Consider the following 121,896-nt stretch of genomic DNA (forward strand, 5'->3'; position numbering starts at 1 on the left):
TCCCTGGGGATTTTGCTGAGGACCAGGTGGCAATTATTCCTCTTCTGAACAAGAATAACAACCTCAATTACGGACTAACTCCAGCTCACTTGCGCCTGTGTGCGTTGAGTGTCTTGCCTGACAGTCTGGGCAGATGGGGCAATCCACTGCCTTGTTTCAGGACCTTATTTCTCTATAGGCTGGCAGGACAAGCTGTACTAAGAGAGCAGACACTACATGACCTGAAAGCACAACCAGCCTGCAGGGCAGAATATTCATGCTTGAACTGCATCCCCTTATAAAACAAGGAGCAAATATAGGTATTAAACCTGACTTCACAGAACAAAGCCTAAGCTGAACCCTGAGTACATCTGGCATCCCCAGGATGAAAAACAATGTGACTGCAAAATACTGTTCAGCAGTGTGTGTTAGATCCACTCTCAAAATGTGTCTCTTTGACGTCAATACTGTGTTGTGTGGCAAGTCTTGAATGAAGCAGCATCCTAAAATAAATTCAGTGGGTTTCCAGAGGCTACCTGACTTCAACAGAAATACGGGGTACCAAAATACAGGTGTTCTGTGCGATTGCAGAAGCCTTAGGATACGTTTCCATGGGATCTATAGGTGATGCAAAGGCAGCTGGGACACTTCAGATCACATCAAACAATATTCAAACTCTATGTTTGGGTACCTAGTTCCCTCCCTGCATGTCTGAAGTGGGCAATGGGCTCTGCAGGGATCATCTTTCTAAGATGGACATTTCCAGGCATCGTTGCACGGTCAAGGCAAACTTAATATATTAGAGATATGACTGGGAACATACCAGCTACACAGCATTTTCCATGTTCCCCAATTACCCCATCATGACTCAAGCTGCGTGCTTTGTTAATCTTTCGAAGATGGCATTCAAGCAGGCATGCAAAAACCAACACACTGCTGCACAGAATGGTGCTCTTGCTGCACATTAGCAACAGCTTTTGAAATGCCACATCTGAGATATCTGCGAAGCTGTGAGTAGGTACAAAAATTTCAAAATAAAATTGAAAGACTCTTCCCAGGAGACTAGCTAAACTTCTGTGCATTATTTATTTTTGTTATTGTTATTAAGGAATAGGGATAAGCACATACAATCGTTTGAAATTAAGTGCAAGAAAATGGTATCCTTTGCCATGCAGATACAGACAGCAGCAAACCCAATGACAGCAGCGAGTCAGCAGCTGTTGGAGCACTGCTCTTCTCGATGTTGCTGCGGGTTCAATGGACAAGGTGGAAAAGGACAGAAGTGGAGATCTAAGAAGCACAGCGAAGCAGCAGCTCCCTGAGCCAGGCTGGCTCCAGAGTTGTGCCACCACGCACACCTAATTCACGGAGGTGTCACACTGACACAGAAGAGGTTTTGCCCTCCTGCTCCCCGTCTCTCGTGCAGAGGCTGTTTCCTATTACACTGTGGTCGGAAACTTCCTCATCTCATGGGTTTGGGTTTTCTCCATCCACACACACACCTAGCCTGAAAACTGTCCTGCCTGGGGGTTCCCAGCCCAGCGAGCAGGCAGAGCGCTTCTGGGTGAGCCAGATTTTTCCAGGATGTGACCATAGAGCCAAGGACAGATGCTCACACACTCCTTCTACCCACCCCATGCCAGCACAGCCAGACCCAGCACAAAGACCCCGGCAGACAGACAACAGAACTGCACACGCAAGTTTCATAAGCGCGTTGGTCTCTGGGGAGTGTCAGGAGACCAAATCACCTTGTCAGCTGGCACCCAGCCCCAGCACGGTGGGTGTCCCCGGGACACATTTTGCAGAAATGACCGCCTTTTTAAATGATTTGTGCTGTGTGCTAATGAGCTTTCCCTCTCCCCTCAAGCCTTGGAGATGACCAGCGCACCCAGCCAGTAGGCAGGAGACCGGCCGGCTGCAGCTCCCGTGGAGGGGACACAATTATTATTGAAGACCCTGACAGCACGGCCAGCGCTTGCAGCAGTCAGTGACAGCTAGCCCTCAGAAATTTCTTGGCACATCCATTTCCAGCATTTCCCCACTTTGGTACAAGAGGGTCTCACATCCTCCGCAGTGAGACCCAGCTGACCCCCTCTCCCTGCGTCCTTTGACAGCGTGCATGAACCAGAGCTCACCGCAGCACTTACTTTTTGCTCTGGCATTAAACCAAGAAAATAAATAAAACATATTCTGGATTTCTCCAAAAATGTCGCAATTTTCTTATTGAGCTAAAACTGGTTTTTTGTTTGTTTAATTTCATTTAAAGAGAATTTATTTTTTATTTTACTCTGAAAGAAATAAAATATAAACCACCTTTCAGAACATTAATATGAAAAGAAAAGTGGGATTATTTTCTTTAAAAAGTCTCAAAAATCAAGCATTTCAGCTTTTCCCTAAACAGTTTCGCTTCTAAATTTACCTTGGATATTTGAATAATTTTACTCAATCTGAAATGCCGTTTTTCAAGGAATAAGTCATTTTCTAGCAGCATGTCACCCAGCTCCTTTTATGAGCAAGAGAATTCAGTCTTTGCCAGGGCCTGTGCAAACAGTTCCTGCCCTCATAAAATTACAGTCAAAATCAATTATGGTTGCAACCTGTTCAGCCCTTCCCATAGCTTTATTTTCTGTCTGACAGGGTAAAATCCTACTCATGCAGTATTTTGCAATAATTTTCTCTCTAAAAACCATTTGCCACTGACACTGAGATACCCGATTTCCAGATCCATTTTCCTCCCACCAGCTTTTCTCCTTTCATTTCTTTCTTCTTTATTTTTTTTTCTTGGCTACTACGCAATTTTTTTTGTGCTGGAAAAAAAATCTCTTTAACCACCTTGCCTTCTTCCAAATATTTTCTAACTCCTTAGCATTGTTGACAGTAGCCTTTCCCTCTCTGCTCTCACTGCTTGCCCAGGGCTGTGGCCCTGGGATGAAGGAATGCCAGTGGGTTTCTGTCCATCCTCCAGGATTTCTCCTTCAGGCCAGCTCCTTTTGAGCCATTTCGGCTGCACTTGGCCATGCACAGCTTCTGACTCTCAGCCTCAGCGATATTTATGCACACCACGGGGAGCGAGTCTGCTCCCTTTATTTGCTCCATAAAGAGCTGCCGTCTGCACTCACGACTTTTCCATAAAACCCTGCCCACTTTATTTCCAGCCCCTTCACAAACCTTCTCAACCCCTCGCTGCGGAGGGAAAGCCCCTGTCCCAGCCAGCACCATCCGATGTGTCCCAGCTCTCCTGGACCCAGCTGGCTGCTTGCACAGGGAAGGGACCCCAGCAGACAGAGACCCCAAGTGTGTTAGGATCCCCTAGACATGAAGTTTTGTCGGGGGAGCTCACTCCTAAGCCAAATCTTTTTTTAGGTCAGTGATGCTAATGACGGCACTTTCATTTCCAAGCCTTTTTGCTAGGCGCAGGCACTTTCCCTTTTCTCTCCAGCCATTTTTAAGGAAGTTAATGAGTAGCAGAAGCCCTTGCTGGTTGGTTTTGTTTTTTGGTGTCTTTTTTTTTTTTACTATCATGTATAATAAATGTGCTTTTGATTAAATTTTTACATGTTGCTTAATGCATCAAACAGGCATATGATATTACGCTGGCAACACAACACAAACCCCTCCTCAGTGCAACATTCATTTCCCAAACTGTTTCTGAAGCAAGTGTCACTTCCACATTAAGAAAAGACGATTGTGACAGTTTCCTGGGGGATGCTAAGACAACATCTGCTGTAAGGTTTTCAATCAACATGCCTTAATTTTCACAACTCCAGTGCAAACATATTTATAGTAAATAACCCATCTCGGATGGAGTGAAACCAGGTAACCTTTTCAATCTGTGCAAACATACATTTGTTTCTGGCAGAAACTTGGATGCTATTCATTCTTAGCACTGCATAACTAAGTAAAACTGAGGATCTGCTTGAACCGGCTTCATCCAAACTCAAGTCTCATTCAAGTGCATCTCAGCCTTGGCCAGGAGACAGAGTTCTGGGGAGCGTGGGCATCTTTCCAAGAGGCCACACACATTCCTTGGAGCCCCCGGGGTACTCGTGGCCACCTACCTCCAGGCTGAGGGCAGAGGGCTCTCTGCTCAGCCTGGGCCTGGGGACACAAAGAGGTCCTGTGCTTCCACCTGTGCTGCCGCCCACGCTCTAGGCTCACCCACTCCTGGACCACCTCATGGCCTCCTCTTCAGCAGCTGCTGCCTCCTTGCCACAATCTCCCCGAGGAATAGGGGATGCCAGGGATGAAGATAGGTCCCCACAGGCTCCTGCTGCCTGCAGAAGCCAAGGGGCAGAGGAGATGTTGCCGTAAGCCCACAGGGCCACAGGATGCTTTTGGCTGCGAGCCCCTACCACAAAGGTCAGAGCCCAGCACCAATCCTCACCCATGCGCAGCCTCCCCAGAAGCCAACCGAAGAAGACACCAGCCTGGGCAACCAGCCTCACCACCAGGCCAGTGCTTGCAGCTCCTTCCAAATCCACCAGAAATGAGTTGCAAAAGCACGTGGGTGCTGTTGCTCTGGTGAACTCATCACTGCCTGAGCATGGCAATTACAAGGCATCAGGTGAAGAGAATCAGGAAGAAATGCAATCTTTTTTAGAGGGTATCAGCTGTTTCTTGAGGTATCCAGACTTCAAGGATTTTCTCCTCCTCTGTGCAGGATAGAAGTCTTCTGGTTGTGACTGCCAGAGGGATTTCTTGGTCTCTGCAAGCAGCTGGTGAGTGCAGTTGAGGCTCCTTGGGAGTAAAAAAAATTGTGTTCGGGGCTGTTGCAGCAAACCTGGCAGGCATGTCGGCTGGAAGAAGGCACATTATACTGCCCCTCACACACATATGAGGTTGAAAGCAACCTGCTACAACCACCTGGAAAGGAGTTAACTGCCTCTGGTTTTCATTGAGGAAACACCTGAAAGCTGAGAAAAAAAAATGTTTGAAGTGACTCATCAAAAAAAAAATCTTTTTTGATGCAGAACACCTACCTTTTCATGTGACAAAAGAGATTGGAAAGAACTAGAGGAAAAAAAGAGGATGCATCATTGCAGTCTTACTGCAGACAGGGTCTGCAGGTGCCGCTGAGCACCCACTGCTCTCCTGGCTGTTTCTGCAGAGCAGGTGCAGTCTTCTCCCTGGAGGCCATGCACCCTGAAGGGTTTATCACCTTTCCCCAAGTAGGAGTTATCCCTGTCCCAGCAACCCCAGCCTGTGAGGTACCTCTGAGACATAACAGTGTTTTATGGATTAAAGTCAGGTAGCTGAAAGAAACAATGCCACAGAGATTACTGCAAGTGCTTTCATTGGAAACAGGGGAGGAATTTCCATCAATGAATCACTTGACCGTCTTTTATTTCATTTATTTATTTTTTTATTACAGAATTTTGTGATTAATCTGGATAATTCCCCTTGGCAATAAACATAAAGGCAGTAAATTACACATTGTTAACTAGCCACAGCACACTGTTCTGTGTCGACGGGATGCAGCCCACCCTGCACAGCAGGCACAGCGCCAAGCCACAGGAGGGGGTTTGTGGAGGAAGGGGGATGCTCAGTGGTGCGATGTGCCCTAACGCCCACTGCCTGGCCACCACTGCAGGCAGATGCCTAGATCAGAAGCCTGTACGCAGGATTTCTGGGAGCCCTGAAAAGCAGAGCGTTACCTCATCGATGCTGATGCAGCCCTAAACAGCTCTGGGGCTGCACCAGCTAACCTGGAACCAACCCATGCAGCCTGCGTGTGCAGGCAGGCCCTTTGGAGAGGGCAGCTTGGGAAAAGAGTGGGAAGGAAGAAAAGAGCCCACAGACTGGCATGTGTGCCCAAAGGCTCCTTCCCACCCAACCTGACCTCACTGCCTGAATCCATTCCCTGGCACTCGGTCTTTGCTGAGTTTCACCCCATCATTCCTGCTGGTACCATGTCATACAGCATTAGACCGCTTGCCTTGTCTTAGAGCAGCACTTGAGGTCCTAGGAAGAAGTTCCCTGCCACCTTTCATCCTTCACTGGCTGAGCTGTGTGCAGGCAATACTGATCCCAAGGCTAGGCTGGGTTTCTCCAGGAGGTTGCACCAGCCTCAGCCCAGGTGTCCTCCGGGTGCAGAGGACACCTCCCTCCTGCTCCATCCGCACGTCCCGTGACGCACCAGCCGGCTGCCTGGGAAGCTCACTGCGTTTGCACTCAACCTTGGACTGAATCACCAACACATGGAAAGCTTTGCATGCGTCTCATTTAGCAGATGCTTCTTCTCCTGTCTGCCAGCGTTGGTTTTCTGCCAAAAGACAGACTCTTCTTCGTCTGGGAGAAATAACTGATCTGAAGGCAGCATAACAGAGAACAGCTCTTGCTCTGCCATCCACGGGCCTGGCCCTTTCTTTCTTGTGGAGATCCTGCTGCCAGAGCAGGGTTAGCTCCTTAACCTGATTTCATGGATTGGACTGGATCGCTCCAGATGCAGGGGAGGGGTGAGAGATGATGTCCCACGTCCTCCTCCAGGTCTGATACACTGGAGGATTACCCTCCAGTTCCGCATGGTGCTTGCAGGCAGCAGGGGCTGGCAGAGGCATGGGAGTCCCATGGGGCAGGCATGCCCAGCAGGCACCTCAGGGTGGCACATGGCGCAGAAGGATGGGACGTCCCGAGCATGAGGTCCGCGCTCTTGCTGCCAGACATTGACTTCTCCCTCCAGAGACTGCCCAGGGAGCCAGCGCGGGCACAGATGCTGCCTGCACCTCAGGGGGAGGTGGCAGGGTTGGGGCCTGCTTGGGGCCAGGATGGCTGTGCTGGGGCCTCTGCCTCTGTCCTGAAACGGTCACACTGCAGGGAGGACTGAGTCCTGCTCAGCCTTCTCTCTACGAGTTATATTTACTTTTGAAGGACAGAAATAGCAGTTCTTGGGACTGCATGGTGAAGCATCAGTGCATCAGCAGCAGTGCCCAATGCCTTCCTGCCCTGGCTGGGTCTTGCACCTCCCCAAAGCCCTGCTCTTCACCAGCAGCTTTCTCCCAGCCACACACCGCTGCAAAGCCCAGAGGTTTCCAGCACTGGAGGGGAAGCGATCTGATCCGAGTCACATTTTGAAACAGTTTTTATTTCCCCAGAGAGGCTGCAGCAGTAGTTCTGAAGGGAGAACAGATAATGCTCGATTTAGCTCCACAAGACCTAATTTGCCACCGCTTATCCAACAAGGGGGAAGCAAGCAAAGAGAAATCCTTGCACATGGACCTTGAGCTCTGTTAAATTCCTGGGGGCACGAAGCAAAGGCCTGCTTCTGCAGTACTGTTTGGGCAGCGGAGACACAAACCAGTGGTCCGTCAGGCAGACGCAGTGAATTCCTGCTCCAGGCCCCTCCAAAGATGGGCTCAGGTGCTTCAATCTTCCAGCAAGACCATGGCTAATATGCACCCTCCCTTGAGCCTTCTTCTGTGGTTGCTTTCTGCAGGGAACTTGGAGAGCTGTACCCAGCTCATGCGTTGCTGTGCATGTCTCTGTGCTGATCTGATCTGGTGGGGAATGGCCTATTTTTTCTAACCCCAAACTTTTAAATATAATATTTCTGTGCTATTTTGCGGCCTGTGCTAGCTGCCTGCCCCTTCTCACACCTCTCCCAATACATGTGCTCCCAGGTGCTCCCGAAACTGGTTTGGGGACTGGCCTTTTATATGATTGAGGAGTCAAACACTTATTGTGGGAGGATTTTCTGCTTCAGGACCTCGCCTCCTAAATCTCAGGTGTTCAGGTGACGTTTATGCCCGTTGTGTTTTGTTCGCTGGTTTGGGCATCTTCACACACCATCTGTCCTCTTGCTGAGACCACAGGAAGATAAACGCACATATGACAAACACTCTCTTAGTGCCATCTTCCTGTTGCTGGGTGAAGGCTCTCTGCTAACAAGTTTCATGTGCTGTGGTCTTGATGCAAGCCACAGGCTCTGCAGTGCCTGCTGGTTCAGCTGTCAGTCCTGTCCTTAGTTACCAGTATGGTTCGCTCTCCTAATCCCTTTTCTCGTGCTGCTTCTGGTGCTTTCATACACCTGCATTTCCATTTCCATTTCATAATGCTCTTAATGGCTCTGTTACAAATCTCTTCTGTACTTCCTTTCCTCTCCCAAGCTTAATTTTTCTCCTAACTATGTGTATATTTTCATTTAAAGTTAGAGAAGTGTATTATTGCAGTGGGAGTTTGTACTATCCAATTTCCCTTTCCAAAGGGCCTATGTCCAACATACTATTACTCTAACATGCAACATGCATTTTTTTTTTATTTAAGCAAACAAGAATAAATGTTTGCTGGTAAACATTTCAGGGAAGTGTGCCAATTTTCATATCCTCCTATTCCTTACAGAAATGTAAAACATCAGCATGCTGCCAACCACAAAGATTGTGATGTTTTTCCTTTCATACATAAAAATGTCTTACTAATTAATCATCCTCTCACAGTAGCCAAAAATGTGGCGACTCTGCCATATGCTAATGCACGCCAGGACTTCATGAGTTGTGAAGTATTTAGTACTGATCAGACATAGAGAATATCATTCCCTCTCTACATAAGCAAGTATTCACTACTGTCTCAAAATGACAGGCCACAAGTCATCCTCCATGGCTTGTCTCCAGCTTCGCTGTCCATCTATTCAGATTGTACAATACCCCTGGCAGGGCACTCACCAAACTCGCTGCCCTCATCTTGCCTGGGATATCTGAATACCTGAACTTAGCATGAATTAGCAACAAACCTGGTTGCTAATAGCAGAAAATCTCAGGTGAACTGAAGTGAGTGACAGAAATGTATGTCATGAAAATGGTGGGTGTGCCTGCTGATTGCCGCTGCTTCCAAATTTCCACAGCACAGAGGGTTGGTGGGGGACAGGTTAGAAACAACCTTCTAGGGGAATTAGAGATAGGTGGGACTTGCCAGCATTGTTTTGTTTGTTTGTTTGTTTTGTTTGTTTTAACACCATAAAAGCAAATTTGGTGTGTCCAGAATACATCACAGATTCCCGCTGACCTCACCAAATGGCTTATGTCCAAGCTGCTCCAAAAGTAGCTCCACAGAATAAGTTCAGAAAGTGTCTTAAAGCCACTTAAAGTAAAATGAAAAAAAAAAAAAGAAAAAAAAAAAACCACAGATTTATCATAAGACATCATGAGCCACATGCAAAGGGAATAGAAGAGTAAGGGACGTATGGAGACAAACGCCACAGATTCACCGCTTCGTAGGACACAAGGCACTTGGAAATGCTACCTTTGGTCACCGCATCATTGAGCACTGTCCACCCACCTCCACAGGCATCTCGAGCAGGCAGGACAAGAATGTGACCCTGTTGAGGTGGCAAGCAAAGAACAGAACAGGCTGTGTTACCGAAGAGCCAGCACCAGCTGAGTGAGTGCTGGGCAAAGCTCTCCTCATCTCTGGGAGAACAGGGACTCTCTGTGCAGCAGGAACCAACCCCAGTGGAAGGTCAGCAACCCATAAGCAGAGAATATTAAAATTCACAGTGACATCTCAGATGTCCATGGGGAAGGAGGCTAGACACCTGGAGGAGGAGCCAGAGAGAAGAGGCTTAGCTCTTGTGCACTGCCTGTCAGATACTGCCCAGCCAGATCACTCCACTACCATATGGAGAAATGAAAACCAACAGTGACACATCTGCATGAAGCCTGTTGAGATCTCAATCCCAAATAGCCAGTGACATGCAGCTGGCAATGACCTTCCTGCTCGGAGCTGGGGGGAGTTCTCCCAACCAGACCCACTGAACCTTAATGTCTCCCTTAGGTATGGAAACTGGAATGTCTTAAACACCAGAGTGGGCTGGTGGACATCAGAGAGATGAGGGCTGATAGAGGAGGGAGAGCATCAGCAGAAATCCAGCATGGCACTTTCTTGCTCTGAGGCTGCAGTTTCCGAATCTAAGAGGTGAAGATATCCTGCATCTGTAGGATTTAAAAGACTGTGAATATCAGTGCACTTAGGAAACAGCTGGGGGTGAGGTCCCTGTCACCTTTAGCAGGACCACTCTTACTGTGCCAGTATCTCTGAGAACTTCCAACAGTCAAATCATGGGGACGGGGTTACCCAGTGATATTGAATTCAGGCTTGCAAGTGTAAGAAGCTGGGATCCAGCAGAGTCAGTCATTGTTGCTAATAGCAGCGTGTGCCACCCCAAAATCTGTCTTAGATGCACCCCGCACACCACCAGGAAGAGCAGTGAGCCTCCATGGTGAACGCTGCAGGAGCTGTATCAGGCGTCTGGCACAACCGTGTGAAGCTCTTTGCCAAAGGACCCACATCCAGGAGCATTTTGAGTCTCTTACTGATTGAGAGGCCCAGGGGAAGTTGAGGTGAGGTGCTGTGATCCTCGCCCACAGTGTGCTCGACTCCACGTAGCTGTGCCTGTCTCCTTTTGCAGCTCCCACTTGTTGCTCACACAGGAACGTGCCTAGAGATCGCATCCCACTCTAGCAACCTGATGTAAATCATGCAGGAACCCATAATTGTGAATATGACATTTAATAAGCAGTGCAGATTGTACGTATCACCTGAGGTTTGGATCCTGGCTGGTGTTATTTGTGAATAAATGCCTTAAAGTGCTTTCTTCTTAATTACATTCATAAAGAACAGAGGTATATCAGTCACTGGCCTTCCATTGCAGCTATAAAGAGCATCACAATCAAATCATTAATACACATAAAAATGGCAAGTAACTAATTTTAATGTTAGTATAAATACTATCATATGACTTTATTACCAGCCCGACCTTCAAGAGGGGATATCAATAGTATTAATTCAATAATGTCTTCCAAATCAGTTATTACCAGTAGGTAGGAGATGTTTTTCAAGAGCTTTGGGCTAAACACTGAGACCATCAGGGTCTGTGTGCACCTCTGAGAGCTGTCCATCCCCTGGGCCATCCCTTCCGAAAGGCAAAATCGGCCCAATTTGGTTAATTGTGTGGGTACCGGGAAAAAAAACACGGTAGAAAAGAGCCCTTTCAGAGAATGAGAAGAGCAGTAGAGCAAGAAGAAATCCGCTGTGCACACCAATTAACTCTGCAGACAAGGTGTTTGGGCACTCACGGAGGAGAAGAGGAGGCTCTCCACACCAGGCATGAAGAAATGGGTAATTACTTCCCCTGCACTGGGGATGAACACGCTAATGAGGAAAAGGACAAAGGGCCCTTTATTTGCTTTTTGGCTTTGTGTTAAGGATGGTGAGTGCTTTCTCTGTGCCTTTTGCTGCTTGCTGAATCAAACGGGGCTCCGTGTGTCCTGTCCGGAGCTGGTGAAGGATGTGCAATGCCCCATGTGTGGGGTGGGGTGATGAGCACACCAAGGTGACAGCTCACTCCACTCCACCCCACCGCACCTAGCAGGGAGCACCTCATCACAGCCCAAAGGAGCCAGCAGAAGAGCTCTTCTGCCAGCATCCCAGCCTAAACTGCAGATACTGTCAGAAATACTGGGCTGGCTGGTGTGATGTCCTGTGGTCATATCACGGCTCCAGTCCTCACTGGTGGATGGGACATCTCTGGGCTGAGATGCTCACCGGCCTCCCAGCCTACTAGACCACGTACCTTCTAACCAAGTACCGCTCGGGTGAAAGCCACTCTGCTGCCATGGCTAACGCATGTGGGGACACAATGGCTTGCAGGAGAGCAAACCCAGCCACTTCTAGTGCATCACCATCCAGTCGGGGCTTCTACCTGATCACTTAAGTGGAAGGGAGAATCAGTTAAATAGTTATAAGCCTACCCATGTGTGCATGAGCCACGGGATGTGGATGCTCTCTGTCTGTTGCTGCAGCTCCAGATGTACGTGCACACATGCCTCCTGTTTGTGTTCATCTCTTAATGAATGTTTCACTCACTCAGTCCTAAACTAATACAAATAAATGACAAAAAATGAGCATCAATTTGTGAATTGGAATAAGAGGCAATGAGTATAAAATAAAAGCAGTTCTTAGGCAGGAAAATGGAAAATCGTCCTTGTGAGGCCCTGAGCTTGCATAAATCATCTTGTGACTGAATGAACTGTCATGAAGGCTGACAGAAGCTCAATCCAGAAGCAGTTATCCCATGCTCAGTTATCAATTGCAATGCTAATTTTGAAAGCAAAACCAGCTAATGCTAACTGGGGACCAAGAATTAAACCGTCAAAAGTTAAACCATCAAATGCATTTTCTGGTTGTTTTCAACGGGTGTTTTCAGTTTGAAATGGCCAGAAGTGCTGGGCTACAACAGCCATAAAACTGCTGTGATACAAAAGAAGAAATCATAAACACCAGCTTTCATCTCAGGTGAACCCACTTATGAAAGGAAATGGAAGGCATGCTTTATGGGAGGTGAGCTCTTATCTTCACCACCAGTGACTGAATTAAACTGGCACACTGGTGTGAACACTGAATCCATGGAGAAGGAGCTGCTGGCAGGAGAATGGAAGCTGTAGGAAAAGGATGACTTGAGAAGCTTCTTTCCCCACTTCACTGATGGCCCCACCAGCAGGAGCAGACCTGCGGCTGGAGTCCAGGCTGGTCTCATTTGCGCTTCTGAGGAGGGAGATGACTAATGGGGTCAGAGAAGGTCATCCAAATGCTATTTTTAAATGTTTTGTGTCTTCTGACATTCAGCAAGCTGAGCTGTGTTGGTGTCTCACTACAGAGACACCAGCTCCCTGTGCTGCCTGCCTCCCGGCTGGAATTGTAAGCAGGATGAGGTGCCAAAAGGAGTGCGAGATCACTGATTTATTGATTTCACGATAAAAGGAATCACAGCTCCATCCATTCCCTGCCATTGCCTTCTTTCCTTGGTAGCCTCTGCTGCTCCATTCCTGCAGGAGCTGCTGCCAACAGCCCTGGGTGCAGCATTAGCATCTTCTGCCAGTCCTCACCCCGCTGTGGAGAACGCTTCAGGGTGGGCTCTGCCACCCCTCCTGAGCAGCTACGCAGAAGTGCCTGAGCAGCATGACTCGCTCCTTCCCTGCAGGACCTGTCACTGCAGACGCTGGCCATGCCCTGTTTCTGCAGCCCCAGCCACACACCAGACCTCATCGGAGGGTCTCATAGCTCTCACGGTACTGTTGGTCCTTGGTGGAAGAGGGAAGTGTTGCACTTGCTGCCTGTCTGTTGTCAGTAGTAAAAATACACCAGCACAGCACCAAGGTCAGGAAGCTGCCTGTGGGCTGTATACTTCCTTGGCTGGCCCTGATGGACAGCTGGGAGGCAGGGCTGGAAGTCCTGAAGAACATAGCAGCTCAGCAGTGACAGGCAGAAATAATCTGCAATGCCCTCCCCCATTTCCCACCGCTATCCTATGTTGCATTTCATCACCTCCAGAGCTGCTGTGATCATTCTTTATGGACTGTAGATCCTATGCATTCCCACCAGAATTGGGCCCACCTGTGTAGAAGTGGGGTGGCTCTCCATTCCGAATCTGCAGCACCATAGGCATTATGAAAGCAAGTTGCCCATAGTCAGGGTCAGAGCTCATTCCCAGCTCACTGATTGCCCATTCATAGCCTCTCCCCTTCTTATAGATACATAACACTATGCTGATCCTCCTTAGGTCCTTCACCTACATCTGCAGAGCTCACAACCCCCTCTGTCCCCTGTGCAGTTCCACATGGAGCTGCCGCCACCACCCTGCCCAGCCATGCTAGATATTTCATAGAGCCGCACTGCACTGATCACTTCCTTCCTGGAGCCCCATCCTGCCACAGGTGGCCAGTCACGATAAATTCCCCAGGTGAGAGCAAAACCTGGATGAACCCACCTGACCGCAGTGTGGCAGAAACGGTTATGTCAGACTGGCATGCAACCCTGTTAATGAAATATCAGTGCTTGCCGTGAAATATTGCACTGACCCCATGCCTCAGCTCCTTGGAAAAGTTTCCGTGACAGTTTTCTACTGCCACAGCACATCTTGACCCTTCCTCTGCCTAAAATCCAAAAGGCAAGCAGAGCCATGAGAAAAACCCCAGAAAACCCTCACCAGGGCAATTCTGAGGAAGGGAAGGGGGGAACTCGCCTCTCCCTGCAAGGCAGATGCATGGAGGTGCAGGGGACTGTGAGCACTTTGGCTCCTGAACATTGTCCTCATGGCAGCTCACCCTGCTGCACATGGTGCCTCCGCTCCATGAAGTGCCATGGGGGCTGCAAATCTACACCATCCCCCTGATCCCAACTCTCCGGAGGTGAACGTCTCTCCCAGGGCATGGCCACCTTCCAAGGTCCCTAAGGAACCTGTGCAAATGTAGCCACTTCCCCTGGCAGCACCATGGTCTTCATTGGAAAAGGATGCTGCAGGTACCGGTCCTCACAGCCCCAAGGAGCAGCCCAGGGCTGACACTCAGTGCTCCTTCCCATCTCGTTGCGAGTGTCCCGGGATGCCTGCAGGCTCAGGCACTGCCTTAGAGTTGCTTGCTCCAACCAGGGCATCCTGCTCCAGAGAGCACCCCTCTCTGTGATTTCTCCAATTCCAGCAAATGTTTTCTGGGTAATTCATCCCACATTACATTTACAAGCCTTCTCTTTATGACTCTGAGGGCTAGATACACTTTGGAAGGGCTGACTCCGCTGCAAAAATGTGCTGCCAGGAGGTAAAGCCTGCAGTGCTTACCATCCACGTCATTGCTACAGTGATGCACAGACTGAAAAAAGAAAAAAAAAATATTGTCCAAGGAGCTGCTGATTTCTGGCAAAAAATGGACATGAGTATAGTGGGAAGGAGCCAGGACACAGTGTGCCTTACATGCCCAGGAGGGCGGCAAGAGGCTGCAAGTGCCAGCAGCCTTCTGGGGTCAGAGCTTTTGTATCCACAACAGAAAGAAGGGGCCCTGAGCACTGAGGGGTTTGAGGTGGCTTTGCCTGGATGCTTTCTATATAATGAGCTCCTCAAAAAGAGCTTTGAAAGTCAAAAATGAAGTTTTATCCCAAAAGAAACTGGAACAAGTTCCTTTTGAAAGCATAGGAGCCTCAGAAGCAGCTGAGTGTGTCAGAACAGAAATGAAAGGGGATCATAAATAACCTGCCCCTGCCCTGCGCCTTCCCAGCAGCTCCTTTCCTCTCGATCTGCTTTCAGCCCCAGCTCTTCAAAGCCCCCCGAGCCTGGTGGCCCCAGGGGAGACGTGAGGAGAGGAGCTGCATTTCTCTGGGCCATGACAAGGACACAAGCAACAAGCTGGTGTCCCACAGAAGGGGAGGGCATGCGTTACAGCAGAGCTGAGCTCTCCAGAAGGGGCTGGCGGGCACTGCTGGAGATGCCAGCCACTGGGTGATGCGCACCGTCTGTGACAGCAGACTGCACAGCACACCGAGGAATAACCCAGGGAAAGCAAAAGTCCTCTTTCCAGGCCAGAGTGGCTGCTGGGTTTCTGGGAAAGGGGTTGCGTGGTCTGAGAGAAACTCTGGGGAAATACTTGCCCAGGTTTTGCTCTCCAAAGCTGGTCTGACAATCCACCTCACAGCTCTTGTCTGCAGGCAGGCAAGTGTTTGCGGAGAACTACAAAGAGTGTGCTCAGCTGGTTTAATCATGTTTGTTCTTTGAACCTGGCAGAAGCCTACTGAGGACAGAGGCATCCAGTGCCTTCAGGTGCATCTGTGTTACTAAATCTCATTCTTTCTCCCCTTCCATCTGCAGCCCTATCAGCATCACCAACAAGAGATCAAACATTTCAGGACAAAACATGAGTACAGTCAAAGCACAGAGCAGCAAAACCCGCACATTTTCATGACAGCAAGGCACAAGGTTTGGCTCTCCATGTCCCAAGACCTCAGCCCTGGGTCCCAGGTGGAAACCCCAACACTTGGGACAGGACAGGGCACGCTGGGGAAGGGCGATGGCCCATGTGGAGTCTGTGCACAAGTGGTTCCCCCAAAGCCACAGCAGCAGCAGAAGCTACAGATTAAACCAACCTCAAGCACTTGCTCCACAGAGCCCCTGAGCCCTCTTCTGGGTTGGAAATGGGATGTCCTCCTCTCCACCCCACCCCATATTTTTCATGGTTCCTTTTAGGTCTCCTCCTCCCCTGCAGAGAAGCCCTAGCGGGATGCCATCACTGTTCAGACAGCATCAAGGACCAGAGGGCAGGGCGGGATGGCCGGGGCAGAAGGCAGGGTGAGCAAGGCCCCCTGAGGGCCATCAGCCCTCCTGCTTGTCTCGCTGGTGCCATAATTGGGCCCACGGAGCCACCAACGGAGTGACAGCAGAAAGTTCTGCTCCCACGGAGAGCAGCACTCCACAGCTGCCCACACACGAGTCCTACAGCCCAGGGAGCGCAGGCACACTGTCCTTGTCTCAGTGCACTGCATAGAAAGGGCCGACCAGCTGGAGATGACGGCCATTGTATCTGCAGAGCACGCGTGGGCTTGTGAGGGACGAGAAGCTCCAGGGCTCACCCTGGCAGCTGTGCCAGTGACACAGGCCCCTGTGGGACAGGGCAGGGACAGCCTGGAACTCTGTGAGCATGGCGCTGTGCCTCCTGGCCCAGCAGCCAGCCATCCCGGGCCGGGTGCCGGGGTGCAGGCCTCAGTCCCTGGTGTGCGGCATGGCCTGGCCACCCTGCTCTGCTGGAGCTCCAAGCTGCATGCGGCCTGGCCGTGCCACACCCATGGCCTGTACTTTCATTATTCGTTTCGAATGAGCATGTGGAAAAAAGCTTCTCGCCCTGGCCTTGGTCCTCACATGTGCCAGGGAGCTGTGTGAGTGCTGGCGTGTTCCCCAAGAGCAGCAACACATGAATGTACCACACTGCCAGCTCGTCTCAATTCACCAGTGCTCCTTTTTCCTGGACTTATGAGCCTCAAGTCTCTCCTACCTCAAGTCATTCCCTAAAACCAAATTTTACAATGAGTATTGACCACAAGGCTACTGCCAGCAGCTGGGGAGAAGCAATCCCTGATACTGGAGGCAGATAGTGCTCTCCTGCCTTGCCTTCCCTTAGCTATGGCTCGTCATTTATTTGGGAACAGTGCACACTCCAACAAAGGAGATTTTATCCCGAAGTACTCACTCTCTCCTATTTATCAGACTTCAGAAATTAACAGAAATAGCAGCAAGACATATGGCAGTGACACAGTGGAAGGAGAGTGGAGGACCTCCAGGGACAGAGCTGTTGGGCGGTGCAGATGGACAGAGAGACAGAGAGACCTCGTGGTTACAACACTGGACAGAGAATGGCAACCCTGTTCCACGAAGGATCTTTGGTGTTTCTGTTCTGATCTGGAAGAGAGAAAAAGCACCCTGAAGCAGGGTGTACTAGAGGCTGTTACAGAGCCTTGGGTCTGAGGAGGCATCCAGGGACTCCTCGCATCTCTTCAGTTTGGGTTGCAGGGAAGTGCTCCTGAAAGATGGTTTCCTCCAGTCTGGAGGTGAAGCTGCTTCCAGGAACATTTCCATTGCAGTTTGCTGCCTGGGAAGCTGAGCCCTGCCTTGTGGGAATTTTTCTGGTGGGTGGTGGGTGGCTCCAAGTGATCTCCACACACAAGATGCCAGTTGACTCTGCTCATGGCACAGCCCAGAGGAGACACTGAGTGGGAACAGCCTTTCTGCCTTTCTGACTCTGAACATCAGGGGTAGTTATTAACAAATCACTAGGGATGTAGTTCCTGGAGTGTTGCAGGTGACACTGGTGACGCTTGGCAGGACAGGCAGGACCAGTACTGGTACTCCCTGCCCACCTCTCAATGCTGGAGCCATTGCCCACTCTTTCCTTCCAGCCCCGGAGACTTTCTGCCCACAGTATGCACCCTAGAAAGCATGAGAGGAGGGGTAAAGCAACCAGGCTTGGGCAGGTGTCCCTGTCCTTGCACCTGCCCCTAGCAAAGTACAAAATCCACTGCCTTCCCTTGCTGGTAGCATCCCTCTTGCAGAGTCCTGTTGTGAAGGTCTGATGCCCCAGAGCTGATAAAAGGCTTCACCTAATGCCTGTTAGGTCACTGATACAGACCTTCTGTTGGATCTTTGGGCTGCATCATCGGGCTGCTGGTTTCTCCAGCAGCTTCCCATCACCTGAGACATGAATTAACGGTTCTCAAAGAGATCACCTCTCTTTGGCAAAACGTGAAGGACTGAGGCCAGGGTTCCCCCAGCCTTCTGCTGCCCACAGCCTTCCGAATCCGCGTGGTCATAGGTAGGTGCCTGTGCATCCTGCAAGGAGAGGAGCCAGGCCAGAGGCAGGAGGGGGGGCAGGGTTTTGGCGAGTGCTGCAGCAGGAGTTAAGGCAGGAAGGCTCGAGTGAGCCAAGGGGGACTAAAGCGCAAAACAAGCGAGAGCGCTTGGCCGTCAGCTGCAAGCGATGAGAAATATTTTCCTTTCCCTCTTTGGGCCAAATCTCCAGCAGTGATGCTCAGCATTTCTAGAGCAATTGCACAGTGACACCCAGAGGATAGGCCCCAAAAGCTGTCACCATCTCACCCAGTGCAGCTGCCCAGCCAAAAGCGATGGGACCCATTGGGGCTGTGCAGAGCCACCGAGGAACGAAGTCCACAGCAAATGCTGTTCTGCCACAGCCTGCCTTGGTGCTGGACACATCTCACACCAGGAGGATAAATAATTCATTTCCATTCTAGAAATGTGTATTTCAATATCGAAAAGTAACACTATTTATTGCCGGGAGAGGCAGTCCCCTCCTGGGCCCTATAAATATTTATGTAAAGCCAGGAAGAAAATATGCTGGTAATTTAATATGTCTTTAAAATAAATGTTGCATATAAAGTAGCCCATATCTAATTAAACATATTGCTGCATTGTATATGGCTGCTGCTCAGCCATTTACAGTTGCACCAACACATTAAAAGTTTAGAATAGAAGAGGGCTAAAGCCACTGAATATAAATATAAAGCCAAACTTCAGCAGAGGGACCTTGCTCTAAACCCCTCACTGACTCTATGAAATGATGCTTTCCCATCACTGGTCTGAGTTCATCTAGGGAAGATAGGGCAAAGAGATGATGGAGACGGATTCTGCTTGGTTTGGGAAAATCACAGCTTCATGTTGACCACTCAAAGCAGAGTCTCGAGTTGCAGGGCTTGCTGTCCCCTGATGTGCATGTGTCCTCAGCTCCATCCTCCAGGTACCGTCCAGGACAGTGACACCTAGCGGTGCTTCTTTTCCTGCTTGAAGGGAACCAAGCAGATCAGGCCCTGGAAGGGCCCACACCTCTCCAAGGAGCCCAGGTTACCTGGTGCAAGGAGGGGTATTGCCACTGCAGATGTCCAAAATCATGGAAAGTCAATCACCCTCTTATATGTCTCTTCAATAGGCTGCACTAGAGTTAGGTCCTGCCCCAAGGGCCCTGATAACGGAGCTCTCTCATATGCAGTATTTTCCTTATTTGCTCACAAATTAAAAGGACACTAGGGGAACAAAAGCATCCTCATTCATGCACCAGGACCACAGGGGAGAAACCCACATCGCTGCTGGTGTCTTGAGTCCTTCTAGGATGGGAAGTTCAGCAAAGCTCACAGTTTTAAAAATCAGGAACTGACCATGCTTAAACCTCTGAAAATCAGGGAAATACTAAGAAAATGTATATCTGAAAGCAAATTCACTGCCCTCTGCCTGAAAGAGACAAGTTCTGCATGCAAACACTGCATTAGGAACATGTCTGAGTAAAGTAGAGCTTGAACAAGCTATGAGAAATTGGTGATACATAGAAATTTGAGGCATCCTGTGTCTCCTTGAACTCCCCTGAGATGTGCCTGGCAGCCCAGGGCTGCAGATGTGCCTCTGGAGACTGGGGATACTCTGCTTAGTAGGGGTCGGGACAGGCATGACAGCAGCAGTGCACAGCATCCCGGTGGCCTGCCCACAGGGGACGGGACAGGACAGGTCCCTGTGGCAAGGGACAGGCGAGAGGATGGGGCTGGGCATCACCTCCGCGTCAGGGTGAGTGAGGACATCCTCCACCAGCAGCTGGCCTGAGCTCTGCTCTGCCACTCCCCGTGCCATGGTGCGCACTGGACCCTTGGATGGTCTGGGCACGGCTCGCAGCAGCTGGGGTTGTGGCTGTAGGTGTCTCAAGCTGTGTTTTTGTGTTTACTGTTGAGTGTTGCATGGCCTGAAGTCTGCCCAATGGGACTCCAGCTGGCCCAGGATTTGAAGGAAAGCTGCCTGCTGGTTGCTGGCCACAATTCAGCAGCTTTGGATCAAAGTCAAAGCCCCCTCTGAGGGAAAAGAATGAAATGTAAGGTATGTATTAATGAATACCAAATTGGTTATTCCAGCCAGTGAGGCGTACCCATGAAGAAGCTCATTTTCAAGCCCATCCAGAACTGTGGAATAATCAGCAAACTCGATCAACAGACTATCAAAACACCCATCTTCCTGAAGGAGGCATTCGTTGAACTGCCAGCGGCAGTCCTGACATGTTGTTGGCTTTCTGCAGTGGCAGCAAGTAACTCATCAGTAACAAGAAGTTTGGCACCCCATGTGCCTCAGTTTCCCACCTGTGCATTCCTCCCAGAGGAAAAAAAATTACAGTGAGAATGATCAATCACTGGCACAACCTCCCCAGGAATGTGGTGGAGCTCCCATCACTGAAGGCTTTCAAGACGCAATTGTACAGTGTGCCTCCCATTGAGGCTCCCTTTCCCCACAATAGGTTGGACCTTATGATCTTGTGAGGTCTGTTCCAGCCTGGGCTGTTCTGTGATTCTATGTGTCTGTGACCATAGGGATGATCAGCAAACAACATGCATTGTCACACATTTCTTCCGCAAAGTTCCCCACCGCACAACTTGCTATAGCGCAGCTCCTTGCCTCTATGGGAAATCTCAGCTGCTGCTGAAACTCTGACGCAGATGAAAGAAATACAAACCTCCGAGCAGAGCAGATTGAATGCCTCCCATTGCAGAGCTCCCACGTCTCCTTGGCCTCTCGCGTCTTGCTCAGACATTTCCCATGGGAAGCCTTGCTGGCATGGAGTCAAACGCCGGGTGCCCTGATGCAAGAGCTCTCCACGATCCTTGTTTTCCGCATGATCCCACTTCTTCAGAAAAAGCAAGCCAACAACAGCTCTCATTGATTTGGCTTTAGCTCGTGGCCCGGGTCCCAGAGTTTTCTGCTCATGAGTAAAACAGCTAAAGCACAAGCAGCCGTACGTGACCTTATCAACACATGTTAGCAACAGAACAGCTTGTCTGACGTGCTGCTAGGGGAAAGATTTGGAAACTAGAAAGATAGTTAAGGGGCCTGGGAGACAGAAGCAGGAAGAGGAGCTTTCACCTCTGAGATGGATCTGAAGTCCAGGGGGTGTGCTTTGGGTAGGGCCCAGCACCAGACTTGGGTGGCAGCTGGCTGCTGGAGGAGACTCCAGAGCCCTGTGCTGGGTTCCTGCCCTCCCAGTATGGCACTTATTTGGGGAACAGGACAACAAGTGCGTGTGTAGACACCGACCTCCACCCTCGCCTCTCCACACACTCCAGGAGAGGAGCCAGACAGCAAAGGCAGGAGGAGAGCATGTTTCCCAAGCACGAGGCAGCACATTGTTATGTGGGTAAGTTCTAACCAACATTTATTTAACTAGCTGAGAGACACTTAGCAAATGACACGGACAGAAATGACAATGTTCTCCGTGCATTTAATATGTGCAGGGAGCGCAGCCATGGCTGGCAAGACCAGGACAGCAAATTAGGAAGCGAGAGACATTTATTATTGTAATCGGAAGTGACAGTGATGGATCACCTGGCGTGACACTCCTCTCGCCTCTGCATGCTAATGGAAGGGACTGAGCTGCTGAGGCAGCCTGTGGTGTCATGAGCCCTGCCAAACCCTGGCTGAGATGGGGAGGACTTTAACGCATGTGGCCCTGCCTCTCTGCTTGGTATTGCTTAAAGTTGTTGGCACGTTTGGCTCCTGCGTGTCAAGAGGCTGTGGTGGTCCTGCAGGTGAGGGCACGTCCTCGTGACATTGTGCTCCCCGCAAGGATGGGTCAGATCCTGTCTCCGAAAGACACAATGTGCTCCTCCATGGGGAACGCAGCCCTGTGACAAATGGTCGCCCTTGTCCCTGGTGCTTTGCAACCCATCTTTGTGGACTGGCAAAATCTCAGGGCATTTGGAGCAGGATATTTCACACACACTGTTACCAAAGCCTGCTCCAGGAAAGTGCCAGCAGTGCTAGGGCAAACAAGAGCAGAGCAGAAGTTGGAGGGGGACATGGGGCTAAGCTCCAGGAGCAGGCTGCAGGTGGGTGCTGGCTGCTCGGTTAAAAGCTGAATGCTGGGAACAGGGTGAAGGTCGGTGCCAGCAGCTGTTCCATGGTTTGCCTTCAGCTTACTTAGGCAGTTAGGAAAGCAGAAGCAAAGTTATTTTAAAGCGTGGGTTGGCTTTTGAGTCAGAGCTCAGGAAAAAAAAAAAAAAAAAGGTTGAGAGTAAATTATCATGATATTTGTTAGGTTTATGGCTGGGTGAGGGTTGAGGTTGAGACTGTGGGATTGTGATATTCAGATGTGCTCCTGTGTCACCCATGGAGAAACATCCCAAGTGTCACGGGCAGTGCCATTCCAGAAGAGGCAAAGACACCAGAGAGCACCAAAACCGAAAGGCAGAACACACTCCATGATGTAATCCCTTCCCAGCTGTCTTCTTGGGAGCTTCAATAGCACCTGGTGTAGATGCTGAAGCCTCCACTGGGTGCTAGTTATAATTTAACCCTGGGATCGAATTCTCTGTGACAGCCCTTGTTTTGGCCCTTGGGTCATGAGAGCCCCAAGCTGGGCTCACCAGCATGTTGTCCCTGAGCACAGGAATGGATCTGCCGGGTTCTCCTGGCCCTTGAGGCTGCGCATCCCCTGCATGCTGCTGCCACATCACTACCAGCGCGTCTTTTAAACTGGTAGAGGTCTTCAAAATCTATTGGCACAGATAAATCTCCTTTCAGTTGTGGGAGTACATTATCTTAAGGATGAAATAGAGAGCAAACGAGAACATCACTGCAGAAAATGCCACGACTGCCAGCATGCCTGGAGCCTCCTGTTACAGCAAAAGAAAAGGATAAGTGATTCTGAGTGTGCAGCAAGATACATCCACACAGGCTCTGCCCAAGTGACCCATGTACTGGGACTCATTTAAAAATCACAGGTATTCACACAGCTTCAAAGTATCATTTCTGAACAGACGCAAATACCTGCGGTGCGTCTATTAGAAGAGCCATGTTCCTTTGCCCTGCAGATTGAATTTTGCCTGTGGGTTTCGTCAGATAATTATTATTTTGTGCTAGTTTATTTAAGCACTTACTCATCATTGCCAGCACACTAAATAATGAGTTCTGTGTCCCCGAAGATTAAACAGCAGCATCCTGCAAAATAGAGGGAAAGAAACATAGTCGAGTTCTGCAAAGTTTTTGATTAATAGTTTGATACTAAGAAAGATTGCACGAGTGGTGGGACATTGCCCAGGCACAACTGCGTTTTGCACAGCACGACTTTCACTCTTACGGGCAGTCCTATGCCCCCTTGTTAAGACAGGTGAGAGAAATTCCCCATATCCCTGCTGGAGCCACACAAACATTCCCTTCCTGCTGGGAACAGGACAAGAGGACCCCTAGGAAACATTACTGAGGACCTGCAAGTCTTCACTGTCAGCTGTCCTCTGCAGGGAGGCCGCCACCCAGGAGGCTGCGATGTCGCTTGTTGGGGTTTGCAGGGTTTTGCTGCCCTAACAGACGGCACTTCCTCAGCAGCTGCAGGCAGCTACCACCACAGGAGCTGCAGGAGCTGGGGTTCCACCACCAGGATGTCCTCCATGAGGGCTCTGCTGGTGCTCCAGTCCACAGACCAAGCCCATAGTGGGACTAGTGCTGCCGGAGTCTAGAGCATTGCTGCTGGAGTTTTGGGGCACAGACTGGGGCGCTCCTGTCCCTTTGCACAGGGGCTGGTGACATCCAGTGATGCAGAGCCCCTTCCTGCCCAGAGCCCGAGGGTCCCACGGTGCCCAGCTCTGCACAGCCCTGTGCTCCAGCACTGTGACACTTCACACATGGCAGAAGCGTCTCCTCCATGGGAGGAATCCCCCATGAGATCCCACCATGGACCCTCTTGCAGCCTGGCGTTGCTGGTGTCCTGCATCCACCAAGGCTCGTGGGGTGGCTCAGCTGCACACCAGGATGGCTTCGGCATCAAAGGAGATCTGGAGCTGCCCAACAAGCTGCCCGTACTAAATCCACACTACCTCTTCACTGAAGTGCAGCCCTGCATCCCAAGTTGCCCTTCCCAGCAGGAAATGTGGGGTGGGAGCTTCCCCTCCCCTGCTCCAGCCACGGGATGGCTCCTCCGTGGGGCTCTGCGGGAGCTGGGGCCAGGAGCCAGCCCAGCAGCCCCAGTGTCAGGCTCTCTGGGCTGATGGGGATGTGATGGTGTCCTCCCAGGCTTTGGAAATGTGAAGGATCAACACAGATGGAAGAAAGGGCAAATGCGGGTCCCTAGAGGGCTGCACCGGAGAGGAAGCCTGGCCAAAGTGCAGAAGGGAACATGTAAGTTCCCCCGAGGTGGGGCGTGTGGGCGTGAGGCATGCACAGGGCTCAACGCGCCGGCTGCCAGGAGCTGAACGATTATAATCATTATTGTTAGAATATTACCACCCCCCTAGATCATGAAAACCACTTGGGTGCCCCACGCTGACCCCATGAGGTGTGATAACATGACGGAAGGGGGGGCGACTTTGCTGATCTGCTTCCACAAATACGCAGCCCTTCAGCACAGCCCCCGCTCCGCCTGGCAGCGAGTCGGGTACCTGGACCTGAGCCGCCTCAAGGGGACTGAGGGATCACAGGCCAGTAAGTTTTGCATTTGTTCCTGGAAAATGTTTTTAAGCTGTGATTAAAAATAGACTAACAGAGCACAGATGGGATGACACGGACTCCAGGAAGGGAAATTCGTCAGTCTCTCCAAAATGTCCCCGGTGGTGTTCCTACTTCTAACAGGAGGTACGGCTCATTTGGACCAGCCAGGGTACCTGCAAGGTGCAGCACAAGCGGGCAGGAGAAGAATGACGTTATGGGGGAAAGAAAAAATAAAAAGTCTTAGATAGACAACCAAGGGGACTTAATTTTCAATTTTTCATGAACGGGTCTCATCACTGCAGATGTTAATGTTTTCAACAGCGATCTGGAAAGAAGGAGCTGGAAAACAGAGCCCAGTTTGTCGATGACACAGAGGGGAGTTAATTGAATCCAGAAAAGCCTGTAAGCATCTCAGAGAAACCTAATCAAGCCAGGGAACTGGGTGAAGCCTTTGTAGCTGAATAGCTACTTCAGCAAACAAATACTGTAGCACACCAGAGAGAAAAGTTTCCGCTAGTGCAAAGCCCGGCTTCACAGCATGGGACAGTCCCTGGGATAATTTAAAAAGAGCTACTACAACGATTAGGACCAAGAATCCTGTGCGTGGGCTAATCTGCATCATATTTTGTTAGGAAATGGCATCAAATGGTTGTAGAAGACGTGCTCGGAGGCACTGCTCTGCCAATTAGTGCTAGGGAGCAGAAGCAGTGAGGCAAAGCTGAAGCAAAGCTTGGCAGAGAGCACCCTCCAGTGGGCACTGGGAGCCCACTGGGAGCCCCGCGGGGTGCCGAGAGCGGCTGGGATCCCCCGCTCGTGTGGCCAGACGCTGGGTGAGAAGGCACGAGGCTGGCTGGCCCTCGCTGCGTGTGCTCCTCAGGGTTCCCATCGAGGCGAGGGCAGGGCCGGGCTCCCCAAGTTGTCCAGCTGGCCGCCAGCTGCAGAGCCTGCCGCGAAAGCCAGGGCTGGGCGGTTGCGCAGCCGCTCGCAAGAGCGGGAGCCGAGGAAACCCCAACCCTGCACGGGCTGGCAGCGTCCCCGTGGCATCACGTCCACGGGGCGAGGGTGGGCTTTCCTGCGGGGCGAGCCGTCTGGGGCAGGGAGAGCATCCCCGGCAGCATCTGGTTGCAATCAGTGTTTGCAGAACTGGCTACGCTCCTTCCCGGCCAGTAGCCAAGTGACATGTTTCCCACGGGACGCCGAACCCGTTGCTCCATGTGCCGGCGTTCTGCACGTCCGCTGCGGCCAGCTGTGGCCCCGGCGGCTCCCACGCAGAGGGGTCCGTGCCCCACAGACCCCCAGCCACTGCTCTGGGCAGGCAGCAGGATTTGCAGAATGCAAGCTGTGAAAAACAGAGCACATAACCCAGCATGGCTGAGAGCCCCCATGGACCAGCTCGGGCACCATGAGCATGGACCAACGCAGGATGGGAGCCACCGCACGACCCGCCCCATGCTGCTTCCCCATGGGATTTCTCCTGGGGGGTTTGTCCAGAAGCTCCAAAGCATGCCTGCGGCTGCTCCTGCCCTGGCCAGCCCCACTCTGTGCGTCACGATCAGCCTAAAAACATGGTGACCCCATTATTCAGCTCACTTCATTTTTAGAGTGTCCTTTTAGTTTTCTCACTAAAAATTTAATGGAAGACTAGAGGAAAACACACACAATTAAAAAATAAAATAAAAATAAAAAGTTTAAATTGCTAAGCAGCCAGATTTTGTTATTTTACGGAGGGTCTTGCACAGTGGGATGTTTTTATGAATCCCCCCGGCTCCTGGAGTCCCTTGATTACCCACGGATTGCTGCTTGTGCTCAGTGCCCTCCGCTCACATTTAGGTGGGGGTTCCCGCTCCGCACCCACTTACTGGTGCAGACAGTAGCTGTTAGAATGGAGAACAGCTTAAACCAGGCTACTCTAAGGAAATCTGGAAGCAAGCAGCTCTCTGTTGGAAAAGCCACAAAAATAGGCACAATGTCTGTGTGTATTCTTCCTTTTCTGGCAGTACGAGAGGTCAGCACCAGGGCCAGGGTGGGCTGGGGAAGGCTTGGAGCCGAGCAGAGCTCGGCACAGTCTGTTCCTCCCTGCTCGACCTGTGCGAGGGATCCTGATGGGCTCCAGATGCTCTCCTTGCCCAGAAGATGATTCATGGTCAGGGACCGACCAGGCCAAGAGGATCAGACTGACATCACCCTCATCCAGGATGTGACCCCCGTGCCTCAGTTTCCCCACTTGCAAACACCCAGGGACCAGCACAGTGCTGGCAGAGAGGCGCCACAACAAAATCTTACTGCTGTACACAAATCTGCCTGGGGGAAATAGGTGAAAACCCACAACTGCAGCGTTGAATTTGCCCTCTGCAGCTTACAGGGGAGCTCAGGGGCACCCAACGGAGCTAAACAAGGAGCAAAGGAAGGGAAGCGGGGTGTCCTTCATGTGGCGCAGCAGCCCCATGGGGCTGGGCTTGGGTGCAGGAACACAAACCCAAGCAGAGACCAGGCAAAGGCACAGAGGAGCGCAGCGAGGGTCATCGTTTAGACAGAAACAGCATCCGGCTCAGGAAATTCCCAGTGCTGAAAATAGTTGGATGCTGGAAGGGCACGCGCGGGACGCGGTGCTTTACGCTTGCTGCGATTTTTTTCTTCCCCAGGCGATGGGGGCTGCAGGGAGGGTGCCGGGTGCACCCAGCGGGATCTGGGGGTGCACCCAGCAGGATCTGGGGGTGCCCCCAGCATGGCTGCTGCACTCTCCACTTTTAGGGGCCACCCACCCTTGCACTGTGCTCCAGAGCCATGGTGCCTCAAGGGGACATCCATGCAGACACGGGAATATGCTGCCAATGCACCTTTTTTTTCCTACAGAAGAGGAAAAAACATTGGTGTGAAGAAAAGAGCAGCAAAAACATGGTAAAATCAACCTTTTTAGGAAAGGGCAAGAGGCTCCTCAAGTGCTGGCAGGGGTCCTGCCCTCCTTGCTGCCCTCACTGATGCTCTCGCTGAGCTGTGGGGGGGAGGCAGCCCCCCAGCTCTGCTCAGCACCTTCGCCCTCCCAGAGGCCGGGTGCCCCGGGAGCACCCCACGCTCAAGGCCTGCAGCGAGCGGGGAGCGCAGCAGCCAGTCCAGCTCCGCTGCATCCCAGAGCGACCCCAGAGGGATGGCAGGTTGCGGACGGTTTAAACCAGGGGAATTTTTGCTCCGGGGCCAGCACAAATATTTGCTTTAGTGTGCGCTGGGGAGAGGGGGGACGAGCAGAGGAGAGCAGCTGCCGGTGGCCAAGAACATCCACGGGGAGAGCAATGCCAGAAAAATGCGAGATTAACGTGCTTCCCCTGCTGCCTCCCTCGGGGTCCCGCTCTCCTCCCGGAGCCCCCGCACCCAAAATCCCACAGAAGCCGGGCCAGGCACCCGCGGGAAGGCTGGCAGCCCCCCGCCGCACCGGCCGGGGCAGGAAACACCGACGGGGGTGGGGGTCCCAAGCATCCCCGATGGCGGCCGCCCCTCCCTCCTCTTCCTCCTCCTCCTCCTCCTCCCACCGGCCGGCCCAGAGCCCTCGCAGCCGCGGGGCCGCCGGGGGAGCGGGGCTGAAGGGCCGGCGGGCGCAGTGCCGTGCCGAGCCGGGCCGTGCCGTGCCGTGCCGCTCCATGCCGGGCCGGGCCGGGCCGGGCCGTGCTGGTCCGTACTGGTCCGTGCCGTGCCTGGCCGTGCCGTGCCTTGCCGTGCCGTGCCTTGCCGCGCCGTGCCGGTCCGTGCCGTGCCGGTCCGTGCCGTGCCGGTCCGTGCCGTGCCATGCCGTTCTACAAGCGGAGCGTGGTGGCTCGGCGGGGCCGGGCGGTGCCGCTGGCCGAGCTGCGGGACGTCTGCAGCCTGGCGGCGCTCACCCTGCTCCGGCAGCTCGCCGACCTGTGCGGCCACTCGCTCGCCTTGCTCGGGGACATCGAGGGCCACGTCGCGGCTCTGGGCCGCCGCACCGGGCGGCTGCACCGCCGGGCCTCCCGCCTGCAGGCGCTGCTGCGGGGCCGCCCGCTGCGCGGGGCAGACTCAGGTAAGCCCCCCCCCGAGCCCCCCCGGGACCCCCGCCCCATCGGGGCCGCGCAGCGGGCGTCTGCCAGGCTGCCGGCCAAGCGCGTCCCCTCCCGGCGGGGGCTGCCGCCGGCCAGCCGCTCCGGCCAGCCCAGCCTCGCCTCCCCTGGCTCCGGGGACAGGCGACCGTCCCCTCGTCGCTGCGCTCTCGGCCTCCGTGGAGCCGCGGCTGGGTGCGGAGCGGCTCCCCCGAGGGCTTCGGGGCGGCCGGAGGCACGGGGCAGCCCGCAGCCGGGGCGTGCTGCCCGCACCCCTGCTCCCCCGGCAGCGAGCGGGCTTGGGCTGTGCCCGACCTGCTTCTCGTTTCCCTTTTCGAGCCTTTCGGTTTGGCACCAGGCTTACGCGCTGGGTCATAAGCGGGCAGCCCGTTTCGGAGGAGCTTAAAATAAGCTCGTTTTGGCTTTGTTTATAAAAGTTTATTTTCAAACGCTTTGCGGGGTGGGGGGGGGGGGGTTGTTGCTGGAGCATGCTTTCCCCAGAAGCGCAGCGCATTTCTCAGGCCCTTGACAAAGTATGTGTCTCTTGTGCTTTCTGCAAACCCCCTCGCGAGTGCCGTTTGCTGCTCCGTCTGCGTGGAGCCATGGGAAATGACTGCCAGACCCTCGCCGCGTGCTTCCCGGATGCAAGCCGAGCGCTCAGCCTTGGCCTGGGAGATGCGCTGCTCTTGCAAATGCTGGTGGAGCAAAGAAGTTATCAGGGGAAGGAAGAGGCTCCCGCTGTCCCCTGCCTCGGCTGGTACAGGAATATGGGGAGGAGACACCGCAGTCACCCAAGCTGACACCTGCAGTAGGGCAGAGCTAGTGTCGTCACCGTACATGCTGGACCGCTGTCCCCTGGAGGAGGAGCTGGCCCTGATGGTAGCCAGATGGTCCCCTCCTGGCCGGTAGGTTGGGAACGCTTTTGGCCGCAGGAGCTTTGTGCCACCGGGATGGACATTGCAGCCATGGTGGCGTCAGGATTCGGGCAGGGGACAGCAGGGATGGGCAGTCCTCTCCTACCACATCTCCTCATTAGAGGCATGAATATGCATGCATGCCGATGTGCATAAATGACACTAGCTGGAGGCTGGAGGTGCGTCGAGAAAAAAAAAAAAGAAAAAAGAAAAAAAAAAAAAGAAAAAAGAAAAAAAAAAAAAGAAAAAAGAAAAAAAAAAAAAGAAAGCTTGGCTTGATTTCACGAGCCCAGCTCGGTGGGGCACAGGGACACGGGTGGGCTGCATTTCCCCCACCCCGAGGGCAGCACCACCCACTCCTCATCCACCTGCCACCGCTGCTCTGCAGCCCGAGGGGTGCAAGAGCAAATTTCTGACTGCTGTTCCTCTTATGGTTTGTTTTTCAAAGAGCTCCGGTGTTAGTCTGCCGCTGGGGAGATCGATTCACATGTCTGGAGGACATGAACACCCCCACAAGCTCCTGGACCCCTGTTCTTGTGGGGAGAGCAGAGACAGCCCAGGGCTGCATGAGAGTGCTTTGCACTGGGGCACAGCACCGTGCCAGGTCCCTTGAGGGGGGAACAAAGACTGTTGGAGGGTGGGAGTGGGTTCCCCTTTTTCCATTTCTTAAAGAGGATCCAAAGGGAAAAATCACGTTTCTCTTCTCAAAGCAGAATAAAACCAAAACGTCTGGTCCCTGGGGACATGGCGGTGAATCAGCAGCACCAAACATGCCCTGGAGCAGCCTTCCTGCAGTCAAGCAGTGAAGGCTCGTACCTCAGGACCGAGTCCCAGGCAGGGCTGCAGCACCTGCTAGCTGTCGCCTCGGCTGGGCTGGGTTCGTCACGTCCTCTGGCTCGGAGCTGACACCACGTGCTGCTGATTAGAGACGTCTCTGGGCTTTGGCAGTGAGTGGTAGTGCTCCACGTATTGCCAGACTCCAGTGAAGAAACTGCAGCCATGCGATGCTGGGGGAGAGGGCCAGGCTCTGGCTCTGCCCTTCCCGAGGATGCTCCCCCCAGTTTGCGCATCCCAGATTTTCTCAGGATCCTCTCCCTGGCTTTGGTTCCTCCCAGGCAGGTTAAAGTGTGCCGAAAAAGCGCCTGCCCGCTCAGGCAGCTTGGGTGCCCGCTGTGCCCGTGCAGTTTGTCCATCTGCAGAGGCAGCAGGAGCCGCCTTGCCTTCCTCCTCGGGAGAGGCAGGTGCTGGGGCAGTCGCATTGCTGCCGGATGAAGGAATCGCGCCGCAAAGGGCCAGGGGAGTGCTTAATCTGACAAGGCAGTGCGGTTGTTTCCACTGCAAGACAGCAGCCAAAGGCTGTCGGATTCCTCTGCCCTTATTCATCGGCCATCACGTGAGAGCAGGGAGAGCCCCCCCCCCTTCCCAGCGCTGCCCCTCGCAGCCCCCTGGGTGCCAGCTGGGGGGCACGCGCTTGTGCTCCCCGCTCAGCCCTCACCCCTGGGGACCCAGCCACTCCTGAAATAACTCTTGGTGAGACAGAGGATGGGGCCTGGTGCCGAGAGCTATTTAAACCATCGTCCCCGAGGAGTTGTGGGGACGATTCTCTGGAAGGAACCCTGGGCTGTGCTGGCAGGAGGAGCTGTTTACTGCTCCTGCCCAAATACACAGTGCTTGCCGTCCTCTGAGCTCACATCTCAACGCAAGCGGTGGAGATAGGCAGAGCCGCCACCCGCGTGGAAGTGCTGGGGGTGGCGCAGGGCTCCCACCATGCAGGTGCACGGGGCAGGGGCAGGGGCAGGAGATGCCATGACCCCGTGGGGTAAGCATGATGCCAAGCAGGAGGTGAAGGTTTGGAGAAGTCCCCATCCTGGGAACCGGAGCTGCTCATCCTGGCCTCAGCCTCCTCCGGTGTGGCTCCAAGAAGCCTCCCAAGCCTCCAAGAAGTTTCCTCCGCCTGTTTGTTTCCTAAGCCAGCGGTGATTTCAGCGCCAGAGGGGAGAGCGCAGCTCCCCCAAATGTGGCCTTTGCGCAAGTGGGAGGAAGGAGGCTGAGCAAGGCTGGGATGGGTTCGGCTGCCAGAGGAGCGGAGCGCGGAGCCGCACCCTGCTTCTTAACGGGAACCGTCTGCAGGGAGCAGCAGGGAGAGCGAGGGGATAAATGAATAACGCTCGTCTCGCATCCAGACCCGCCTCGGCTGATAGCACTGGGCTGATACCCGCTCTCCAAAAATGTAGGCGGTGCGGTGGTTAGGAGCAGACACCGCCGCTGAAGTTTCCTCAGGGAAGGAGTGGAGGCAGTGCCGGGGATGAGCTGGGAGCTGGCACTGAGGGTGTCTTCTCCAGGTTGTCACTGTGACCTCGCTCCCTCCCTGCCCGCTTGCAATGGGGCTGCAATTCCCTCGCAGGGGGACCCAAACCACCCACTGGCGGTGCGTGGAGGCATAGGGTGGCGCTACCATCCACTTGCAACGTCGCACAGCCTTGGTGCTCGTGCTCCCTTCTGCCCCAGGTCGCAAGTAGAGGCCCCTTTAACCTCCGTAGTATTTCTATATCAGAGTGGCTGCTTTTAGGAAGCGCTTACAACATCGCACTGGCTGTGAATGTGGCAGTGGTTGCGTTGCACAGGAACATGGATTAGTTTCAACTATGTCTCCAAAGAGGCTTGCATCATCTTAAGCAGTCTGAAGGATGCATTCACTTTCATGTGCAAACAAGAGCTGGCGCTCACTTTGGCAACCTGCTTTCCAGCTGCAGAGATCTCCGTAACACTCAGGAAAGTAAAAGCGCTCACACAGGACCGTCGCCGGGCGCTGGACCAAGGGGTGATGCCGCAAGCACCCGCACTGCTGGGCTGGAGCAGCTCATCCCTCCAGCGCCTGCTGTCGTGGGGCGTTTGCAGGTGCCAGACGCTGTACAAACATGAAGGACCGCCTCCACGCGGTGTGTGCAGCAGCTACCGAGCACAGCAGAGGTCGTCTTGAGGCCATAATAGCTGAAAGGCAGGAGCTGCTCGCCCAAGGACCCAGCTCCCTGCTGCTGACCAGGATTGGGACACACCTGGCACAGCCCCTACACCCATTCCCAGAGGTGAATGCGTGGGGACAGCTGGGTGCCAGTTGGCTCTGTGCCACCCGCCCGTGCCCTCAGCAGCCTCACGGGGATGGCCACATCCCATCCCCAAACCCCACAGCACCCCTGCAGCCAGCAGCTGCAGACCCGTGCTCCCCAGGTACCCGGTGCCACTGGCATTGGGCCCTGGCAGAGCTGCCTGACAGAGCTCCGTGTGGCCCGCGCATGTTAGAGCTGATGTCTGGCTTTAGGCTAGTGGGCACGGTGGTGGCAAGGAGCGGTTTCTTCTCTCCAGCTCTGGTCTAGAAGCAGCAGGTCTGCTTCATGCTGCACACATCACACGCACGGTCAGTTCAGCTGGGCACATCAGCTCAGACGTGAAACCCTCGTTCCCTGCCTCGGCTGGGCCCCAGGGCAGGCTGTGGACACCCCAGCTGTGTGCATGAAAGTGGCTTATGGTTTCCTGCTTGTAGGGTGCTTGTCTGGAGGCTCCTGCGCAGAGGAGCTTGGCTGGAAGAAGTCAGCCAAAAGGTCATGGGGGGATTTGTGCTGGTGGAAATTGCTTGGTGACTCCAGGTTTCTGTTTAGCCGTGGGACAGGCAAAGCAATGGTAGCAGGAGGTAAGGTCAGGGTGGCAGGATCGTCTCCTGCCTCTGCAGGGGACCCGCTGTGGTGCTCGGGAAGGAGAGCTGGCACCATTGCACCACGGACGTGCCCCAAAGCGGTGGGGCCAAAGGGCAGGGCAAGGGATGTCACCAAGCAAATGACAGAGCCCAGGGGAGCTGCAGGATAGAGTCTGGAGCAAATCCCTCCAGCCTGCTGCCTGAACCCCGTTAATTACCGGAGAGGGGAGGCTGGCTCTGCTCACGGCAACTACACACGCTGGCACGGCACTGGTGGGGTGGCCGGGGGCATCTCCTCTCCTGCAGCCCCACCAACCTGGTGGCCCCCATCCCCTGCTCCCCCGGCCAGCAGGACGCTCCATCCCCGCGCCGTCTCCATGGCTCCGCCGTGGCATGCGTCTGCGGCGGGGAAGTGCAGCTATGTCTTTAAGAAGGGCCTGGGCTGGGGTGGGAAAGCATTTCCATGCAGCCTTTCTCCCAGCAAACCTGGAGCGAGTTAGCGGCCGAGTTCGAGCGGCGGCCGGCAGCCAGCTCGCCCCGCGCAGCCACCCCGCTGGGTGCCAGGGTGCCATGGGGGCACAGGGCAGCCAGTGGGGCACGGAGCAGCCCGTGGCCCCCATCCCTGCGGGGAGAGAAAGAGGAGGAGGCCGAGCTGGGTATGTAGAAGTTTTATCATCCTCCTCCACCCGACTCGCTGTCCTGCTTCAGGGAGGGGGCTGGCAGCTCTGCGGGACGAGGGTAGGGAGCGCAGCGGGTGCGTGGCGCGGGGCCGTTAGGGATGCAGAGCCCTCCGTGCCCTGGGCAGTGCCCCACAGCCGTGCCCAGACCTGGGGCTGGGCGCCGCCTCCTCCTCCTCTTTCTCTTCCTCCTTTTTCTCTTCCCCTTCCTCCTTGCCGCTGGCACTGGCTTGGGCAGGGAGCATCCCCAGGGTCCCCATCGGGATGGGAGGTGCCCGGAGTGCCCCCCCCTTACTGCCACATTCCCGGCCACAGGATGGGTGCTCAACGTGGGTTCCCCCATGCTGGGCACGATGTGGTGGCTGCAGGTAGAGGTGCTGTGACCAAGGTCGGTGGCCATGTGGGGGACAGCATGCCAGTGCCATGCCCTGCGCCCCAGCAGGGTCACTGGCACCACGTCCCCCGCAGTGGGCTCATACATTGTGGTGAGGATATTACAGCATGTGGCACTTGTCTGGGTCTGTGCTGGTTGTCCTGTGCAGTGGCTTTTGGTTGCATTTGCTGCTCCCGAGCTGGAAGGAGCTCTGGGTGCCCAGGGATTGGGGTGCAGCTTGGTGGGGTGCTCAGGGCTCGGGTACCCACATCCCCTTGGCAGTCTGCACATGCCTGACCCCTGCATGGGCAGCAGGGACCTTACAGCATGCCCTGTGCTGGTGGTGTTGTTGGGGCATGCGAAGCTCACGGGGGACACTCGTACAGCTCCCGGGCTGCCAAGCAAGGAAACTTGTGCTGCTGCACTGGAGGAATCCCAGGAATGCAGAACCCAGAGGGGACACGAGGTGGCACGGCAGCCTCAGCCCGGCGTTTTGGGAGCTGCAGGCAGAGCCGTGCCAGAGCCAGGCCAGCCTCGCAGGGGCCACTCTGGAGGTCACCTTCGGGGGCGGTGGGGAGGCACAGGGAGGGGCAGGCTCAGGGCTCGGCTTCCCGAGCTCTGCCAGCACCCTGCAGCTCGGTGGGCAACCCTCAGCACCCCTTTCGCCTGGCCTTGGGCGGCACTGGGCGCCACGCACGCCGCAGCCTGCTTTCAGCAGCACGGGGCTGCGCAGCCCCGGTCCCGTTCTCCCTGTCCTTGGCTCGGGCCCCGAACCATTGTTCTCCAATGAGCTCATCCGAGTCGCTAGTTACTTTATTTATTAATTTATTTATTTATTTTTCTCTTGGCCAGAAAATAATCAGCTCATCCACTTAGCGAGTGTTTATGGCTGCTTCAAAGAAGCTGCTTTCTGCGCCAGGGGAGGGCTGCTGTGGGAGCGGAGAGCAGCAGCGGAGGAGGAGACGGGCGTGGGGCATCCCCGCAGGAGGGGAGGACGAGCGGGGTCCCCGCTGCCTGGGACAGGGCGCGTGCTGGGCCAGGGGGCTCCGAGAAAATATCTGCTGGGACGGCGTTTCTGCAAGCCGCCCGGGCTTGCCTCGGTGCCTCGCTTTCCTGGGCGAGGTGGGGGCTCGTCCCCGTGAGCCGGGGGTGGCACAGCTGGGCCCCCGCACCGCCGCAGCTGTCACACCCACCTGCTCCCGCATCAGTCACACACGCCGCCGCTCCTTGCGCCAAGTACTGATCCAATTTGTGGCTGTTGCCATAACAACCTCCCGGCGCTTTCTGGTCCTTTCTGTCGCTGCACAAGATGCTGAGCTTCGGCGGGTGAGGGATGCTCGAACCCTCCTGGCCCAGGATGGAGCAGGTCGGCTGAGCAGGCACCGAGCACCCCCAGCCTCTGGGTGCAAGGGCCCTTTGCCAGCCGGGTCCCAGCGCAGCGTTCGGGTCGCTGGGCGCTCCCTGCTTCTCCCAGCACACCTCCCAGGGTCACTGTCAGACAGACACCCCATCACCCACAGGCCCGACTCCCCACCACCCATGGCCCCTGCGACGCACGGCACCTCGCGTGGGCTTTCCCCGATGGGGCAGCGTCCCCGAGAGCCCACCCGCAGCCTCCCTGCTCCCTCGGCACCACCGCAGGGCTCCAGCTCCCCTCGGGGCCGGCCACGGAGAGCCGCCTCGGCGGCGCCTGGCATGGAGGGCCCGGGGAGCGGTGCCACCCCCGCAGCCCCCCCAGGCGCCCTGTCCGCCAAGGGGTCCCCCCCTCACCGGGCTGTGCCTCCCGCCGAGCCCGGGACCCCCATCCCCGCACTCCGGGCCGCCCCCTCCCCGCTCCCCCCGGCAGCCGTGCCCGTGTCCCCCCCCCGCACCCCGCCGCCGCCCCCGGCCGCCCCCCGCAGCCGCCGCCATTGGGCGCGATCGCGCTCCGCGGCCCCGCCGCGGCGGGCGGGCTCCGAGGGGGCGGGCGGGCCGGCGGCCGCCGCGCCGATGCGGCGGGCGCTCGGTGCGGCCCGGCCCGGCCCGGCTCGGCCCGGCCCGGCCCGGCTCGGTTCGGCTCGGTTCGGCTCGGTTCGGTTCGGCGGGGGAGGCATGGAGCCGGCGGGGAGAGGCCCGGGGGCGGCGGAGCTGTGACCACCTGGGCCGGGCGAGCAGCGCCGGAGGATGGGCAACGCGCAGCGGAAGGCGCCGCGCAGCCAGCGGCGGGGCAGGATGCGCTCAGCAACAGGTACCGGGGGACGGCACGGCACGGCACGGCACGGCACGGGGCGGCACGGCACGGGACGGGACGGGACGGGACGGGGCGGCACCGGCCCCGCTCCCCGCGCGCCCCCCCCTTCGCTCCCCCCGGTGCCTGGTGCCGGTGCCCCCCGCCGCGGGCTGGGACGGAGCCGGCGGCGGCAGCAGGGGAGGGGGCGGCTCGCCCTTGGCCGCGGCCTCCTGGTCCCTGCGGGTCGCTTGGAGGACGCGGGTGAGGTCACCTCCAGCTGAGCTGCGCCTCGCTGCCGGGGACGGTGAGCCGTGGGGCTGCCGCGGGGCCCTGACCCCGCCGCCCCGCTCCTCACCGTCCCCCGGTGCGTGGCACGGGTGCCGCCGGGGGGTTGGGGGGGGGGGGGGGGGGGGGCGAGCTGCGGGAGGGGGAGCCCCAGGCTGTGGGGAGCCAGCTCTGGCACGCAGGGAGCCAAGCCCCAGATTGCAGGGAGCGAGCCTCACGTTGCCAGGAGCACGCTCCGAATTGCGGAGAGCGAGCCCCAGGTTGCAAGGAGCAAACCCCGGATTGCAGGGAGCGAACCCCAGATTGCAAGGAGCAAGCCCTAGGTTGCAGGGAGCGAGCCCCAAAATGCAAGGGGCAAGCCCTAGGCTGCAACGAGCGAGCCCTGAATTGGTGGGAGCAAGTACCGGGTTGCAAGAAGCCAGCCCCGAATTGAATGGAACCAGCACCCGGGTGCAAGAAGGCAGCCCCAAACCGCACGGAGCCAGCCCCCGTCTTCGTGGAGCCAGCCCCAGCTCGTGAGGAGCCATCTCTGTTGCAGAGGCCTGCATGCACTGGCCCTAGAGCTGGGCCCTGCCGAGGCGGGGAGCCCGTCCCTGCGCAGCCCCCAGCACCCCCAGCCCCCACCTCCCACCAGCCGCGAAGGCAGCGGGTGTCTGTGAGGGGTCTCTCACCACGAGTTGTCAGGCAGAAAGCCCAGCAAATCTGCAGTGGGCGTTTGGGGGGGGGGGGGGGAGCATGGGGCGACCGAGCACAGCTGCCCTCTGAAAAAGCTGGGTCGAACAAGCAGGACCTGTCTGGTCACTCCTTTGTCCCCACCTGGCCGGCCCAGGCAGTTCAGCAACCCTCTCCAGACACCGGGAAGCTCGGCTTCCCCCTGCGACCCAGCCCAGCACCTGGAAATGCCAGAAAAGCTGGGACGCTGAGGTCTGGCAGGGCTCTGGGCCCCAGGACCAGCCGTGATCCGCTGCCCTGCGCGCTCCTGCAGGCTCGAGAGCGGGGAGGTGGCAGCGCGGGCAGCAGCGGGGAACTTGGCAGCCCTGGGAGGGACCTCCGGCAAATCGCTTGGGAGCCGCACAAAAACGTGGAGTGATTGTCACAGCCCAAGTGACTGTCACAGCTTAATAATGAGCGGGCAGAGGGGGTGGAAGTACAGCCTGTCTCTGTATAATTTTGCAGCTGCTGTTGTAGCGGGTGGCGCAGAGGACTGAAATAGGGCAAAAGAGAGCTTTAGGTCAGGAGGGGCTGCTGTGCGCTTGGGGGCTGAGGGATGAAGGATGCTGGGCTGCCTGACACAGTGTCGGTGCCCTCTTGGCTTGGGATGTGGGTAGTGGCCAGGCCACGGGGTTTCGATGGGCCTGAGGGTCTGGGATGCTGGCCTGCACCCTGCCCATGTCTCCTGCCCCAGCTGACGCTCACGGCTCTCGGGGGACTGGAGCTGATCGTGCTTCTCCTACCAGGGCTGGCAAAGCTGTACCTGGGTTCCTGGGAGTCCAAGCTCCCGCTTGGCCAAAAAGCATCTTTGATATTCCTCTATTGGCAGCGATGGGGTGGGGGCTCTCAGGTCACTGTGTTTTTGGGAAACCATCAGCAGTAGATGCTCAGTTGTTCTGACACACATCGTATAGGGGCTGGTGGAGGGGCACCAGGGGAATCTGCTGCCGTGTTGTCCGTGGCCATTGCTGGTGCGTGTCAGAGCAGGTCTGCTTGTCTTCCCCATCTATCAGAGCCATGTGCAAGTGCTGCCTGGGTTGCAAGTGCTTGGGGGAAATTAACTCTGCTGGCATCTGCTGTCTTCGAAGCATCCCATCCTTTGGGCCTGCAGCATCACTGAGTGCAAGGCACACGTTCCCCACTCTGCCCCGGTCTCAAAAATCAAGCCCGTCCCAAATCAAGCCAGTGCTTGGAGCTACATTCCCATCTCTGCTGCAATCCTGGCTCCCAAGGGCCTCAGTCCTCCAGGAAAATCAGGCTCCGCTTTACAAATCCTTGGGGTGCTTGGAAAGTGGTCCCTGCGGAGTCTCCGCTTGTGGTGTTCAGCAGGCGGCAAGCCAAGAGGAAGCCATGGGGAGCTCCTGCGGCACCCAGGGTGAAAGTCGAGTGAATTCAGAAAGCTGTGACATGGGAAGGAAGAGGGGACGGGGCTGTGACAATGGGCTGCTGGCGCTGACTCAAACAGCCAGTTCCTGGTCGTTTCCTTTCCCTCCGGGCTGGGGACGGGGCCGGAGGCAGGGAAGGCGGAGGCAGCTCATTTCTCGCCGTGTTTTTTTGCTGCACGGAGTCCCAAGCGCCGGCTGCAGCCATGGCCAAGGTGGAGTGGCTCCTCGCACCGTGGCACCGGGAAGGTAAGGCAGGAGGGCAGCAGCGCTTGCAGGGGTTTGGGGTGCCCGGTCGGGGAACAGGGACGTGGAGGCTCTCATCTTCGGAGGCCGTGCGATAGGCACGGATGGGGTCAGTGCTGCCCAATGCTGCAGATCTTGTCCCCGCTCTCCCAGCGTGGCCTTGGCTGCGATGGGTCCCCTTCTCTTTTAAGCCCTCCCTACTGCTCCCCAGCCCATCTGGGGTGTCCTCGCTCTGACGAAGCCACAGTGGTGCAGATCCCCCCGGCACGGGCTGCGGGGCCACGCTGAGGGTGCAGCGGCCAGGAGCCTCGCCACCCTCACTGTTGCTCCTGCTGCGGCTGATTTCACATCTCGGGCCCCTTTGTCCCGGGGCCTGGCCACGTTCCCCTCTCAGGCAACTTCCTCGCATTGTCCTGGCCCCGCGGAGTGCAAAACCAGCAGGGCACAGGGGAAACGGCGCTTTCCTGGAAGCGCCCGCTCCCAGCGCAGGACCGCAGCCTCCCCGGGAGAGCCACGGGCACGGCGCGGGGCGGCCGCAGTACCGGGTGGCCGGGCTCCCTGCCTCCGGAGCCACGCACCTGGCTGGCTCCCGCTCACAGGCAGCCACAAAAACCAGCAATGTTGCGGGCTTGCTCGCTTCCCTGCCACCGTTCCCAACGTCCCCGCTGTCACTGCACGAGTGACAGCGCGCTGGTTGCTGTGGTGACTGCTCCCAAAGCGGCACGGTGGCCCTGCGTGCCCCCACAAACACTGAGCCGGGGACCGAGCTGGCAGGAGGACCCCCAGCAGGGTCACCGGTGTCCAGCTGGCACGGGGAGCACACGTGTCCCCTCCGCTCTCGCCCCACACAAGGCATGGACCACTTGGGATCCAGCTGGAGAAAGAGGGCTTTTATCTGTTTTGTCTGATCTCACCACAGGGCTGGGCAGGCGGACTGCCCTAGCATGGTGTTAACTCTGAGCCCTACTGGTGGACGGTGGCGTTAACTGTTTGGCTGCTGGTGCTTTTCACAGAAACCTCTCATGCAATCCAACCTTCCTTCTGTGAGCTGAGTGACCCTCACAGCTGCCAAACCCACCCACCCCTTCCAACAGCTTCTGCAGTGCTGTTATCTCCTGTCAGTACAAAAATCAGCTGATTGCATGTGAAATGGGGAGAATAAGAAGAGCCTGGAGCCTCGGGCAAATTTGCTGCAGCAGGCTGGTGTGATTATTTAATGTCGCAGCCCCACCAGGTGCCGTGCAGTGCCCCAGGAGGGGCAGACATAGTGTGCTGGGGTCCTGGCACGGGCACCCACCTCAGGAGCCTGGAGCCCTGGCCTCAGCCAGCAGCTGGCAAAACATCTGCGTGGATGTTTCGTGTCTCGGGCACTCTCCATCCCGCGCGCGGCAAGCGCCTGTGGCAACGTCTGCCTGGCACTCATCGCTCTCTCCTAGCACGGGGCGTGGGGTTCTCAGCGGGACGTTGCTCTCAATTGGGGGGCATCGTTTGGGCCTGGGCGGCCGTCCACGCCTGGGGCTGCGGCACGCACGGATGCCGCTCCGTGTCTCAGCGGGGCAGCTGGACCGGTGGCTCCGAGTTCAGCATGGGGTGAGCTTGGGACAGGAGGCACTTTCCGCGGCGGCTGCCAGCTCCTGCTGTTTGCTATTTTCTCTTCCTCTCCGCTCGTCGCAGAGCAGCGTGCGCTTTGGCTCCGGACCACGGGGAATGTCATCGGGCCGCACGCGCCGGGAGAGAGCGCTCGCCGTGCCGGCAGCAGGTCGGGGCGCTCGCTCGAAGCCGGTGCCATAACGTCGCCGGCGCTGCGGCGTTTGGGTTGCTGGTCGGCGTCGATCGCAGCCTCGAAGTTCGCAGCCTTCATCCTCCGGCGCACTCGGGCGGGCGGCAGCTGGCATGCCGCTGTGCCGATGCCCGTTGCCATGGCTGCCCTGCTGATGGTGCACCGCCTGCCGCTGCCGTTGCATCGCTCCCGCGGTACCTCCGCGGCGGCAGCGAGGAGCCGAGCGGCACGGGCTGCGCTGCCGGTGCTGCCCGCTGGCCTGGGGCGCGCTTGAGAAGGAAAAGTTTGGCCGTGCGGTTTCCGGCAGGAGACGTCATCTTACGGTAGCTTCGGCCTGAATCAGACAGCTCCTGATGGCTCTGTCGAATATCTCGCTGTGGATTCGGGATGCCTGGGCAGTAGGTAAATGTGGGTGCTGGCGTGGAGCGGGGGTGACTCAGGAGATGTGCGGGGTGAGCACACAGGCTGTGCTCTGCAGCTGGCAGTCCTAGGAGGGACCAGACCTTGGCTCGAGCTTCACTCTGGTCCTAAAGCAGGAGCAAAATCCCCTTAGCTTGAGTCCTGGACCTGGTGCCACCACAGGCACCACCCTCGCCCAAGCCTGAACACTCACTCACACTCTGCAAACTGTCACCAAGGTCGCGGAGCCACTGCTTAGCCCTGCACGCAGACACTGCCCGGCCCTGGGGCGAGGGTCAGAGCTGTCTGTGAGCAGGACGATCCCCTGGGAGACATCCTGGCTCCTGCGAGGTGACCCCCCACCAGTGAGGCTTGTGTCAGAAGTGCTGGGGGATGCGGGATGGAGCCGGGAGCCCCCGGCTGTGCTCTCCCTTCCAAAAACAGCCAGGCCCTTGGGGGCACAGCAGGGCCACGCTGCCGGCTCCACGCGCCACGTTGCAGAGCCACCGCATGATGCCCCCCCACCCAAAAAAACCCTCTGAGCACCTGCACCCGGGGAGCAAAAGCCGAAGCACCAGGGCATTACACTGGCTCCTGCACGCAGCCCTGAGCCGTGTGCGCACAGCGCAGCCCCTCAGGCACCACAGGGTGCTGGGGTGGCCGGGGGGGGGGGGGCTTTCTGGCGCAGGCAGGGTGTCACGGTGCTGGAGCCCTGCCCTGGGGGATGGCTGCAGGGCCCCCCCGCCGGCTGCCCAGGCATGCTTCCGCTTTGCTCAAGGGCGGCCCCGAGTTTCGGTGCTGCCGTTTGCCCGCCGGGTTGCAGCCGGCGGGGTGGGTGCCTGGGGGTGCCGAGGGTGCCGGGGTGGAGGTAAGGTCCCCTGCTCGGGGCAGGAGGCAGGTGGAGGAGGGAAGAGGAGGGAGGGGGGGGGGGCTGTGGTTTGGGGTGTCCCTCATTTCCTGCGTAGTGGCTGCGGGGTCTGTGGGGTAGGGGGGAAGTGGGATGCCCAGAGCCTGCTCCATGCATGGCCTGTGCTCCTTGTGCCGTCCGTCACCTCTGCCCAGACCTCCGTCCTGCCCGGGCATTGCATCTCTGGGCACCAAACTAGGAGGCAAGAGGAGGAAAAGCCGTGCTCCTGCTTGAAAAAATGGGGCTGCACTCACCCGCAGCAGGGGAAATTTCATCCCCGGCTGCTGGGCTGCTCTGGGCTGAGCACTGCCCTGTGCGCGCCCTCTGGGACGGGGCTTTTGCAGCCGACGAAGCCTTGGTGTGATTTACACGCGCACACCCCGACACCTCTTGGTTGATATGGAAACAAGTCAAATTATTTAAAGGATAGGAAAAAAAAAAAAAAAAGGGCTTGTGTTAAGGCACGTCGTTATGGTAACACAAATTATAAAAGTAACTAGGCTAGGGACCAGGCACGTTGCTTTTGGATGCTGGGTGTTGTGCAGGCTGTGCCGCTCGGCTCTGCTGGAGCTGGGGGCAGGGTGGGCAGCACGGGCGATGCTCGGGGCACGGCGGGCTGGGGCCGCAGTGGCCCAGGTGGCCACGGCAGGCTCAAGTAGCGTGGGAAGAGGGGGCCCCAGCAGCATGCCGGTGCAGGGAGGTGCTGGGCAGCCATGACCCGTTGCGGTGCAGTCCCCTTTCACCAAACCCACCCCGTTTGCTTCCTCTGCCTGCTTGGGTGGGGTCTGGCACGAAGCGGGTGCTGCGGCCGGAGGCGCTGACGCGCTCGCTGGGGACAGGCACCCGCGGTGCAGGGGCGAGGGGAAGTGTTTGCCACGCAGGAAATAGGAATGGGTGTGCACACAGAGCCCGCCTGGACCCCGGTGCCATCAGAAAGCCCTCATCCTCTGCTGGCTCGCCACCCTTCCCTGCTAAATGTGAGTTATGCTGGGCAATGCATCCCCTCTTCTGGGGCTGGTGGACGAAGTAAGCGTGACAAAAAGGTGCCGTGTCCCTTTGCACCCTCCTTTTAGGCTGCAATTTCTGCTCTTCTGCTGCAAGGAGGTTGCTTCACCGCTGTGCGCTGCCTTTCCTGCACCCAAGAGCAGCTGTGCAATCACCCGGGGTGACAGGGTGATTTCTTCCTTCCCCAATTTCACCCTGCTCCCGGCTTGGCTGTCTCCGTCCGCCCACAGGAGCGTGTCCGGTGCCTGCAGCAGCAGCAGCGGTGGTGATGGGCTCTGCTCCTGCAGCCTGCGGGGGTGGCTTTGCTGGGGCGTGACACAGACACGTCCCCGTCCCTGTGTTCCTGGAGGGACAGGCAGGCAGGATGAGCACACTGTGCTGGCTCAGCATCAGCCCCGAACCCGCAGCAGCACTCGCAGGAAAGCTGGTCGCCTGCCTCCCTCTCATTCTGCTCCCTCCTGCTCGCAGCCACCTCTAACCTGGACCTTGAGAGCAAGAAAGCCGCCCACACCAAGCTGTCATGGCAGCAGCCCGTGAACGTCTTCCTGGCTGCCGGCCGCCCGCCGGGCATGGAGCAGCTGCACCAGGAGGCTCAGCTCAACCTCCAGAGCTTGCTGCAAGGTAGTGGGGCGAGGTGGTCTGGGGTGGCAGGGATGGGCACGGCTCTGGGTGTGCTGCAGCGAGGCCATCTCCCCACACGCACTTGTCCAAGCCACTCCTTCGACCTCGCCAAGCTGCAAAAGTCAGGTCCCCAGGAGGTCCCAGCCTCCAGCAGCCCGTCCTCCGCACTGGTCTTCTCCCAGGTCCCTGCTGAAGCCATCAGAGTGACCGCGGCCAAGAAGTGGCACCTGGGGCTGCTGAGCACCCACCAGCCCCGCGGCGCGTTCCTGCCCGCGAGGAGGGGGCCGGGGCTGCCAAGCTGTTTAATCGAATCAGCGTGGCTGTTGATCTTGTTTCCTTCCAGTTTCTTCATCGCGACGTCATGCAGCCTCAGATCAGATGCTTTACAGGCATCGATTAGATCAGCAGCCTGGCCTTCGCCCAACTTGTAATCTCATTAAGCCAGCCCGAGCAGACCTGGTTTCCGTGCGAGGCCATAACGACCAGCATTAATTAGCTCAACAATTACAGGGTGGGAGATGCTCAGTTCCCTGCTGGCCATCCCCAGCCGGGCTTGCTGCCCCCTCAGAGCTGGTGCTTTCTCAGCCCTGGCCCCGCTCCGCAGGATCTGCTGGCAGCACGGGCACATTCCCCTTCCCTGCATCCTGAGCCACCTGTGCTGAGCAGGGACAGACAGACAGACAGCCCAGGGACAGACGCCTTTGTGCTCCTCCTGCCACCGAGCTGGCAGCTGGAGCAGGGTCCTGCCGTTTCCCTTGCAGAGGAGTATGAGGAGCAGTACGAGAGCAGGGTGACCGGGCAGACCTTCCGCGCCACCGGCCACCCGTCCCCCAGCACGCCCCCGGAGCCCTCGCCCCGTCCCCCGCCCTCCAAGCGCCTCGAGTTTGTGCTTATGGTGAGTCCTGGGGCCCTGCTGTGGAAGGAGCCTCGTGCCCAAGCATTCCGTGGGGCAGCGGGGCAGGGCGGTACAGCCCCAGCATCAGGTGGAGAAAATGGGTTGGCACGGCTGCTGGGACAGCAGGACCAGAGGTGGTGGCCGTTTCTGTCCCCCCCTATTCCCCTGGGGTGGGTTTGGCCGGACACATGCCTTTCCCTGCAGCCCCCAAGCCGGCGAGCCAACGACGAGGAGAGCAGCGGTGCCACCGCGCTGGGCGTGAGGCCACCCGACGCCTCCCTGAGCCTCCCCACCACCCCCGACAAGCAGACAGCGTGGCCCAGGGCCTTCCCCCTGCCCACCGTGGAGGAGAAGCAGTGGCACCAGTCCTGTTCCGTCCAGACCAACGTTGTCCCCATCAATGTCTCGGGTAGGGCAGCGGGGCCGGGAGCCGGGAAATGCTGCTCCCAGGGGGATGCAGGGTGGTGGGAGGGCAAGCTGGGGCTGCAAGCCCGTGTCCCTGCCGGCCCCGCGCGGACAATAGGGGACAGCAGTGCCACGCTCGTGTGTGTCATTCCCTGCCATCTCTCCTGCCATCTGCAACTTTGTTCATCTGATCCACCAGCCACGCTGCCATCCGGTCTCTCGTTTCTGCCACGCTGCCCCACCAGCCGGTTCTGTTGTCACCTTGGCTCGCACCACGCTCCGTCTGTCCATCCGTCCATCTGTCTGTCCTTGTGGGGCTGCAGCTCCCAGCAGCGCAGAGCTGCCCGGCCCTTGCAGACATCCCATGGGCACGTCAAAGCCCTGGGGCCAGCAGCCGAGCGAGAGGCACCCCATGAAAGCAAAAGATGTCATCCTGCCCTTTCCCTCCGTGATGCAGAGACGTGCAGACACCCCTGCTGTTACTCACGCCCTTCTGTTACCCATGCCCGTGTCCCCAGTGTGTCCCAGCAGCCCGGTCCCGTCAGTGACGAGGTGCAGCGGTGCGGGGTCCCACCTCACCAGCACCAACCAGAGCCCGTTGCTCAGAGCGGGGCCAGTCTCCGCTGCTCTCCGTGCATCCCACCCCCATCCGCAGCATCTCCCTGTTCCCACCAGCTGGCACCACCATCCCCACCGTGCCTCCATCCCCACCGCAGCTCGCACCGCGTGGCTCACCGTGCTCCTTCATCCCCCCCCCGCCGCCCACCAGCAAGCCAGGGGACGCCCGTGGTGGCCGCGGTGGCCGTGTCCTGCCGGTCGCAGCGATGGCGCTGGGCTGTGTACACAGCGTGTTTGTTTTGGCTACAGGGCAGCACTTTGCTAGGCACGCGAGTGCTCGTCACTCCCTGTTTAACACAGAGACCGCGATGAACCCCAAGTCCACCCTGCGGCGTAGACGGACCATTATCGGATTCCCTAACATGTCCCTGCGAGACCAAGGTGACAGCAAGAACCGCGCAGCCCCTTTCTTGCCCCAGGAGTGCCCAGGCCGGGCTGGCACCCACCAGAGCCTCCCTGAGGATGGGCAGAGGCGCACCAGAGGGCTGGGACGCCCTGGCCATGGGGTTGTAAAGGCCACCACAGAGGCTCTGCACCCTCCAGGGGAGCTGAGGTGCTGGGCATGCTGGTGACACTGGCCTGGCACCAAAGCTGGGTCATGATAGGGGATACCCCCCAGACCCCAAGTTGGGGTTCAGCACGGTTATGGGGAGCAAAGTCTACTGAGATTTCTCCTAGTGGTGGCTCAGCTCCACAGCTCCAGCCTGACCCCATGCCTGTCCTCGCCAGCTGCGGGCAGACCCACAATGGTGTGATGAGGGTGCTGGTGTGGCTGAGCGTGCTTATGGCACCCCCAGCATAGCCACAGAACAGTGTTTGACCCCACCAGCACAGAATCCAGCCTGGCTCAGGGACCTTGTCGTGCCAGGGAAGGTGCAGAGAAATCAGAGCCAGGTTCTGCTCAGAGGTATGTGGGGACAGGAGGAGAAACCATGGCACCAAGGGGAATTCTCACAGAGTAAGAGGAAGGGATTTCCCTGTGACAGTGGTCAACCACTGGGTCAGGAGCCCAGCAAGGTTTCATGGTTCGTCCTGTGGAGATGGCCAGAGCTCAACTGGACGCCAGTCGTCGTGGTCTGGCTGGGCCCAGGTCCCCAGGTCCCTTCCCACCAGGTTGTTCTGAGATGAGGTGGGACTGGGAGCCATCCTGTCCCTCCCTGGCCTGGGTGGTGATGCTCTTCCTGGTCCCTGTCAGTGTCCCCACACATGGAGACTCCTACCCTGGTGAGCTGTCCACGCACTTACGGCACATCCCAGCCACCAGATCCCAGCAGAAGGGTTAACACGGGCTGGGACTGTCCCCAGCTGGGATGTGGCCACCCCAGTAGAGGGAGGTAGGAGAACATCTGTTGTCAACCCTTCCCTTGCAGTCAGCTGGGGTGTGTTTCAGGCATGGGCAGGGATACAGCCCCAGAGATGGGCGGTGGGGCAGGATGGTGCCACTGACCGCCTGCGGGGCAATGCCCGGGGTGCTGCCAGCCCCCGCTCACCCCATGTCTGTCCTCACAGGCAGCGCCAACGGCCCTGCGACCACCACACGCCCACCCATCACCGAGTCCCTGTCCTGCAGCTTCGAGCCCGCAAGCGGGGGGAAGCCAGCCCAGGAGATAAGCCCCCGCCAGCCGCTCTCTGCCCCACTGAGGAAGACCTTCAGCGACCTCGGGGGGACGCTGCAGGCACGCTGCTGCCCACCCTCCACCCCCATGGACAACATGGCCACCCCCGGCACCTGCAACGGGCCTCAGGGCACCCCCTTTCCCTCACCCTGGGGCGCCAGCCCCTTCAGCTACGCTGGCCCCCCCAGCCCCACTGCTGGCCAGGGCACCTCACCGGGCAGCTCCGGCATGGGCTCACCCGCTGGCACCGACCGGGCGGCCTCCTTCTTCATCGCCCAGGAGGAGCGTGTGGGGAGCGCCGGGCCCGGATCCTTCACTGCTGCAGTGCCCGAGTCCCCCCCGGGCTCCGGGGGCCTCCGGAGGTGTGATGGACGAGAGGCCAGGGTGAACTTCCCGCCGACAAGCAAAGAGGAGCCGGAGCCGGCGTCGGAGCCGGCACGCCTCGGGGTGGAGCGGGCAGGGTGCCGCTTCCGTGAGCGGTCACTGTCGGTGCCCACTGACTCAGGGTCCCTCTGCTCCGTGGACATCGCCTACGCCGAGACCCGGCGCGGCAGCACCAACTGCGCCCTGGGCTACCCCAGCGCCGGCTCCGAGGGCAGCACCAGCACCGACAACATCTCTGTGGGGCCGGAGCCGGATGGCCAGCGGCGGCGGCGCTCCAAGAGCATCTCCCTCAAGAAGGCCAAGAAGAAGCCCTCGCCGCCCACCCGCAGCGTCTCGCTGATCAAAGATGGGCAGGATGGCCCTGCTGCCCTGGGGCTGCCCAGGGATCAGAGACCCAAGAGCCTGTGCATCCCGCTGGACCCCCCCAGCCACCGGCTGGTGCATGCGGACCCCCAGGGCAGGGAGCCCGATGGCCCGGCCGCCCCCCACCAGTGGTATCTGGCAGACTGGAAGACCGGCGATCCCTACCGGTCCCTCTCCGGCTCAAGCACGGCCACGGGGACCACGGCCGTTGAGTGTGTCAAGGCACGGGGCAGCTCTGAGTCCCTCACGTCCCCCTCCATCTCCAGAGCCACAACACCCTCCCAGCTCTCGGCAGAGGCTGACCTCAAAACCTCCTCCCCGGGCAGGCCCACGGGGCTGATGTCCCCGTCCAGCGGGTACTCCAGCCAGTCAGAGACCCCCACCCCTACCGTCCCCACGTCGGCCATCCTCGGGCACTCCCCACACCAGGTGCGGGTGAGGCCACTAGTCCCTGAGAGGAAGTCTTCACTGCCACCCACATCCCCCATGGAGAGGAGCCCCAAGTCCAGGCTATCCTTTGACCTCCCTCTCACACCACCCGCCCACCTCGACCTCTCGGGGCTGAAGATCTCCCTGAAGGGGAAGACGAAGGTCAGCCGGCACCACTCCGACTCCACCTTCGGCACCAAGCTGGCCCAGAAGACCAGCCCCATCCAGCCCATCATGCCCGTGGTCACCCAATCCGACCTGCGCTCCGTCCGCCTGCGCTCCATCAGCCGCTCCGAGCCTGAGGACAATGCCGACGGCCTGGAGCATGCCGAGGATCCACCACGCGTCCCCTGCCCAGGCCCGGAGAGGAAGGTGAAGCCACCGGTGGCAGAGAAGCCGCCACTGGCCAAGCGGCCCCCCAGCATCCTGCCCAAGCCCCCAGTCCTGCGGGAGGAGGGCCCCCTGTCCCCTACATCCCCACCGAGCATTGCTACCAAGGACGGCTTGGCAGTGCTGCGAAAAGGGGAGCCGAGGAGGGGCCCAGGGGAGCCCCGGCGGCTCTCACAGGGCAGCCTGGAGGATGAGCCGCGGCCGGAGGGGGAGCGGAGGAAGGCCAAGGTGCCACCGCCGGTGCCCAAGAAACCCAGCGTGCTCTACCTGCCGCTCGCCCCAGCCCCGGTGCAGCAGGGAGGAGGTGCGGGGGAGCCGGCACCCACCCCCAGCCCCATCATCACACTGGACACCGAGCCCAGCTGCTGCCACCCTGACACTGATGACCCAATGCCCACGGAGGTCCCGGGCACAGCACAAGCTGGCGAGACCCCTTTGGAGCAAGGTAAGGGTCTACCTGGTCCTCCATGTTATACCCCAGGGAGAGGGGGCAGGGGGGTCCCTCCCCATCATCCCATGCATTTCATGGCTGTCTTCTCCTCCCTGCAAACAGGCAGCTTGTCTGAGGCCGGCACAGAGGAGAAGAGCTTTGCCAGCGACAAGACAGCCGACTCCATTGCAGAGGAGGACGATGATGTCTTTGTGGCATCCCGTACCACAGAGGATCTCTTCACCGTCATCCACAGGTAGGGCCGGTATGCGGTAGTGGGCACGGCCGCCCAAGTGGCCCCTCCAGAGCCAATGTGGTTCTGTCCCTATCACTGGTGCCTGAAATTTTCTGTGCTGGGGCTGCTGCTCAAGCTCAGGAACAAGCCCTTGGGAGGCTGTTGCTGCCTTGTGCACTTCTGAGGATCTAAGGAAGAAATTTTTCACAGTCAGGGTGGTGAGGCACTGGAACAGGCTGCCCAGAGAAGTTGTGGGTGCCCCATCATTGTGTTCAAAGTTGGGTTGGATAGGGCTTTGAGCAACCTGATCTAGTGAGAGATGTCCATGCCCATGGCAGGGGGATGGACAGGATGGTCTGTAAGTGTCCCTTCCAACCCAAACCATGCTGTGATGAATTTAGCAGAGCCTGCAGAACAGGACCTGTGGCCAGGCTGGGCCACCATTTATCTATCAGCTTTGGGGCAAACTGGGGCCTGTCTACCAGGACAGCATTTGCAACATGAGCAAAAGCTCAGCACATCACCCACCCTTCGATGGACGGGTCAGGTTGTCTTCCTGCCCCAGCAGGGCTGGGCTGGTGCCATGCACTGCACCCCTTAAGTGCTGCCCTTCCCATTGCTGCGGGAACTCGCCACATCCCAAGGCGGTGGCAGTTCCTGCATGGGGCTGCTCCCGCCACTATACTCTTTGTTGCTTAGGTCCAAGAGAAAGGTTCTGGGGCGGAAGGAGCCTGGTGACACCTTTGGCAGCCGGCCCAATTCCCACTCACCCGTGAAGACGTCGGGCTCACCAACAAGTGAGTCCCCTGCAACAGTGGTCAGCACCGGGAAGTCCTCCAGCAGGAATGAAGATTTTAAGGCCCTGCTCCAGAAGAAGAGCAGTAAAACCAGTGCTGGTACCCGGCCATCTGCAGCTGAACTGCTTAAGACCACAAACCCGCTGGCTCGGAGGGTCATGACAGAGTTTGCCCCTGAGCTGGATGGTGCAAACAGCCCCAAAAGCCAGCCCTAACCTTGCACAGACCCTTCTTGGCCACAAAGGGCTCGAGATGGCTGCGGAGGGAGCCTTGCTGCGAGCGGTAGCTTTAGGCACTCAGGTCTCTGCAGAAGGGGTGTCCTGGCTGTCTCGCTGGGGCTTCTCTCGTGCTCTCATTTCTTCCTTGGCAAATCCTCTTTGGTTCCTCTCCGATGGGAGAGCCACCATCAGAGAGGCAGTGTTGGGACCTGAGGCCCCCATGTCCCCAGCGGAGGTAGGCTGCTCGCAGGAGGGAAGAGGCAGGCATGCAGCACTGCAGCGGGGACTGTACCCTGCTGAGCTGGCCCCGGGACCCGGCACCTCCTGTGGCACTGGGCTGGCAGCTCCTGCTGCTCCTCGGGAACAGAGTGGGACAGCAGCCCCAGGCATCCTCCAGCACCCACAGCAAAGCTAGCTTGAAACTGTTTGGTCACTCGGCATGTGGTACTTTAAATGGCTTTTTCTAATGCACAATGGTGATGATGTTTTTTTCTCTTTTATTTGACGTTGTACCTTGAGTTTCCCAGGCAAAGGTCCCGGGTATGAGTTCAGTTGGAAACACGGAGATTTACTTTGGGAAGATGTAAGGAGGCTGTTTGGAAATGAGGTTGTTTTGGAAGAGCCACAAACTGTTCCCTCTCGTCAGCCAAAGCATCCTCCCTGCTGCATGGGGAGCGGGTGCCCCAGTGTCTGCAGCCTGTGCAATGACCTCAGGCCAAAACCCACCCCCTCAAAAGCCCCTGACAGTGCTGCATTTCTGAGAGCTCTCCAGCCCTTGCTGTAAACACAGACCCCAGGGTCACTCCACTGCGTCCCCCAAGGAGCCATGCTCCACCAGCCACACCATACACGGGTCCCCACCAGCCTCCCAGGACAACCATCTCCTGGACTTCAGGTGACTGGAGGCATGGGGAGTGTTTGGCCCTGATGATGTGAGAAGGAAGGGGCTGCAGCAGGGCATCGCTGCCCAGAGGGGATGCCAGAAATTTCCTTTCCTGCCTCTGCCTCTGGCATCGCACTGAAGCACCCTGCAGAAGCAGGGTGGAGCTGCGCCTCCTGCAAACACCTGCAGCTTCCATTGCTGGGGGGTCCTACAGCTGCTGGCCAAACACAGCCAGGTGCAGAAACACAGGCGGACGTGCTCCGGTCTGCACCCGCGTTACTCTGGGGGGTTCCCACCGTCCTGCCCACGCCCAGGGGTTACCCACACGGCAGGGGCTCCACCCCAGCGCTGTCCCCATGCTGCCGACAGTGCCACCATCCCCATGGCACACGCAGATCCCCATGGCACAAGCAGATCCCCCCTGTGAGTCCTCACCAGGCCACGGCGAGAGGCAGCAGGCCAGTGACACCCAGGGGCTGGGAGCAGCGTGGCAGAAGGCAGGGCTAAGCAGAAACACCAGCCCCCTTCTTCCTCGGAGCAAGAAAGGGCCAGACAGTGCCTGCTGAAGAAACGGGGTGTTTGGGAAGTTTGCGCTTTATTTCCTCGTGTATTTCTGCCTGCTCTGGCACGCCCCAGCCTCCCTGTTTGGGGGAAGAATGATGCGGCTGGTGCCAGGCAGCACCGGGGAGATGGGGGCTGAGGGCACAGCTTCAGCAGGGCTGGGGCGATCCGTGCCAGCCCAGGGAGCACGGGTCCCTGCCCAGAGCCCGTGCTGGATTTTACTTGGAAAGAGGCTCTTGTGCTTATTTGTTGGCTGTTGGTTGTGGCGTTTTTCACCCTCTCCCATTGCTTGCACATTGCGCCCTTCCCTCTCGCGGGGTTGCAGAATTGAGCCTGTAATTAGGAGCCAGGCTGAAAAACTCAGGAAAAAAAAAAAAGAGAGAAAAAAAAAACACAGAAAGAAAGAAAGAAAGGAGGAAAAGAAAGATAGAGCGAAAAAAAAAAGAAAAAAAGGCGGGGCTGGGGGCTGGGGGCAGGCCCGGGGGCCGGCCGGGGCCTCACGGCGGCGGCGCGGGGCGGGGCGGCGGCGGCCATGGCTCCGAAGGGGAAAGGCGGCGGCAAGGCCGGCAAGGGTGAGCGGGGCCGGGGGAGCGGGGCCGGGCGAGGAGCGGGGCGGCGGGCCCGGGGCCGGTAGCGGCTCCCCGAGGCCCGCCCCGGCTTCAGGGCGCTGCGTTGGCAGGCGGCGAGAGCGGCGGCAGCGAGGGCAAGGCGCAGGGCCCGAAGGGCGGCGGCAGCTCCGTTAAGGTGGGTACCGGCGGCACCGGGGCCCCCGCGGTGCCGCTCCCAGCGGGCTGCCACGGCCCCCCTCTGCCCCCCCAGGTGCGGCACATCCTGTGCGAGAAGCACGGCAAGGCCATGGAGGCCATGGAGAAGCTCAAGGCCGGGGTGCGCTTCAGCGAGGTGGCCTCGCAGTACAGCGAGGACAAGGCCAGGCAGGGGGTAAGGCTGTCCCCCGAGCGGCCCCTCGGCCTGTCCGGCCCTAAAAGCGGTGCAGGGCGAGGCGCAGAGCCCTTCCTTAACCCTGGTGGTTCCTTCTTCCAGGGAGACTTGGGCTGGATGACCAGAGGCTCCATGGTGGGACCCTTCCAGGAAGCTGCGTTCGCCTTGCCTGTGAGCAGCATGGACAAACCGGTGTATACGGACCCTCCTGTCAAAACAAAGTTCGGGTACCACATTATCATGGTGGAAGGCAGAAAATAAAGCGTGAATGACCAATAAGTTCCTGACTGCTTGAATTCTGAGAGTGTCGCAGGCACCTAGAGCTTACAGCACATTGGCTGTAAGCAGCAGTGTGCTTGGAGACAGCCAGCCATCCCTGCCGCTGTGGCAGGATGCGCAGAATACAGCCAGCAGAGTACAGGACCCTGCACAGAGAGGTAAAGCATTCCGTGGAAAAAGGTCAAATTAGTGCTTCATGCTTTAAATCAGCTTCAGCTTGCGGGTGAGTCTCTTCTCTTCCAGCTGCAGAGGTGATGATCATCGAATGGTTGGAAGGGACCTTAAAGATCAACTAATTCCAACCCCCCTGCCATGAGCAGGGACACCTCCCACTAAATGAGGTTGCTCAAAACCCCATCCAGCCTGGCCTTAAACACTCCCAGGGATGGGGCATCCACAGCTTCTCTGGGCAACCTGTTCCAGTGCCTTGCCGCCCTCATAATAAAGAATTTCTTCCTTATATCTAATCTAAATCTGCCCTCTTTTTGTTTAAAGCTATTACTCCTTGTCTTATTACTACCTGATAAAAAGTCTGTCCCCAGCTTTCCTGTAGCCCCCCCTTTAGGTATTAGAAGGTTGTTAAAAGGTTCTCCCAGAGGCTTCTCTTCTCCAGGCTCAACACCCCCAACTCCCTCAGCCTGTCTTTGTAGGAGAGGTGCTCCAGCCCCTTGATCATCTTTTTGGCCCTCCTCTGGACTCTTCTTATACATCCATGTCCTCCTTGTGCTGGGGCCCCAGAGCTGAACACAGTTCTCATGAGAGCAGAGCAGACGGGGACAATGCCCTCCCTCGCCCTGCTGGCCACGCTGCTTTTGGTGCAGCCCAGGGTAGGGTTGGCTTTCTGGGCTACAACTGCACATGGAAATGACATGATCTGTCCAACTGAAAGCTCAGGCTTTCCTCTGCAAATCTAACCAACCTGAAAACAGGGGTTCCCTTGGGCATTTACCCTTACCCCCACCAGGGAGAATGTGGACAGTTCACATGCTATAGGTTCTGCTCCAGAGCTCAGACTTAACCTGGGAAGAGCCTCCCTGTGATAGAGGCAGAATAATGCTACAGCTAGAGCTCACAGCCGCTGCCCAGGGCAGGCTCCTCGTTCTTTCAGTTACCAGACCTTTACGAAGGCTGGAGGCTTAACTGAGCAGCAGCAAGGAGGGGGAAGGTGCAAGAGGAGTCCCCCTGCATAAAAAGTCATCCACACCTTATCTAATCAAAGCTCAGGGAAGAAACTGTAACTTGAATAAGGGAAGAGAAGCAGAAAAAACACTAAATGCTTGTCACTACATCAATTCCTCTACTGCTCAGCATGCAATACGTGTATGAAGTCTAGCAGACTGCACCTTGTCCTTCTGGTAAAACCGGCTAAATGACAGCATGACGGATGTGAATGAAGCAGCTCAGCGTGTCTCCTACCTCCGTGACCTTAGTAATAAATATCCCAATGTGCTGATCCTCTGCCTGCTGAAAGGCAGAACTCAAACTGATGCTGTCTTTGCTGCAGGTGAGCATCCTGGTGTGTCAGAGGGCTTAGGATGGGGACAAAAAAATCAAATAGCACAAAAAGGTCTTTCCCAAGATCACACACAATGAAGATGCAGAACTGAAACCAGGGCAGGTCTTTCTCCTGCCCCACTTCTTGAGGTGTTTGTTTTGTTAAGAGAATGGGAGACTTGCACAGGCCAACCAACACTCACAAAGCTCTACCTCATTAATATTTTGTTATGAGAGGCAGACAGGCCTTTCTACAGCATGAGAGCAGATGCGGCCTCATTTAAGGGATGCTCTATTAATAAACTGCTCGTTTCCAGGCTACCAGGGCTTTGTTCTACCTATTAGGAAGAACACATTGCATATCTCCTGTTCTAACAGGACAACTGTTTGTATTTGATATGTTACCTAGTGCAAAGAATTCAAATTCAGCATACCAGTTTCTTCTCCAAAAACTGCAGAACTCAACAAGGTGTGAAAGTGTCCCTTGCTATCACACTGTAACATACAAGGCAAACCTGCTAGGCATTTAACATAGATGAGGAAGCACTGAAATTCACTGCCATGTTGTTACAAGGGAATACAATGTGATAGTTGCAAGCATCCCCAGGCCAAGTTTAGCCCATCGTGGTGGCAGAGGGGAAGTCAGATGAGCAAAGCATTGCTAAAAGCCAGAACAAGGTTCTTCTGATTTTAAAATTGCATGGTCCAAAACTAGGAACCCACTTCAGTTTCACTGTGCCTATAGTACCTGTAAAAAATATTTTATTTACCACAGCTAAACCATATATGGGAAGAGCGTTAGAGGACCACCTCACCAGAGAAAAGGCAGCCCACAGCTTTAAGACAGGTACGTCTCCCTCCTGCTGCCTTTGTGTATGGACGGGCTTTTGACCATACTAATAGGGAAAGATGAGAGGGGGGCTACAAGGATAGACCACAGCCTTCTTTGAAGCCTTAGACTCCTCCAGAAATACTAAAAGGTTCCAAATGTTCAGCACCTTGCAGCAGTCAAGGCCTAATCGCTATTTCAGTCCTTCTGCGACCCCCCCAGCTCTACAACCCTTCTACAGCAACCACAGTCCGGCAGGGATTTGAGCAAAAGGGTTTCTGCAGTACTACATGTCAGTGTTAGACCCGGCACCGGGCAGATGGTGCGCTGGCCTCCATTGCATGGAGGATTTATAGCAGCAATCAGCTTTTCCCCCCCACCTCCACCACAGCAAATGCATTCTCAGGCCAACTTAAAAACAGATTGCGGTAGCTGTGTTCTCTTCTTTGCACCAGCATCTGGCACACCCAAATGGCAGGCAAGGTTCAGGCAGGCAAATGGGCTTTATTTAAGTCGAGGAAGGAGGAACTACAGCAGCTTGAACTTAGACTGCATTAAGCTGCACCTTCAGCCTCCTGTGAGGACAGGAGAGACTCAGAATGCCAGAAACGGGAAACCAGAGCTGCAAGCTTGGAGAGGCATTTTAGGCACAGATTTTTTTTTAATTTTTAATTAAATAACAAGAACATGAACTGTTTTCATCTTAGTTAACTGAGTCCACAGTGACGTCCCTTTCCCAGCACCTGAAATGTGACTAAGGGCTTCTTAGACTGCTTCTTCACACAGAGAGAGATGCTGGATCTGCTCACTAGCCATGACAGGAAGTTACATAATCTGAAAGAAGCATGTATTTTTTTCAGCCATCTAAAGTTTAAAAAAAAAAAAGTCAGTGACGTAGCATAGACAAAGAAAGTGAGACTATTTAACAAAAGTATAGAGATTACATTCAACTATTTAACAAAGGTATACAGATTTCATTTCTGGGCTAGCTGTCTATACAAGTTTAGAGTCATAAGCATAACTTCAGGATCTCCACTCTTTATGTCAAGAGCTTGTAGGAAACAGTTCAGTGCCTCTTGTAGATTTCCGTCATCCTTAAGTTTCTTCCCGCTGTCTACCAAGGTACTGTATGTACCTAAGGAAGGAGAGGAATTCTGACCGTCCTCTTTCTCAGAGACCCTTTCCTGGGTGCAGTACTCTATCTGCTCACCTGACTGAAGCTCAGCATCACCAGTGGATTCCTCCTGAGATGACTCTGTCTCATCTGCTTCGGACTGCTCAGACTGCATACCCTCTAGATGGGAGGACTCTTCGGTTGAGTTAAGCGTTTCGCCAGCAGGTTCTTCTTCAGGCTCAACAGACTCCGCACTACACTCTTCTGCTTCTTCTTCCAGAAGGTCTTCTTGCTCCTCACTGTTTTCTTCTTCATCAGTGGTTCCCATGATTTCTCCAATATCCTCAACCTCATCTACCACCTTGTTGATTAGAGATCTCCTGGAAGCTGTAGACCTGTTACCACTGTTAGTTAATTTGGGAGAAAAAATGGCTTTTGTTAGACTCCTGTCGCTTTTAGGAGTAGATGCAGTAATTCCTTCCAGAAATTGATGCAGAGGGGTGTTCAAGGGAGAGGACTTTTTATCAGACTGCTCTTCCTCTGAGATCATAACAGAATAGTCCTCATCCTCACTATCTGAAACAATTCTTTTCGCACGTTTCTTTCTACCTGAAATGAAGATAGCACTGTTTTCCTCTGATACTTCACTCCCTTGCAAGGAGTTATTTGGATCTTCTTCAGCTGCATGGCAGGGGCTTCCAGAGTTACCATTCTCACTTAAAGTTTTTGCTGGAGATTTACAAAGACTTCCTGTTTTTAGTTGGAAGCCCTCATCTTCTGGGTGCTCCAGTGATCTTTCCCCATTTGAGGCATCTTGCCATCCATCTTCAGACTCTTCCAAGACCAAATTGAAGTCAACTTGATCCTGGAGAGATGGCACAGACATTTCCTCCAAGCTGGCTTCCACCACACGAGACTTCTGGATCCCAGCATGGACTTCTGGCATAACATTTGGTAGGTTTGGTGGCGTGGCAGATAAAGCTAGCTCAGGAATGTCATTCCCCTCTGTCTCTGAGACACCAAGTGGGTCAAGTACTTGAACTGACATTTCTGCATCTTTTAACCTTTTTGGTGTGGCTGACCATCCCGACTCGTTAGCAAAATGCTGAGAATGCCCAGACAGGCCATTCCCGGCCTCAGTCAAGCTATCTGAATTTACATGGGGAACAGGAGAACACTGCTTCTGCTCGAGACTCGGGCTCTCTTTATCAAGTGGACAAAGTCCAGGTGATAACGGTATAATGCTTGAGTCCAGATTTTGCTCAGACCCTTGTATATCAAGCTGTTCCACTACCTTGCTGCTAGTAAGGAGTTCTGTATCCATACTGGACATCGCTTGTGCCAGTTTCTCTTCGCCCAACTCATCAACGGTCAGACTTGTCATTTTAGAGCTGACATCAAGAATCTGGACCTCCATGTCCTCTGTAAGATCAATGACTTTGTCATTTTCACATTTATCAGCTACTGGTGGTGAAACCAAGTTATTTATGTTGTTCAACCCTGGAGACCTCTTCTCTGCCTGGGAAGCCAGTTCTGGTGGTCTTGACCAAGTCTCCTCCACAGCATTTCTGATCCCCTCCATCCTCAGATCTCTAAGCTGAGACTCTAACTGAACTAGCTCGTGGGCTTTCTGTACCCTCTTTTGAATGTACTGATGGGCTTCTTCACTCTCAGCCTGCTCCTCATGAGTCATTTCTCTTGTAAATATTAAGTCATGATCAGAAATGCCAAACATTTCCAGAGAGTGTAAATAAGCGATGTGTTCATCCAGCTGCAGGTCAGTCTTTCTTTGGGTGGCATGCAAAGACTGCAGCTGGATCTGAGTTGTGGATGTTCGGGTGTCTTCTAATGTGAAAAGCTCCCTTAGTTCCTGTTTGGAGAAATATCTAAATGGGTTCTTTTTGTCACCAGTAGTCTGTCTTATTAACGAATCCTTAAATACTTGTCGCCTATATATTTTCTCTTCCACTGTACCACAGGTAATCAGTCTATAAATCACGACATTCTCCTTCTGCCCAATCCTGTAAGCCCTGTCTACAGCCTGAGCATCTGTAGCTGGATTCCAGCTGGGATCAAAGATCACCACTCGGTTGGCTGCTGTTAAGGTTATGCCAACGCCACCGACTTGTGTTGTCAGCAGGAAGACGGAGTAGTCCTTGTTACTCTGAAAGGCGCTAATGCGCTTCTCCCGTTCTGTCAGGTGGGTCACTGTGCCGTCAATACGCATGATCTTAAACTGCCTGCGAGACAAAACCTGCTCTATGATATCCAGCATCTTCCTCGACTGCGAGAACACCAGAGTTCGGTGCCCCTCCTCTCGCAGTCTTTCTAGAAGCCGTACAAGGAACAACATTTTCCCAGACTCCTGGATCAGGGTCTCAACAGACAGATGATCTATTTTGTTGGCACCTGAGAGCACACCTGCTTCACTCTTGGAATCCTGCTCTGAGCATTCCTGTCCATCTAAGCCCAGCTGGGTACATGCTCTTGCGGACAGAAGCCTGGGGTGGTCACACAGCTTCTTCAAGACAGTCAGCTCAGCCAAAGGTGACCGGGTTGTCATCAGCACTTCTTTCACGTGATCTAGACAGAGAAAGTTCCTGTAGATTTTCTCCTGCGTTGGAGACAAGTACACCCACACAACAAAGTCATTTTTCCTAGTGAGAGATGGCATGACAGGAGCACTAGCCTCGCTTGGATCCTCAGGAAGAAGGGCATCTGGTTTGTCAGCATGACTTTTTTTGATGTCTTCTTTAGTTCTTCTGAGGAAATATGGCTTTATAATTGTCATTAGATTCTCAGATATCTTAAGTCCCAGTGCTTTCTCACCTAGAGTCGCATCCTTCTCCCTGGCCCTAGTAATAGGATTCTCATACTCCATTCTAAATGTTTTGGCTGTTCCTAAGAGAGAGCCCTGGCACGCAAAGTCAAACAAGGACCACATCTCCTGCAGGTTGTTCTGCACCGGAGTGCCCGTGAGGAGGATGCGATGCTTTGCAGGAATCGCATACACGCACTTTGTCGTTTTGTTGGACGGGCACTTGATTTTATGCGCTTCGTCGAGGATGATGTAGTCCCAGACAAAGTCCTGCTCGTGGCAGCTAGTGAGCTGCTTCCAGTTGTTGATGAGCATCTGGTAGCTCGTGACGACGATGCCGTTCCTCCTCTGGACCCTCTCCAGGTTCCTGGTGCGCTCCGTCTTGCTGCTGCCGTGGAACTCCTTGACGCGCAGGCCGGGGGTCCAGCGAGCGAACTCGGCCAGCCAGCTGCCGACCAGGGTGGTGGGCATGACGAGCAGGACGTGCTGGATGAGCTCACCGTCGAACATACCCGAGAGGAAGGCGATGATCTGGACGGTCTTACCCAGACCCATGTCGTCGGCCAGGATGCCGCCGGGCCGGCCGTCCCGGTGCAGGCGGTACAGGAAGGCGACTCCCTCCCGCTGGTGCTGGAAGAGCTTCGCGTGCAGCTCCCCGTAGAGCAGCAGCCCGCTGCCGCACACGTCCACGAACCGGCCTTCGTCCTCCTCCTCCTCCTCCTCCTCCTGCTCCGCCAGCTGGGCCAGCGCCGCCTCCAGCCGCTGCATGCGGCCGCGGAGCTTCTCGCTGGGGCGGATGGCGGCCGCCTGCTGGAACAGCCGCAGCGCCGCCTCCAGGTCCCCGCTGCCCGCTGCCTCCTTCGCGTCGCTCACCAGCCTGCGGGGACGGGCACGGCGTCAGCACCGGCACCGGGCACCGGGCACCGGCCCCACCGGCCCCACCACCCCCAGCACCCCGGGGCCCCGGGGCCCCGGCCCCCCGCTCACCGCCGGTACCACTGGTCCTGGTCCTGCTCCCGGTCCTGGTCCTGGTCCTGCTCCCGGTCCCGGTTCTGCTCCCGGTCCCGGTCCCGGTCCCGGTCCCGGTCCCGGTCCCGGTCCCGGTCCTCCCCCGGCCCCGCCATGTCGCCGCACCGCCGCCGCCGCCCCCGCGCCGCGCTTCAAACCCCGAACCTTCCCGTCCTGCCCCGCGCGGCATGCAAATGAGCGTCCGCCGCGGCCAATCGGCGCTCTGCGTGGGGCGTGGCTTTCCGGAGCCCCGCCCCTCCCGGCGCCTCGCTCTCGCTCCTCCCGCCGCCAGGGGGCAGTGCGGCGGGCGGGCGGGCGGGCTGCGGGTGGGGGCGGGCCCGCCGCGGGGTCGCCGGGAGACGGGGGCGCCGCCATGGAGCCGCCCGCCGCGGGCCGGGGCCTGGCCGGGAGGGGGCGGCGGGGGGGGGCCGGGGGCTGTGCGGGGCCTGGCCGGGGCGGAGGTGCGGGCGGGGCGGCGGGAGCCGTGCGCGCTCAGCCTGGCGCAGCGGGGCGGCCGCTACGGGTGAGCGCGGCGGGACCGGGACCGAGCCCGGCCCCGGCCCCGCGGGGAGCACCGGGGCAGCCCCGCCGACAGCGCCCGTGGGGGCCGGGACGGGCCGGGAGAGCGTGGGACGGGGCGGGGGGCGGCCCTCCGGGGGGCGGCGGGGGCTGGGGCTGGGGCTGCTCCCGCGGGGCCGAGCTCCTTCCCCTTCCCTGTCCCCTTCCCTCTCCCCTTCCCTGTCCCCTTCCCTCTCCCCTTCCCTCTCCCCTTCCCGGTGGTGCCCGCCCGTGCACCGGGAGGGAGCCACTTCTGCGTTCTCACCAGGCCGCTCTCTGTCTCCAGGGTCGTTATCCATTCGCGGGAGAGGGAAAACGCCGACCCGGATTACATCCCCATCAACAGCCGCTTTAAGTGCGTGCAAGGTACTGACCCCCCTGCGGCAGAAACCCGCTGCCCAATGATTCAGTGCAGCTCTGCCCGTCGTTTTTGCTGTGTAAGCTCTGAAGTTCGTTGTTAGGCTGGCCTTTCAGAAAGGAGCTATACCCGAGCGAAACAAAACATGCAAAGGTGTGAGGACTCTGATCATTAGCAGTCTCCCCTCTGACCCTTTGACAGGGGAAAATGACTGTCCAGGCCTTCCAGATATGACCATTCTTTCTGCAGGAGCCATTATTAAGAGCAGAGATGTAAATGAAAGCCCTTTGTTCAATTGTTAGGACGCTTGTGGCTAGACGCAGGCAACGTGCTTTTTCGAGTGCTCAGTTACTGCAGCGTTAAGCATGAGCTCTCTTGATGCTGTTTCTCCTCTCTTCCAGAGGCAGAAGAAACCCTGCTGATTGATATAGCTACAAACAGTAAGTTTTATAACTATAGACAGTCGTGTGGCTAAATGTCCTTTCAGGAAACAGGCTGCCTGCTGGACACCGATACATGCGTCTTTTACTTGCTGTTTCATACTTCTCCTCCCTACTTTGTGTTTGTCTTTTGAGCAGGCAGGGGACGTATTTCCTCTAGGGTTGTCTGGCTTTTATAGACCTCCAGTTGTCATGGTTTTAACTGCCCAGATAGAAGGACTGGCAACTGGTTAAACTTTAACTTCTTAAATTTTTCCTGCTTTCAGAACCATTCTCATTCCCCTTCTGTTTCTTTGACTTGTTCTTGAGCCTCAGTTACCATCTGCCCTTATCAGTGTGCATGCGACGGCGCACTCTCTCGTCACTTGTTCTGCATTCTATTTCAATACATTTTTCTTACTACTTTTAGAGTTCTTCTCTGTGAGGTAGCAGTGGGGAGAAGTGTTCCTAAAAACAGGAAAACAAGACTGGTGATAGCCCAAACAGGGTAATCTCTGATGCACAGGGAAACTAATTTAGGTGCCAATTCCTATCCGGAACAGTAGCTGGACATTGCCTGCCACTGAAGAGCTCAGAGGCTATATAGTAAGCCTGGTTGCTCTGAGGGCATCACGTCTGTGAAGCAGACGTGGCTGTGACTCTGTGAGTCTGTGTTTGTGCCTGAAGCAGGCTGCAAGATCCGGATACAAGGGGACAAGACAGCTGAGCGGCTCTTTGAAATCCCTGATGAGGAGCGTTGCTTGGGTTTCCTTTCAGAGGTGCAGAGCATACAGGAAGGTAAGCAGAGCTATGGCTGTACTTGTGAAATCCTCAGACCACCAGCAGTTTCTGATAGGGCCGATTCTTTTTCCAGCTCAGTTAAAATCTTCTCTTCCGGACCATAAGGACTCAACCAGCTGGCATCAGGTGGAGAAGAACCTCCCAAGTCTTTTGCAGGCCTCTCCTTCAGGTATTAAAGTGACTGTCACCTTTGCATGCTCTGTGGTATGTACAGGACTGGGCCCTCAGTGGCAGGGAGCTGTGACTGACGCTGCACTCAGCCATCTGCCTTTTGTCCTGTTTCCTGTCCTCACCTTATCCTGTGCAAAATGAAACTTCCTGGTCCTTGGATTTTGTTGCCTTGGACCATTTGTTTCTTCTCCAGTGCTGTCTTCTGCCTAGTGCCTTGGTTTGCATGTTTTAAGCTCCGTTCTGCCTTGTTCTGTGGTTAGTACCCTTTCTCTGTGTCACCTGTGCACCTTTTTCCCTGTGTCATCGGAGCTGGTATATTGTTGTTATCATTTGCTCTTTCACATTCCATGGAGTTAGATTCGTTCCTTTTTGTTCTGAGCTGTATTAAATTGTTTTTCACGGTATTGTGCTTGGCTTCGTCTTTATAGGAGCTCTGGGGTTTGAGGATGACTTCAATGCTATGAGCCTGGAGAAGAAAAGAAACATGCAAAACCACCAAACAGGATCTCGCCGGGATCCCCCACCTCCTCCTGTGCCTCCAAGTAGGCAGTAAGTACCATGGTGAATATCTTCCCCTTTTTTGTGTTTTGTTTTGTTTTGTTTTGTTTTTCCTAGACAGCAGAACCAGTTTTAATTCTGCTCTTGCTTCCTTCCGAGATTTCACCGAGAGAGAGAAGGTACATCAAGGGACCAGCCAAAAGTAACCAACACTATGCGCAAAATATTTTTGCCCAACACCCAGTCAGGACAAAGAGAAGGCCTCATCAAACATCTGCTTGCCAAGAGAGAGAAGGAGTATGTTCACCTTGAGAACTTCAGGTTAGAGACTAAGCAACAGCGTACATAGGTAGAGACAAACCTTTATAATCTCCTCTGTGAGCTCAAGTCCAGCCCAGGTTTGAAATCTGACAACTTGGGTGGCTAAATGAGGGTTGGCGCAGACTGAAAACAAAACAAATGTTTGCAGTACAGCTTCTCCTTTGGTATCATTTCCTTTATGTGTGTCAGATCTCTGGACCTCCAAGTGAGACTGAAGCAGTTGAGCAGAAAGACAGAAAAGGGATCTGTCCCACCACACTGCCTTGGCATCACCCCATACAACATGATTTTAAAAGAGACAGATGTTTGCTGGCCCCGGTGAAATGTCTTTAGTTTTGTAGCTTTCTGTAGAATTGGTATCACTAAAGATGAGCCAAGCCTAGAAATATTTTCAGTTATCCTATAGCTGACTTTACCCTGTACAGGTAAAGTCAGCTATAGGATAACTGAAAATATTTCAGTTATCCTCATATCTTAAGCTATAGGATAACTGAAAATAGGATATGAGAGAGCTCATGTATGGTCTGCTCCGAGCCTGAATGTTGCTGTGTGCACTGGAGGGACCCGACTTTTGCATTAGTTACTGGGTTTTCTGACAGTTCAGCTGCTTTTGTGTTGTAGATTTTTTGTGGGAACGTGGAACGTGAATGGGCAGTCTCCAGACAGTAGCTTGGAGCCCTGGCTGGCATGTGACACAGAGCCTCCGGACTTGTATTGCATCGGGTGAGAAGTGATAACCTTCTACTTACTTACGGTGCTGGATTTCTTGTTGCTTTTGCTTGGATGCTGGTGTGCTGTATTTATCTGAAGTTTCCGTCATGTTCTCAGGGGTTCCAAAAAGCTGAGCTATGTCTCAGAAGAGCTGTCTAGGGGGAAAGAGCTACTTGTGTGAGGCAGCATTTCAAGTTAAGCTGTGACATAGCAAAATAGATTTTGCTTGAGGTACCCGCAGTGCTCTCCGGTTGTCCTCAGTTTAAAGCAATACTTCTCCCAGAGAGAGGGTTTCTGGGGTGTATTGCATTAGGGTCTCCAAGGCACCGCGGTGAAATTCTGCTGCTGCTTTAGCAAGAAAGAATGAGGAGCTTTTCTACCAAGAAGAGAGATTCCTGGACGTTTCATATGGGACCTTCCTGTAGAAAGAGGGCAATCTGTAGGAGAGGTGGAATGTGCTAAGTTGACTTGGTTTTAGGTTCCAGGAGCTGGACCTCAGCACGGAGGCTTTTTTCTACTTTGACTCTTCAAAGGAGCAAGAATGGCTGGTTGCTGTGGAGAAGTCCCTGCACCCTCAGGCTAAGTATAAGAAAGTGAGTTCTGTTCAGTATATGGGGGTTTGTCAAAGGGTTGGAATGGCTGGAAAGGAAACAGAAATGGTCTTTCCCTTTCCTCACCTGACCCAAAGAGCAGAGACTGTAGAAATCAAGGATGCGTATTTGACATGTGTCTGCAAGTCTGTGTATCAAATACACTGAATTAAATCTGGAGAGTCTATTTCTGTCCCACTGTTGTAGTAGAACATTGTATTTTGAAGCAGAAATTTACAAAGACGGGTAAAAGTAACTATAAAATAAGAGGCAGGTAACAGGGAAGTGCTATGCTCAATAAAATCACAGCGGCGGGTTCAAATTCTTTATTTGTATTATTCTCACTGTTGTGCTTTAGAAACAAGGTGTGTCTTGAGCTGGTAAGTTAAATGAATAGCTTCTCCCTGAAGGAATGAAATAATTTATGAGGAGAAATATTCCAGAGGCTGCTGCCTTGGGGCGGAATTGCTTCAGTTGTGGCACCTGGTCTTTATTCTGGTTGCTTTGGAGCAAGCTGTTGTTTTTCATCTCTGCTGTAGCAAACCTTCTTGCTGTAGGTACCAGCCTAAATACGGTTTCCCCTTCCTCGTTGGCCAATGCACTCATTGTCACGCCCCTGTCCTGCTTGTTTTGCGTTGAGCTCCGTGGCATGCATTACAGGTAACCAAAAGCAGGAAACCAGCACCTTGCTGAGCTGAAGTTCATGGTGAAGGAGCCAGGGGTCATGGCATGAACTGCAGAGAGGCTGATGTTCCTGTGTCTTTGTTTTACGTGAGTTTTTAGGCAAACTTCTTCCACCCTTGCAAAAGGGAGAGAACAGGATATGGCCGCAGGCAGGGGGAAGTGACTGAAACCATAGATAAGACTTGTGGTTGCATGTAAATGTCATTCCTGCAGACTGTACTGAGTACTCTGCCTCTTCCCGTTTTGTGCTATGGTTTCATCTTCTTCCTTCACTGCATAGACTTAATCCCAGCACATCTTAATATGTTTATGCCTCTCAAGTGAGCGTGTAAGCAGTGCTCGGGGTGATTAGGCCTCATCACGTGTGTCAAAGAACCAGCAGCAGACCTGCAATCCTGCTGGGACAGCGCACGTCAGCACTGTGTTGAGACCTGGGGGTTGAGCCCTGCAGCAGAGAAGAACCTCTTAACTCCAGAAAGAGACTGTTTACATTAGAGAAAAGGTGTTTTCTGAAAAGCAAACAGTTGGTACAACTCAGAGACACTGCCTTTTGATACTCTGCATGTCAGGCACGTTTGCCTCAGGAAATAAGAACTTTTCTGTCCCTTCTCCTCAAAGGTATGTCACTTCTTCTGCTGTAGTTCTGAGTAAGCAAGCATGAGCTGGAGCTGCAGCCCTCAGTGACAGTCACAACAAGACGTTCTCTGCAACATGCCTAACTAGCTCTCTTGGGATCTTCCTGTGATTGCCTTGCTGGTTAGAGCATAATTTGTAAAAGGCTGGGACTTCACAAAAAGATCTGCTACACATCTGTGAAGTGTCTGTTACCTCACAAGACAGCCCTGCTTGTAGGGAAACACCAGAGTGGGAAATGTAGTAAGCTCAGCACAACTGATGGCAAGTGGAGGGTGATAGATTGTCCTCCAGAAGCTAGCTTTGGGACAGGAAGCCCTTTGGGTGCTGTTGCAAGCAGGGGTTGAGTACAAAACACGATGAGGGACTAAGAGATACCGAGAAGGAGGACATGAGGCAGAGCAGGCAGTGCCCTGCTGGGATCTCAGGGTTTCTTTTATTTCTACAGGTGCAAATGGTCCGTCTGGTTGGAATGATGCTGCTTGTGTTTGCTAGGAAGGATCAGCTGAGTAACGTCAGAGAGATCATGACAGAGTCTGTGGGAACTGGAATCATGGGGAAGATGGTGAGTCACTGAGGCCAGTTTCTAGCTTCAGTCTATCCATTCAAGAACTGGCACGGTCTGGTTTTGTTCTCATCTCTGTGCCGTCCCCGTCTTCTCCCTGGTGCCTTTTCTCTAACGACTGTTGATGCCTGGTCTCCCCAGGGCAACAAGGGCGGTGTGGCGGTGAGATTCGTGTTCCACAACACAACCTTCTGCGTTGTCAATTCCCACTTAGCTGCTCACGTGGAGGACTTTGAGCGCCGAAATCAGGATTATAAGGATATCTGTGCTCGGATGAGTTTTGTACCCCCTGACGATACACTACCTCAGCTCAACATCATGAAACACGAGTAAGTTTCTTTTACTGTCCACCTTTCTTGAAGTGGTGTTGAATAATAAAAATCAAGTTAAAATCACAGCAACAAGAGATTTTCCACAGATAAGTTTTCTGGCTTAATTAACAATATAACTGAAAATGCCAAGGTGTCTTGTGTGCTAGAGCTCCTGCAGTCGAGCTAGCTGGTCACCTTTTTACCGTGGTGACTCAGGCAACCTGTCTGTAACGGCCCTTTTCTCACACGTTGCGTATAATTTTCTCATTTCAAGCAAGCAGCATTCCTGAGTCAGTGGCTGAGCATTACAGGGCTTGAGGAAGCTGAGTGGTTTTTTTTGTTTGTTTGTTTTTCGTGTGATGGGAAATAAAATATAAATATGGGAGGAAAAGGGATAGCAGAATGGGCATTGTGTGTACTTTTTAGGCTTTTTTTGAGTAACGAGTATTTACAATTGCTGTTTCAATTTAAGTGCATCAGATGGCATGTAGGCAACGCTTGGTTCAATTATATTTTCTTTTTATAGAGTGACAGTGCTACTGAATAATCCAAATCAATCCCAAGCATGCGTACAACAAAGCATATAAATAAGGTTTTCTTAAACCTAATACAAATAATTAATACTTCTACAGGTAATAATTAAACCATTAAAAACTCAAAATATAGAGTAGATAAATAAAGAAAAAACTTCAAACGTTAGATTATCCTTGATAATCCACTAATGGAACTTTTGAGGTTAGGTTATAAACAGGAAGAGCTTTGATACTAGAAGCATTTAGACTTTAATCATTGAAGGAAACCTTTATTTATTAAAGAGAGAATACTACCAGTGTTTCTTTAGCTGGTGGTAGTGGGGAGGCTGTAGATCTGTTCGAAAGTCCAATGAGGAGCAGAATAAGAGCAGTTGCTGATGAGATATGGCTGATAGATAAGATAGGCTCCCTTTGAGCTTTTGTCCTATCTGTGCTTTTGCAAATCCTGTATCAGTCAGGGTTTGCTAGGTAGTTGATAAAGTAGCATGCTGATCTGGTTGAAAGAAAGGCAGTGAGAAACTGGTAAAAGCATGGTATCACACGAGGTTCGAGCATGCAGATACATGCACATGAGCCTGCCTAACTGATTAACAAGCAGGAACGAGTTCTATTGTTGCCCTCTTCTATAGACAAGAGCCTGAGTACTAGGTGGATTTTATGCAGCTTGGGAGGTTTCGAAGCTTTCGTGAGACGTGCAAGTTCTGTTTCATTACAGAGCTGGTGATGTTCTCAAGGCTTTTTTCAGACAGAGGCAAACACAATCATTTCCCATTAAACCAAGTCTTCAATCCCATGTGGGATTCCAAAGGAGATGCCACTAGAAATTTCTGCTGTCAGACTTGGTCCTTCATGTCTCCTGTTGTCTTCCGTGTGTCTCAGTCTTCACCACCAGCAACCAAATGTCTGTTCTCCTACCCACCCCTTCGTCCACATGTAGCTTACGATACTAACTTCTGGCTCTTCTTTTCCATGTTTGTCTTTGTTTTCAGTGTTGTCATCTGGCTAGGAGACTTGAACTACAGGCTTTGTATCCCTGATGCCAGTGAGGTGAAAAGTCTTATCAGTAAGAATGAGCTTCAGAAATTGTTGACATATGACCAGGTCAGTGAACCCCGCCTATGTTCGCTCCATACTTGTGAGGCCATTGTGGCTTGAGATGTGCCTGTACTTGGGAGGATCTGGCAGGCGCTCTGCGATAAGTGTCTGTAGACATAGATGCTAGAACCTAGACAGAGCTCTTGAGTGTCTTGGTGACATCAGCTCTCTGGACCAAAATAGCTTGTACACAATACTGGGGTTAACAGAATGACTCAGGCAGGCAGTTACTATCAAAGTGTCTTTGCATCTCGCTGGAAGATTTCTCTCTTCAGTACAAGCTGGAACATAGAAATTTGTAACTGCAACAATAGCTGTTGTAATCAGTGTCCTGGAAAAGGTATTGATTTGGAGACCAGTACTTGTCTTCTCAGACAGTTTGACCTAAATTTTGTGCTGTAGTCTTCACCACTCAGTGGTTTTTTTGCAACACACTGGAAACTAAGGTAGCACCAGATCTGCCTTTAAGATGACAGATTCTGCCTGTGAAATATGAACAAAAACAGTGTAATAGCATTCCTGGCACACAATTTAACAGTAAATCTGATTGATTCTATTCTGTAGCTCATGCCTGCTGTACTACAGAGCTTCAGGCAGAAAACAACTGTAGCTTAGATTTTTTTGGAGGAAAAAAATGAGGAAAATTTGCAGCAGAGTGGAAGAGAAAAGGAAGGCAGTGTCAGGTTGTCATCTGAGCACACTTCCGGAGGCTTTTTCTAAACAATTGACAGTGAAATATTAACGATGGTGTTGCTTGAGCCTGAAAACGAACGAAGGCATTTAGCACAAGAGGAACAATTAGTATTTCCCTTAATTTGTTATATGCTGTCTGTATGGTATGGCAAGCAGTGCTGTGCCAATTCAAATTCAGTCTATTTGAAAAACACTCCACTGATGTGTTGAATTTTTATCTTTGTTAAAGGTGTAAGATCTGAGAGGTGGTTTGTGTGATATCTGTGATGAATCCCTTGGTGACAAGTTGCAATTGCGCAGCCTATAGATTTGCTCTCTGACACTGCTGGGGAGGGTGGGTCATTTGGGGTGGTTTGGTTTTTCGTTGTTTAGTTTGTTTTTAAAATGATCTTTTTCTGCTTCTAGCTGAATATTCAGCGTATTCATAAGAAAGCATTTGCAGATTTCACTGAGGGAGAGATTAAGTTCATCCCCACATACAAATACGATTCTAAAACAGATCGCTGGGATTCCAGGTAAATCTGCTGCCAATGTACATGTTGACCTATAACATAAAATATTTTTGTTGTAAAACATCATTTCCTGCTTCCTAAAGGTAGAAATACCTCTCAGTGTTACGGTGATAGCTGGAGTATACAGACAAATTTGTACTCCTTTGTTTCCCCTACTTTCTGGAATAAGCAGATCCTGTATATGTGGAGGAGGCACATGTTTTAACCTCAGTTGTTGATGATTCCGATACATGAGCGCAGGTAAAGAGTGATCTCACAGGTGACCCTGCACTGGAGGGGTTTTTACTGCTTCCAGAGAAAAACAGTATAAAAGGGGTTGAAGAGGGAAAGGAACGTGCTCTGTGAGTCATCCTGGCCCCTGACTTGCACACCCGCAGGGGTGGCTACCTTGGGATAGCAGCAGTTCTTCCTGCTTGCCACTCTCTGCTAGGTGCCTCCCACAGATGTTTATGCTTCTGCTGCAGAAGCTTGGTCTAAATGGAGAAACTCCCAAGAAGCAGTTTCAAGCCATATAGCAATTAGATTTTACTCTGCCCATGTTTGTGAATGAGCACAGTAGTTAATCTGGAGAAGGATAACCCAGGATTCAGATTTCATAACATAATTGTAATAGCTGAGTAGACTTTCTGTAGTGGAAACATTGGGTGATGGGTCAAGCTGTAATGTGCAGAAAGGCCTGGCAGCAAAAGAAACTAGTGCAGTTTGGGTCACACTACACATGGGCTCGGACTGTGGAAACAGACCTGTTTGTGGTCATTCTGATTCCTGATCCTGGAAGGGATGGGAGTTCTAGCTGCTGTAGAGGGAAAGGGAAGAGAGCAGAGTAAATTCCATCATATTCCAGTTGAGGGGAGTGTGGGAGTTCACTCCATCACTGCTGATGTGCTCGTTGATGATAGGGGTGGAGGGAGCTGCGTGGCCAGGAAGAGAAAGAGCTTATATCCATATTAGAGCTGTTGGATTCCTGTGGTAACTTGTGTTTCCTTGTAGTGGAAAGTGTCGTGTGCCAGCATGGTGTGACCGAATCCTTTGGAGGGGTGGGAACATAAATCAGCTCTGCTATCGCAGTCATATGGACCTGAAGACTAGTGACCACAAGCCAGTCAGCGCGCTTTTCCACATCGGGGTAACTTTTTTTTATATGCAAGGGCAGGACCACAATATTGTCATGCATTCCTTTGGGAGGTGATTGTGTAGTCAAGGCACGTCTGTGAATGCTGTTGCAAGAGGACAGAGTAAATAAAAAATAAGGTGTGTCCACTTGGTAGGTGTGCTGCAATTTGGCATCAAACACTCAGCAGTTGCAGTCTTCGTGTGCAGTGCGGCCTGGCCGTAGTGCTGGGACAGTGTTATGCCAAAGCAGTGCAGGTGTTTGCTGTCACTTACCCTAGCAGATGTGGTGATGCAGTAAATAGGAAGGCAATCCCATCGACTACTTTAATGGTGCTGCTTAGCTTCTGGGGTATACCCTATGGTACGCAGCACTAGAATGAGTGAGCTACTGTTTTCTGTCCTCCCCAAAGAGACAGAGCAGAAAACTGTAATCACTTGTGCCTGCTGTTGCAATGTTGTGTTAGGAGAGTGTGTCACTGGTTTACATCTGGTTTTGTTTGATGGTGACTGGCTGGCAACAGATTTGGGTTTCCTAGCTTACTGAGTGGGGATGGTCCATGTCCGTTTTGGCTACTTCCTGCTTTCTGGGCTGCTCAAGTCTCCTTAAAGGAGAACTTTTGTTCTCCTGGAGAATGGTGAGGAATGCTGCAAGATGCCAGTGCTGTCCCACAGAGACCACCCCCAGTAATCTCCGAGTAGTGTGACCCCTTGACCAGAAACACCCCAGTAACACATCTCTTGGGATAAAATCTGCATTAAGTTGTCTATGCAGCTTGGAGGCCCCCACGTATGCAAATTCTCAGAGCCTCAGGTACACACAGCAACTACTTAGAGAAACCTGTCACTTCTGCAGTTTACTCATGATCACAGGAGTTCTCGTAAGGCTGGTCAGAAACTTTGCTGAGTGTTTTCTGATCTTCCACAGGTAAAGGTTGTGGATGACCAGAGGTATCGAAAGGTGTTTGAAGATATCGTTCGTATGATGGACAGAATGGAGAATGACTTTCTTCCTTCGCTGGAGCTAAGCAGGAGAGAAGTGAGGATGAAATCTGAATCACTGTCCACTTCCCAAATACAGCAGTTTTAGAAGTGTTGGGACTTAATTGTAGGAAATTTGAACTTTATCTGTTATCTTATGATCAGGAATCGGATTAAAAGGGATATCTTACTTTGGCTTCTTGAGAGGTGTTCTGCTAGAAGTTCTGTATTACGTAGGCACTTTCTGGTTGTGGGTTGCCACTGTGGAGTCTGTGTGGCTATCTTGTGTGTCCTGTACTGGCCGCTAACATGATTTCTGTTTTTCTCCTCTCTGCAGTTTGAGTTTGAGAATGTAAAGTTCCGTCAGCTGCAGAAGCAGAAGTTCCAGATAACCAACAACGGGCAGGTCACCTGTCACTTCTCCTTCATCCCAAAGCTCAACGATAGACAGTACTGTAAGCCATGGCTTCGGGCTGAGCCTTGTGAAGGTTACTTGGAGCCAAGTGAGTTTTGCCACTGTTTCTCCAGCGTATTGGTATAGGCTGCCACTTCTCATCAGTCCCTCCCCTCTTTCCTGGGTCTCACCCTTTCTGCCATCATCCTTGTCTGCCTGTCTTCTCAGTTTTGTGGCCTTTGTCCCTGTAGTACAGAACCACAGAATTGTAGGGGTTGGGAGGGATCTCCAGAGATCACCGGGTCCAACCCCCCTGCCAAAGCAGGTCCTTAGAGCAGGCTGCCCAGGTAGGCGTCCAGACGGGCCTTGAATATCTCCAGAGAAGGAGACCCCACAACCTCCCTGGGCAGCCTGTCCCAGTGCTCCCTCACCCTCACCGTGAAGTTCTTTTGCATGTTGGTGCAGAACTTCCTGTGCTCCATTTTGTGGCCATTGCCCCTTGTCCTGTCCCCACGAACCACTGAACAGAGGTTGGCCATATACGTCTTTGTTACCCCTTGAGGAGAGTGTCTGTGTGTTCATGACAGCTCCTGCCTGTTGCAGATGAGAGTGTGGACATCTCCCTGGATGTGTACGTCAGTAAGGACTCCGTAACCCTTCTGAACTCGGGCGAGGATAAAATTGAGGATATTCTTGTCCTTCACTTGGACCGAGGGAAGGACTATTTCCTCACCATCAGTGGGAGCTACCTGCCCAGCTGCTTTGGCACCTCCCTAGAGGCTTTGTGCCGGATGAGACAACCCATCCGAGAAGTTCCAGTCACCAAACTTATTGACCTGGTAAGTAGCAGCATTTCTGGAGCACAAGCTGCTGTGAATGGGCATGCCAGATTTGCCCTGCAGGTCCCTTAGGGAGAGAGCATGTTCCTTTTGTTTACTCCTAAAAGCTGGAGTAATGCCTTCCATATGGATCAGCTATGCTGGCTCTAAGCTGATTTACTTCTTCCAGAGCTTGAGGTGGTCTTTTGTGATTTTCCCCTCCACCACCGATAGCTTTTGGTAGCTTGTACTTTGTCTGTGATTTCCTTGACTAAGTCCTAAATATTACGTGGTGGTGAGACAAAACAATGATTCCAGCATCTTTGTTTGCATTACTGCCCTGCTGTTGCTGGCGTGCTCAGCTGAGTGGCTCTGATGTGCCTTAAGCAGTGTGACTGAAATGATCTCCTCTGAGATGCCTAGGCTTCTTCGGCCATGTAAAGTGCTACAGGATCCTTTTCCTTCTGGACAGCTGTGGTATTCACATTGCTCAAGGGAAGGAAGAGACAGAAGCAGGACCAAAGAAAGGAATTTGTTGCTGTTAAGTGTACTGATGACTACAGCTCAGCAAGTGGCCAGCCTTGCAGCCTCTCTGGCCAGTTCCTGTCACACCACAGTGAGCAAGCTCTTCTGCAACGCAGAGATAACTGTTCATCTCTACAAGCATCACGAGCCCCTAGCATCAGCATTCATCCTTCTGAAACCTTGTATGCCTATGAGGTGGTGTGACTGTGCCCTAGTCATCTTTTGTCTTTTTGGTATTTCGTGGCTGTTTTGGAGGTGAAGCCCCATTCTGAGGGGCATTGATTCTTGCTTCAGCCTGCTTTCATTCCTCTTTTCTGATGGCCTTCCCTGGCCTTGCTTCAGAATGGTTTAGCAGTTGTTGAGTTTTAGTCTGTTTATTCATTCTTGTTCAGCCAGGAAGGCCCTTTCATTTTGTAGAATGATAGAATGGCTTGGGGTGGAAGGGAACTTAAAGATCACCCAGTTCCAACCCCTGTGCCGTGGGAAGGGATGCCACCCACTAGATCAGGTTGCCCAGGACCTCATCCAACCTGGTTTTATCAATTCCAGGGATGGGGCATCCACAACTTCTCTTGGCAACCTGTTCCAGTGCCTCACCACCCTCTGAGTGAAGAAATTCCTCCTAACCTGTAATCTAAATCCCCCCTCTTTTAGTTTAAAACCATTCCCCCTTGTCCTGTCATTACCTGATTGAGCCAAGAGTTGCTCTTCATCTTTTTTATAACTGACCTTTAAATACTGACAAGCTGCAGTGAGGTCTCCCCAGAGCCTTCCTTTCTGCAGGCTGAACAGCCCCAGCTCTCTCAGCCTTTCTCCATAGGAGAGGTGCTCCAGCTCCATCATCTTCATGGCCCTCCTCAGGACCTGCTCTAACAGCCCCACATCTTTCTTGTGCTGGGGGCCCCAGACCTGAACGCAGCACTCCAGGTGGGTCCTCACAAGGGCAGAGCAGAGGGGCACAATCACCCCCCTCCACCTGCTGGCCCTTCCTCTGCTGATGCAGCCCAGGATGCAGTTGGCCTTCTGGGCTGCAAGCACACACCGCTGGCTCATGTCGAGCTTTTCATCCACCAGAACCCCCAAGTCCTTCTGTGCAGGGCTGCTCTCAGTGAGTTCTTCTCCCAGTCTGTGCTCATGTCTGGGATTGGCCTGGCCCAGGTGCAGCACCTTGCACTTTGTCTTGTTGTTGAACCTCATTCGGTTCACATGGGTCCAATTCTCAGGCTTGTCCAGGTCCCTTTGGATGGCATCCCTTCCTTCCGGTGTATCAACTGTACCCCTCAGCTTGGTGTCATCTGCAAACTTGCTGAGTGTGCAGCTCGATTTCTGTTGACCTGGTGGATTAGCACAGTTCTTGCAGTCTCTGTGACATCCTTTCGTCTCTTCTCATATCTTAGATTCTTGTCCTTCTGTGTGTGGTTTGTTGTTGTTGTTTTTGCCCAGGGAGCTGCTGCTTTTTCACAGTTGTAGATTTGACAGGGCCTTCTCCTGCTGGCTTAAACTCCTTTCTCTTCCCTTTAGCAGCTGCCCCACCCTTTCTCCCTCCTCCGGTTCCCACCTTTTGTAGTAAGCATCCACTTTTCTCACTGGCCCGACATGCAGAAAGGCCTTTGTGCTTTTTTTTATGCTAGATTTCTGATTTTTGTAATCACAAGATTAGGTTAAGCAGAATCCAGATGGCAAGACACAGTGTTTGCCTCCTCAATTCAAGCAACTAATGCAGGCCTCAAGCTCCTCATGCTTTTCAGGATTTGGTTGATAATCATTCTTTTTTTTGAAATGCGTCAAACTCGGTCTGGAGCATTTCAGTAGTCTTGGTGACTTTTCTTCCTGCTTCCAGGTGCTCAGCACTGACTTTTTGCTTGATGGATAGGAACTTGGGCCTAGGTTCTTAGCTTCTGCCCTCCTGGATATGCACCGTTGCTTTGCTGAGTAACTGTACTCTGGGGCCTCTTCTGCTTCCTTTACCTCTGTTTCCTTCTTCTGTTATTCAGTGAAGAGAAGCACAGGAAGCAAAACAATCAGAGAAGAGCAAGACATGAAGGCGCTCTGTCCCAGCATTTGCAGTAAAGAAACAGTCTCTTCTGCGAGTGAGGTCACTTTGACTGCAGTATTTCAATTGGAACATGTTAAGCAAGCTCAAGGAATACAAGTATAACAGCCCAAAGCAAAATTTGGTCACTTAAGAGTATAAAGCTACTGTCACATTAGAGCTATTTTAGGTCTGTTGTCTTTGATCATACCTGTGAGTTGAGAAATTCTTGGAGACAGGAAAAACTGAGCACTTTCTACAAGGGAGAATGGTGACTCTGTTCTGTGCAGCCCAGAGGCATTTAGGTCTGGTTTACATGTATTTAGCAAATGTGTTGACTGTGCAAAGAAGTGTGTGTGTGTGTGTGTTAAGAACCATTCTTTCTCCTGCACTTGCTTAGTGTTAGAGTTTATCATTCACTGCACCAAGCATTTTTCTTGGCCTGGCAAGATGGTATGTCTTGTCTTCAGCAGAGGGAGATTTGGAGAATGCAGGTCAGGAAGTGTCTGAGGGGCAGTCTGATGCAGGATAGCGACGTGTAAGTGTGAGCTTGTTTGGAAATGGCTCTCTGAGTTCTCCCAGGAGAAGCTGCTAGCACTTGAGCATCCTGTCTTTGGGATTTCAGTGTTAGCGTCTCATCCTATTTTTTTTTTTTCTTGGGATCCTCCTGTGGGCTTCAAAAAGCGTCTTGAAAAATCTTTCTTAGGAGCACATTGTCTCACAGAGCTCATTATGCTGAACACTACAGGAAGAGAGGTGAACAGCAGGACAGGCAGTCAGGTAGGTGACTCACCCGGTTACCGAACGAACCTCGAACGAACCTCTCTTCTGTGCAGCGTGGCTCTCTGGTGTCCCAAACCTGTGACTGCAGTCCCTCCTCCGGTGCCGTGAAAGAAGAACCTGCGCTAGCTCCTATTTGGAGCAAGCTGGTCTATTCTGGTTGCGTTAAAACACAGCAAGTCTCCAAAGGAAGCAGACACTGCAGAAGCAGGAGGAGAGCTTGAGATGCTGCTCCCCGCTAAGCACGCCCTGTGTCATGGCTGCTGCAGCTGTCTGTCCAGCCCAGCCCTTGAATGCACTTTGGTTGCTCCCACCCTGAGAGGTCGTTCTGCCAAAACTCAGCTTGGGCAACCTGCTTTTGTTTCCTCCTGTGGACTCCACTAAACGGCATCTTAAGTTGCCAGCCAGCACTGCGCTGGCGAGTGGACGCTGCGTTTCAGCATCGTCTGAGGGATTGGACACAGCCTGGAGGGGGCCTTGGCGTGCTCCTCGTCGCAGTGTTAATGCTATTAGGTTGAGACAGACAAGCAGCCTCGGGTTTTGAGCACAAACGCTCATTTCCCTGACTCTACACAAAGCTGCTTAGGGGGCCTGCTAGCTCCACAGCTGCCACGCACTCAGCACTACAGATTTAGCTTGGTGAATGTTTTATCTCTGGCCCGGTCACAGGGGAAGATGGCAGAAACAATACAGGAACATGTATTTCTGGCCAGGAGGATTCAAGAAGGGGAACTTCTTCCTGTCAGATCTCTCTCATCTGCCTGTGGTCCAGCTGTTTGCTCAGTAGTGAACAGTGCTGCTGCACGGCTGCTTTGAGGAGTTCACAGAAGTCTTGACAAGGTTGTGCATCATGTGAGCAGGATTTTTGCTAACTGGCAGGCAAATCTCCTACCACAGGTTTAACTTTGGCCATGTCAGCAAAATGTACGAAGGAACTGGCATTTGGTGGGTTCTCATAATGCAAAGTAGGTTTCTGCTTAATCTGGGATCATTCTCTCTCTTAACGATACTTTTTCCTCTTCTCTCTTTCCCAATGCTCTCAGGGAGAAGACAGCTTCTTAGAAAAGGTAATGCAAGCAATTGCTGGGGAAGTCTGCATCTCGATGACTTGTTTGTAAAGAATGAGAGTTTTTTCCCTTGCTTTCTGCTGAAGAGGGAAGGGGAGGTGGGTCCAGAGGGAGTGCCTGTTCCAGCAAAGCCTCTTAGCGCAGCTGTGGGCCCAGAATAGATGAGAACATTTAGGAGCACAAAGTGACCCCGTAGCCAAGATGGGGCCAGCCCAACTGAGCTGCTTAAAGCTCACAAAATTTGCTATGGGGAAAAAAAAAATACTGTCCTGATCCAGGCAGTAGTGATAAATACTTCCAGAAAAGACTGGCAACCTGTGACATACCTGAATTAACTGTAACCATGCACGTGAGGTGAGGTTCACCAGAGCAGCCTTTTCAGATGCAAGGAGAATGCTGAGTCGGAAAACGGAAATCTTTTGCTCTTTCCATCCTGGCATGCCCTCACGAAGACCTCGGGAGGGTCTCATGTAGGAGGCAGGTGTTCCTCAGCTTCCTCAAGCAGCAGCGCTTGCGCTGCCAGCACCGATAGCCACCGGTGCCACAGTGGGGTTGCTGCTTTACTTTGTGCTCTGCGCTGGGGCCCAGACGAGACAAATCTGTAATTCCAAGGGCAGGTGGGAGGTGGAGACGCTGCTGTGCGCATGGCAGCGTTGTTCCTGCTCGTCCTGCGCCAGCTCAAACATTTGGTAGCCGATGCGAGCTGACTGCGCAGGCTTCCTGGGCTGGGCGACTTCCCCCTCTCCAGGCTGTCAGGGTAGGAGGGGAGGGGGGGGGGATGTCCTCTCCCCGAGAGGGGCTTGAACCAGATGGAGCCCCCAGGCTCCTTCCTAGCAGCGGGGGAGGGAGGAGTTTGATGCTGGCCCCTGGGAGCATCCTTCTGCAGCGCATCTTCCTTCCTCGGCGGTGCTTCCCTTCCTCGCACGCGGCAGGAGAGGGCGCTCGGTGCCCGCCCGATGCACAAGGACGGCCCCGCGCTGCTGCCTCTGCTCCAGCCGGCGGGGAAGGCTCCTGCCGGGGGGGCTCCACAGCTCTCCGAGTCCCACCGAGGGCAGCCTGGCCGAGGAGCGCTGCTCTGGGCTTCGGCTCCAGCGCCACATGGCCTGGAGCGGAGATCTTTTGTCGGAGAGTCTTTAGCTCTCCCAGAGCATCCACAGCTCTCGCCTTAGCTCTTAGAGGGAAGCTGTGAGTAACTCGCTTGCTTAACGCTCTGCTTTCCAGCCTTCCCTGTGTGCCTGGATGAGTGAGGCGGGTGTGCGGCCAGGACCCGGTGTCTGCTCGCTGGGTAAAACTCGGTGATGTGTGGGGCAAGCCCGTCCTGTGCTGCGTGGCCAGTGCCCGTGTCGGCAGGGCTCGTGCCAGTCGGAGGGATCGGGGGAACCCAAACGCAGCCCTGGCTGGCTGTGGGCGGCTGTGTGCGCTGCAGAGGGACAGAGATCACAGTTGTCGTGGAAGCTGCCAGCAAAAATGAAGCGCTTTGTGTTAGGCTTGTGGTGCTCCTCTCTGCTGGTGTCCTTTGGTTGCGTTCCTGCTTGTGCCGGTCTCTTCTGTGTGTGGCTCTGCTGTGCGTGCTTCGGGAGAGCTGTGCGTGGCGTTTCTTTGGGAGCACACAGGAACACGAGCGATCATAAAGTGAGGATAAAATCAAGCAAGAAAACTTTGATCCTGTTAAAGGTTGGTGTGGGGGGGATTTCTAAGCGGTTGAGGTAGTCAGCTGCCTCCCGTGAGCAAGAAGGAAAACGTGACGATGGTGTCAGGGTGTTCTGTTTTCAGCAGACACCTCTCCTTAGGAAAATCAGGAAACACACTTCAGAAAACTGCATTGCTTCAGTCACGCACCACCAGAGCACGCAGGAGTCGGTAAAGACATGTCCTTGACTGTGCAGTCAGAGGAGAGCAGTGGCTGGGCTTAAACTGAACCGTGGAAGCCAGTGCAGCAGCAAGACCCATTACGCTCTGGGGACGGTGGGAGTTGTAACACAGACAGGTCATCGTGGACAGCCAGGGACCTGTCCTGGGAGCTGATTTTTGGAGGGAGCTCCCCTGAGCTGTGCCTCAGCCTGTCATCTGCTGCTCAGTGGTGGAGCAGGCAGGTGGTTCTGTGGGGCAGGGACGTGCCAAAGCAGGGCCAGGTGCGTCCTGGGTGCTGCTGCTGCTTCCCTTCTCCAGACCCTTCCAGAGGGACCGAGCTTTCCCTGAAACCAGATGTTCTCTTTGTCACCAGGAGAAATCCGCGCTGCAGATGAGCATCCTGAACAGTGAGGATGCAAGCGAGATGCCGCTGCAGGTGCCGAAGGAGATCTGGCTCTTGGTGGACCACTTGTTTAAGCACGCTTGCCACCAGGTGAGGGATGGGACCTCCGCCTGGAGATCAGCTCCAGCGGGGTATTTGTAAGGCAGGGCTTTTCCCCTCTGCTAGAGGCACTGGCTGGGGTTCCAGCTTCCACCCTGCTGTCCCTGTGTGCCCCAGCATCTGTGAGGAAGGTGTGAATGTTCCTGTGCCTGTGCTGACACCGCTGTCTTTGGCAGGAGGACCTGTTCCAGACTCCAGGCATGCAAGAGGAGTTGCAGCAGATCATCGACTGCCTGGACACCAGTATCCCCGAGACAATCCGTATCCTTGCTGCGCCTGGCATTCCCAGGAACCCATTGAATCTCAGCTCTGCTGTGAGATCGCTCTCTGAGGAGCGCTTGTCTGACTTCTGGAAGGGCCCCTGCTTGGGGGCTGGCTCCCTTCTGTCCCTCCAGAGCTGAACACGCGCTGATTAACTCAGCCTTAGGGAAGCTTCTGCAAGGCTGTGCCAAGGGCAGGAACTGGTGGTGGGGCTCGGGGGAGGGCAAAAGCAGCGCAGGGTGGATGTACCAGCATCTTGTGTGGGTGGGGGAGAGCAGAGGAGAGGGGCAGTGGTGTCGGGAAGCAGTTAGGCAGAGAACCGGCAGGACCTGCGGGGAGGAAGCAGCAGCAAAGCAAATGGGAAGGAGGAGAGGCGGGGGCGGTCAGTCTGCTCCGCGTGCCCCTTGACTCCCTCTGGCCCAGCGGGCAGTAACCACTCTGTGGCTGAAGCACTCCTCATCTTCCTGGAGGCTCTGCCAGAGCCGGTGATCTGCTACGAGATGTATCAGCGCTGCCTCGACTGGTCGCACGACAGCCGGCTCTGCCGACAGGTACGGCGCTGCCTCTGCCTCCATCCACTCGCGGCAGGCTCGGGGGAGCTTTCCCTGCTGCTGTCAGCTCTGGCGTGGGCCCAGGGCTTGCTGCCTTCCCGTGGGCTGGCATGGAGCATTGGGAGAGGCTCTTTGTGGTGAGCAAAGAGTGGCTTGGGTGCTCCGGCAGTGCTCTCTTCTTGCCCAAGGGCTGGCACTGTGGCTCCTCCAGCGGTCCCAGGAGAGCTGGTGGCTTCCAAAGAGCCCCCAGGCGTGGGTGGTATCACCCTGAGCACCTTGGGAATAGTAGCCCCAGGGAGCGAGAGAGCCTTCACCAGTCTCGAGGGTTTGAGCACCTGCTCAGTGCTGCAGTTCCTGTGCTTTCTCTAAGGACGGCAACAGAGTGGCTCTTAAAAATAGCTGGCGGAGCAGCAAGCAAGGCCAAGCGTGTCCTTGGGCAGAGGAAGAAGCTAGGAATGTTTTCAGAGCTGGCCTCGGGAAACCTCTTGTCCTGGTCCTCGTGCTGCTACTGTGCAGCTGGATCCAGCTGGAAGACGAGAGGGAAGCAGCCCCAGGGCAGTGTCAGTTTTTACCCAGTGACAGTTCTCCTAGAGGTGGTGTCAGCAGGAGCTGAAGCCCAGTGGTGCTGTCACCAGCAGCAGGCTACAGCTGGTGGCTTGCTGCTCTCTTCCTGGGACTGTAAGCGGTGCCTGGTGGTCGTGCAGCAGCCTCGAGGCAGCAGAGGGGGAAGGCTGCCCAGCTGCAGTGCAGGGTGGCACAGCTCGGCCAGGCTGGAGCGATGTGCATGTGCTGGGAGCGTTCCCATCCCTGTTTTCTTTGCAGGTGATTTCTCAGCTGCCTCGTTGCCATCGCAGCGTGTTTCGGTACCTAATGTCGTTCCTCCGAGAGCTGCTCAAATACTCGGAAGACAACAACGTCAGTGCCACCATGATCGGTAAGACCGAGGCTCCTCTCTGCCTTCTCCCTGAAATGCGACCCCTCCCTGGCGCCTCTCGAGGCCTCCGCTCCCGACCTGTAACTAACTCTGCCTCTGCAGCCACCTTGTTCACCAGCCTCCTCCTGCGGCCTCCACCCAACCTGATGGCAAAGCAGACCCAGCAGGACCGCCAGCGTGCCATCAACTTCCTCTATGGCTTCTTGCTTGCCGGGGACGAGGAGTGACTCCTGCCCGCGTGCCAAAGCTGGGGCCCCGTGCTGCCGGCCTCGTGCCCAGGCTGGGCCTCTGGCGGCTGAAGGGCAGAAGGCTCCAAGCTACTCCAAGTGCCGTATTTACAGTTGGAAGGGAAGCGTTCTCCTCTTTCCCACTGCTGTACCCCACGCCGCAGAGGACCTGCGTGCTCATTGCACTGCCATCCATGACAGGACCCTCCTGCTTTCTCCCCTGGAGCTGGGTGGATCTGCCGGTACCCAGACGTGGTGCCAGCGGCCCACTTGTCCCTTAGCCATGTCACCAGTTCCCCGACCCACGCTTCTCTCCCCTTTTCACCCCCGTCTCCCTGGAGTCATCGCAGGGAAGGGTGGAGGCTGCTGGTGCTTCTGGAGGGCTGTGGCTCAGCTGCCTGCTGCTCAGCCTGCAGGCTGCATCCCTGTGTGCTGGTGGGCACTGGCCGCACTGGTGAGAGCCCTGTGCTCTCCCAGACTGGCATTGGGCATGTGTCACCCTTTGCCCTGCAGCAGCCCGGGTTAACCCTGATCCACGGTCCCCGAGCTATGAAAGCAGGACGCTGGCAGTGCCGCGAGGGTTGGGTTATCTGGACACGTGGCCCCTTCCCTCTGGCGGTGCAGTTTCCTCTCCTTCCCTCCTGGGGTAAGGTTTTGGCATCCCCATCCCCCTGCTCCGGCCCCTGGGTTTCTGGCACCAGCGCCTTGCTCTGCCCTCTCCCCCTGTGCCCTGGCTGCCCTCTGGGGTGCGGGGACTGGTGGCTGACGTAGAGGAGCCCGGATCAAGCAGGGCTGTGAGGGGAAGGTTTATCCAGGTGTGGTTTATCCAGGGCAGTCCCTGTGCATGGCACGGAGCAGGACATGGCACCTGCCCCCCCCATCCCTGCTGCAGGACCGGGTCTGAGGGCGCAGGCAGCATCGAGTGCCCTCCATCCATCCCTCGGGGGGGACGGGGAACGAGCCCCAGGTCCCATGGGAGCAGCGTGCCGGGGGCCTGAAGGGCTGGGGGGTGTGCAGCTGGGGAGGGGAAGCCCTCAGGAAGGGAGAGGTGGGCGCAAGGGGGGGCCTGTCCCTGCTGAAACACTAAGCAGAGCCCTGCCTGTGGGGCTGCGGGGGGGAGCTGCCAAGCCTCAGCCAGGGTATGTGGGGACGGTGCCTGTGCTCAGCCCCAGACCCACGTACCTGGCCTCATCTTGTGCTGCCCCGTGTTCCCCGTGCCCTGGCTGCGCTGCTGGGGGCTCCCGGACCTTGTGGCTCTTATTATTATAATTTTTTTTTTTTTAATTTTTAAATTACATAATTTATTGGGAATCCATCTGTTCCAAATAAACCTCAGTTGTGCAAGCAGTGGTTTCGTGGGCTTAGGGCTCAGGCCGAGCCTGCTGGCCCTCACGTAGCAGTGGCTGCGGGGCTGCAGCATCCCGGGAGTGACGCAGGGCTGCGGCTCCGGGGCTGTGCTGGGGGGGGAAACCCCCAGGGGGAACGGGCAGAGCTGGGCACAAGGGCCGGGCGGCTGAGCGTCCCTGAGTGCCTCGGTGGCACGCAGTTCTCAGTAGGGCCCCCCCCGTGTGCTGGGGAGGGGAGCGCAGCGGGGTCCCGGTGCCAGAGTGCGGCACGGGGCCCTCCAGCCCCGCTGGCTCGGCATCTGGAGCAGCAGCGGAGAAAGCCGGCCGCATCCTGCCGCAGGAAACGGCCACCAGTGTCATCTCCATCTGCTTCCTGCCTGCTCCTTGAGTGCGGGGCTGTGCCCAGGCAGCTGCTCCCGGCCTCGTCACGGAGGGGACCGGTGCAAGGTGCCGGCATTGTTCCCGTGGCCGCTGCATTCCTACCACTGCCGGCGGAAATGCCGGAGAGGGCGCGAAGCCCTGCGGCTCCCGTGGGACGGGCTGAGGGCTGGGCCCGTGCATCCTCAAGGCTTGGCCATGGCCGTGGCACTCCTTGGAGGGCCTCGGAGCTCTGAGCAGTGCATGGGGATGGGGGCTTGAACGTGCCCAGCACCCACCACGGTGCTGGAAGTGTCTGCGTGGTGGGGCTGGCGTGGCTGGTGGCACCCCAGCGGTGTGTGCCAGCTGTGAGTGGTGTGGCTCAACCTGTGGTTTTGGCACAGCCACCATCCCCTGCCCAGCCTGCGTGTCCAGCGCTGAGCCCTGGCCATCCCCTGGGATGCAGCCAGAGGTCCCCAAGAAACAGGGGCCTCCAGCGGTGGCTCATCCCTCTCCCATCCCCTCTCCCAGCACACCCAGCACCCTTGCTTCCCAACTGGGCCAGCTTGGACCCAGCAAAGCCCCCGTCCTGGCCGTGCCAGGACAGGCACCTGCACACGTGCCCAGCGGCCAGGCACTGGGGTGGAAGCTGTGCACCCTCCCGGCCTCTGCCCCCAGCTGCTGAGACCTCACAGCCCCTCCGGCTTCAGCACTTGCGGCAGCCGCTGCCGGCAGCGTGCGAGGGAGCTGGCACGGTGCACGGCACGCGGCGCACGGGGACGGCGGAGGAGCCCGGCAGCCCCCACCTGCCTGCAGGCAGCAGGCCAAGCCAGGAAAAGCCAGAGATTCCTTCGCTCTCCTGGCCCAGGAGCCTTTTCCTCCGGCACCGGCTGGCCACAGCCCAACCGGGGGGACCTCCCCGGCCTCCCCCTTCCAGGGCAGAGATGGGGCCAGCAGGGTTGGGGCGGTTGGGCTGCGGCCAGGGCACCGCATCCTGCCTCTCCGCCATCACGGCACCCGGTGGCATGGCAGCCCCCGGCCCCGCGGGAGGGGAAAACCCAGCGGGGCCCACACGGGATGCACGGGGCGGGCGCAGGCGTGCGGCCTGGCGGGAGCGCGCTGGCGCGTGGCCGGGGAGCGCATCCCTCCCGCTCCCCAAGGATGAGCTCATGGAGGCCAGCTGGGCCCAGCCCCACTTCCCCCGGGCCCCTGCTCCCAGCCCCGCAGCTGCAGCCTTTCCGCCCCTCCGTGGCCCCATTAACCCCCTCCCCACCAGTGCTGACGCCCCTGCGCCTGCCTGCGGGACCCCCAGCATGGTGCCCCCGGCTCTCAATTTCCCGGGGCTCCCGCACCCCAGCAGCTCGGGGAGCCCAGCACCGCTCTGGGGGATTGGGGGAGACAGGAGGGGGGTCCGATCCCTTTGCAGGGCTCAGCCACCGATCCACATGCAAGACCCCCTCAGCCCTAAGCTGCTGCCCCTCTCCATGGGCATGTGAGGGACCAGGGAGGGGGAAAAGAGGGACAGAGAGAGCGGGAATGAGCATGCAGGGAACCGGGACACCAGGGATGGGGATGCCAGGGACCAGCTGCCTGCAGCTGCTCGCCTGCCGGGGCCCATGGGGATGGGGACACCAGAGAGGAGGACACCAGGAATTGGGACTCCAGGGACAGGGACTCCAGGGACAGGGATGTCAGGAATAGAGACACCAGGGACAGGGACGCCAGGAATAGAGACACCAGGAATAGGGACACCAGAGATAGGAATGCCAGGGACCGGGATGCTGGTGAAAAGGATGCCAGGGAGGGGGGTGCCAGAGGCCAGGCACCCACAGCTGCTCCCCTGTGGCCAGCGGGGCTGGTGGTGTTAGGCTGGGGGGGGGGGGGGGCAGGTCTGGCGGCCCCAGGGCATGACGGCACAAGAGCCAAAGGTGCCCAGGACAGGGTCCCACAGAACCGGGGCAGCTCCAGCAGCTGCAGCAGTGCCCATCCCATCCTGTCCCATCGCCCCGTGCCCCCCCAGGGCCCGGCACAGGCTGAGGCCCCTCTCCCCACCCCGGGCGCTGCACCCACCCGGCACCGATTGCCAGTAACCACGGCAACGAGAAACTGCTTTTGGCTGGCGAGATGCGCAAGCCCCAGCCCCGGCTGCCGTTGCAGCATCGGGTACACCATCAGCACCCGGAGGGACAGGGACTGAGACCGGGACGGGACAGGTTGTCCCCCTCGCAGGGCACCAAGCATCTCTCCACGGCCCCAAGGGCTGCAGACCTTGTCCCAGCCCGTGGTTCAGCCACGCAGCCGCCACTGCGCCAAAAACAAGTGTTTATTGTCATCATAGCTCTTTATAATAAAGATGTATTTACACAGAACAAATCTTTACAGACACGAGAGACACGGTGACCGACAGGGCCCGGCACCACGACTAAGGCCCTCCTTTGGCATACGTTAGTGCTTCACACAGAGACCCCGCCACAGGCACCCCACGGGTGGGCACCCCACGCCACGGGGGTCCCGCAGAGGTGGCTCTGCCGCCAGGGAGGGGAGGGCAGCTCACGCGGGGTTAGCACCACGAGAATAAATAGACCCTCCCCAGCCACGCTGCCGGGGCAGGTGGGCGACAGGGACGGGGCAGGGCTCCTGCGGGGCCGCAGGGAGCTCCTCCGCCCGAAAAAGTGCTTTGCGCAAAGCCCGCGGACCCGGCGAGCCGGGAACGGGGCACGGGGGCAGCGCCCCAGCTCCGCCGTGAGCTGCCCGGGAGGCGGCGAGGGGACGCGGCGGTACCCACGGGACACGGCCCGGGGGCCAGCCACGGCGGTGGAGGTGACGCCAGCCCGGGGCTCACGGGTGGGACCCCCACGCACGGGGCTCAGGGCCGAGCAGACCGGGCTAGGGAGCAGGGCTGGCAGCCGGGCACGCGTCCCTGGAGGGCTGGTGGCGACCCTGCAACAAGAGCGAAGTGCGGTGGGATGAGCCCCAGCCCAGCAGCACCGTGCGTTGTCCCCGCGTCCCCCCCCCCGAGCCCCACCGCCACTCACCTGGGTCAGAAGGGCATGGGGCCCTTGTGGGACAGCCGGGGCCGGGGCCGGCGGAGCCTCCGCCACCCGCCCGCCCGCTGCCCGGCCCCGCGCCGCGCACCCCGCGGCCGCACCAGGGTTCGGATGCGGCCCTGCTCCGGACCCGTCCCATCCGGCACCGGCCCTGGGACGGCAAGAAGAGCGTTAGCCGCGGCCCCCCCACCCGAACCTGCACGAGGGATGGGGATGCTGCGGCGCTCGGCCCAAAGCGGGCAGGGCCGGGCGGCACCGTTTCCTGGATCGCCCCCAGTGCAGGCGCGACTCAAGCCGTTCGCCAGCCGAGTGCTTCCTGCACCGGAGCGCCCGGGCCACCTGCACGGAGCGCGGCCGCTGCCGAGGGCACGGCGCGGCCCCGACTCGGGCTCGGCTCCCCAGCTCCCCCCGGCCACCCCAGAGCCGCCCGGCTCCCCGGCGCCCCGCAGCCCCCTCCCCGCCCGCCCGGTCCCCACCGCAGCGGACCTCGGCCGGCACCGGGGGCTCGGGGGCTGCCACCCCCGGCTCGCGCGGCCGGCGCTGCGCCCGCCGCCCGTCCGACGGGACCCCGGCACCCCGTGGCACGGCCGCCTCCCGGGGACCTCCGCGGGCCGTCGCTCGGCCCCGCTGCCCCGGGGCGGACAGAGCGAGGTTTGTTGCCGCCCTGAAAAGCGCTTTGTCCTCCCCCCCGGGGGCCGCCGGCTCCCCGCCAGCCGCGGCCGCCCCCGGCCGCTCCGCCCCGCAGCGGGCCCCGCTCCCCCGCGCCGCACTCACCCGCGGCGGCGGCCAGGGCGAGGCAGAGCAGCAGCAGCAGCAGCAGCAGCGCCAGCAGCCAGCGCCGCTCCGCCATGCTCCGCCGGGCGCGGGGCTGCGCGGCTCCGCCGGGCTCGGGGCGGCGGCGGCGGCGGGGGGGGGGTGGGAAGCGGCGGAGGCGGCGGCGGCGGCGGTGGCGGCCCCGCTCCGGGATCGCCGCATTTGTAGGCGGCGAGAGCCCGGCCCGGCCCGGCCCCGCCGCACGCCCGCCCCGGGGGGGCTCCGCCGCCCGCCCCGCTCCGCCCCCTCCGCCCACAGCGGCCGAGCCCCCCCGGGACCCCCCCGCGGTCCCTCCCAGCCTGTTCGTGGGGAGACGGGACGCCCCGGTTTGGGGCAACCCCCCCCGGGGTGCCGTCCCGGCCCCGGCCCTCCCGGTGCCGCTCCGGGGATGCACAGCCCCGGTACCCACCGGGACGCGCCGGGCACCCGGCTGGGGCCGGGGGGCACCGGGCTGAGCGTGCCGGCTGCGGGCACAAGGCCGGGGGAGCCGATGGGATGCATCCGCGGGTCCCCAGGGAGCTGGTGGGTGTAGTTGCTAAGCCTCTCTCTGTCATATTTGAGAAGTCGTGGCAGTCCGGTGAAGTTCCCTCTGACTGGAAGAGGGGAAACCCCAGCAAGACCACGGAGCAGATCCTCCTGGAAACTGTGCTAAGGCCCGTGGAAAATAAGGAGGTGATTGGTGACAGCGAACAGGGCTTCACTAAAGGCAGATCGTGCCTGAAAAACCTGGGGGCCTTCTACAATGGGGTTACAGCACTGGTGGATAGGGGAGGAACAACTGACATCATCTACCTGGACTTGCGTAAAGCACTTGATGCTGTCCCCCATGGTATCCTTGTCTCTAAACTGGGGAGAAACGGGTGTGATGGATGGACCACTCGGTGGGTAAGGAATTGGCTGGATGGTCGCACTCCAAGAGCTGCGGTCAGCGGCTCAGTGGCCAGGTGGAGATCCGTGACAAGCGGTGTTCCTCGGGGGCCAGTGCTGCGACCAGCACCGTTTAACATCTTTGTCGGTGACACAGAGAGTGGGATCAAGTGCACCCTGTTTGCAAACAACACCGAGCTGTGTGGTGCGGTCAACACGCAGGAGGGAAGGGATCCCGTCCGGAGGGACCTGGGCAGGCCTGAGAGGTGGGGCTGTGCCAACCTCATGAGACCAAGCACAAGGTCCTGCAGATGGGCTGGGGCAATCCCAGGCACGGACACAGGCTGGGCGGAGAATGGATGGAGAGCAGCCCTGAGGAGAAGGACCTGGGGGTGTTGGTGGATGAGAAGCTCGACATGAGCTGGCAACGTGCGCTTGCAGCCCAGAAAGCCAATCGTGTGCTGGGCTGCACCAACAGCAGCATTGCCAGCAGGGTGAGGGAGGGGATTGTCTCCCTCTGCTCTGCTCTTGTGAGACCCCACCTGGAGCCCTGCGCTCAGCTCTGGGGCCCCAGCACAAAGAAGGCTGGGGAGGGGCTCCCTGTGAGGGACTGTAGTGATAGAACAAGGGGTAATGGCTTTAAACTAAAAGAAGGCAGGTTTATATTGGATGTAAGGAAGAAATTCTTCACTGTGAGGGTAGTGAGGCACTGAACAGGCTGCACAGAGGAGCTGTGGATGCCCCATCCCTGGAGATGTTCAAGGCCAGGTTGGTTGGGGCTCTGGGCAGCCTGGGCTGGTGGGAGAGGTCCCTGCCCATGGCAGGGGGTTGGAACTGGGTGGGCTTTGAGGTCCCTGCCAACCTGAACCGTTCTGTGAGCCTGTGATTCTATCATTCCACGGCTGTGCCCTTGCTGCAAAGAAGACCAGGAGAGTCCTGGGCTGCAGCAGGCATGGCAGCAGGTGGGGGAAGGTGAGCCTTCCCCCCAGCTCAGCCACACCTGAAGCCACATGCTTCAGGTGTGAGGCATGATGAGGTGTGAGGCCACACCTGAAGCACCATGCCCAGTTCAGGGCTCCTCAGTACAAGGGCAACACAGAGACACATACACAGGACAGGGTCTGACGAAGGGCCAGAGAGATGACTCGGGGCCTGGAGTATCTCTCCCGTGGCAAAAGGCTGAGCGAGCTGGGACCCTTCCACGTAGAGAAAAGAAGGCTCAGGCGGGACCAGGGGTTGCATGTGTGGAGTGTGGAACACGTGGAAATCTTACCAAAGTCTATAAAGACCTGAGAGGAGAGTGCAAATAGGATAGAGACGGGTTCTTCTGAAGATGATGATTGCAACAACAGGACAAGAGGCAACAGGCAAAAACTGAAACACGGCGTGTTATGTCTGACCTTCAGGAACCCCATTTTACTGTGAAGGGTGACCAGAGAGCCTACGGAGTCTCCCTCCTTGGCAAGATTTAAAAGCAGGTGGAAAGTGGTCCTGGGCAACCTGCTCTGGGTGTCCCCACCTGAGCAGGGGCTTGGACCAGGTGACCTGGAGAGGTCCCTTCCGACCTCAACGCTTCTGTGCAGATCAGGGCAGCAGAGGTGCAAGACTCCCACACAAGACACCCCAAAACTGCCCCTGTAAGGTCACCAACGCGGTAACGACTGAGGCACAGCCAGGACACGAGTGGGGAACCGCAGATGGACAAAGGGAAGTCACAGCTCCACGCCCCACAGGGGGGTCCCCACAGCCGTGATGCGACAGCTCCTGTAGGTACCCACGTGGTGGAAGCCGAGACACCCACGCAGGTAGGAGCTGGGGGTGCCTTGGCGACAGGGTGGCGACCCCCGTGTACCCCAGCGTCGTGTCCATCAGGCAGGGGCTCCCAGCCTCTCCGTCACGGGGGGGATTTTCTCTGGATATCAGAATATCTAGCGCCCTTGCTTCCGCATTCCTGGGGCCGCAGCGGGCTCCCTCCCGCCCCGCGCGCGTCCTGTTTGCTCGGGCGCATCACCCCGGCCTGAGTCACGCCGCGGCCCCGCAGGTGGCGGAAGGCTAACAATAGCCCACAAAGGGAGGATGTCTCCCCCAAGCCTTCCTCCGGCCCCGTCTTCGAGGAAACCTCCCGCGGGAGGGACGGGCCCCACCGGACGCGCGGTGGTGGATGAGCCTCGTCCGGTTGACGCTGCCTGGCTCGCGGTGGCCCCCGGTGAGCGCCTTGGGGGGTCCCCAGGGGGTGGCCGGAGCTGGGGGAGGATGCGCAGCAGATGTAGAGCTTGGTGATGTGGTTTAGCGGAGGACTTGTTAGGTTAGAGGTTGGACTGGATGATCTTGGAGGTCTCTTCCAACCTGGATGATTCGGTGATTCGGTGATTAGCGCGGTTCGCTAATTACCAGGATGGAAGCAAAGCGCTGCCTGATGGTCGCTGTGACAACCTGCGTGACGCATCCTCGAGAAACTTTTCGTGCCCGTAACAATCGCGGGCAGCCTCGGTGTCGCTGCTGTCCCCTGTCCCCCAGCCGGCCCTGTCCTGCCCCTGCTTGGAGCTCCGGGGCATGGACCCCCCCCCCGCATGCCCCATCCGCCGCCCCAACCCGAGGAGAACCCAAAGGGGGGACCCGGGGAGGTGACCCCGGCCCGGGCAGGAGCGGGCACGGACCCACCCGTGACACGACCGCGCCCGGTCTCGGCGTGGCTGCAGACACGGGGGCGATGCCCCCGGCTCCTGCTGCTGCCTCCCGCTCCCCGCCGGGCTCCGCAGGGCCTGGGGCAGGGGACAGGGGACAGGGGACGGGGACAGGGGACAGGGGCCCGCGGCGGGGTCGTGGTGCCACCTCGTGGCCGGCAGCACCCCAGCGACACGGCCGGGGGCGCAGCATCCCTGCCTGCTGCGGGGGGTGGCACGGCGGGGGGGGCCGGGGCAGGGGGCAAGAACTCGCGTGGGAGATGCCCCGGGACAGGGGCCAGCCGGCAGAGCCCCCCCCGCCCATCGCACCGAGCCCGCAGGGACGCCGAGCCCGCTGCCCAGCTGGTGTCTTCTCAGGGAGGTTTGCTTGTAAAGCATCTGTTTGTTTACCGTAGGACCTACCGGACGTCCAGCAGCTTGCATATTGCCGCACGAGGTCCTGCTGCCACGGCACTGGAGGGGGCTGGCACTGCACATCTCCCCCCACCACCCTCGGATGGGCACCGCTGCAGCCGGGCTTTCTCTTCAGCAGCGGCGGAGCGGTCATTAAACCAGCCAGAGGAAATACGTGTGCCATAAACGCGGCAGGCCCCGGGCTCGAGGCTCGTTATGCCTCGCATCAGCTCTTTTTCCAAGGTGGAGACCACGGCGGTCCCGAGCACACAGGCTCGGAGGGACGAAGGGCACGGCCCAGCCGGCACCGCCCTCGGGTGCGGGCGCTGGTCCCCAGGCCATGCGCATGGTTTGGTGCCTGCATGGGATAGCTCAGCCTGCTCACCTCCAGCACGCTCCCTCCGTACGCTGCTGCCAAATCTGCCTCCTATCTTGTCAGGATGCTAAAATATTCCTTTTGTCTCCTTGGCCAGCGTTTCAAACCCAGCACACTAACGGGAGCTGAATTTATTATTCCTGTTATTCCATTAGCCAGACCGCGCACTCTCACTAGTGCTGAAGGCATTATGTGCTTACACTCAAGGCCCTGCACATATTTCTGCTGCCCAGAAACTCTCATACACATACTGGAGAGAGTTTCAGGAGCTCAGCTCAGCCCCCCAGCCCCTTTGCCATAGCACAGCACCCTGGATGCCCTCACCGCATCCCCATCTCAGCGCAACCCGACGAGCGCTGACGTTTCGCTGAGCCGGGTGAGGACGGTGCCGTGCCCGCAACCCCGCTCCACGGGACAGCCTCTCCCCTGGGGGGTATTTCTGGACAAGGGGTTCCCTGGGGGCACAGGGGACGCAGCACCCCACAGAGCTCTTCGTGCTGGGTTAGCACCCCGGGCAGCTGGGACGTGCCAGGCTGAGCTGGCACAGCTCCACCTCTGCTTCCAGGAGGATCTTTGGACTTTGTGCGGATTTGGCTGTTTACTGTTATCTGGTTATCTAGAAGGGAGAAGCACTCAGTGAATAGGGCAACGACCCCCCCATATTTGCTCGGGGGCCTTGGCTCTGTCATCCAGCATCCCTCCGCCCCTGGGGCAAAGGCGCAGGAGGAGGGACCTGTCACCCCCGGCACTGCCGAAACGTCCCTTCCTCTGCCAGCAGCTCGGGGACTGCCGAGCAGCCATGGAGCCCTCCCGGTGGATCGCAGCCTGGCTGCTCCTTCTCCAGGGTATGTATGTGGGAGATGTCCCCGTGGCAGGGCTGGGTGGGGGTGGGGACCAGATCCAGGGACCCCCACCCATGGTGCACCTCAGTGTTTTGCTTGCCTGGTGGGGGTGAAGCATGGGTGGGTTTTCCCTTGGGGGGCTGTTCTGCTGCTCCAGCCCCCAGGGCACACCCCTGGCTCCCAGACAGGTCCCAGCCCCAGGGATGCTCAGCATGGGGCTGGCTCCTGCCTGCTCCCCAATGCTTCAGCTGTGCCTTGTGACCATCCCGCCATGTCCATCGTGGCCATCCCGCTGTGCCCAGGGGTCCGTTCCCCAAGGCATGCCAGGGGCATGTGCCTCTGCCTGGGGCTGACCAGGAGCTGGAGCCCCTGCTGAGGCTCTGGCCTCCCCCTGCACCCCAGCCTGCACCCCAGGATGCTCACAGCAGGCCGTGTCCCCCAGGACCGACATTCGGGACTGCTCTGTGGACCCACCGGTGAGTCCCCCCTGCTGTGCACAGCACCTGCCCCCCCCCCCCCCGGGGAGCCCCATGCAGGGCTCCCTCCCCCCCCCAAACCTTTGTCTCCCTCCTTGTGCCACCAGTACCTGCCCCCCACGGCCACCAACACCACGGCGCGGCTCGCCGCTCTGCGGGATGCCATGCGCGCCCACAGCATCCACGCCTACATCGTGCCCTCCACGGATGCCCACATGGTAAGGGGGCAGCCCCCCCGTGCCCCAGGCTGCGGGACAGCACCCCCAGCCACTTCTCATGGCTCCATCCTCGTCTCCAGAGCGAGTACATCGCCGAGCGGGATTCCCGTCTGGGCTGGCTGACCGGCTTCACCGGCTCTGCGGGTGAGAGCATCCTCGCCACCGCGGGGACCTGCCCTCGGCCCCTGGGCTTCCCACCCTGGGGGGTCCCCAGGGGCATCTGCAGGACCTGGGGGAGCCTGGCAAGGGGAGAGGCGATGCCTGAGTCCCTGCTGCCACCCCAGGCACCGTCGTGGTGACACAGGACAGGGCGGCCCTGTGGACCGACAGCCGCTACTGGACGCAGGCAGAGCGGCAGCTGGACTGCAACTGGGAGCTGCAGAGGACAAGTCAGTGCGGGCAGGGCGGGGGGGCTGGGGGGGTCCCCGCTCCTGGGCCCCCACCACCCGTCTCTCTCTCTCTTGCAGCATGGATCAAGTACATTGGGCAGTGGATCCTGGAGTCGGTTCCTGCAGGGGGCAATGTCAGCCTGGACCCGTTCCTCTTCTCCATCGGTAAGGTTGGTCGGCACGGGGGGGGGGGGCCCTGCCTGATGGGGCGCACGAGTGGCCCCTGGGTGTGGCGAGGGAGGTCGTTGCTGCATGTCCGTGTCCCCCCCCCCCCCCCCCCCCATGGGCTGCTTTTCCCCTTCAGACACCTGGAACAGCTACAGCCAGGCTCTACAGGGCTCTGGCAGGGCCTTGCTGCCCATGGAGACCAACCTCGTGGACCAAGTGTGGGGCGACCAGAGACCCCCTCCGGCCTCCAGCGAGATCTACAGCCTCCCGGCAGAGTTCACGGGTACGCCTGCCCCCACCCGCACCCCCTGGCCTTGGGGCGGGGGGTACAAGCTGAGCCGCTGGCTCACCCCCCCCTCCCAGGGAGCAGCTGGCAGGAGAAGGTGGCCGGGATCCGGCAGCAGATGGAGGAGCACACCCAGAGCCCCACGGCCGTGCTGCTCTCCGGGCTGGAGGAGACCGCCTGTGAGTAGCCATGGCAGTGCTGCGGTCGGTGCCAGGGCTGCGGCACTGCCGAGAGCTGGGGCAGCAGGGCCACTGGTGGACACGGGTTCTGATGCCTCCCTCCCCCGGCAGGGCTCTTCAACCTCCGTGGAGATGACATCCCCTACAACCCTGTCTTCTACTCCTACACACTGCTGACCAGCACCAACATAAGGTGGGCAGCACCTACCTGTGGGGACGGGTCACTGCCAGGGTCCTGCCCCGACCCTCTTCCCTTCTCCCATGAAGCCCCCCTTCAACCCTTCCCCAAAGCCTGGCACACCCCACTGTGTCCAGCCCCATTGCACCCCCTCTCCAAGCCCCACATTGTTCCCAAGCCTGGCCCCATCCCTCCCAGCACAGCCTCAGCTCCAGCCTCATCCCTCCCGATAAAACCCCGGGGTCCAGCCCCCCCCCCCACCTCCCAGCACAAGCCCCCAGCCCCTTCCCCTCCACTGCTGTGCCCCCATGGCCGGGCCGGGGGGGGGCCGGGGGAGCCAGCCCACGTCCTGCCCCCAGCCTGTTCGTGGACGAGGCGCGCCTGACGGCAGAGGCACGGCAGTCCCTGCGGGCTGACTGCCCCGGGCCGCTCTGCGTGGAGCTGCGGAACTACAGCCAGGCACGTGCCCACCTCCAGCGCTACGCCCAGGGCAACGTCACGGTCTGGCTCGGCACCGAGTACACCACCTACGGCCTCTACAGCGTCGTTCCCCAGGTGAGGCTGCACCGCCCGTGGCCGCGGCCTCCCCGGAGGCCGGCTGCTGGGGCTGGGGGCAGGGGGTGGGTGGCCATGCCCCACCGTCTCCTTCGCAGGAGAAGCTGGTGGAGGACAGCTACTCCCCGGTGATGCTGGCCAAGGCTGTGAAGAACGAGAAGGAGCAGGAGCTGTTGCGAGCTGCTCACGTAAGGGCTGTCCCCATCTCCTCACCCAGCAGCAGAAGTGGGGGGGGGGGGGGGGCTCCTTTGGGTGCTGTTCCCCCCACCATGCTCCCGCCCGATGCCAATGGGCTGTGCCCAGGTTCGGGACGCGGTGGCTGTCATCCAGTACCTGCTGTGGTTGGAGAAGATGGTGCCGCAGGGGCAGGTGGACGAGTTTTTGGGTGCCCGCCACATCGATGCCCTCCGACGGTCAGTGCCGCCCACCCACCGCTGCACCCAGGGGGTGCCAGCACAGGGTGGCAGGGACCCCTCCGGCATCTCGCCCCCCGCTGCCTTCCAGGGCCCAGCAGCACAGCCACGGGCCCAGCTTCGAGTCCATCTCTGCCAGCGGGCTCAACGCGGCACTCGCCCACTACAGGTGTGGGGTCAGGGGCTTGGGATGCGGAGCTGCCGGGGCGTCCTGGGTACCATGGCGGGGGCTCTCACCCCCCTCTCCTCCCCAGCCCATCCAACACCAGCAGACGGAAGCTGTCGGTGGATGAGATGTACCTGTCGGACACCGGCGGGCAGTACCTGTGCGTATCCCACCCCGCCCCACCGTGCCCCTATCGTGGCTGCGCCCAGCCCTGCAGGAGTCAGGGCCCCTGCTCATGTCCCCCTTTGCAGGGATGGCACCACAGACATCACGCGGACCATGCACTGGGGCACCCCGACCCCACTCCAGAAGGTGCTGGCACCATTGGGCCATCCCAGCCATGGAGCTGGGGCTGTTGCCAGAGGCTGAGGCTGGATGTGCTGCGGGGGATGGGGACATCCATGCAGCACCATGCTCAGCACCCCCGTGCCTCTCTTAGGAAGCCTACACCCGCGTGCTGATGGGCAACATTGACCTCTCCCGCCTCGTCTTCCCGCCCAACACGGCCGGTGGGTGCCATGTCTGGCATGGGGGGAGCAGGGCAGGGGGCGCCCTCACCGCTCTTCAGCCCCATCCCACGTCCTCATCCTCCAGGGAGAAACGTGGAGTCCTTCGCCCGCCGGGCGCTCTGGGACGTGGGGCTCAACTACGGCCACGGGACCGGCCACGGCATCGGCAACTTCCTCTCGGTCCATGAGTGTAGGTGCTGGGGGCCAGCTCCGGGACACAGGGACAGGGCTCACAGGGGGCTTGTCACAGCCCAGCCCTGCCGCTCTCTGCGGGCAGGCACCCCCTGAGTGTGTCTCCCCCTTCCTGTAACCCACCCGCTGTCCCCCACAGGGCCCGTGGGTTTCCAGTCCAACAACGTGCCGCTGACTGCAGGCATGTTCACGTCCATCGGTAGGTGCACCCAGCGCGGGTCCTGCCAGCTGTGCCGCCTCAGGCTCTAGGGGATGGCCCCGGTGTCGCAGGGCTATGCCAAGGAAGCGGGTCCCCAGCTTTCTGCCCTGCTCGGGAGCCAGTCCAGGGTTCTCCACAGGCGGGGATGGGCTGGGGGGGCTGCTGGGGCGTGGGACTTGCTGGGCACTGCTCCTGTCCTCAGAGCCCGGCTACTACCGGGATGGAGAGTTCGGGATCCGCATCGAGGACATCGCGCTCGTGGTGGAGGCGCAGACCAAGGTAACGCTGTCCCTGCTCACCCAGCTGCCCGAGGAGCCTGGAGCTGCCTCCTCTCCCCAGACCAACCTTCGTTCCCAGGGCTCTGCATCAGGCTGGGGGTCACAGGGGAGGGCGGGGGGGCTTGGGCACAGTGCAGGGGTGGCAGGGGATGAGGTGGCATGGGCCCCTCCCCTGCTCCCATCACTAGACAGGCAGTGCCGGGGGGGCTGCGCCAGGCAAGGAGTGGGGGGCACCCACCTCACAGCCTTCCCCCAGCAGCACCCCACCGGGGAGGAGCCCTTCCTGACCTTCGAGGTGGTGTCGCTGGTGCCCTACGACCGCAACCTCATCGACGTCAGCCTCCTGTCGCAGGAGCAGGTACAGGGCGCTGGGAGTGGGTGAATGGGAAACCAGGGCAAACGGAGCCAGGGTGGGCAAACGGGGCTGAGGCAGGGATGGACACATGGACATAGAGGTGCAGAGGGGCCTGAGGACAGGGCTGGGGCAGGTGAATGGGCTGGGACCACGAGGACGGTCCTCTGCAGCTGCCTATGATACCCGGCTGCAGATAAAGTACCTGAACGCCCACTATGAGACCATCCGGGCACGTGTGGGGCCGGAGCTGCAGCGGCAGCAGCTGGAGGAGGAGTACCGCTGGCTGCAGAGGAACACCGAGCCCTTCCCGCTGGCCAGCACCAGCACCACCACCGCCACCACGCTGGGCACGCTGGCCATCAGCTCGCTTGTCTCCATGCTGCTCACTGAGCTGCAGGCCTGATCCTGACTCCTCCCCTGCCGAGGCAGCTTCTTCTCACCACCGCTCACTTCCTTGTTTTGCCTTTTTTTTTTTTTATTTTCATCCTTGCAATTAAACAGTGCCAACACCGATGGGGGCGTGAGGCACTGGTGTGCCAGGGCAGGGTGCCGGTGTGCCCGTCCCACCTGGGGCCAGTTGCCCCTCTGCAGCGCAGGGAAGACCTGCGGATGCAGGGGACATCCCAGCCCCAGCGTCCCATGAAGGGGTTGGCCAACGAGGCCGAAGGGACACGGGGAGGGGGCACGGCAGACAGGCAGGGGACCCTCCTCTTCTGCCCAGGGGGGACACCGAGCCCATCAGCAGCACTGATGGTGGGCACCAGGGCGCGAGGCTGGCACCCCTCCCGGGGGCCCTGGGCAGGGCAGACACTTCGAGGAGGTCTTCCTTCCTCCTGGCCCAGCTAGCAAGCCCCGAGCTGCGCCGCTGCAAGCACCTCTCATGTGACCGCTGGCTTCCTGTGCGCTTCCCGGCCTCGGTGCCGGCGCCTCGGTACGTGCCCTGCCAGGCGCTGCTCCAGCGCTGTGCTCTGCCCCGGGGCCCCAGCACCATGCTGCGCCGCAAGCCCTCCAACGCCAGCGACAAGGAGCCCTGCCACAGGAAGGTGAGCGCCCACCGGACCAGGCTGCCCTGGGGGTCCCCGCAGAGGCCAGGATGCCCACCCTCCACCAGCAGGACCTGGGGCAGGGAGGATGGGGTGATGCGGTCTGGGCATCTGGGGTGGCCGTGGGGCAGAGCCCCTTGGGGCCCGGGGATGGCACTGCCAGCAGCCAGGCCCTGCCACCAAAGCCACTGTCGCCTTGCTTGCACGGTCCTTGCTTGCAGCTGCCCTGGCCCACGCCCTGCTCTGGCCCTGGGACACACGGCTGCAACCCAGTACCCCCGTCTGCTCCCAGCTCACAAACAGCAGCAGGCAGGCAGCATCACATCCCCGGGGCGCTGCAGGCAGCAGCAGTGACCGCAGCAGTGGGTCGGGGATGCTCAGACCCCCACGTTAGTGTGGGCGCAGGCAGGGGGACCAACAGGACCGGCGGGGCTGTGCCAGGGGGCAGAGGCTCCCCCACCCTGCTGCTCCCCGCGGTGTGGGCGACCGCTGCCATTTCCTGCCCGGGGAGAGGATGACGGCGGTGCCGCGCGGGCTGCCGGGTGCACAGCTCCCAGCAAGGTGTCTGCGGTCGAGGCAGTGCAAGGCTGCAGCCCCGTCACGTGTGTCGGCTGCTTCCTCCAGCAGTCCTGCACCGGCACGGCACCGGCACAGCACCGCCAGGCCCGTGGCTGTGGCAGATGGTTCTTGCCAGCCACCATGTGCCCAGGAGGGGGAAGGCCCCACTCTGGGAAGCTCCCAGCTGCCGGGGGAAATCTGGGTGAAGCATCCCCCTGGAGCAGGGGTGTCCCGGAGAGCCCGGCAGGCCCCCCCGGGCATCCCCTGCCCAGCCTGGCCGCACCCGCTGCTCTCACTTCCCTCTCGCTCCATTTCTGCAGAGCTCCTGAGGGCACGGCGCCCGCGGGGCAGCCGGTGCCCCCCCAGAGCTCGCGGTTTGCTCGGCGCTGCTCTAGCGCCGGCTGCTCTTGCAACACTGGCTCCTCCCCGCCGCGGGCCGATCTCGCAACGCTCCCAGGCGAGCGGCCACGCAGCGAGGCCGGGGTGGCAACCGCAGTGCGAGGAGGTTTCAGCTCGAGGAGATGCGAAGGAGACGCAGAGGGTTCAAACTGCCTGGGTCTGGTGGGCTGAGCGGCACTGATCTGGGAGCAGAGCAAAAATAAAGAGTAAATGATGCTCGGTTGAGCTGACAAAAAGGAGAACTAGGCGAGGAAGGCGCAGGTCTGTGGTCAAGGGCTGGGAAGGGCTTCAGGCACCTCTGAGGCATGCAGGATATTGGGGAGCAAGGGGGGAGGACCTCATGCAGGAGGCGCGAGGAGCCCTCACCCCTCTCCATCTGCCCCCAGCTCTCCCTCCAGCGCTCCAGCAGCTTCAAGGACTTTGCCAAGGCCAAAGTCAGCTCCCCTGTGGCGAGCGAGAAGGAGTTCAATCTGGATGAGAATGTGAGTGCCCGTCCTCACCCACAGCCCTTTCCTGAGCCCCCTTCCCCGAGCCACCAGCCCTACTGGCAGCCCAGGTGCTGTGGGGCAGCCTCAGGGGCTTGCAGCAGCAGCACCGGCCCAACCGTGCCTGGCTTTGGGGTCCTGCTCCCCGGGGAGCCCTGCAGCCCCAGCGCGCCCTCCCCGCTCCTTCCCCCCTCCAGATCCCTGAGGATGAGCCCAGCAGCGCTGCCCCCGAGGAGGCGGCGCGGAGCAGCGGGATGAAGCTGGGCAAGAAGTGGCGGGCCGTCATCTCCCGCACCATGAACCGCAAGATGGGCAGGATGGCGGTGAAGGCGCTGGCCGAGGGGAAGGTGAGCAGGGTGCCCAGGGGTGCAGGGCCACAGCCCCTGCTCCCTGGCACCAAGCCTGCTCCCCCCGGCAGGCAGAGGCAGAGGAGGAGGGGTCCCCGTCCCCCCTGTCCCCAGCCAGCAGCATGGAGGAGCCGAGCCACGAGAAGATGCCCCTGTCCTACCTGGAGATGGAGGAAGACGCGCACCCAGCCATCAGCCGCCAGCTGTCCAGCGGTGAGCACGGCCCCCAGCCGGCCCCCAGCCCCTCACCCAGGACCCTGTCCTGACCCCCCCCCCCCCCCCCCCCCCGCAGGCAGCGAGGCGTCCAGCCCCAGCCCCAACAACCGGGACAGCCTGCGGCTGGAGGAGAGCGGCCCTGCCTACACAGGCCCCTTCTGCGGCAGGGCCCGCGTCCACACGGACTTCACGCCGAGCCCCTACGACAAGGACTCGCTGAAGCTGCGGGTGAGCCTGGGCTGGCAGGGCTGGGGACGGCCCTGAGGGAGCGGGGTGTGGCGGTGGCTCCTTCATCCCTGCTCCTTCCTTCACACCCCTGTCATCTTTGGCCCAGAAAGGGGACATCATCGGCATCATCGAGAAGCCGCCCGTGGGCACCTGGACGGGGCTGCTCAACAACAAGGTGGGCTCCTTCAAGTTCATCTACGTGGACATCATCCCCGAGGAGATGGCCCCCGCCCGCAAGAGCCGGGGCCAGGGCAAGAGCAAGCGGCCCAAGCCCAAGACGCTCCACGAGCTGCTGGAGCGCATCAACCTGCAGGTGAGCGACGGGGACCCACGGGGCACCCGGGCAGCCCAGGAGAAGCGGGGAGGGGATGTGACGAGGAGCAGAGCAATGCAGGAAGATGAGGATGTCTCATCCCCCCCCCTCCCCGCCCCAGGAGCACACCTCCACCCTGCTACTGAACGGCTACCAGACCCTGGAGGACTTCAAGGAGTTGCGGGAGACCCACCTCAACGAGCTGAACATCACGGACCCCCAGCACCGTGCCAAGCTGCTCACGGCCGCCGAGCTCCTCCTGGATTATGACAGTAAGGGCTGGGCAGGCGGCAGGGGACGTCCCACGCCGTCCCCGACGCTGGCTGGCGGGGAGTAGCCCGGGCACCCGCTGATGCTTTGTCCTCTCTCCCCCAGCAGCGAGCGAGTCAGAGGAAGGTGACAGCTCTGAAGCCCAGCCTTCGCCCTCGGAGCCCAAGGGGGACATCCCGCGGGACTCGGGCTGCTTCGAAGGATCCGAGACCCTGGACGGCAGCCGGGAGGAGGCCGAGCTGGCAGGCCCTGAGGGGCAGCTGGGGGCTCTGTCCCCAGCAGAGTCCTCCTGATCCCCCAAAGCGCTTTGCCGGCTCTGGCCCAGCAGTGGACAGGAGGGGAAGCTTGCCGGGGTGCGGGCAAGCCCCAGGGATGGGACCCCATGGCAGGACCTGCTCTGCAGGCGGGCTCAGCCCCCGAGGTTTGCTGCCCCAGGATGTTCTGCACTGCCCCACACCACTGCCCCACGCTCACTGTCCCACGCAGTGGGTGCTCCGGACACCGCGGGAGAGCCCAGGTGATGCTGCAGGTCTGCAAGCCGGGGCTGGGCCGCCCCTCCTGGGCTTGCCCCATTTTGTCCACAGCTTCAGGAGCTCCTCCAGGAGCCCTCGTTGGCTGGGCTGAGCAAACATGAGCGCAGGGGAGCCTGCAAGGACAGGGATGGCACGGACAGAGCACACCCACTGCTGAGCGGATGGGTGCAAGCAAGCAGAGGCACCGAGGAAACGCCGCCAGCAGCAGGGAGGGTGCCGCCTTCCCCCATCGACTTCCTTGCACAGCCAAAGCAGACAGTGGGAGGCTGCTGGGAGAGCTTCAGCCAAGCCCTGAGAGCAGCCCAGCCTCAGGAGGAAGGCTGGGGTGAGAACTGACACTCAGCAGCCTGCTCCGGAAGGGATCGCAGAGGAGCGGGGCCGAGGACCACGCTGCCCGGAGGTGGACGAGGCTGTCCCCAGGGCCCCACAGGATGGCCCCCTGCAGACAGGCAGGTGCCCCCCTCCCAGCACCGGCTGCCCCCCAGGCAGGGGAGCTGCAGCACTGCCAGGGCCAGGGAGCAGGAGCTGGTCAGGGAAGGCACCAGTAGAGGAGCCCACGGGTAACAAACCCCTGGGCTCGGTGGTACCGCAGCGCTCATCCGGCCCCAGCTCTCACAGCTGCACTCATCCAGCTCCAGCTCCCGCGCCGCGCCAGACCTTTGGGCCCCAAGTTTGTTCCTTTGTGCTTGATCTCAATAAAGGCGTGCTCTGGCCTTCAGCCTGCTTCCTACCTGCCCCAAAGGCTTGGGGAAGAGAGCCAGGGAGGGAAGCAGCATCCTTTCAGTGAAGCTGCCGGTAGCTCAGCTTCCCAGGACAGCCTCCTGCTGCAACCCATGGCCCCCGTTGTCGGGGACAGCAGGACACAGGTAAGACAAGGGCGGGCTCGAGCACACTGTGGATGTGGGAGATGCAGAGGCTGGAAGGCCCCAGGGGACGGAGAAGGAGGCAGCCCGCTTTGGGAGGCATAGACAGAGAGAGGCAGAGGCTACAGCTCAGCCATTTTCCAAACCAATTAAGTTTCCTTCATTGTTTCAAAAAAAAAAAAAAAGAAAAAAAAAAAGAAAGAAAAAGAAAAACCAACCCTCACCCTACCCCCACTTCCTTCACAAGAACCTGAACAGAGCAGACAGGAACCACAGGTGCAGGCAGCATCCGTGACGGCCCCAGCAGGCAGCACTCGACACACCGCATTAGAAAATAGATTAGTAAAACCAAAAAAATACACTTTTTTCGCAACGAGTTTGAGATTTGGTCAGTAGCGCGTTGGGGCAGGCGGGAGAGGAGGGGCAGCTCTCGCTGCCGCGGGCTGTGCACAGGACCGGCGAGGGCACCGGAGCCGGTCTGGCCGTAGGGTGTCAGCGGCTCCAGCCCCGCGTGGTGGGACCCAGAGCTCGTTCAGGCGCTGGCAAGGAGCAGCTCGAGCAGCTGCAGGGCTGCTCCCCCGGCTCTGTTCCACGGCACGGTACTGAAAGCAGCACGATGCGGGAGGGCACGGAAGGAGGAACACGCTGCCAGGCGGAGAAGCAAGCTGGGCCGCCCCTGCAGGGCCCTCCTGCGACATCTCCACCCGCCGTCCATTTGCTGCGTGTCCACGGGAGGCAGCAGCACCGAGCACACCCGGCAGGGGATGGAGAGCTGCCAGGGCACATCGCGGCCTCCCCTCCATCTCCAGCCTCTGCAGGGGCCGGCAGCGGCCATCGGCAGACCCCGGGGAGGGAGCGCTGCAGTGGAAGAGGAGCCCACGGCACAGGGGTTTCCACCACCGCTCGGCCTCTCCTCCCTCCTCTGCTGGGGAGGACACCACGCAGCCAAGACGGCCGGCAAAGCCCGGGGGAGATTCAAGGCTCTGAAAGCCAGCCGAGGATGGCTGAGAAATGCAGGGCAAGGGGCGGGGAGGGGACACGGGACACGACAACACGACACAGAATCGGGGCCGAGGTTGCGCAGAGCAGCGGCCGAGCGGCGTGCCACAGCCCAGCGGGGAAGGGCGGGAGAGCCCGTGCTCGGCGCAGGCACCCGGGAGCACGTCCAGCCCTGGCACAAGTCTGGGAGGCAGCAACGCAGGCAGGTCCTCCCCTGCAGCTTGGCACACCCTGCGCACAGCCACGCTGTGGCAGGCACGGGGCAGAGCCGAGCAGCAGGAAGACGGCGCTGCCCCGCTCCTTCCCCCAGCCCCGTACACGTGAGCTGCAGGGAAGGACGCGAGGGAGGGCCCACGCCACGACTGCTCTCGCACCTGCTGAGTCGCGTGAAAAGAGGGAGCAAGGGAAGGAAGCTACTTTAAGAAACACCGCCAGCAGAATACCTTCCCAGTTTTTTCGGCCCTTTTGGCACCAAAATGTCTCCTGACAACCCCTGCCACGTTAACCAATAAAACAATGCCACAGATTAGAGGAAGGAGGGAGGAGGGGAGAGAGGACGTTACTGCCATTAATCACTTTCTCCTTCCCATCAGGATTCCTCAGCAGCAGGGAGCAGGCCGACCCTAACATCGTTTCTGAGCTGCTTGACCACAAGTCATCAGGTCAGTCAGGGCCAGACGGAGGGACAGCTCAGGCCACCAAGCCAGTATTTAGCGTTGAGGACAACCTGCAGAGCAAGAGGTCCTGCCTCGGCCTGCAGGGAGACCAGCCCCGGTGGTGGTGAGCGTCCCTCAGTGATCACGGTGGGCTGCTCGTGCTCGTTATCCTTTGCCACCATGCATGGCCAGCGCCAGCCCACACCACCTGCGCATTGAGATGAATAATGACTAAAGCAAAACGGCCATGAGGAATCATTTGCCTGCCATCCAGCCCATCTCCTCCTCTCCTCAATCACTTCCAGCTTTGATTAGACAAAACAAGAAAGTTCTCCCTTTCAAGCAGAGGCTAGTGCTCTGCTTGCCCAGCGTCCTGGGATGGGAGCGGGAGCTCCCCAGTCGTTAGCTGCTTTTCCTCTGGCATCTCAGCTTTGCTCAGGGATGGCACAGGGACCTGGAGAAGAGAAGACAGCAATGACTTGGCACGAACACACAGAGTATCTGTTTGTGCACAGAGATGTGGCCCAGCTACCCTGCAGCCCCTGCCTCCAGCCCCAGGAGCAGAGCTCTCAGCTGTGCTTGGGAAAACGGGAAACAAGGCCTGCAGGGGCCTCACCAAGCAGGCAGCACATCGGCTTTGTGAAAATCTGGAGCACTGGACTGCTCCAGCAGTACTCTGGTCTGTTTGTGCTAGAGAAACAGGCAGCTCACACTCCAGCAGGAGCGGGCCCAGCCCCTTCGCACCGTGTTCACAGAACAGTTTAGGAAGGAAAGGACCACCAAGGGTCTCGTGTTCAACCCTGCCCTCAAAGCGGAGCTAGTTTCACAGACAAAGCAGCAGCCCACTTGCACCCCATCCAGAGGGGATCACTCACGGCACTCGGGTGAGGAAGGCTGCCGTCCTTCTGCTGAGCGCTGCTCTCCTCTTCCTGCCCACCAGGGCCCTGAGCAGCAGTGGGCTCGTGAGCGCTGGACCCCCGTGTGCATGTCTCCTCCTGAGCTGTGCTCTCCTCCTGCTGCAAGATGCCCCGTCTGTCCAAGACGCTGAAAGAACAAAATCCCACTGTCAGAGACCCGCACCTCTTCTGCACCAGCTTCTTTCTAGCAGAAAAAATGCTGGCGGAAGACAAAAGTCAAGGGAAGGCGTTCCCCCCTCCAAAAACAGGCTGTGCTCCGCCCAATCCTAGTTAACTCCTAGTGAATCTTAGGAGTGCCTACATTCCTCCTGGGAAAACCAAGCCCCCCAGAGAGCAGCCCAGTTCAGAGGGTGGGAGCCCACCGAAACAAGCACCCTGAGCTTCCTCTACATACACTGTCCCAGGGAAGGGAAGTCACTCCTCCACTGCTTCCCAAAAACACACGGCGTTAGGGACCGCATCACACGCGTGAATCACTGGAAATATGCAAGGAAGGCAACAAAAGACCTTCCTCCCCAGAGGATCTGGCTCTGTCCCAAGAGACTTCCAGAAGCCCTCCACACACACAGCGCTGGCAGAAAGGCAGCCAGGTCTTGCACCCAAGCAAGGAAAGCTCCACGGGACCCCAGGCTCGGGGGGACGGGGCAAGAATGGCGGGGCAGCTCTTCAAGAGCGTACCTGGGGGGCAGAGGTCCGCAGAGCACCTCACAGCAGTTCTTCACTATGTTGCCATGGCTGTAGGGATTCTGCACACGGTTTTTCCCAGTCCAGGAACCCTTGATCTGCAACGGACAGGGCACAAGCTCAGGTCTGCTCCACCAGCCTCAGCATGAGCAGGTCACGTCAGCAAGGTGGATGCAGCTGTGGCAAACAGAGGAAGCGAAGAGGAACAGGGGTGGCTCAGGGGAACAAAGAGACTGTACTTACGTCTTCGTTGGTTGTCTGATTCAGTGCCACCAGGAAGGTGTGGAACCCAGTTAACCCCACCACCGACCACAGGGTGAAGAAACAGATGAGCACCTCCAGTACAGTGAGAGCAGTTAAGGACTGGGGACCAGGCAAACAGTCACACCCGAGCTGAGTCACTACATTCAGCCCTGCTTCTTCTTCACCTAGACAGTTCTCTGTTTCACCCCCCTTCCAAAAATCACAAAAATTGCTCTTTGTCTTGTAATCAAGGAGGCAGGGGGGTGACGCCCTGGAAAACTCAGCAAAGCCTAAGCATCAAGACTTCAGTCCCCCCACAATGCAGCTTGCACTCCCCCACCAACTTAGAAGCCAACCCTCCTGGCACTGGGGAAGGATATGTCCCTGGGGTTTCCTTCAACGTGTTCAGAAACCCAATCTTCAGAGATTCTGGCAACACAAAGAAAGAGGCATTTGGTCTCTGGGAGACCGCATCAAGTTCATTTCCCTTTCCCATTCCATCAGTTCTGGGTCGGGAACACCATCCGCATTCTCCCTCACCCTTGGCCAGCCCAGCCACCCACCTCCCCACAGCCAGACTCACTTAGTGCTACGTAGACTATGTTGAAGGTGAATATGTAGATGGTGAGGAGTGAGAGCGAGAGGATGAAGAGGTAGAAATAGCGGTAGTTCCTCTTCCCCACGCAGTTGCCCACCCAGGGACAGTGATGGTCGAAGCGCTCTGTGAAAGTGAAGATGGAGATCAGCACTGCTTCCAGGTGCTCATTCCAGTGCCCTGAACTCAGAAACGTACAAGGCTGACAAGGACCCCCTGGGCCACTGAGTCTACCCCTCCGCTAGCTCAGGTCCCTGCATCAGAAGGGGCGGTGGAAGCCAGGTAAGAGAGTGCAAAACTCTTCCATTGGGTCAGTCGGCGCATTAAGGTGGAATTTAAGAGCTTCACCCCATGCATGTCTTCTCTCCCACAGACCTGAGGTATAATAGCTTCTATTAAAGCTGCACACAGGTTGGCTGAAGGTCTGGGAGTTCAGCAGTTCTCATCTAAACCGCATGCTGCTTTACTCCTATCGGGATCATTAGAAGGTTCAAGAGACTGCGTAAGTGCTCAAAGGGCTGGGAACCTGTACTGAAGGAGAGGGATCCAGAAGAATGGGATTTCTTCCTCGAGAAGGGATGCCGAATATGAGCTAATTAGGGCACATACAAGGGCTAAAAGAGCTGCTATGGTGGGGGGGGGGCTGGACAAAAAAGGGGCACTCGGTGAAAGAGCATAGTCTCCAAGATGGTGCAAGGAGCTGCTTTCACAGAAGCTGCAGCTCTCCACTGGAATCCTCTAGCCCAGCAAGGCCAGCAGGTCAGTGAAACTCAGAAGTGGACTCTGCATTTACACGGATAATTTAGACTTATATTAGACCAGCTATTGCCAAAGAGATGCTGGCAAAGACGAACCATCTGGCTTCAGGTTCTGAGCAAATCTCAAGCTCCTTGGGCTTAAGATGAGGCAGGCCGTCCCCATCTGTTCAGACAACACCATTCTGGCCTTCCTCCATCGCTGCTGGAAGCATGTGCAGTATGAGGCAGGATACGGAGCGAGACCTGCTGCAGCTCTTCGCTTGCTCTCCTCCAAAGGCTCTCACCTAGCACCCAGCTGCAGGAACAGCCCCAGCCCTTTCTACTCACCCACACAGTTGTCACAGATGCTGCAGTGAGAGGCACGGGGCGGACGGAAGATCTTACATGTGTAGCAATACTTCAGCTTTACTATCTGGTTGTTGATCTGGAAGTTCTTAATCCGCGGGGGCGGGCGCTGACCCTGCGGCACGGTCCCATTTGTGGCCTCTGAGAGAGGGAACCAAGCAGAGATCAGACCTGCTGCTACAACACAACAGGACGAGAGCTACAACTCTCCTCCTTGCTTTTTCTACCAGATGGATCAGAGCCTGCTGGGTCTAGAGCCAGTGGCTACACCTCTGCTCACACACTCCAGAGCCAACTTGGCAGCTTGGAACTTGGAAATGAGGTGCCAGAGCTTTCAGGAGCGTAAGGGGAGAAAAAAAAACACCAAAACAACAAGCAGACCTGGATCCACCAAACATCCTCTCTCCTTGCTGGACTAAAGGGCCTGCGTCAAGCTTCCTGCACCCCTTACCAAGAGCAAACTGAGTTTGTATGTACACAGCTACAAGAGAGAAAACTGCATGAAAAGGTTCCCGGAAAGGAACATTGTACCAGCTGAGACTCGGCCAAGCAGAATTAGCCAGTAGGCAGTAAGATGCTCAGTTTGGGGCCATTCCCACTTTTGGAGGTCGTGCTCCCCAACAGGGACAAAAAGGCTCTGCAGAGAATCTAGACTATACCAAAACCACCAAGGCTTTTCCAGCCACCACCCGTTCAGCTGCAGCACTCACCAATCTCCATCTCAATGAAGGCCGCCTCATCGGGCAGGGCTCTCGGGATCACCCCGGGATCACTGAAGCTCGTCCGCAGGAGCGTGGCCATGGCAAACAGGAAGAGAACTGCTGCAAACACGGGGATGGCTGGAGAGAGCTGGACTGCCAGGTACCGACACCTGTAAAGGAACGTCAGGAGGCAATGAACCAGACCTCAGCGAGGCCTGCCTGGGCCAGGGTCTAAAACCCTGGCAAGACATCAGAGCGCAGACTCTTCTGAGCCCCGTGACACCTGCAGAAGACAGGCTGCTCAACACTTCCTTCTGATCCCTCCACCACAGGGCAACATCGCTGGGGCAACTCTAGCAGCCAGCTAAGACCAGAGAAGTACCACGGTTTGAACCAGCCAGAACACGGTATATGTTCCAGCATTTCATTTTGTTTCCAGCTCCTGTCTTGCTCAGAGTCGCAGGTGACAACAGAAACACAACCAGCCAGCTAGAGGGATCTTGCCTAGAAGACATCCACGGCAGCAGCTGCCAAGGACGCAGCTAAAGGAGAAGCACCAAAGCCTTGTCTGAGAACCCACCACCAGAGCCAGAGGGCATGGACCGGAGCGGTGGGAATCTCTGGCTGTCCCCTCAACGGGCAGCATCCAGTGCCACAGAAAGTACCTGCCACGGATTAACCGCACCCTGTGCTTCTCAGCAATGGTCACGTACAAGTGCAACGTGTGTGTGCAACAAAACATCAGGCTTCCTTCGGCTTTTCTGAGGCACAGGACTCAAAAGCTCCAGATGAAGCGGGAAGTCTCTTCCCACGCCTGCCTCAAGATAACATCAGCTTAAGAGGACACTCAGCCTGAAGACTGTTTAGTTTATAAACACAGAAAGGCCCGAGGAGAAATTCATGTTGATAATCCTGTTGATTGAGGTGGTACAAAGAGACGAAGGAGAATAATCTCATTATGCCCCATGATACTCCTGGACACCCATAAATGTCTCCATGGGCACTTCAGCACAGGCCACGCAGAAGGCCCGTACAGAAGTCATGGTTTAGAGTGGCATCAGGCCAATAAAAAACAAATTTTTACCTCGGTTTCTTTAGAAAACCCTGCTTATGATGGGGTGATGGTCTTACACAGCTTTCCTCTGGTTTAACCCCGCCTGAACCCCCCCACACTCGGGAATTCCACCTCTCCTCGTACATCTCATTTCTTCAGCTTCCTCCTGGTGCCTCTGAGTCCGCAGAGATGGACCCAGCCCAGACCCTTGCTCCCATCCACTGCTGTTCTCAAGGAAAGCATAAGGCTGCTCTGGTGAACGACACAGGATTATCCTCCGCAGTGGACTTGTCATCCTAAACAGGGGGATTTCTACGACATCCATAGCATTAACTGTTTAATTCTGGATAGCCTTCACACCCACAGCTTCTCTGAAGTTTCTAGCTCCAACTGCTTCCTTTGCAGCAACCAATTCTGCGTACTCACCACCCACTGCAGGACGGCTCAGCGGACTTTAATTTGCTGTTGCTTGACTCCAGCAACTATCCTCTGTGTGCAACGAAGTAGAGAGACCACACACGCGCACGCCCCGGGCCATACACTACGGTATACTTTGGCCACTGCGAGGCACGGGGCCCGTCCCCCAAACCACCGTGGTTAATTTTAGACACTGCAAACCCCGCAGTTACTCAGAACAACACAACCCTTGGAGCCGTCCACGTGCAAAGCGCTCCCTCCTTTTGCAAAGCCAGGCTGAACAGTCAGAGGGCTGGGCTTACCGCCTTAACGCAGCCTAAGATAACTTTGCCTTCCCTCTGTAAGGACAAAGTCTAGCTTGCGAGCTGCAAGTCAGCCAGCGATTAAACAGCAACCTTGGATCCCGTTTTGGGAAGGAATATGGTTTATTCCCGCAAAAGCTGTGCACGGTCTGCCTCCAAGGGCTGCAACTTGACCCTTGTTCAGCTGACATGCCAGCTTTTATAACCGCTGTAACAACAGGAACACATTACAGGCTTAGAAAAAGGATTCGTGAACTGCGTTAAAGCTGAGCTGAAACCATGCCAGGGCTCCCAGCCTCAGATACACGCTGACACCTTCAGAAGTTTCTTCAGCGTGCCACCAGCAAAGAGATTTATTACCTTCGAGCACGTGATCCGCTCTGGGTGTGCTCTGCCAGGCACAGACCCGAAAGCTTTACGCAGCAGCACCTGAGAACAAACGGGATCAGCCCCTGCATGGCCTGCAGATGAGCGCCAGCATGGGACGTGCCCCGCTCCCTGGGCGTCTTTGCAAAGAAACCAGCCCCTTGGGGAGGCACACGCGCCCCCAGGCACAGCGAGAGGAGCCTCCAGGCTGACGCTACTGCACTGCGGAGCGTGGTGCGGGAAGGGGAAGAAGCCTGCAGTTTTAGGAGACAGAAGACGAGCGCACGATTGTCCTCTCCGCTGTGGCAAGGGAAACGGCATTCTCCAGCCTCTCTCCGGCTCTTCCACTGCGGCACAGGCACGGGGCAGGCCAGGCCCCCGGCTCAGGAGGAAAAAGATGCAATCTCAGGTATCCGGAGTGCCCTGGAGTCTTCGTTCTACGCCTCGTCTGCAGAGTGATTAAGCGCAGTAATTCATTTACACTGCTGAGGAGCTGATATTTTAAAGATCCATTGTTTGGGAAAGCTGAGCACCAACAGAGACACACTGTTGGGATGTGAGGATATTGCTCCTCCTCCCCTCCCAGGGCGATATCTGTGCTCTTGAGCATTTTGCCGTCTAATATCAGACAACAGCACTATCACAATGCACGACGGGGGGAGGGGGGAGGCTCAGACAAAGGGATCATTACAACGGGGAAGGGGGGAGCAGCAAGAAGCAACAGACGGAGGTGCAGCGAGCGCAAGGAGCGCGGACTGCTCTGCTGAAGCTTCTGAGGCCACTGGAAGCTCTGCTGTACCCAGCACGTTATGCAAAGTCCAGGGGAAGGGGAAAATGAACGCGCCAGCGCTGAGCAGCACAGGACTCAGCCGGGACCACCAGGCCGGGCATCTCACCTCTGGGTCCCTCCAGGGCTCAGCACAAGCTCTGGCGTGACGTTCATTTATACCTCACTTGCAAATCACCCGTTTAACTTTCACGAACCAACGCACACCCACACCACGTGCTCGCCCTGAACGCTGTCAAAGCACAGAAATACCCTTACCAACCATCTAACCCTCACCAGAGCGCTCAGAGCCACCTGCAACTCCCGGCCCTGGGAAGACTTCCAGGAGCTGACGTGCCGACTGTCAGCGTGGAAACCCCATCCTCTGAAAACCTGAGTAACGGCTGCACTGCAGTGCCGCAGGCTCGGGGCCCCTTCACCGAGCTACGCTCGGGCTCAGCCAGAGCTGTGGGCAGGGTCCGTCCCCACCGATCGGCAGCGACGTGGAAAACGCTCGCTACGGACCCAGCCCAAGCGCACCGCGTGTTTCTGAGCTGGCAGAACCCGGACCTGCACGGGCGCAGCAGGGAGAGCACAGATGCCTCCTGTACAGTGCAAGAGAAAGGGCAGACAGCCCAAAAGCATGGGAGCAGCCACTGTGCACAGAACCAGCTCTGGGTGCCAACAAGCTCGACTCTACCAAGAGAAGAAATAAGAAGAAGCACCGATCGGCTTCTGCGCAGCTTTTGACGACGTCTGAAACGGACCTACGCAGAGATAAAAGGCATCTCACGAGCACTTCCTATTAGTGCAAAAGCTTTGGGGTTTAGGAAAGAAAATTAATCAGAAGGCGAAGTCGCACAAAGGGTCAGCCTAGGTTTTCCGATTTATCAGAAAACAAACAAAATCCAATCTCTACATAGCTAAGGACGTAGAGAGAAAAAAAAAAAAAGATACACGCGCTTGGTTATTGGAAAAGCAAACAGCAGCCCCCTCGTGCAGCCAGGAGCCTGGCATCGTAGGCACTATCTTGCCTGTAACATTTACAAACGTCTCGCTTGTGTCAAAAAGCTGAAGACAAAAGAAATGGAGTTCTCTCGCAGCCGCTTCGGAGAAGCGAGTGCCTGTCACTTCAGGAGAGCCGCTACAGCTGCACTGGCAAACTGGAAAGAGAAACCCCCGGCAGTCAGAGAGGGGATACCCCAGCCCCTCATCTTCCGTCCCACAGCGATTTCACCAGGGCTTCTCATCGTGTCCAGACACCACGGGCACGGCGAGACAGCTGAGCGCCCTCACACAACAGCCTAGGCACCCAATAAACGTGTAAAACGACGCTAACGGGCTATTAAATACGATTTCACGTGACACAGTTACGGTCAGAGAGCAGACCCAATTAAACCCAGGCCTCGGGGACCAGCCTCAGCCTTGAAGCAGCCGCTTTCTGCTGGGGTGGTGGCGAGAGGCGCCCTTGGGCAGAGCGCTCGGAGGCTGCCGGGCACGTCCCGAGAAGCCAGCGCAGCGCCTCTGCTTTATCGGGGAGGGAGGAGCCGACCTCCAGGTACGGTGCCAGCAGCTGGGTCCGTCCTCGGGGCCTCCTCCGCTCCCCGACAGAGGCACGGATGCGACTCCAAGACCGCAGCTCCGAGGCGGAGAGAAGAAAAACAGCCAGGTTCCCGCACACGGGGCCGAGCTGGCTTCGGAGCGTTTAAGCAGAGATGCGGCAGATCAGCCGGCAGCACCGGAGCCGCCAGCGGCAGCCACAACAGAGAGGCTGTCATTTCGCGGCCGGGAGGACTCCGTCAGCGAGGAGCTCGGCGGCTTATCTCGTGACGTGCGATGCCAGTCACCACCGGCTCTACGGCGAGGGCGTTTGTAATCAGAGCCGGGCCGGCGCAGCCCGGAGGGCGAGGAGCAAGCCGTCGCTGGCTCGCGCGTCGCGCGGCATTTGCTGGCTTGAGGCATCCCCGAGCCTTGCTTAGACAAGGTGTGACTGCGCAAGTGATTCAGCTGAATGGAACAGGCACTGAAAACACAGGCACCCCTGCAGTTAGCGTACGAGGATTGAAAGGACTCCTCCACCCACCCGTCTGCTGCTCTCCAGAACCAAATCCTAACGACCCAAATTGTTCCTTCGTGGAACAAACTTCACAGGGGAAAACTGAATTTCGGCGCAAACGCCAAAGAAATGGCCGCAAGCTGAAATGAACGGGTAACACGCCCAGCAAAAAGATTAAAGCCAAGACCCTCATGCAACAGCACCCTGACGCAGGCAGAAGGCACAAAGGGTAGCCAGGCCTCCAGCAGCCGAGCCGACTGTCTTCTCAGCACCGTTTGTGGAGCGTTTCTGGTTTGGAAGACAGCGTTTCATTCCTACCCCAAATTCAAAAACCCACAAACAAGCAATTTCACAACAAAGCTACCTCGCTCAGACAGGAAGCATTAAGACACAGCGCCTTGAGACCATCAAGTCAGCATTTCAGATTTCTCCAACCTTTCCCTCACCTCCCCAGTCAAAACCACTCATCAGCAAACAACCCAAAATCACAGACGATTCTGCTCCCCGACGCACAGCTCCGTCACGCTGCCGGGGCTGGGAACGCAGGCTTGGTTCCCGCTGCCCCACAAACCGCAGCGGGGCTTGCAGCGGTCAGCGGCGAGGGCAGACAGGGCAGAGCGGGACGCGGCTCCGCTCGTCCCACGGGGACAGGCTCCGCAGGGAGCGCGAGCAATTATCCCTCGCGACGAGCGTTTCTGGAGTGGTAACACTCATTCCTGCAAGGCAGGAAGCCTGAGTGCCATTTTTCGGATGTGAAATAAAACAAACAAACAGCAGTGTCATTTCTTACCCGTGAATTCAGGCTGAGTCAGGGATAATTTTGGCTCTTCAAGCTGGGGAACCCCAACACCTTGCGTTACGGTTGCATGACGCCCGTCTGCGAAGCTACACAACGACTAAGCAGAAAAACCAGTCTTGTACCTGACGTTATGCACCTCATTGCTTCTGCTGGGACGTGGCAGGCCTCCGCAGGGCATTCCAGAAAGCCCTTTGCGAGGCTGCCAGCAGTATCCGCTAGCAAGGAGGGCGATGCTGGACCAGAGGAAGCAGAGACAACTTCCCTGGTTTGGGGCAGATGCCTCGGAGGCCAGCGCACGTGCTGAGTGCTTTATAGACCTGGAGGAAAAACCAGGGCTTAACCAGCCAGCAGGTTCTTCCTTTTGCCTTCCTGGCTTAAAGAGCCTTTGTGTTACCCAACACCACTGAGGACTTCGCCTCCCCAAGATCAAAACAAACATGCTGACGGAGACCGAGGGAGGGAAGTCTCGTTGTCGTTCAGGCTGACCCATCTCCAGACCGGGCAAAAAGGGGCTGGCCTGCCCTCTCCCCACAACACCAGCACTATTAGCCGAAGCCCTGCGATTTCCCGTTTTTTGGTAGGTCGCTTCTCCAAGCAACTCAAGGAGCCGGGAGAGTTACGGGGAAGCTCCTGCTCTTTTGGGAGCACCTGGGATTTCGGCTGCAGCCCCCCAGGCTGCCGACCCGGGACCAGACCTGACCTAAAGGGGCAGGCAGGGCCTCCCCGGGCGCCCGGCCTTGAGCAGAAAAGGGGCTGCTTCAGCCCAGCACCGCCGCAGCGCGTTGCCCAGCGGCTGCCAGCTCGGCGGGACCAGCACTCACCCCCCTCCCCGTGCCAGCAGGCTCAGCGCCTTCGGCTGCACTGATTCCCCGGCAGCGTCGCCTCCCCGAGCCGGCTGGCTCCACGCAGGGAGGTGCTCGGGCCGCGGGTCCCTGGACCGCTCCGCGACCAAGGGCCCGGCGTCCCGGGGGGGGGCCCGGAGCCCCGTGAGGGCCCGGCCTCGCCCCAAAGCCCTGCTGAAGGGCGAGGGAGAAGCGCCGCGGGGACTCACTCGAAGGCGAAGAAGAGGGCGCAGGTGCCGAGGATGAGGAAGAGCGTCAGGTAGAAGATGCCCTTCTGCCGGGCCATCATGATGCGCCCGTCGCAGCAGAAGGTGTTCCTGCCGGGCAGCTTCTCCCATCTCCGCACCACCTTCTTCTTCTTCTTCCTCGCCACCAGCACCGACATGGCGGGGCCGTCACTGGGGCTGCTGCCGCCGCTCGGCCGGGAACCGCCGCAGCCGCCGCCGCCGCTCCGCTGCCCCCGGCATCCTCGGGGCCCGCCTGGGCCGGGCTGGGCTGGGCGCTGCGGGAGGGAGGGGGGGGGAGGAGAGCACGGGGCTCAGCGGGGGGGGGGTCGCCGTGGCAACCGCAGCCCCCCCGGGGTCGCCATGGCAACCCGCCGGGAACGGGGAGGGGAACGGGGAACGGGGAACGGGGAACGGGGAGGGGGGGGGGGACAGGGCGCGGCCAGCACCGGCCCCGCCGGGCGGCACCGGGAGGAGGGAGAAAGGGGGGAGGGGGGGTGCGGGGGGGGCGCTCACCCCCGTGCCGGTGCGGGCCGGGCCGCGCCGCTCCTGCCCCAGCGCCGCGGGAGGGGCCGCCACGCCCCGCGCCGCCGCCGCCGCCGCCGCCGGGGGAGAGGGCTCGGCCGCCATTGGCCCGCCCGCGCCGCTCCTCGCGCGCCCATTGGCGGAGCGCGGTGTCACTCAGCAGCTGAGTCCCCGCCCCCTCCTCCCCGCCCCGGTCCGGCCGCGGCACGGCCCCGTTGCCCCGGCAGCCGTGACGTCACGGGCCGGGCGGAAGCTTGGCGGGCGGCGGCGTCGGGCCGGGGCGGAAGCGGCGCTGCTCGGCGGCCCGTCGGCGCGCTTCCGGTGCCATGGCGGAGGAGTGGCTGGGCGTGGAGGCGGCGGGCAGCGGCGGCGAGGAGGAGGTGAGCGGCGGCGGCGGGACCGGCAGCGCCGGGATCCGGGGTGGCACGGTGGCGGGGGCCGGGACCGGGACCGGGGTTGGGATCGGGGCCGGGGCCGGGCCCAGGCCGCGCAGTCCCGGCCTTCGCGACCGCGTGCGCCGCTTAGCAGGGCCCGGAGGATGGCGACCGGCGGCACCGGCAGCTCCTGGAGGCGGTCAGCGCCCTGTCCGGGCGGAAGCGGTGAGCCCCCAGCCCCGCCTTGCCCCCCTCCCGCCGCCCCGGGCTCCTCCGCCTCGGCCGCGGCGCGGGGAGCCGCCGGCGGCAGCGCCCGAGGAGCTTTCTCACCTCTCGCCCTCCGTTCTCCTCGCTCTTCCCGCAGGCGGAGGCTGGCGGAGCGCTCCGAGGCCAGCGCGCAGGTGTCCGAGTTCAACGTCAGCTGTAAAGGTGAGGGCCCCTCCGGGGCTCGGGGCTCCCCCCCAGGGTTTTGCCCCCGGGAGGTGGTTGGATCCTCCAGGCCGGGCGGAGGAGGCCGCCCGGGAGGTGCCGCGCTGGCTGCTCGGGCTGAAGGCGTCGCGGCCCGTAACAAACGGCAGCAGAGCTCGGAACGCTGCCCGGCTCGGTCGCGGGGTGTCCGTGTCGATGTGCGGGATGACCTCACGTAGGTGCCGGGGAGAAGCTGGTCCTGTCGGAGCTCCTGCAGCCCATCCGTGCCCAGTCCGCCCTGAGCAGCGTGAAGAAGGAGCTGAGCAGAGCGAAGCAGAAGAAGGCCGTGGAGCTGCCCCTCAGCAAGGAGGAGCGGGAGAGGGTACGCGGGTCCGTGCGGGTGGCGGGCAGCAGGGGGAAGAAGTTCCAGCCGTAAGGGGCGGCTGGATTGAGCCCCCGGGTGCCGCCTGCTTCTCTCTAATGCTGCCTGGCTTTCCTCGTTCTGCAGGTCAGCTTCTCTACTCACCCTTTTCCCTTCTCACTCCCATCTGCAGGTCGTGAGGGAGGCTGCCTACGTCAAGACCTCCAAAGACGTTGGCAAATGGCAGCCGGTGGTCCTGCAGAACCGTCGAGCGGAGCAGTTGGTTTTCCCTCTGAAGCAGGAGCTCGTGGCGGTTGCCCCCCTGGAGCAAGTGGTTTCGGCATGGAAGGTGGGGGCTCTCACCCCTCGGGTGCGTTTCTCCTCCCCGCTCCTTAGCGCTCAGCGCGTGGGTTGAGCCTGCTGGTGCCCCGTCCCTGCACTGAGCCAGGTGCTCGCTCACGGGCCTCAGCCACCTCTGGAGGTGGAGGAGGGAATTAGGTTGCCAAATAGTGCCCGCCTGTAGGTCTTGGTCATGCTTTGGGCTTTGAATCCGAGTTCCCATGCGGGCCGTGTTGCTTGGCAGGAGAGGCTCCCACCCCTGGAGAGCTTTCCCAGGTCAGGGCAAGGTCAGATCCCACCAGGCTCCTAGCTTAACAAGCACCACTTCCTCCGCCCGGAGCTCCCTCTCGGTTCGTCTGGACACGGCGTTGTGGGGCCTGGGACTTCTGCTTGCTTGCGCCCTCCCATGGGCCTGCTCGAGCATCGGAAGGGATGGGGAGATCTGTGGGGGTGCTGGCTCCTGCACTGCTCCTTGTTTCATCCTGTCTTGCTGTGCGATCTGTCCCACCGACAGCCACGAACTCCCCTGGAGCAGGAGATCTTCGGACTGCTCCACAAAACACAGCAGCCCATCACAGACCCGCTGCTGACGCCGCAGGAGAAAGCCTCGCTGCAGGCAATGAGCCTGGAGGAGGTGGGTGATTCTTTTTTTTTTTCACTCCTGTGCTGGCCGTGGTGGCCTCTTCCTTTGCGCTTGCCCTTACGCTGCGCTCCCTGGCAGGCCCGGCGGCGGCGAGCAGAGCTGCAGAAGGCTCGGGTCCTGCAGTCCTACTACGAAGCCAAGGCTCGGCGAGAGAAGAAGATCAAGAGCAAGAAGTAAGACTCTGACGTCGCTGGGCTCGGGGCGCTGGGGCCCGGTGCGTGGGGACAGCTGAAGGGCGGAGGAAGGCCGAGCGTCCAGCTGAAACGTTGCCAGGAAGCTGTGCCGCCCGAAACGGCGCTGCCTTCCTAAAGAGGAGGCTGGGTGCTCGCGCCAGGAGGTCTCAGTGCCTGCCCCCTCGTGCCGCAGGTACCACCGCGTGCTGAAGAAAAGCAAGAGGCGCAAGGCCCTGAAGGAGTTTGAGCTGCTGCAGAAGTCGGACCCTGAGGCCGCCTTGGCAAAGCTGGAGGAGCTGGAGCAGCTCCGGATGGAGGTGCTGCTCGCTTGCCTCTCCCTCATCCCATGGGAACTCGCCCTCGCTGGGGGTGCTCTTTGTGATGCTTCCTCTTCCTCTGCCTCAGGAGCGGATGAGTCTCAAGCACCAGAACAAGGGGAAATGGGCCCGCTCCAGGGCCATTATGGCCAAGTACGACCTGGAGGTGAGATGGAGCTTGGGGAAGGGGAGAACAGCTGAGGTGGGGCAAAGAAAGCGGACGCGTCGTTTCTGGCCTGTGTTAGAATTGTCTCAATCCTTTCCCAGGCCCGCAAGGCCATGCAGGAGCAGCTGGCCAGGAACAAGGAGCTGATGCAGAAGGTGCGGGTGGAGCTGCCCGAGGAGGAGCCAGGTGATGTGCCTGAGGAGGACCTCACGTCTGTGACCGTCCCTGTGGGTGCCAGCAGAGCAAATCCCTGGATGCTGGGCAAGCCCAGTGACCCAGCCAAGGAACCTGAGGTGCGAGAGGGTCTTGAAGACGCTGCAGTGCCTGGTGCTGTAGAGAGCAAGGAGGAGATGTCGGAGGAGGAGGTGTCGGAGGAGGAGGCCCTGCTACAAGACTTTGAGCAGAAACGGCACGCGCGGCAGCGGCGGGCAGGGAGCCCTGAGCAGCACGGTGAGGAGCTCGCAGCCCCGCGCCATGTCTGATGTGCTGCAGGGCTGGGCAAATGCGCGGTGGGTCGCGAGGGCTGTGTTTTCTTACAGCTGCCCTGCTTTCTTCCCTCCCTGCTCATGGGGTGGCTGTTTTCTTCTCTGTTGCCTTGATGCACAGGCACTGGTGAGACGGAGGCAGTTTCTGACCCTCCGGGGGACAGCTCCGTGCACCCCATCTGTGACGAGGAGCAGGTGAGTGCAGGGATCGAGCCGCCTCCCCAGGCCCAGGAGGAGACCCTGCTGTCAGAGCAGCTGGACCGCGTGCAGACGATGGAGGACGTCGAGGCTCTGGCCTCCAAGGAGCCCTTGGAGGAGCAGGAGAAGCCAGCGGCTGCAGGAGCAGAAGAGCGAGCACACCAGCAGGACAAAGGCAGAGCTGGGGCCCGGCCTGCCAAGAAACCGACGGCCAAGAAGAAAATGATTAGCCTGCAGTCCGTGCTGTCTGGAAAGCCCCAGGAGATTCAGTGCCCCAGCCTACCCGTGGTCATGGAGGAGGAGGTGAGCGGGACGGGCCCAGTCCTCCTGGGCCAGGAGCCGGCTGGCTGCCGGGCGCTGACTCCTGTCTCCACAGGAGGGTGGCATCGACCAGCGGGGGGTGATCACCGAGGCCTTTGCCGGGGACGACGTAGTTGCCGACTTCCACCGGGAGAAGAGCAAGGCGGAGCGGGACGCGAAGCCCCAGCCGGTGAACTTGGTGCTGCCGGGCTGGGGCGAGTGGGGAGGCACCGGGCTGAAGCCCAGCGCCAAGAAAATAAAACGGTAAGCGCGCACGGGCTGCGGCAGCGTGCTTCAGCACAGCTCCAGGGCCTGACGTCTTCGTCTGCCCCCGGCAGGTTCCTGATCAAGCCCCCCCCAGCACCTCCCAGGAAGGACCAGCACTTGCCCCACGTCATCATGAGCGAGCAGCGCAACATCCATGCGGCGGCACATCAGGTGGGTGCCGCGCTGGCTCCTGGGCTGGCTCCTGGCATGTGGCCCGTCCCCTAAACTTCCTGAATCCCCGCCTCCGAAGGGACTTTAATTTCCAGCTCTGACAACCCTGAGCGCAGTGGTGGGGGGGGGGAATTTACAGGTCTGTTCCTTGAGTGCTGCTGGGCCATCTGTCCTGGAGCGTGGAGCGAGGAGGTCGGCAGGACGGGGGACTGGGTGCATGGTGCAAGCTGGCTGTGGTGCGGTTGGAATCGGTGTCAGCGTGGGAAGAAAGCAGCGCCAGGGTGCTGGGCCAGGTCACTGGTGGTGCTACCCGCGCTGTGCTGTTTCCCTGCAGGTCAGCGAGCTGCCCTTCCCCTTCGTGAGGCACCAGCAGTTCGAGCAGAGCATCCGGACGCCCGTGGGCTCCACGTGGAACACACAGCGTGCTTTCCAGAAGCTGACCGCCCCCCGCGTCATCACCCGGGCAGGCCACATCATCCAGCCCCTCTCTGCTGAGGACGTCACCTCAGCTGGCAGCGGAGCCAAACCAGTGCTAGAAATCGCTCCCGAGCAGCGAGGGCAGTCCTCTGGCCGCCCGCACAAGAGAGCGCGATAGCTCCCTAGGGCTAGGACTGGCCCGCGCAGTGCTGGGGAGCAGGTGGAGGGGCCGTGCCCGGGGGCTTCCCTCCCAGGGAGAGGCTCCTGGTTCTGTCAAGGGCTTTTTAATGCTCCTTCCGCAATAAAACTGCTGGGCTGCCGTGGCTGCGCAGGCTGCGTGGCCGCCCTGGGGACAGGACAGCTGGTGCCCTCCTGCCTGTCCTTGGGGCCCGACGCGGGGCAGGGTGGCTCGTCCCGGTGTAACGTGAACAGCTTGCTGGGGGTCAGGCCCGCGAGGTGCAGCCTGGGGGTGGGAGCCTGAAGAGGAGGTGGAGCCACTGCCAGCACCATGTTAGCGTTGGGCTAGGTCTCTACCCCTTGTTTTTGTCTTCAGCGCCACAATTTTTTACATAAATAGTCGTCGTCTTGGCCGCCTTGGCTTTCTTGCAGCCCGCTGCAGCGAGCCTGGCCGCGCGGCAACGCTTCTCAAGCCCTCCTGCTGCCCCAAGTAACTTCTGGCCAGCTCCAAGGAGCACAGAGAGCGGGGCTGCACGGCTCTGCTGCCACTCCACGCGGGCTGGTAGCGGGCTCTGTCCCAGCGCAGCCGCCCGGCCATCTTCCTGCTGCGGAGTCCAGCCCCCCAGCTGGAGCCAGGCCCTTTCCAGAAGGCGGTGGCAGGGTGCTCAGGGTGTTCCCCTCCTGAGCGCCAGGGATGTGGGGCTGTGGCCGAGGCCTGTGCCGGAGAGGCATAGTGAAACGGGAGCGGGCTGAGAGCCCTCCCGGCCTCTCCTCCCTCTTCCCACGTGTGCTGCGTTCGTGCCAGCTGGAGGAACTCCTGATCCTAAGCGAAGGAGGGACTTGAGGAGCTGCTTCTGTTCCCAGGAAACACGTCCCTTGCGCTGGGGACGCCTCCTCCCACCTTGGCACCGCAGCCAGGCTGGGTCCCGGTGTGTGTCCCTTGGGGCAGAGCCCTGCCACCGTCGTTCCGCCCTGCAGCTGCGTTGTGCAGGGGCCTGTCCCTTGTCCCCCGCGGCTGGGGCTCGGGCACATGCAGGCTGACAGCAGCCGGCCCCACGACTCGCTGGCTTCCCCGACCCGTAAATACGCCAGGCTCTTCCGCTCTGCGCCCGCACCCTGCGGGGGAGGCTG

At 57.8% G+C, this 121,896-nt stretch overlaps 9 protein-coding genes across 18 annotated transcripts; 6 read left to right on the top strand and 3 right to left on the bottom strand.

Moving 5' to 3' along the window:
- Window positions 1–28,319: 28,319 nt before the first annotated feature.
- Window positions 28,320–51,351, top strand: NHSL2 (NHS like 2). 4 transcript variants are annotated; one of them, XM_035541393.1, is made up of 8 exons: window positions 28,517–28,772; window positions 43,836–43,988; window positions 44,750–44,883; window positions 45,088–45,292; window positions 46,156–46,287; window positions 47,416–49,533; window positions 49,642–49,774; window positions 50,453–51,351. In XM_035541393.1, the coding sequence occupies exons 1-8, from the start codon at window positions 28,517–28,519 to the stop codon at window positions 50,763–50,765; spliced, it is 3,444 nt and encodes a 1,147-aa protein (XP_035397286.1). In that variant the 3' UTR covers window positions 50,766–51,351. The 4 variants fall into 4 exon arrangements, with proteins under 4 accessions (XP_035397288.1, XP_035397286.1, XP_035397287.1 ...); XM_035541394.2 differs by having other exon boundaries at window positions 46,207–46,287; window positions 50,453–51,182; XM_050713340.1 differs by lacking the exon at window positions 28,517–28,772 and adding an exon at window positions 39,150–39,279.
- A 1,328-nt stretch (window positions 51,352–52,679) lies between these two features.
- On the top strand, window positions 52,680–53,430 carry PIN4 (peptidylprolyl cis/trans isomerase, NIMA-interacting 4). Its single transcript, XM_035541392.2, has 4 exons — window positions 52,680–52,784; window positions 52,892–52,956; window positions 53,032–53,151; window positions 53,254–53,430. Exons 1-4 carry the CDS (start codon window positions 52,745–52,747, stop codon window positions 53,410–53,412), a joined length of 384 nt encoding a protein of 127 aa, XP_035397285.1. The 5' UTR covers window positions 52,680–52,744; the 3' UTR covers window positions 53,413–53,430.
- Window positions 53,431–56,240: 2,810 nt separating this feature from the next.
- Window positions 56,241–62,196, bottom strand: ERCC6L (ERCC excision repair 6 like, spindle assembly checkpoint helicase). Of its 3 annotated transcripts, none has more exons than XM_050713341.1 (3): window positions 61,517–62,008; window positions 56,964–60,562; window positions 56,400–56,587 (listed from the first exon to the last, which is right to left on the bottom strand). In XM_050713341.1, exons 2-3 carry the CDS (start codon window positions 60,451–60,453, stop codon window positions 56,562–56,564), a joined length of 3,516 nt encoding a protein of 1,171 aa, XP_050569298.1. In that variant the 5' UTR covers window positions 60,454–60,562; window positions 61,517–62,008; the 3' UTR covers window positions 56,400–56,561. The 3 variants fall into 3 exon arrangements, with proteins under 3 accessions (XP_035397284.1, XP_050569298.1, XP_050569299.1); XM_050713342.1 differs by having other exon boundaries at window positions 56,419–56,617; window positions 61,517–61,631; XM_035541391.2 differs by having other exon boundaries at window positions 56,241–60,562; window positions 61,517–62,196.
- OCRL (OCRL inositol polyphosphate-5-phosphatase) lies at window positions 61,194–83,829 on the top strand. Of its 4 annotated transcripts, XM_050713343.1 has the most exons (23): window positions 61,194–61,216; window positions 61,538–61,617; window positions 62,011–62,049; window positions 62,719–62,826; window positions 62,903–62,998; window positions 63,429–63,549; window positions 63,658–63,819; window positions 64,441–64,542; window positions 65,009–65,123; window positions 66,886–67,002; window positions 67,144–67,331; window positions 68,836–68,947; window positions 70,040–70,149; window positions 71,137–71,272; window positions 72,185–72,295; window positions 72,575–72,740; window positions 73,235–73,470; window positions 77,830–77,853; window positions 80,078–80,197; window positions 80,383–80,467; window positions 80,891–81,018; window positions 81,841–81,952; window positions 82,055–83,829. In XM_050713343.1, exons 6-23 carry the CDS (start codon window positions 63,461–63,463, stop codon window positions 82,177–82,179), a joined length of 2,238 nt encoding a protein of 745 aa, XP_050569300.1. In that variant the 5' UTR covers window positions 61,194–61,216; window positions 61,538–61,617; window positions 62,011–62,049; window positions 62,719–62,826; window positions 62,903–62,998; window positions 63,429–63,460; the 3' UTR covers window positions 82,180–83,829. The 4 variants fall into 4 exon arrangements, with proteins under 4 accessions (XP_050569300.1, XP_050569301.1, XP_035397280.1 ...); XM_050713344.1 differs by lacking the exons at window positions 61,194–61,216; window positions 61,538–61,617; window positions 62,011–62,049; window positions 62,719–62,826; window positions 62,903–62,998 and adding an exon at window positions 63,198–63,255; XM_035541387.2 differs by lacking the exons at window positions 61,194–61,216; window positions 61,538–61,617; window positions 62,011–62,049; window positions 62,719–62,826; window positions 62,903–62,998 and having other exon boundaries at window positions 63,427–63,561.
- A 3,093-nt stretch (window positions 83,830–86,922) lies between these two features.
- On the bottom strand, window positions 86,923–87,779 carry APLN (apelin). Its single transcript, XM_035541632.1, has 2 exons — window positions 87,704–87,779; window positions 86,923–87,080 (listed from the first exon to the last, which is right to left on the bottom strand). The coding sequence occupies exons 1-2, from the start codon at window positions 87,777–87,779 to the stop codon at window positions 86,923–86,925; spliced, it is 234 nt and encodes a 77-aa protein (XP_035397525.1).
- Window positions 87,780–88,237: 458 nt separating this feature from the next.
- On the top strand, window positions 88,238–97,868 carry XPNPEP2 (X-prolyl aminopeptidase 2). The gene is given in 23 exon segments (XM_035541631.2): window positions 88,238–88,571; window positions 92,756–92,850; window positions 92,853–92,907; window positions 93,307–93,380; window positions 93,488–93,598; window positions 93,679–93,742; window positions 93,883–93,987; window positions 94,066–94,152; window positions 94,292–94,438; window positions 94,519–94,620; window positions 94,732–94,813; window positions 95,158–95,353; window positions 95,452–95,541; window positions 95,657–95,766; window positions 95,858–95,935; window positions 96,021–96,092; window positions 96,184–96,244; window positions 96,372–96,441; window positions 96,527–96,631; window positions 96,773–96,832; window positions 97,035–97,111; window positions 97,370–97,468; window positions 97,659–97,868. Coding segments are annotated over 23 exon segments (2,484 nt in total).
- A 586-nt stretch (window positions 97,869–98,454) lies between these two features.
- SASH3 (SAM and SH3 domain containing 3) lies at window positions 98,455–101,617 on the top strand. Its single transcript, XM_035541435.1, has 8 exons — window positions 98,455–98,508; window positions 99,852–99,947; window positions 100,148–100,306; window positions 100,375–100,510; window positions 100,590–100,741; window positions 100,848–101,054; window positions 101,176–101,326; window positions 101,430–101,617. Exons 1-8 carry the CDS (start codon window positions 98,455–98,457, stop codon window positions 101,615–101,617), a joined length of 1,143 nt encoding a protein of 380 aa, XP_035397328.1.
- A 2,542-nt stretch (window positions 101,618–104,159) lies between these two features.
- Window positions 104,160–116,005, bottom strand: ZDHHC9 (zinc finger DHHC-type palmitoyltransferase 9). The gene is made up of 10 exons (XM_035541434.2): window positions 115,961–116,005; window positions 115,430–115,722; window positions 108,628–108,788; window positions 107,900–108,058; window positions 106,803–106,940; window positions 106,600–106,648; window positions 106,220–106,322; window positions 105,971–106,074; window positions 105,251–105,419; window positions 104,160–104,829 (listed from the first exon to the last, which is right to left on the bottom strand). The coding sequence occupies exons 2-10, from the start codon at window positions 115,603–115,605 to the stop codon at window positions 104,725–104,727; spliced, it is 1,164 nt and encodes a 387-aa protein (XP_035397327.1). The 5' UTR covers window positions 115,606–115,722; window positions 115,961–116,005; the 3' UTR covers window positions 104,160–104,724.
- Window positions 116,006–116,227: 222 nt separating this feature from the next.
- UTP14A (UTP14A small subunit processome component) lies at window positions 116,228–120,944 on the top strand. Of its 2 annotated transcripts, XM_035541433.2 has the most exons (14): window positions 116,228–116,349; window positions 116,498–116,568; window positions 116,708–116,772; window positions 116,991–117,133; window positions 117,306–117,461; window positions 117,966–118,085; window positions 118,173–118,267; window positions 118,461–118,584; window positions 118,673–118,750; window positions 118,852–119,200; window positions 119,357–119,736; window positions 119,810–119,997; window positions 120,072–120,171; window positions 120,506–120,944. In XM_035541433.2, the coding sequence occupies exons 1-14, from the start codon at window positions 116,296–116,298 to the stop codon at window positions 120,764–120,766; spliced, it is 2,184 nt and encodes a 727-aa protein (XP_035397326.1). In that variant the 5' UTR covers window positions 116,228–116,295; the 3' UTR covers window positions 120,767–120,944. The 2 variants fall into 2 exon arrangements, with proteins under 2 accessions (XP_035397326.1, XP_035397325.1); XM_035541432.2 differs by having other exon boundaries at window positions 117,966–118,267.
- Window positions 120,945–121,896: the final 952 nt, after the last annotated feature.

Source organism: Cygnus atratus, chromosome 13, assembly GCF_013377495.2.
Source record: "Cygnus atratus isolate AKBS03 ecotype Queensland, Australia chromosome 13, CAtr_DNAZoo_HiC_assembly, whole genome shotgun sequence".
Classification (NCBI taxonomy): domain Eukaryota; kingdom Metazoa; phylum Chordata; class Aves; order Anseriformes; family Anatidae; genus Cygnus; species Cygnus atratus.

Coding starts and splice junctions, on each gene's coding strand:
- NHSL2 (XM_035541393.1), top strand. CDS start 28,517: ATGCCGTTCTACAAGCGGAGCGTGGTGGCTCGGCGGGGCCGGGCGGTG. Junction 43,989..44,749: donor CCTCCAGAGCTTGCTGCAAG/GTAGTGGGGCGA, acceptor TTTCCCTTGCAG/AGGAGTATGAGGAGCAGTAC. Junction 45,293..46,155: donor TGTCCCCATCAATGTCTCGG/GTAGGGCAGCGG, acceptor TTTTGGCTACAG/GGCAGCACTTTGCTAGGCAC.
- PIN4 (XM_035541392.2), top strand. CDS start 52,745: ATGGCTCCGAAGGGGAAAGGCGGCGGCAAGGCCGGCAAGG. Junction 52,785..52,891: donor CGGCGGCAAGGCCGGCAAGG/GTGAGCGGGGCC, acceptor CTGCGTTGGCAG/GCGGCGAGAGCGGCGGCAGC. Junction 53,152..53,253: donor AGGACAAGGCCAGGCAGGGG/GTAAGGCTGTCC, acceptor TCCTTCTTCCAG/GGAGACTTGGGCTGGATGAC.
- ERCC6L (XM_035541391.2), bottom strand. CDS start 60,453: ATGCAGCGGCTGGAGGCGGCGCTGGCCCAGCTGGCGGAGCAGGAGGAG.
- OCRL (XM_050713343.1), top strand. CDS start 63,461: ATGAGCCTGGAGAAGAAAAGAAACATGCAAAACCACCAAACAGGATCT. Junction 65,124..66,885: donor CTCAGGCTAAGTATAAGAAA/GTGAGTTCTGTT, acceptor TTATTTCTACAG/GTGCAAATGGTCCGTCTGGT. Junction 72,296..72,574: donor TGGAGCTAAGCAGGAGAGAA/GTGAGGATGAAA, acceptor TCCTCTCTGCAG/TTTGAGTTTGAGAATGTAAA.
- APLN (XM_035541632.1), bottom strand. CDS start 87,779: ATGGCGGAGCGGCGCTGGCTGCTGGCGCTGCTGCTGCTGCTGCTGCTG. Junction 87,081..87,703: donor CGCCCTGGCCGCCGCCGCGG/GTGAGTGCGGCG, acceptor TTGCCGTCCCAG/GGCCGGTGCCGGATGGGACG.
- SASH3 (XM_035541435.1), top strand. CDS start 98,455: ATGCTGCGCCGCAAGCCCTCCAACGCCAGCGACAAGGAGCCCTGCCAC. Junction 101,055..101,175: donor TGGAGCGCATCAACCTGCAG/GTGAGCGACGGG, acceptor TCCCCGCCCCAG/GAGCACACCTCCACCCTGCT. Junction 101,327..101,429: donor GCTCCTCCTGGATTATGACA/GTAAGGGCTGGG, acceptor TCTCTCCCCCAG/CAGCGAGCGAGTCAGAGGAA.
- ZDHHC9 (XM_035541434.2), bottom strand. CDS start 115,605: ATGTCGGTGCTGGTGGCGAGGAAGAAGAAGAAGAAGGTGGTGCGGAGA. Junction 108,059..108,627: donor CTTCATTGAGATGGAGATTG/GTGAGTGCTGCA, acceptor TCCCTCTCTCAG/AGGCCACAAATGGGACCGTG. Junction 106,941..107,899: donor CATCTGTGACAACTGTGTGG/GTGAGTAGAAAG, acceptor TCACTTTCACAG/AGCGCTTCGACCATCACTGT.
- UTP14A (XM_035541432.2), top strand. CDS start 116,296: ATGGCGGAGGAGTGGCTGGGCGTGGAGGCGGCGGGCAGCGGCGGCGAG. Junction 118,268..118,460: donor AAGAAGATCAAGAGCAAGAA/GTAAGACTCTGA, acceptor CTCGTGCCGCAG/GTACCACCGCGTGCTGAAGA. Junction 119,737..119,809: donor CCGTGGTCATGGAGGAGGAG/GTGAGCGGGACG, acceptor CTGTCTCCACAG/GAGGGTGGCATCGACCAGCG.